The 137,695-nt window shown below is 41.7% G+C and overlaps 53 non-coding genes and 2 pseudogenes across 53 annotated transcripts; 32 read left to right on the forward strand and 23 right to left on the reverse strand.

Annotated features, from left to right (window-relative positions):
• Window positions 1–6,084: 6,084 nt before the first annotated feature.
• TRNAS-ACU (transfer RNA serine (anticodon ACU)) lies at window positions 6,085–6,158 on the reverse strand. Its single transcript has one exon. It is a non-coding gene; the product is annotated as a tRNA-Ser (tRNA).
• A 5,765-nt stretch (window positions 6,159–11,923) lies between these two features.
• Window positions 11,924–11,997, reverse strand: TRNAS-ACU (transfer RNA serine (anticodon ACU)). Its single transcript has one exon. It is a non-coding gene; the product is annotated as a tRNA-Ser (tRNA).
• Window positions 11,998–32,654: 20,657 nt separating this feature from the next.
• Window positions 32,655–32,818, forward strand: LOC134987261 (U1 spliceosomal RNA). The gene has a single exon (XR_010192958.1). It is a non-coding gene; the product is annotated as a U1 spliceosomal RNA (small nuclear RNA).
• Window positions 32,819–32,970: 152 nt separating this feature from the next.
• On the forward strand, window positions 32,971–33,133 carry LOC134987216 (U1 spliceosomal RNA). Its single transcript, XR_010192915.1, has one exon. It is a non-coding gene; the product is annotated as a U1 spliceosomal RNA (small nuclear RNA).
• Window positions 33,134–33,807: 674 nt separating this feature from the next.
• On the forward strand, window positions 33,808–33,971 carry LOC134987199 (U1 spliceosomal RNA). Its single transcript, XR_010192899.1, has one exon. It is a non-coding gene; the product is annotated as a U1 spliceosomal RNA (small nuclear RNA).
• Window positions 33,972–34,123: 152 nt separating this feature from the next.
• LOC134987217 (U1 spliceosomal RNA) lies at window positions 34,124–34,286 on the forward strand. Its single transcript, XR_010192916.1, has one exon. It is a non-coding gene; the product is annotated as a U1 spliceosomal RNA (small nuclear RNA).
• Window positions 34,287–34,956: 670 nt separating this feature from the next.
• On the forward strand, window positions 34,957–35,120 carry LOC134987194 (U1 spliceosomal RNA). Its single transcript, XR_010192894.1, has one exon. It is a non-coding gene; the product is annotated as a U1 spliceosomal RNA (small nuclear RNA).
• Window positions 35,121–35,272: 152 nt separating this feature from the next.
• Window positions 35,273–35,435, forward strand: LOC134987229 (U1 spliceosomal RNA). Its single transcript, XR_010192927.1, has one exon. It is a non-coding gene; the product is annotated as a U1 spliceosomal RNA (small nuclear RNA).
• Window positions 35,436–36,105: 670 nt separating this feature from the next.
• Window positions 36,106–36,269, forward strand: LOC134987249 (U1 spliceosomal RNA). Its single transcript, XR_010192946.1, has one exon. It is a non-coding gene; the product is annotated as a U1 spliceosomal RNA (small nuclear RNA).
• A 152-nt stretch (window positions 36,270–36,421) lies between these two features.
• LOC134987228 (U1 spliceosomal RNA) lies at window positions 36,422–36,584 on the forward strand. The gene has a single exon (XR_010192926.1). It is a non-coding gene; the product is annotated as a U1 spliceosomal RNA (small nuclear RNA).
• Window positions 36,585–54,288: 17,704 nt separating this feature from the next.
• On the forward strand, window positions 54,289–54,452 carry LOC134987238 (U1 spliceosomal RNA). The gene has a single exon (XR_010192933.1). It is a non-coding gene; the product is annotated as a U1 spliceosomal RNA (small nuclear RNA).
• Window positions 54,453–54,604: 152 nt separating this feature from the next.
• Window positions 54,605–54,767, forward strand: LOC134987230 (U1 spliceosomal RNA). Its single transcript, XR_010192929.1, has one exon. It is a non-coding gene; the product is annotated as a U1 spliceosomal RNA (small nuclear RNA).
• A 661-nt stretch (window positions 54,768–55,428) lies between these two features.
• Window positions 55,429–55,592, forward strand: LOC134987254 (U1 spliceosomal RNA). The gene has a single exon (XR_010192950.1). It is a non-coding gene; the product is annotated as a U1 spliceosomal RNA (small nuclear RNA).
• Window positions 55,593–55,744: 152 nt separating this feature from the next.
• LOC134987219 (U1 spliceosomal RNA) lies at window positions 55,745–55,907 on the forward strand. The gene has a single exon (XR_010192918.1). It is a non-coding gene; the product is annotated as a U1 spliceosomal RNA (small nuclear RNA).
• A 674-nt stretch (window positions 55,908–56,581) lies between these two features.
• Window positions 56,582–56,745, forward strand: LOC134987257 (U1 spliceosomal RNA). Its single transcript, XR_010192954.1, has one exon. It is a non-coding gene; the product is annotated as a U1 spliceosomal RNA (small nuclear RNA).
• A 152-nt stretch (window positions 56,746–56,897) lies between these two features.
• LOC134987220 (U1 spliceosomal RNA) lies at window positions 56,898–57,060 on the forward strand. Its single transcript, XR_010192919.1, has one exon. It is a non-coding gene; the product is annotated as a U1 spliceosomal RNA (small nuclear RNA).
• A 674-nt stretch (window positions 57,061–57,734) lies between these two features.
• Window positions 57,735–57,898, forward strand: LOC134987255 (U1 spliceosomal RNA). The gene has a single exon (XR_010192951.1). It is a non-coding gene; the product is annotated as a U1 spliceosomal RNA (small nuclear RNA).
• Window positions 57,899–58,050: 152 nt separating this feature from the next.
• Window positions 58,051–58,213, forward strand: LOC134987218 (U1 spliceosomal RNA). Its single transcript, XR_010192917.1, has one exon. It is a non-coding gene; the product is annotated as a U1 spliceosomal RNA (small nuclear RNA).
• A 1,506-nt stretch (window positions 58,214–59,719) lies between these two features.
• On the reverse strand, window positions 59,720–59,882 carry LOC134987207 (U1 spliceosomal RNA). The gene has a single exon (XR_010192907.1). It is a non-coding gene; the product is annotated as a U1 spliceosomal RNA (small nuclear RNA).
• Window positions 59,883–60,034: 152 nt separating this feature from the next.
• LOC134987239 (U1 spliceosomal RNA) lies at window positions 60,035–60,198 on the reverse strand. The gene has a single exon (XR_010192934.1). It is a non-coding gene; the product is annotated as a U1 spliceosomal RNA (small nuclear RNA).
• A 671-nt stretch (window positions 60,199–60,869) lies between these two features.
• LOC134987209 (U1 spliceosomal RNA) lies at window positions 60,870–61,032 on the reverse strand. The gene has a single exon (XR_010192908.1). It is a non-coding gene; the product is annotated as a U1 spliceosomal RNA (small nuclear RNA).
• Window positions 61,033–61,184: 152 nt separating this feature from the next.
• On the reverse strand, window positions 61,185–61,348 carry LOC134987240 (U1 spliceosomal RNA). Its single transcript, XR_010192935.1, has one exon. It is a non-coding gene; the product is annotated as a U1 spliceosomal RNA (small nuclear RNA).
• A 671-nt stretch (window positions 61,349–62,019) lies between these two features.
• LOC134987221 (U1 spliceosomal RNA) lies at window positions 62,020–62,182 on the reverse strand. Its single transcript, XR_010192920.1, has one exon. It is a non-coding gene; the product is annotated as a U1 spliceosomal RNA (small nuclear RNA).
• Window positions 62,183–62,334: 152 nt separating this feature from the next.
• On the reverse strand, window positions 62,335–62,498 carry LOC134987250 (U1 spliceosomal RNA). Its single transcript, XR_010192947.1, has one exon. It is a non-coding gene; the product is annotated as a U1 spliceosomal RNA (small nuclear RNA).
• A 673-nt stretch (window positions 62,499–63,171) lies between these two features.
• On the reverse strand, window positions 63,172–63,334 carry LOC134987226 (U1 spliceosomal RNA). Its single transcript, XR_010192924.1, has one exon. It is a non-coding gene; the product is annotated as a U1 spliceosomal RNA (small nuclear RNA).
• Window positions 63,335–63,486: 152 nt separating this feature from the next.
• On the reverse strand, window positions 63,487–63,650 carry LOC134987268 (U1 spliceosomal RNA). Its single transcript, XR_010192965.1, has one exon. It is a non-coding gene; the product is annotated as a U1 spliceosomal RNA (small nuclear RNA).
• A 671-nt stretch (window positions 63,651–64,321) lies between these two features.
• On the reverse strand, window positions 64,322–64,484 carry LOC134987210 (U1 spliceosomal RNA). Its single transcript, XR_010192909.1, has one exon. It is a non-coding gene; the product is annotated as a U1 spliceosomal RNA (small nuclear RNA).
• Window positions 64,485–64,636: 152 nt separating this feature from the next.
• LOC134987241 (U1 spliceosomal RNA) lies at window positions 64,637–64,800 on the reverse strand. The gene has a single exon (XR_010192937.1). It is a non-coding gene; the product is annotated as a U1 spliceosomal RNA (small nuclear RNA).
• Window positions 64,801–65,471: 671 nt separating this feature from the next.
• Window positions 65,472–65,634, reverse strand: LOC134987211 (U1 spliceosomal RNA). The gene has a single exon (XR_010192910.1). It is a non-coding gene; the product is annotated as a U1 spliceosomal RNA (small nuclear RNA).
• Window positions 65,635–65,786: 152 nt separating this feature from the next.
• LOC134987242 (U1 spliceosomal RNA) lies at window positions 65,787–65,950 on the reverse strand. Its single transcript, XR_010192938.1, has one exon. It is a non-coding gene; the product is annotated as a U1 spliceosomal RNA (small nuclear RNA).
• A 671-nt stretch (window positions 65,951–66,621) lies between these two features.
• Window positions 66,622–66,784, reverse strand: LOC134987222 (U1 spliceosomal RNA). The gene has a single exon (XR_010192921.1). It is a non-coding gene; the product is annotated as a U1 spliceosomal RNA (small nuclear RNA).
• Window positions 66,785–66,936: 152 nt separating this feature from the next.
• Window positions 66,937–67,100, reverse strand: LOC134987252 (U1 spliceosomal RNA). The gene has a single exon (XR_010192948.1). It is a non-coding gene; the product is annotated as a U1 spliceosomal RNA (small nuclear RNA).
• A 673-nt stretch (window positions 67,101–67,773) lies between these two features.
• On the reverse strand, window positions 67,774–67,936 carry LOC134987212 (U1 spliceosomal RNA). Its single transcript, XR_010192911.1, has one exon. It is a non-coding gene; the product is annotated as a U1 spliceosomal RNA (small nuclear RNA).
• A 152-nt stretch (window positions 67,937–68,088) lies between these two features.
• On the reverse strand, window positions 68,089–68,252 carry LOC134987243 (U1 spliceosomal RNA). The gene has a single exon (XR_010192939.1). It is a non-coding gene; the product is annotated as a U1 spliceosomal RNA (small nuclear RNA).
• Window positions 68,253–68,923: 671 nt separating this feature from the next.
• LOC134987223 (U1 spliceosomal RNA) lies at window positions 68,924–69,086 on the reverse strand. Its single transcript, XR_010192922.1, has one exon. It is a non-coding gene; the product is annotated as a U1 spliceosomal RNA (small nuclear RNA).
• Window positions 69,087–69,238: 152 nt separating this feature from the next.
• On the reverse strand, window positions 69,239–69,402 carry LOC134987253 (U1 spliceosomal RNA). The gene has a single exon (XR_010192949.1). It is a non-coding gene; the product is annotated as a U1 spliceosomal RNA (small nuclear RNA).
• A 673-nt stretch (window positions 69,403–70,075) lies between these two features.
• Window positions 70,076–70,238, reverse strand: LOC134987227 (U1 spliceosomal RNA). Its single transcript, XR_010192925.1, has one exon. It is a non-coding gene; the product is annotated as a U1 spliceosomal RNA (small nuclear RNA).
• A 152-nt stretch (window positions 70,239–70,390) lies between these two features.
• LOC134987259 (U1 spliceosomal RNA) lies at window positions 70,391–70,554 on the reverse strand. The gene has a single exon (XR_010192956.1). It is a non-coding gene; the product is annotated as a U1 spliceosomal RNA (small nuclear RNA).
• A 671-nt stretch (window positions 70,555–71,225) lies between these two features.
• Window positions 71,226–71,389, reverse strand: LOC134987234 (U1 spliceosomal RNA). The gene has a single exon (XR_010192931.1). It is a non-coding gene; the product is annotated as a U1 spliceosomal RNA (small nuclear RNA).
• Window positions 71,330–71,482, forward strand: LOC134987236 (U1 spliceosomal RNA; annotated as a pseudogene).
• A 2,639-nt stretch (window positions 71,483–74,121) lies between these two features.
• On the forward strand, window positions 74,122–74,285 carry LOC134987237 (U1 spliceosomal RNA). The gene has a single exon (XR_010192932.1). It is a non-coding gene; the product is annotated as a U1 spliceosomal RNA (small nuclear RNA).
• Window positions 74,286–74,437: 152 nt separating this feature from the next.
• Window positions 74,438–74,573, forward strand: LOC134987231 (U1 spliceosomal RNA; annotated as a pseudogene).
• A 698-nt stretch (window positions 74,574–75,271) lies between these two features.
• On the forward strand, window positions 75,272–75,435 carry LOC134987258 (U1 spliceosomal RNA). Its single transcript, XR_010192955.1, has one exon. It is a non-coding gene; the product is annotated as a U1 spliceosomal RNA (small nuclear RNA).
• A 152-nt stretch (window positions 75,436–75,587) lies between these two features.
• LOC134987213 (U1 spliceosomal RNA) lies at window positions 75,588–75,750 on the forward strand. The gene has a single exon (XR_010192912.1). It is a non-coding gene; the product is annotated as a U1 spliceosomal RNA (small nuclear RNA).
• A 671-nt stretch (window positions 75,751–76,421) lies between these two features.
• LOC134987264 (U1 spliceosomal RNA) lies at window positions 76,422–76,585 on the forward strand. The gene has a single exon (XR_010192960.1). It is a non-coding gene; the product is annotated as a U1 spliceosomal RNA (small nuclear RNA).
• Window positions 76,586–76,737: 152 nt separating this feature from the next.
• Window positions 76,738–76,900, forward strand: LOC134987201 (U1 spliceosomal RNA). The gene has a single exon (XR_010192901.1). It is a non-coding gene; the product is annotated as a U1 spliceosomal RNA (small nuclear RNA).
• A 670-nt stretch (window positions 76,901–77,570) lies between these two features.
• Window positions 77,571–77,734, forward strand: LOC134987244 (U1 spliceosomal RNA). The gene has a single exon (XR_010192940.1). It is a non-coding gene; the product is annotated as a U1 spliceosomal RNA (small nuclear RNA).
• Window positions 77,735–77,886: 152 nt separating this feature from the next.
• LOC134987214 (U1 spliceosomal RNA) lies at window positions 77,887–78,049 on the forward strand. Its single transcript, XR_010192913.1, has one exon. It is a non-coding gene; the product is annotated as a U1 spliceosomal RNA (small nuclear RNA).
• Window positions 78,050–78,720: 671 nt separating this feature from the next.
• On the forward strand, window positions 78,721–78,884 carry LOC134987265 (U1 spliceosomal RNA). Its single transcript, XR_010192961.1, has one exon. It is a non-coding gene; the product is annotated as a U1 spliceosomal RNA (small nuclear RNA).
• Window positions 78,885–79,036: 152 nt separating this feature from the next.
• On the forward strand, window positions 79,037–79,199 carry LOC134987202 (U1 spliceosomal RNA). Its single transcript, XR_010192902.1, has one exon. It is a non-coding gene; the product is annotated as a U1 spliceosomal RNA (small nuclear RNA).
• Window positions 79,200–79,869: 670 nt separating this feature from the next.
• Window positions 79,870–80,033, forward strand: LOC134987245 (U1 spliceosomal RNA). The gene has a single exon (XR_010192941.1). It is a non-coding gene; the product is annotated as a U1 spliceosomal RNA (small nuclear RNA).
• An 11,228-nt stretch (window positions 80,034–91,261) lies between these two features.
• TRNAR-UCU (transfer RNA arginine (anticodon UCU)) lies at window positions 91,262–91,335 on the forward strand. Its single transcript has one exon. It is a non-coding gene; the product is annotated as a tRNA-Arg (tRNA).
• Window positions 91,336–95,940: 4,605 nt separating this feature from the next.
• TRNAS-ACU (transfer RNA serine (anticodon ACU)) lies at window positions 95,941–96,014 on the forward strand. The gene has a single exon. It is a non-coding gene; the product is annotated as a tRNA-Ser (tRNA).
• A 4,599-nt stretch (window positions 96,015–100,613) lies between these two features.
• Window positions 100,614–100,687, forward strand: TRNAS-ACU (transfer RNA serine (anticodon ACU)). The gene has a single exon. It is a non-coding gene; the product is annotated as a tRNA-Ser (tRNA).
• A 2,266-nt stretch (window positions 100,688–102,953) lies between these two features.
• On the forward strand, window positions 102,954–103,027 carry TRNAS-ACU (transfer RNA serine (anticodon ACU)). The gene has a single exon. It is a non-coding gene; the product is annotated as a tRNA-Ser (tRNA).
• Window positions 103,028–137,695: the final 34,668 nt, after the last annotated feature.

Below are 137,695 nucleotides of genomic sequence, written 5' to 3' on the forward strand. Positions count from 1 at the left end.
GCATAAAAATAAAGCCAGAAAATGAAGAGCTGTTTAATCACTTAATTGGATTTTTTTGTCAGCATATTTCTTTTTCTCTGCAACCCACTGCTAAATTGTGCTTCCTAGCTGTTTTTATAAAATCACTGAATCAAATCTAACTCTGATTACATCAGAGAAGGCCAGGTACCCTACACCATAAGAGGGGGTTTGAAATTTTGACTTGTGTACTTAAAGATCACCAAAATCTGATAACAAGGTCAATTATGTCCCTGGGTGGGATTAAACCACCAACCTTTTGGTTAATAGCCATACACACTAACTGATTGCGCCACAGAGACACTTTGCAAAAGTACATACTGACAAAGGCTAATAAGCATTCATCTAAAACGTTTCCTAGAAAAACTTTAAAAAGTCAATAATCTGGAGAGTTTTTGTAAGATGTTTCTTCCATCAACCAACGAAGAAACACATTGGTACTTTCCCATGATGAGTGAGTGCTTCAGGATCTATTGCACTTACATGTGCAGCAGAGTACAGCAATGGAAGCATGCTGGGCACATAACCCAGAGGTAGGCAGATTGAAACTATCCTCTGCTATATGCATTTTTTTTTGTTAATTAAAGTAATCCAAAACTGGGATTGATATGTTGGCTCTTTTATTTTTACTTAAAGTACAATAACTTTTACCATTTTAATTTGTTTTAATAGTATATTGACAGTATTGTTTTCTTTCAAAAATCAGCTTAATTTTCTTTACCCTATTATTAAAATGGTAATTGACAAAAACAAACTACATTGTCACCAGAAGAGCAATACAAAATGTACAAGTGATATATTAAAATCATCTTTCCAGCTTGAATTTCAATGATGCATTGGGGCAACGATTTTGTGAGAAACATTTTCACCCTTAAATAAAGATTTTCTTAATTCCTTACCTGTGTGCTAATTAGATATCACCTTGTTTTCACATTAAACAGACTTCCACATGAGAAAGCAGCAAGGATGCAGTGGCGTTAATGTTTCCTGGTGTCAACCTGTATTATTTCAGTAGACATTGAAATGAGGATGCATCTTGCTGCCTTTCCAATGAAGCAAGTTTAATTTAGTAATAGGTTAAAAACCATCCTTACAAAGGTGTTAATCAGAGACTTTGCTTTGTGGACACTTTTCAGAGAACAAATTTGTTAGCATAAAAATAAAGCCAGAAAATTAAGAGCTGTTGAATCACTCAATTATATTTTTTTTGCCAGCATATTTCTTTTTCTCTGCAACCCACTGCTAAATTGTGCTTCCTAGCTGTTTTTATAAAATCACTGAATCAAATCTAACTCTGATTACATCAGAGAAGGCCAGGTACCCTACACCAGAACAGGGGGTTTGAAATTTTGACTTGTCTACTTAAAGATCACCAAAATCTGATAACAAGGTCAATTACGTCCCTGGTTGGGATTGAACCACCAACCTTTTGGTTAGTAGCCAGACACACTAACCGATTGCGCCACAGAAACACTTTGCGAAAAGTACATACTGACATAGGCTAATAAGCATACATCTAGAACGTTTCCTAGAAAAACTTTAAAAAGTCAATAATCTGGAGAGTTTTTGTAAGATGTTTCTTCCATCAACCAATGAAGAAACACATTGGTACTTTCCCATGATGAGTGAGTGCTTCAGGATCTCTTGCACTTACATGTGCAGCAGAGTACTGCAATGGAAGCATGCTGGGCCCATTACCCAGAGGTAGGCAAATTGAAACTATCCTCTGCTATATGCATTTTTTTGTTAATTAAAGTAATCAAAACTGGGATTGATATTTTTGCTCTTTTATTTTTACTTAAAGTACAATAACTTTTACCATTTTAATTTGTTTTAATAGTATATTGACAGTATAGTTTTCTTTAAAAAATCCACTTAATTTTCTTTACCCTATTATTAAAAGGGTAATTGACAAAAACAAACTGCATTGTCACCAGAAGAGCAATACAAAATGTACAAGTGATATATTAAAATCATCTTTCCAGCTTGAATTTCAATAAAGCATTGGGGCAACGATTTTGTGAGAAACATCTTCACCCTTAAATAAAGATTTTCTTCATTCCTTACCTGTGTGCTAATTAGATATCACCTTTTTTTCACATTAAACAGACTTCTACATGAGAAAGCAGCAAGGATGCAGTGGCGTTAATGTTTCCTGGTGTCAACCTGTATTATTTCAGTAGACATTGAAATGAGGATGCATCTTGCTGCCTTTCCAATGAAGCAAGTTTAATTTAGTAATAGGTGAAAAACCATCCCTACAAAGGTGTTAATCAGAGACTTGGCTTTGTGGACACTTTTCAGAGAACAAATTTGTTAGCATAAAAATAAAGCCAGAAAATGAAGAGCTGTTTAATCACTCAATTGGATTTTTTTGCCAGCATATTTCTTTTTCTCTGCAACCCACTGCTAAATTGTGCTTCCTAGCTGTTTTTATAAAATCAATGAATCAAATCTAACTCTGATTACATCAGAGAAAGCCAGGTACCCTACACCATAACAGGGGGTTTGAAATTTTGACTTGTCTACTTAAAGATCACCAAAATCTGAAAACAAGGTCAATTACGACCCTGGGTGGGATTGAACCACCAACCTTTTGGTTAGTAGTCGGACACACTAACCGATTGCGCCACAGAGACACTTTGCAAAAAGTACATACTGACAAAGGCTAATAAGCATACATCTAGAACGTTTCCTAGAAAAACTTTAAAAAGTCAATAATCTGGAGAGTTTTTGTAAGATGTTTCTTCCATCAACCAACGAAGAAACACATTGGTACTTTCCCATGATGAGTGAGTGCTTCAGGATCTCTTGCACTTACATGTGCAGCAGAGTACTGCAATGGAAGCATGCTGGGCCCATTACCCAGAGGTAGGCAAATTGAAACTATCCTCTGCTATATGCATTTTTTTGTTAATTAAAGTAATCAAAACTGGGATTGATATTTTTGCTCTTTTATTTTTACTTAAAGTACAATAACTTTTACCTTTTTAATTTGTTTTAATAGTATATTGACAGTATAGTTTTCTTTAAAAAATCCACTTAATTTTCTTTACCCTATTATTAAAAGGGTAATTGACAAAAACAAACTGCATTGTCACCAGAAGAGCAATACAAAATGTACAAGTGATATATTAAAATCATCTTTCCAGCTTGAATTTCAATGATGCATTGGGGCAACGATTTTGTGAGAAACATCTTCACCCTTAAATAAAGATTTTCTTCATTCCTTACCTGTGTGCTAATTAGATATCACCTTGTTTTCACATTAAACAGACTTCTACATGAGAAAGCAGCAAGGATGCAGTGGCGTTAATGTTTCCTGGTGTCAACCTGTATTATTTCAGTAGACATTGAAATGAGGATGCATCTTGCTGCCTTTCCAATGGAGCAAGTTTAATTTAGTTATAGGTGAAAAACCATCCCTACAAAGGTGTTAATCAGAGACTTGGCTTTGTGGACACTTTTTAGAGAACAAATTTGTTAGCATAAAAATAAAGGCAGAAAATGAAGAGCTGTTTAATCACTCAATTGGATTTTTCTACCAGCATATTTTTTTCTCTGCAACCCATTGCTAAATTGTGCTTCCTAGCTGTTTTTTATAAAATCACTGAATCAAATCTAACTCTGATTACATCAGAGAAGGCCAGGTACCCTACACCATAAGAGGGGGTTTGAAATTTTGACTTGTCTACTTAAATATCACCAAAACCTGATCACAAGGTCAATTATGTCCCTGGGTGGGTTTGAACCACAAACCTTTTGGTTAGTAGCCAGACACATTAACCGATTGCGCCACAGAGACACTTTGCAAAAATTACCTACTGACAAAGGCTAATAAGCATTCATCTAGAACGTTTCCTAGAAAAACTTTAAAAAGTCAATAATCTGGAGAGTTTTTGTAAGAATTTTCTTAAATCAACCAACGAAGAAACACATTGGTACTTTCCCATGATGAGTGAGTGCTTCAGGATCTCCTGCACTTACATGTGCAGCAGAGTACTGCAATGGAAGCATGCTGGGCCCATTACCCAGAGGTAGGCAGATTGAAACTATCCTCTGCTATATGCATTTTTTTTGTTAAAGTAATCCAAAACTGGGATTGATATGTTAGCTATTTTATGTTTACTTAAAGTACAATGACTTTTACCATTTTAATTTGTTTTAATAGTATATTGACAGTATTGTTTTCTTTCAAAAATCCACTTAATTTTCTTTACCCTATTATTAAAAGGGTAATTGACAAAAACAAACTACATTGTCACCAGAAGAGCAATACAAAATGTACAAGTGATATATTAAAATCATCTTTCCAGCTTGAATTTCAATGATGCATTGGGGCAACGATTTTGTGAGAAACATCTTCACCCTTAAATATAGATTTTCTTAATTCCTTACCTGTGTGCTAATTAGATATCACCTTGTTTTCACATTAAACAGACTTCTACAAGAGAAAGCAGCAAGGATGCAGTGGCGTTAATGTTTCCTGGTGTCAACCTGTATTATTTCAGTAGACATTGAAATGAGGATGCATCTTGCTGCCTTTCCAATGAAGCAAGTTTAATTTAGTAATAGGTGAAAAACCATCCCTACAAATGTGTTAATCAGAGACTTGGCTTTGTGGACACTTTTCAGAGAACAAATTTGTTAGCATAAAAATAAAGGCAGAAAATGAAGAGCTGTTTAATCACTCAATTGGATTTTTTTTGCCAGCATATTTCTTTTTCTCTGCAACCCACTGCTAAATTGTGCTTCCTAGCTGTTTTTATAAAATCAATGAATCAAATCTAACTCTGATTACATCAGAGAAGGCCAGGTACCCTACACCATAACAGGGGGTTTGAAATTTTGACTTGTCTACTTAAAGATCACCAAAATCTGATAACAAGGTCAATTACGTCCCTGGGTGGGATTGAACCACCAACCTTTTGGTTAGTAGTCGGACACACTAACCGATTGCGCCACAGAGACACTTTGCAAAAAGTTCTTACTGACAAAGGCTAATAAGCATACATCTAGAACGTTTCCTAGAAAAACTTTAAAAAATCAATAATCTGGAGAGTTTTTGTAAGATGTTTCTTCCATCAACCAACGAAGAAACACATTGGTACTTTCCCATGATGAGTGAGTGCTTCAGGATCTCTTGCACTTACATGTGCAGCAGAGTACTGCAATGGAAGCATGCTGGGCCCATAACCCAGAGGTAGGCAGATTGAAACTATCCTTTGCTATATGCATTTTTTTTTGTTAATTTAAGTAATCAAAACTGGGATTGATATTTTTGCTCTTTTATTTTTCCTTAAAGTACAATAACTTTTACCATTTTAATTTGTTTTAATAGTATATTGACAGTATAGTTTTCTTTAAAAAATCCACTTAATTTTCTTTACCCTATTATTAAAAGGGTAATTGACAAAAACAAACTACATTGTCACCAGAAGAGCAATACAAAATGTACAAGTGATATATTAAAATCATCTTTCCAGCTTGAATTTCAATGATGCATTGGGGCCAACGATTTTGTGAGAAACATCTTCACCCTTAAATAAAGATTTTCTTAATTCCTTACCTGTGTGCTAATTAGATGTCACCTTGTTTTCACATTAAACAGACTTCTACATGAGAAAGCAGCAAGGATGCAGTGGCGTTAATGTTTCCTGGTGTCAACCTGTATTATTTCAGTAGACATTGAAATGAGGATGCATCTTGCTGCCTTTCCAATGAAGCAAGTTTAATTTAGTTATAGGTGAAAAACCATCCCTACAAAGGTGTTAATCAGAGACTTGGCTTTGTGGACACTTTTTAGAGAACAAATTTGATAGCATAAAAATAAAGGCAGAAAATGAAGAGCTGTTTAATCACTCAATTGGATTTTTCTACCAGCATATTTTTTTCTCTGCAACCCATTGCTAAATTGTGCTTCCTAGCTGTTTTTTATAAAATCACTGAATCAAATCTAACTCTGATTACATCAGAGAAGGCCAGGTACGCTACACCATAAGAGGGGGTTTTAAATTTTGACTTGTCTACTTAAATATCACCAAAACCTGATCACAAGGTCAATTATGTCCCTGGTTGGGATTGAACCACCAACCTTCTGGTTAGTAGCCAGACACACTAACCGATTGCGCCACAGAGACACTTTGCAAAAAGTACATCCTGACAAAGGCTAATAAGCATTCATCTAGAACGTTTCCTAGAAAAACTTTAAAAAGTCAATAATCTGGAGAGTTTTTGTAAGAATTTTCTTAAATCAACCAACGAAGAAACACATTGGTACTTTCCCATGATGAGTGATTGCTTCAGGATCTCTTGCACTTACATGTGCAGCAGAGTACTGCAATGGAAGCATGCTGGGCCCATTACCCAGAGGTAGGCAGATTGAAACTATCCTCTGCTATATGCATTTTTTTTGTTAAAGTAATCCAAAACTGGGATTGATATGTTAGCTATTTTATGTTTACTTAAAGTACAATGACTTTTACCATTTTAATTTGTTTTAATAGTATATTGACAGTATAGTTTTCTTTCAAAAATCCACTTAATTTTCTTTACCCTATTATTAAAATGGTAATTGACAAAAACAAACTACATTGTCACCAGAAGAGCAATACAAAATGTACAAGTGATATATTAAAATCATCTTTCCAGCTTGAATTTCAATGATGCATTGGGGCAACGATTTTGTGAGAAACATCTTCATCCTTAAATAAAGATTTTCTTAATTCCTTACCTGTGTGCTAATTAGATATCACCTTGTTTTCACATTAAACAGACTTCCACATGAGAAAGCAGCAAGGATGCATTGGCGTTAATGTTTCCTGGTGTCAACCTGTATTATTTTAGTAGACATTGAAATGAGGATGCATCTTGCTGCCTTTCCAATGAAGCAAGTTTAATTTAGTAATAGGTGAAAAACCATCCTTACAAAGGTGTTCATCAGAGACTTGGCTTTGTGGACACTTTTCAGAGAACAAATTTGTTAGCATAAAAATAAAGCCAGAAAATGAAGAGCTGTTTAATCACTCAATTGGATTTTTTTGCCAGCATATTTCTTTTTCTCTGCAACCCACTGCTAAATTGTGCTTCCTAGCTGTTTTTATAAAATCACTGAATCAAATCTAACTCTGATTACATCAGAGAAGGCCAGGTACCCTACACCATAAGAGGGGATTTGAAATTTTGACTTGTCTACTTAAAGATCACCAAAATCTGATAACAAGGTCAATTACGTCCCTGGGTGGGATTGAACCACCAACCTTTTGGTTTATAGCCGTACACACTAACTGATTGCGCCACAGAGACACTTTGCAAAAGTACATACTGACAAAGGCTAATAAGCATTCATCTAAAACTTTTCCTAGAAAAACTTTAAAAAGTCAATAATCTGGAGAGTTTTTGTAAGATGTTTCTTCCATCCACCAACGAAGAAACACATTGGTACTTTCCCATGATGAGTGAGTGCTTCAGGATCTCTTGCACTTACATGTGCAGCAGAGTACTGCAATGGAAGCATGCTGGGCCCATAACCCAGAGGTAGGCAGATTAAAACTATCCTCTGCTATATGCATTTTTTTTGTTAATTAAAGTAATCCAAAACTGGGATTGATATTTTTGCTCTTTTATTTTTCATTAAAGTACAAAAACTTTTACCATTTTAATTTGTTTTAATAGCATATTGAAAGTATTGTTTTCTTTTAAAAATCCATTAATTTTCTTTACCCTATTATTAAAATGGTAATTGACAAAAACAAACTACATTGTCACCAGAAGAGCAATACAAAATGTACAAGTGATATATTAAAATCATCTTTCCAGCTTGAATTTCAATGATGCATTGGGGCAACGATTTTGTGAGAAACATTTTCACCCTTAAATAAAGATTTTCTTAATTCCTTACCTGTGTGCTAATTAGATATCACCTTGTTTTCACATTAAACAGACTTCCACATGAGAAAGCAGCAAGGATGCAGTGGCGTTAATGTTTCCTGGTGTCAACCTGTATTATTTCAGTAGACATTGAAATGAGGATGCATCTTGCTGCCTTTCCAATGAAGCAAGTTTAATTTAGTAATAGGTGAAAAACCATCCTTACAAAGGTGTTAATCAGAGACTTGGCTTTGTGGACACTTTTCAGAGAACAAATTTGTTAGCATAAAAATAAAGCCAGAAAATGAAGAGCTGTTTAATCACTCAATTGGATTTTTTTGCCAGCATATTTCTTTTTCTCTGCAACCCACTGCTAAATTGTGCTTCCTAGCTGTTTTTATAAAATCACTGAATCAAATCTAACTCTGATTACATCAGAGAAGGCCAGGTACCCTACACCATAAGAGGGGGTTTGAAATTTTGACTTGTCTACATAAAGATTACCAAAATCTGATAACAAGGTCAATTACGTCCCTCGGTGGGATTGAACCACCAACCTTTTGGTTAATAGCCATACACACTAACTGATTGCGCCACAGAGACACTTTGCAAAAGTACATACTGACAAAGGCTAATAAGCATTCATCTAAAACGTTTCCTAGAAAAACTTTAAAAAGTCAATAATCTGGAGAGTTTTTGTAAGATGTTTCTTCCATCAACCAACGAAGAAACACATTGGTACTTTCCCATGATGAGTGAGTGCTTCAGGATCTCTTGCACTTACATGTGCAGCAGAGTACTGCAATGGAAGCATGCTGGGCCCATTACCCAGAGGTAGGCAGATTGAAACTATCCTCTGCTATATGCATTTTTTTTGTTAAAGTAATCCAAAACTGGGATTGATATGTTAGCTATTTTATGTTTACTTAAAGTACAATGACTTTTACCATTTTAATTTGTTTTAATAGTATATTGACAGTATTGTTTTCTTTCAAAAATCCACTTAATTTTCTTTACCCTATTATTAAAATGGTAATTGACAAAAACAATCTACATTGTCACCAGAAGAGCAATACAAAATGTACAAGTGATATATTAAAATCATCTTTCCAGCTTGAATTTCAATGATGCATTGGGGCAACGATTTTGTGAGAAACATTTTCACCCTTAAATAAAGATTTTCTTAATTCCTTACCTGTGTGCTAATTAGATATCACCTTGTTTTCACATTAAACAGACTTCCACATGAGAAAGCAGCAAGGATGCATTGGCGTTAATGTTTCCTGCTGTCAACCTGTATTATTTCAGTAGACATTGAAATGAGGATGCATCTTGCTGCCTTTCCAATGAAGCAAGTTTAATTTAGTAATAGGTGAAAAACCATCCTTACAAAGGTGTTCATCAGAGACTTGGCTTTGTGGACACTTTTCAGAGAACAAATTTGTTAGCATAAAAATAAAGCCAGAAAATGAAGAGCTGTTTAATCACTCAATTGGATTTTTTTTGCCAGCATATTTCTTTTTCTCTGCAACCCACTGCTAAATTGTGCTTCCTAGCTGTTTTTATAAAATCACTGAATCAAATCTAACTCTGATTACATCAGAGAAGGCCAGGTACCCTACACCATAAGAGGGGATTTGAAATTTTGACTTGTCTACTTAAAGATCACCAAAATCTGATAACAAGGTCAATTACGTCCCTGGGTGGGATTGAACCACCAACCTTTTGGTTTATAGCCGTACACACTAACTGATTGCGCCACAGAGACACTTTGCGAAAGTACATACTGACAAAGGCTAATAAGCATTCATCTAAAACGTTTCCTAGAAAAACTTTAAAAAGTCAATAATCTGGAGAGTTTTTGTAAGATGTTTCTTCCATCCACCAACGAAGAAACACATTGGTACTTTCCCATGATGAGTGAGTGCTTCAGGATCTCTTGCACTTACATGTGCAGCAGAGTACTGCAATGGAAGCATGCTGGGCCCATAACCCAGAGGTAGGCAGATTAAAACTATCCTCTGCTATATGCATTTTTTTTGTTAATTAAAGTAATCCAAAACTGGGATTGATATTTTTGCTCTTTTATTTTTCATTAAAGTACAATAACTTTTACCATTTTAATTTGTTTTAATAGCATATTGAAAGTATTGTTTTCTTTTAAAAATGTATTAGTTTTCTTTACCCTATTATTAAAATGGTAATTGACAAAAACAAACTACATTGTCACCAGAAGAGCAATACAAAATGTACAAGTGATATATTAAAATCATCTTTCCAGCTTGAATTTCAATGATGCATTGGGGCAACGATTTTGTGAGAAACATCTTCACCCTTAAATAAAGATTTTCCTAATTCCTTACCTGTGTGCTAATTAGATATCACCTTGTTTTCACATTAAACAGACTTCTACATGAGAAAGCAGCAAGGATGCAGTGGCGTTAATGTTTCCTGGTGTCAACCTGTATTATTTCAGTAGACATTGAAATGAGGATGCATCTTGCTGCCTTTCCAATGAAGCAAGTTTAATTTAGTAATAGGTGAAAAACCATCCCTACAAAGGTGTTAATCAGAGACTTGGCTTTGTGGACACTTTTCAGAGAACAAATTTGTTAGCATAAAAATAAAGCCAGAAAATGAAGAGCTGTTTAATCACTCAATTGGATTTTTTTGCCAGCATATTTCTTTTTCTCTGCAACCCACTGCTAAATTGTGCTTCCTAGCTGTTTTTATAAAATCAATGAATCAAATCTAACTCTGATTACATCAGAGAAGGCCAGGTACCCTACACCATAACAGAGGGTTTGAAATTTTGTGACTTGTCTACTTAAAGATCACCAAAATCTGATAACAAGGTCAATTACATCCCTGGGTGGGATTGAACCACCAACCTTTTGGTTAGTAGCTGGACACACTAACCGATTGCGCCACAGAGACACTTTGCAAAAAGTACATACTGACAAAGGCTAATAAGCATACATCTAGAACGTTTCCTAGAAAAACTTTAAAAAGTCAATAATCTGGAGAGTTTTTGTAAGATGTTTCTTCCATTAACCAACGAAGAAACACATTGGTACTTTCCCATGACGAGTGAGTGCTTCAGGATCTCTTGCACTTACATGTGCAGCAGAGTACTGCAATGGAAGCATGCTGGGCCCATAACCCAGAGGTAGGCAGATTGAAACTATCCTTTGCTATATGCATTTTTTTTTTGTTAATTTAAGTAATCAAAACTGGGATTGATATTTTTGCTCTTTTATTTTTACTTAAAGTACAATAACTTTTACCATTTTAATTTGTTTTAATAGTATATTGACAGTATAGTTTTCTTTAAAAAATCCACTTAATTTTCTTTACCCTATTATTAAAAGGGTAATTGACAAAAACAAACTACATTGTCACCAGAAGAGCAATACAAAATGTACAAGTGATATATTAAAATCATCTTTCCAGCTTGAATTTCAATGATGCATTGGGGCAACGATTTTGTGAGAAACATCTTCACCCTTAAATAAAGATTTTCTTAATTCCTTACCTGTGTGCTAATTAGATATCACCTTGTTTTCACATTAAACAGACTTCTACATGAGAAAGCAGCAAGGATGCAGTGGCGTTAATGTTTCCTGGTGTCAACCTGTATTATTTCAGTAGACATTGAAATGAGGATGCATCTTGCTGCCTTTCCAATGAAGCAAGTTTAATTTAGTTATAGGTGAAAAACCATCCCTACAAAGGTGTTAATCAGAGACTTGGCTTTGTGGACACTTTTTAGAGAACAAATTTGTTAGCATAAAAATAAAGGCAGAAAATGAAGAGCTGTTTAATCACTCAATTGGATTTTTCTGCCAGCATATTTTTTTTCTCTGCAACCCATTGCTAAATTGTGCTTCCTAGCTGTTTTTTTTATAAAATCACTGAATCAAATCTAACTCTGATTACATCAGAGAAGGCCAGGTACCCTACACCATAAGAGGGGGTTTTGAAATTTTGACTTGTCTACTTAAATATCACCAAAACCTGATCACAAGGTCAATTATGTCCCTGGGTGGGATTGAACCACCAACCTTTTGGTTAGTAGCCAGACACACTAACCGATTGCGCCACAGAGACACTTTGCAAAAAGTACATACTGACAAAGGCTAATAAGCATTATTCTAGAACGTTTCCTAGAAAAACTTTAAAAAGTCAATAATCTGGAGAGTTTTTGTAAGAATTTTCTTAAATCAACCAACGAAGAAACACATTGGTACTTTCACATGATGAGTAAGTGCTTCAGGATCTCTTGCACTTACATGTGCAGCAGAGTACTGCAATGGAAGCATGCTGGGCCCATTACCCAGAGGTAGGCAGATTGAAACTATCCTCTGCTATATGCATTTTTTTTGTTAATTAAAGTAATCCAAAACTGGGATTGATATGTTAGCTATTTTATGTTTACTTAAAGTACAATAACTTTTACCATTTTAATTTGTTTTAAGAGTATATTGACAGTATTGTTTTCTTTCAAAAATCCACTTAATTTTCTTTACCCTATTATTAAAATGGTAATTGACAAAAACAAAATACATTGTCACCAGAAGAGCAATACAAAATGTACAAGTGATATATTAAAATCATCTTTCCAGCTTGAATTTCAATGATGCATTGGGGCAACGATTTTGTGAGAAACATCTTCACCCTTAAATAAAGATTTTCTTAATTCCTTACCTGTGTGCTAATTAGATATCACCTTGTTTTCACATCAAACAGACTTTCACATGAGAAAGCAGCAAGGAAGCAGTGGCGTTAATGTTTCCTGGTGTCAACCCGTATTTTTTCAGTAGACATTGAAATGAGGATGCATCTTGCTGCCTTTCCAATGAAGCAAGTTTAATTTAGTAATAGGTGAAAAACCATCCTTACAAAGGTGTTCATCAGAGACTTGGCTTTGTGGACACTTTTCAGAGAACAAATTTGTTAGCATAAAAATAAAGCCAGAAAATGAAGAGCTGTTTAATCACTCAATTGGATTTTTTTGCCAGCATATTTCTTTTTCTCTGCAACCCACTGCTAAATTGTGTTTCCTAGCTGTTTTTATAAAATCACTGAATCAAATCTAACTCTGATTACATCAGAGAAGGCCTGGTACCCTACACCATAAGAGGGGATTTGAAATTTTGACTTGTCTACTTAAAGATCACCAAAATCTGATAACAAGGTCAATTACGTCCCTGGGTGGGATTAAACCACCAACCTTTTGGTTAATAGCCGTGCACACTAACTGATTGCGCCACAGAGACACTTTGCAAAAGACCATACTGACAAAGGCTAATAAGCATTCATCTAAAACGTTTCCTAGAAAAACTTTAAAAAGTCAATAATCTGGAGAGTTTTTGTAAGATGTTTCTTCCATCAACCAACGAAGAAACACATTGGTACTTTCCCATGATGAGTGAGTGCTTCAGGATCTCTTGCACTTACATGTGCAGCAGAGTACAGCAATGAAAGCATGCTGGGCCCATAACCCAGCGGTAGGAAGATTGAAACTATCCTCTGCTATATGCATTTTTTTTTGTTAATTAAAGTAATCCAAAACTGGGATTGATATTTTGGCTCTTTTATTTTTACTTAAAGTACAATAACTTTTACCATTTTAATTTGTTTTAATAGTATATTGACAGTATAGTTTTCTTTAAAAAATCCACTTAATTTTCTTTACCCTATTATTAAAAGGGTAATTGACAAAAACAAACTACATTGTCACCAGAAGAGCAATACAAAACGTACACGTGATATATTAAAATCATCTTTCCAGCTTGAATTTCAATGATGCATTGGGGCAACGATTTTGTGAGTAACATTTTCACCCTTAAATAAAGATTTTCTTAATTCCTTACCTGTGTGCTAATTAGATATCACCTTGTTTTCACATTAAACAGACTTCCACATGAGAAAGCAGCAAGGATGCAGTGGCGTTAATGTTTCCTGGTGTCAACCTGTATTATTTCAGTAGACATTGAAATGAGGATGCATCTTGCTGCCTTTCCAATGAAGCAAGTTTAATTTAGTAATAGGTGAAAAACCATCCTTACAAAGGTGTTAATCAGAGACTTGGATTTGTGGACACTTTTCAGAGAACAAATTTGTTAGCATAAAAATAAAGCCAGAAAATGAAGAGCTGTTTAATCACTCAATTGGATTTTTTTTGCCAGCATATTTCTTTTTCTCTGCAACCCACTGCTAAATTGTGCTTCCTATCTGTTTTTATTAAATCACTGAATCAAATCTAACTCTGATTACATCAGAGAAGGCCAGGTACCCTACACCATAACAGGGGGTTTGAAATTTTGACTTGTCTACTTAAAGATCACCAAAATCTGATAACAAGGTCAATTACGTCCCTTTTGGTAAGTAGCCGGACACACTAACCGATTGCGCCACAGAGACACTTCACAAAAAGTACATACTGACAAAGGCTAATAAGCATACATCTAGAACGTTTCCTAGAAAAACTTTAAAAAGTCAATAATCTGGAGAGTTTTTGTAAAATGTTTCTTCCATCAACCAACGAAGAAACACTTTGGTACTTTCCCATGATGAGTAAGTGCTTCAGGATCTCTTGCACTTACATGTGCAGCAGAGTACTGCAATGGAAGCATTCTGGGCCCATAACCCAGAGGTAGGCAGATTGAAACTATCCTTTGCTATATGCATTTTTTTTGTTAATTTAAGTAATCAAAACTGGGATTGATATTTTTGCTCTTTTATTTTTACTTGAAGTACAATAACTTTTACCATTTTAATTTGTTTAAATCCACAAAATTTTCTTTACCCTATTATTAAAAGGGTAATTGACAAAAACAAACTACATTGTCACCAGAAGAGCAATACAAAATGTACACGTGATATATTAAAATCATCTTTCCAGCTTGAATTTCAATGATGCATTGGGGCAACGATTTTGTGAGAAACATCTTCACCCTTAAATAAAGATTTTCTTAATTCCTTACCTGTGTGCTAATTAGATATCACCTTGTTTTCACATTAAACAGACTTCCACATGAGAAAGCAGCAAGGATGCAGTGGCGTTGTTTCCTGGTGTCAACCCGTATTTTTTCAGTAGACATTGAAATGAGGATGCATCTTGCTGCCTTTCCAATGAAGCAAATTTAATTTAGTAATAGGTGAAAAACCATCCCTACAAAGGTGTTAATCAGAGACTTGGCTTTGTGGACACTTTTCAGAGAACAAATTTGTTAGCTTAAAAATAAAGCCAGAAAATTAAGAGCTGTTTAATCACTCAATTGGATTTTTTTGCCAGCATATTTCTTTTTCTCTGCAACCCACTGCTAAATTGTGCTTCCTAGCTGTTTTTATAAAATCACTGAATCAAATCTAACTCTGATTACATCAGAGAAGGCCAGGTACCCTACACCATAAAAGGGGGTTTGAAATTTTGACTTGTCTACTTAAAGATCACCAAAATCTAATAACAAGTTCAATTACGTCACTTGGTGGGATTGAACCACCAACCTTTTGGTTAGTAGCCAGACACACTAACCGATTGCGCCACAGAGACACTTTGTAAAAAGTACATACTGACAAAGGCTAATAAGCATACATCTAGAACGTTTCCTAGAAAAACTTTAAAAAGTCAATAATCTGGAGAGTTTTTGTAAGATGTTTCTTCCATCAACCAACGAAGAAACACATTGGTACTTTCCCATGATGAGTGAGTGCTTCAGGATCTCTTGCACTTACATGTGCAGCACAGTACTGCAATGGAAGCATGCTGGGCCCATAACCCAGAGGTAGGCAGATTGAAACTATCCTTTGCTATATGCATTTTTTTTTGTTAACTTAAGTAATCAAAACTGGGATTGATATTTTTGCTCTTTTATTTTTACTTAAAGTACAATAACTTTTACCATTTTAATTTGTTTTAATAGTATATTGAAAGTATTGTTTTCTTTAAAAAATCCACTTAATTTTCTTTACCCTATTATTAAAAGGGTAATTGACAAAAACAAACTACATTGTCACCAGAAGAGCAATACAAAATGTACAAGTGATATATTAAAATCATCTTTCCAGCTTGAATTTCAATGATGCATTGGGGCAACGATTTTGTGAGAAACATCTTCACCCTTAAATAAAGATTTTCTTAATTCCTTACCTGTGTGCTAATTAGATATCACCTTGTTTTCACATTAAACAGACTTCCACATGAGAAAGCAGCAAGGATGCAGTGGCGTTAATGTTTCCTGGTGTCAACCCGTATTTTTTCAGTAGACATTGAAATGAGGATGCATCTTGCTGCCTTTCCAATGAAGCAAATTTAATTTAGTAATAGGTGAAAAACCATCCCTACAAAGGTGTTAATCAGAGGCTTGGCTTTGTGGACACTTTTCAGAGAACAAATTTGTTAGCATAAAAATAAAGCCAGAAAATTAAGAGCTGTTTAATCACTCAATTGGATTTTTTTGCCAGCATATTTCTTTTTCTCTGCAACCCACTGCTAAATTGTGCTTCCTAGCTGTTTTTATAAAATCACTGAATCAAATCTAACTCTGATTACATCAGAGAAGGCCAGGTACCCTACACCATAAGAGGGGGTTTGAAATTTTGACTTGTCTACTTAAAGATCACCAAAATCTGATAACAATGTCAATTACGTCCCTGGGTGGGATTGAACCACCAACCTTTTGGTTTATAGCCGTACACACTAACTGATTGCGCCACAGAGACACTTTGCAACAGTACATACTGACAAAGGCTAATAAGCATTCATCTAAAACGTTTCCTAGAAAAACTTTAAAAAGTCAATAATCTGGAGAGTTTTTGTAAGATGTTTCTTCCATCCACCAACGAAGAAACACATTGGTACTTTCCCATGATGAGTGAGTGCTTCAGGATCTCTTGCACTTACATGTGCAGCAGAGTACTGCAATGGAAGCATGCTGGGCCCATAACCCAGAGGTAGGCAGATTAAAAATATCCTCTGCTATATGCATTTTTTTTGTTAATTAAAGTAATCCAAAACTGGGATTGATATTTTTACTCTTTTATTTTTCATTAAAGTACAATAACTTTTACCATTTTAATTTGTTTTAATAGTATATTGAAAGTATTGTTTTCTTTTAAAAATCCACTTAATTTTCTTTACCCTATTATTAAAATGGTAATTGACAAAAACAAACTTCATTGTCACCAGAAGAGCAATACAAAATGTACAAGTGATATATTAAAATCATCTTTCCAGCTTGAATTTCAATGATGCATTGGGGCAACGATTTTGTGAGAAACATTTTCACCCTTAAATAAAGATTTTCTTAATTCCTTACCTGTGTGCTAATTAGATATCACCTTGTTTTCATATTAAACAGACTTCCACATGAGAAAGCAGCAAGGATGCAGTGGCGTTAATGTTTCCTGGTGTCAACCTGTATTATTTCAGTAGACATTGAAATGAGGATGCATCTTGCTGCCTTTCCAATGAAGCAAGTTTAATTTAGTAATAGGTTAAAAACCATCCTTACAAAGGTGTTAATCAGAGACTTGGCTTTGTGGACACTTTTCAGAGAACAAATTTGTTAGCATAAAAATAAAGCCAGAAAATTAAGAGCTGTTTAATCACTCAATTGGATTTTTTTTGCCAGCATATTTCTTTTTCTCTGCAACCCACTTGCTAAATTGTGCTTCCTAGCTGTTTTTATAAAATCATTGAATCAAATCTAACTCTGATTACATCAGAGAAGGCCAGGTACCCTACACCAGAACAGTGGGTTTGAAATTTTGACTTGTCTACTTAAAGATCACCAAAATCTGATAACAAGGTCAATTACGTCCCTGGGTGGGATTGAACCACCAACCTTTTGGTTAATAGCTGTGCACACTAACTGATTGCGCCACAGAGACACTTTGCAAAAGTCCATACTGACAAAGGCTAATAAGCATTCATCTAAAACGTTTCCTAGAAAAACTTTAAAAAGTCAATAATCTGGAGAGTTTTTGTAAGATGTTTCTTCCATCAACCAACGAAGAAACACATTGGTACTTTCCCATGATGAGTGAGTGCTTCAGGATCTCTTGCACTTACATGTGCAGCAGAGTACAGCAATGGAAGCATGCTGGGCCCATAACCCAGCGGTAGGCAGATTGAAACTATCCTCTGCTATATGCATTTTTTTTTGTTAATTAAAGTAATCCAAAACTGGGATTGATATTTTAGCTCTTTTATTTTTACTTAAAGTACAATAACTTTTACCATTTTAATTTGTTTTAATAGTATATTGACAGTATTGTTTTCTTTAAAAAATCCACTTAATTTTCTTTACCCTATTATTAAAATGGTAATTGACAAAAACAAACTACATTGTCACCAGAAGAGCAATACAAAATGTACAAGTGATATATTAAAATCATCTTTCCAGCTTGAATTTCAATGATGCATTGGGGCAACGATTTTGTGAGAAACATCTTCACCCTTAAATAAAGATTTTCTTAATTCCTTACCTGTGTGCTAATTAGATATCACCTTGTTTTCACATTAGGGTAATCTCCTGTTTGCGGTCAGCACACTCTTTGAGGGTAGCCGTATCCTGGGACGGGAGGGCTACCTTCTTGGATAAGCGTGTTATCCACGGGAGGATTCCCATCGTAACCTATCCGTTGATGGGAAAGGATACGCCATAAGAATCCTTTTGGAAATCTGCAGTCTTTTATCTGGAGATTTCCAAGCTTTTTCACATAACTCGTTCAGCTCGTGTGAGGGGGGAAAGGTTACCTCAGGCTTCTTTCCCTTGTACATATGTACCCTCTTGTCAGCGACAGGGGGTTACTCTGTGATGTGCAAAACATCTTTTATTGCCATAATCATAAATCGAATGGATTTTGCCAATTTTGGCTGTAACTTTGCATCATCGTAATCGACACTGGAGTCAGAATCCGTGTCGGTATCTGTGTCAACAAACTGGTATAGTGGGCGCTTATGAGACCCTGACAGTCCCTGCAACATAGGATCAGGCATGGGTTGAGACCCTGACTGTCCCAAAGCTTCTGCCTTGTCTAATCTTTTGTGCAATGAGTTTACACTAGCATTTAAAACATTCCACATATCCATCCAATCAGCTGTCGGCGGAGACACCACATTCATTTGCTCCCGCTCCTCTCTAATATAGCCTTCTTCCTCAGACATGTCGACACACGTGTACTGACACACCACACACACAGGGAATGCTTTTTCTGAAGACAGTTTTCCCACAAGGCCCTTTGGAGAGACAGAGAGGGAGTATGCCAGCACACACCCCAGCGCTATATAACCCAGGAATAAAACAGTAACTTAATGTTTGCCCAGTAGTGCTGCTGTATGTAATTTGCGAATTATGTGCCCCCCCCCTCTTTTCAACCCTCTTGTCTAACGTGGTATAAGCAGGGTAGAGTCCGGGGAGCTTCCTCTCAGCGGTGCTGTGGAGAAAAAATGGCGCTGGTGAGTGCTGAGGGAGAAGCCCCGCCCCCTCGGAGGCGGGCTTCTGTCCCGCTTAAACTGTAAAATTGGTGGGGGCTCATACATATATACAGTGCCCAGCTGTATATATGTTATATTTTTGCGAAAGAGGTTTATATTGCTGCCCAGGGCGCCCCCCCTGCGCCCTGCACCCTTACAGTGACCGGAGTATGTGAGGTGTATGGGAGCAAAGGCACACAGCTGCAGTGCTGTGCGTTACCTCAGTGAAGATCATGAAGTTTTTCTGCCGCCTCTGAAGTCTTCTTTTCTTCTCATACTCACCCGGCTTCTATCTTCCGGCTCTGCGAGGGGGACGGAGGCGCGGCTCTGGGACGGACGGCGAGGGTGAGATCCTGCGTACCAATCCCTCTGGAGCTAATGGTGTCCAGTAGCCTAAGAAGCAGGACCTTGCAACTCAGAGAGTAGGGCTGCTTCTCTCCCCTCAGTCCCTCGATGAGGGAGTCTGTTGCCAGCAGTGCTCCCTGAAAATTAAAAACCTAACAAAATACTTTCTGTCAGAAAGCTCAGGAGAGCTCCTGAAAAGCACCCAGTCTCCACTGGGCACAGTATCAAACTGAGATCTGGAGGAGGGGCATAGAGGGAGGAGCCAGTGCACACCCAGAACTAAAGTCTTTCTTAAAGTGCCCATGTCTCCTGCGGAGCCCGTCTATCCCCATGGTCCTTACGGAGTCCCCAGCATCCTCTAGGACTTTAGAGAAAATAGGATTTTAATACCTACTGGTAAATCCTTTTCTCTTAGTCCGTAGAGGATGCTGGGCACCCGTCCCAGTGCGTACTGTGTCTGCAGTTATTAAATGGCCCTTAACTCCAGAACATTTATGTGGAGACAACTTTCCTGACTTGACCATCTTCCTTGGATGTTTTCCCCCTGTGTGACTGCTCCCCAGCCTCGGAGGGTTGCATCCGTGGTCCCTAGGATCCCGTCCTGGATCCCAAACCATCGCCACTCTAGGTGGTGAGAACTGTGCAGCCACCAATGGAGTGAGATTCTGGTCTTGGAAGACAGGATTATCCTCCGGTGCATGTGTAGGTGGGATCCGGACCACTTGTCCAACAGGTCCCACTGGAACACTCTGGCATGGAGCCTGCCAAACTGAATGGCCTCGTAGGCCGCAACCATCTTCCCCAGCAACCGAATGCATTGATGGATTAACACTCTTGCTGGTTTCAGAATTTGTTTGACCAGACTCTGGATCTCCAGAGCCATTCCACTAGAAGAAAACCTCTTCTGTGTCCAGTATCACTCCCAAAAACAACAACCGCGTCATTAGGACCAACTGCGATTTTGGCAAGTTTAGGAGCCAACCATGTTGTTAAAGAACTGTCAGGGAGAGTAGATGTTTTGCACCAACTGGTACCTGGATCTCGCCTTTATCAGGAGATCATCCAAGTACGGGATAATTGTGACTCCTTGCTTGCGAAGGAGAACCATCATTTCCGCCATCACCCTGGTGAAAATCCTCGGAGCCGTGGACAGACCAAACGGCAACGTCTGAAATTGGTAATGACAATCATGAATTGCAAACCTCAGGTAGCTTGATGCAGTGGCTAAATGGGAACATGTAAGTAGGCATCCTTTATGTCTACCAAAACCATGAAATCTCCTTTATCCCCCAGACTGGAGATCACTACCCTGAGAGATTCCATCTTGAAATTTAATTTCTTTAGGTAGAAATTAAGGGATTTCAGATTTAAGATTGGTCTGACTGAGCCGTCCGGCTTCGGGACCACGAAGAGGCTTGAATAAAAACCTTCTCCCTGCTGACTAAGGCTGATTTGAACAATCGGTGAGGGGGAACTTCTTGAAACCCCAGTTTGTACCCTTGGGACACTATTTGTAAAACCCACGAGTCGAGGTCCGAATGAATCCAGAACTAACTGAAGAGTTTTAGACGTGCCCCCCAGTGGCGGAACTAGCGAGCAGTGGGCCCATGTGCGACAAAATGGCTTGGCCCCCCCCCCATCCCATCCCATCCAAGTCCACCCCCTCACCCCTGGAGAGGATCTGGTGAGGGGGGCCTGCTCAGGGAAGTGGATACCTAGCAACAGTGCCGTAACTAGACATTTTAGCAGTGTGTGCAAGAAACGGCATTGGAGCCCCACCCCTGCATGCAAAACAGGGGCAGTGCGCGCCGTAGGCGCGTGCAAAAAAGCATAGTGGCGTGGCTTCGTGGTTAAGGGGTGTGGCCACAAAATAATACCAATTCATAAAACGGTGCACAGTAGTCTCCATTATTCAAATTACACCCCACAGTAGCACCACTACACCAGGTAGAGACCCTTTTACACCTTACGGCGGACAGATTCCTCTTTTTACACATTACAGCAGACAGCGTCCTCTTTTTACACATTACAGCAGACAGCGTCCCCTTTTTACACATTACGGCAGACAGCATCCCCCTTTTTTACACAACGGCAGACAGCGTGCCCTTGTTACACATAGCGGCAGACAGCGTACATTTTTTTCACATAACGGCAGACAGCCTGCCCTTGTTAAACATAGCGGCAGACAGCGTACACTTTTTACACATAACGGCAGACAGCCTGCCCTTGTTAAACATAGCGGCAGACAGCGTACACTTTTTTCACATAACAGCAGTCTGCCTGCCCTTGTTACACATAATGGCAGACATCGTACACTTTTTACACATTACAGCAGACAGCTTGCCCTTGTAACACATTACAGCAGACAGCTTGCCCTTGTTACACATTTTGGCAGACAGCGTGCCCTTGTTACACATTACGGCAGACAGCATCCCCCTTGTTACACATTACGGCAGGCAGATTCCCCCTTGTTACACATTGCGGCAAGCAGATTCCCCCTTTTTACACATTGCGGCAAGCAGCTTCCCCCTTTTTACACATTGCGGCAGGCAGATTCCCCCTTTTTACACATTGCGGCAGGCAGTCCCCCTTTTTACACATAGCTGCAGGCAGATTCCCCCTTTTTACACATAGCGGCAGGCAGATTCCCCCTTTTTACACATTGCGGCAGGCAGTCCCCCTTTTTACACATAGCTGCAGGCAGATTCCCCCTTTTAACACATAGCTGCAGGCAGATTCCCCCCTTTTACACATAGCTGCAGGCAGATTCCCCCTTTTTACACATAGCGGCAGGCAGATTCCCCCTTTTTACACATAGCGGCAGGCAGATTCCCCCTTTTTACACATAGCGGCAGGCAGATTCCCCCTTTTTACACATAGCGGCAGGCAGTCCCAAGAAAGAAAGAGAAGAAAGAAAGAAAGAAAGAAAGAAAGAAAGAAAGAAAGAAAGAAAGAAAGAAAGAAAGAAAGAAAGAAAGAAAGAAGAATTATACTTACCCTCTCCGCTGGCTCAGGCTCCTCGTGCAGCTTGACGATTCCCGGGCAGTAGAGAAGGAGGAGGAGGGAGGTAGAGGAGGGAGCCGCAGCAGCGCTGTGTTATTGGTGGAGGCGCTGCTGCCCCTCTGCTTCACTATAGGCTGTTCTCGGAAGACAGCCTATAGTGAAGCAGAGGGGCAGCAGCAGCAGCGCCTCCACCAGTAACAAAGCGCTGCTGCGGCTCCTTCCTTCACCTCCCTCCTCCTCCTCCCCCCCCCTCCGTGCCGCTGCTCCTCTCATCTCAAAGCGACCCTCCTCCCTCTTCGTGTGTTACAGAGGCGGCAGCGTGTCTGGTGCTGCGGCTGCTGCCCGTAGTGCCCTGGCCTGATCTGTTCGTTACGACGGGCGGGCGGCGGGAGTCGCAGGACGCAGACCCGACGGGAGCGCTGGTGTGCGGCTGCGGCATGATACAATGAGTCATTGTGACTCATTGTAATGCCGGCGGCTGTGGGCCCTTGAGTGCGGCGGGGCCCCAGTGCAATGCACTGCCTGCCCTGCCAGTAGTTCCGCCCCTGGTGCCCCCCACTGGTGTGGGCTCCTGCAAGAGAGCCCCAGCGTCATGCAGTGGATTTGGCAGAAGCAGAGGACTCTGCTCCTGCGATCTTGAAGAGGCTTCTTGGAGTCAGCATCAGCATTCCCTTGGTGAATCCACAATGCCCTCCTATCCGAGACTGCCATGAAATTGGCCCGTGAGCACTTGTGCCCGGTGTAGGATTTTTAAATATGTGTAGTTTACTGTATGCAAGGGTTTAAAACCTTTTAGGAACTGAGATCTAAGGTGTATTACATGTAGTTTAAAAAAAACAAAAAAAGGTTTATTTTATGGCAGTAGTTTCCAAACTGGGGTTCTTGCACTGGTAGCATAGTTTGGTGGTCCAGGACCAATTAAAATTATTTATACTTTATTAAATTGGCAAAACCATTCCCTCACAACATAACTGAACCTGAGGATGACATGCTATAAACACAATTTACTTAATTTTATATTTTTTTCTGAATTTCTCAATAAAAAAAACTTTGGCCTAGGGGTGCCGTGAAACAAATTTTGATACTATTTATTTATATAGTGCTCTTTCTCCAACAGGACTCAAGGCGCTTGAGATATGGCTTCTGGAACTGAACACAGGATTCTAAATGTGGCTGTACCAAGGACCTATACAGTGGCATTACAGGTTGAGTATCCCTTATCCAAAATGCTTGGGACCAGAGGAATTTTGGATATCGGATTTTTCTGTATTTTGGAATAATTGCATACCATAACGAGATATTATGGTGATGGGACCTAAATCTAAGCACAGAATGCATTTATGTTTCATATATACCATATACACACAGCCTGAAGGTCATTTTAGCCAATATTTTTTATAACTTTGTGCATTAAACAAAGTGTGTGTACATTCACAGAATTCATTTATGTGTCATATACACCTTGGGGGTAATTCCAAGTTGATCGCAGCAGGAATTCTGTTAGCAATTGGGCAAAACCATGTGCACTGCAGGGGAGGCAGATATAACATGTGCAGAGAGAGTTAGATTTGGGTGTGGAGTGTTCAATCTGCAATCTAATTTGCAGTGTAAAAATAAAGCAGCCAGTATTTACCCTGCACAGAAATAAAATAAAATAAAATAACCCACCCAAATCTAACTCTCTCTGCAAATGTTATATCTGCCACACCTGCAGTGCACATGGTTTTGCCCAACTGCTAAAAAATTTCCTGCTGCGATCAACTTGGAATTACCCCCCTTATACACACAGTCTGAAGTTCATTTAATACAATATTTTTAATAACTTTGAGTATTAAACAAAGTTTGTGTACACTGAGCCATCAAAAAACAAAGGTTTCACTATCTCAGTCTCACTCAAAAAAGTCCGTATTTCGGAATATTCCGTATTTCGGAATATTTTGATATGGGATACTCAACCTGTATTACTTTTTTCTGCTACTGGTTCTTTACCTATGCAAACAAGCATCTGACTTGCCTTTCCTATTGCTTTGTTACATTGCTCACCTGAAATAGTAATACTTAGATAGCTTTCCTCTTGCCATTATAATGCCCTTAATATTATAGTTAGCCTTTGTATTTTTGAGACGTGTATGATTTTGCATTTTTTGGCATTAAATGTTGCCATGTTCTTGACCATTCCTCTAGTCCAGGGGCGGAACTGCCAGAGACAACGGAGTCAGTTGCCGCCGGGCTCCAGCCCTAAAGGGGCTTCCTCCATTGCCCTCCGGCTGTTACGTGCCCTTCCTACTAAATAGACAAAGGCGCTACCAGCAGGGTCTCGCAGTTTGTACATTCCATGCCGTAACACCCTTCTTTCCACCTTTTTCAAGACCCAGCCCAGCAGCCTCGCCGCTGCCACCACCGCTAGCTGCAGCACTGCCAGCGGTGGGGTGCCCCTGCTTCTTCTCACACCACAGATAGCTGGGCAGCACTGCAACTGCCTGCCTGATTGCTCCGCCGCCTTCCGGCTCCAAAGCACCTCTGCTGCCCAGTGATCCAGGAGCCTGCTGCTAGGAAGAAGTGGCCGAGCTTCAGCAAGCGAGTCTGGACACTGGCGGAGGAAGCCATGATAACCAGATAATGGGGAGTGGAGAGCCAGTTCCAAGGTAATACTTTATACAGCTGGTTGAGATCCTGGTCGGTGGATATGGATTCCAAGAAAACCCTGGAGGTGCTTCCTTTCAAGGGAGACACTCTCTTTGGAGAAGACCTCAATAAGATTGTAGCTGATCTGGCTACTGCTAAAACAGCTTGCCTACCTAGTATGACTCCTACCACGCAGAAGGCTAAAAGTACTTTCCCTTGGCCCTTTCATCCTCAAGGTAAAGCGTACCCAAGGTCAGGCATACCCAAAGCAAGCTCATGCTTCCAGACCTGCCAAGCACAGACTGAAGCAAGCCTGGGCTGCCCATCAGCCTGCTTCCAAAACGGACAAGCCTGCCGCATGACGGTGCAGGCCTCCCTCTGGGGGATCCCAGGGTGGGGGGCCCGACTTCTAGGTTTGGCATAATTCTAAGCTAGAGAATTCTGTTTGGAGCTCACCTTGTACTTTGTGAAGAAATAATCAGCATTGTGGCTGAGCAGATACATGTAGTGTGTGGCTGCAAACTGCATGGATCTGCTGCGTTGTAATGCTGATACTTTTTTTTTCAAAGTACCAATAGCTTCATATAATGTTCACAATTTTTATGCAGGATCAAATAGCTCAATAGGTAGGGTGTTTGATTAGAATTCAACAGGTTATAGGTTTGAATCCTGGGTATGGTAGTTTGAGATGTGTTATTTAATAAAGTATGTTGTTCTGACTGCCGGCATCCTATCACCTGGGATATCATACTAAATAAATGGAGTTGATCAATTTTTTTTATTTTTTTTTTAAACTAGGGACAATTTCCAGATACTTTTCTTTATAACTGAGATTGCCCCCTGGAACTTCACATCAGTTGACAACTATGCATGAGTGGGCAGTGCTTGCTCTGGATCTGCCCACCCATTTATGTGCCGTCATAAAAGAAAGCACAACTGACAGTTATCCTAGGCGTACACTACACAATTATCTGTCAGGCTATCTATCCAGTCTGGATGGATGGAATGAAAATCTGGTAATGTATAGGAGCAAATGTCAATTAACCATTTGCTCCCAAACACTAGAAAAGTGGTCAAAAATGGTCATTACACAAATTAGTTAAACCCAAAATTTAACCAATTTGTTTAGGGGACCATTTTTGTCCATTTTCTAGTGTTTGAGAGTAAATCGTTGATGGTCATTTGCTCACATAGATAACCGGATTTCTATTCCAACCAGCCAGTGTTGGAGATATGGTCTGCCAGATTACATAATGCATACCAGAGCCATAACTAGACTTTTTGGTGCCCTGTGACAGATAATTATATGCCCCCCCCCCTCCCCATTTTTGCAATATGGACAAAAGGCGCATGCCTTGTGGGGAAGGGGCATAACAAGATTGGTCTCAGAGAAAGCACATGAGATATGAAGATATATCTAGTATACTTGACACTCAATGGTTTGTGGTATTGCCGGGGTGCCCTCCTTAAATGCATATACAGTCACACATGGCGTGTTTGTGCAAATGGCATATCAGCAGTCAGCACTAACTGGTGACATGCCATTTGTACAAGTAAGCCATGTGTGACTAATATATAAACATACTTTATTAAATAACACCTCAAACTATCATACCCAGGATTCAAACCTATAACCTGTTGAATTCTAATCAAATACCCTACCCATTGAGCTACTTGATCCTGCATCTATTCTAACCTCCAAAAACAGATTCAGTTGCATTTTCCAGCGTGTTTTGTTTGCGCCTTTGCAAATGTCTTACATCGACAAACTTATTTAGTACTATTTTGCAAATAGGGTTACATTGTCGCAACATTGTGTTCCCTAATTGCTTGATTTTTTTAAATGCAACAATTGATAAAGACACCTGATAATTGCTCTGTGGAGTCTTATTTTGTGTCTACTTCTTATCTACATTTAATTCCCTACCTCTAATCAAGGCATTTTTAAATGCTGGGGGCTGCCAGGACGTGAGGCCTACCTAGACTTTAGATCTGAATTTGAATGTACTTGTGAACTAACTTAATTTCCTACTTCTAAATTCATTCCTAAATTCACTACTTACATTAATCCTGTAGTTGGGCATTTTGAGCCTTCAATTGTGGGCATTGTTTTGTGTCCAGACCAGCAGCTGGTGGTGTGCATTTGCTGGAAAGGCATCGAAGACCTCCGATATGCTGCATCTCCTGATGTGTGTCTCCCTCAAGTGGCTGTCAGCAAATGCATGCTAGACACCCCATTCCAAGCTGATTGTGACATCACGGAACATGCATCATAGAACAGGCATGCTAGAATATGGGTCTTCAACCTGCGACCCTCCAGCTGCTGTGGAACTACATATACCAGCATGCCCTGCCTCAGTTTTAGCATACCTTAATAGCAAAACTGTGGCAGGGCATGCTGGGATGTGTAGTTTCACAGCAGCTGGAGGGCCACAGGATGAAGACCCATGTGCTAGAGCCAAGCCGCAGGTACATTGAATGCTAGCAAGCTGAATGTTTAAATCCTTTTTGTTCCGCAGCATTCCAATGCGGAAGATTCCATGGAACCAGAGATTATTCCATTGAGAAGGACATGCTGCCTGGATGACTGCACTGTGCAAATTAAATCACGGAGCCAGTTGGCTTGTTGGTGGCTCTGGTGACTGGGTGGTTGGGTGGGCGGTGTGTCGGAGGTGGAGCACATGCAAATGAATGTGTATCATCCAGCTAGTGAGAGTGAAAACTCATGCAGGAGTGTGCCTGCTTGTCAGTGGGTTATGCACCTTGCCAGGCGTCAAATCTACATGGAGCAGCTGGAGGGGACAAGAGCAGGTTTGCAAAATATAGATAGAAGAGCATATATGCTGGCGCATTCTCCATGATTGTGTCAGCTTATGTTTTGGTGCACTGCACTTTCCTTCACTAAGTTTTAGCCATTTTGGTTAAACGCAAGTGTAGTTGCTTCTCGCCCTTTTGGCTGTGATCTTGTATCGTGGTTGAAGGGTCTGCTGGAGGGATTGTTTTCTTCATTGGCGAGAGACTGAAGATATTCCAGGATGGAAGGCTTGGGAACACTATCCGTTTTTCAGTTGTGGAAGAGTTGAAAGACCGGATTGGACTACATTCTATAGTAAAGGATATCTTTGTATTTATTAATCCTCCCTTTATATGTGTCTGTCTTTCAATAAAGCTTCGGGCTTGTGATTCCCTCACCCTCTTACACTCCACACCCATAGCCTTATTAACTGTTGTATTATTGTATTGTTTAAATTTATAGTGTAGGCTGGCCTGTGCTGTAGTTCTTGAACTGTACTATACCGACAGCATTTGTATTGTGTTTTGGCTGTGCTGCAACACGGTACTTATGTGTGTAATGTTTATGTATGTTTTTTTTGCTTCTTTATGTCAATAAAGACTGCTTTTTCAATCCAATATCTGAAAACAATCAATGTTTATCTTTGATGGCAATAGAAGTGGTATGATATTTGCTGCTTTTGAAAGGCAATATCTGATATGTCCCCTATCTGGGAACCATATATTAAATGGCTTTTCAGAAAAGGGAGATGGGAGAAGAGCTTTCAGTACTTGTAGGACCGATGCTCATTTCCTATTCTAGCCTCCAAAAACAGATTCAGTTGCATTTTCCAGCGTGTTTTGGATGCGCCTTTGCAAATGTCTTACATCGACAAACTTATTTAGTACTATTTTGCAAATAGGGTTACATTGTTGCAACATTGTGTTCCCTAATTGCTTGATTTTTTAAATGCAACAATTGATAAAGACACCAGATAACTGCTCTGTGGAGTCTTATTTTGTGTCTACTTTTTATCTACATTTAATTCTCTACCTCTAATCAAGGCATTTTTAAGTGCTGGGGGCTGCCAGGACGTGAGGCCTACCTAGACTTTAGATCTGAATTTGAATGTACTTGTGAACTAACTTAATTTCCTACTTCTAAATTCATTCCTAAATTCACTACTTACATGAATCCTGTAGTTGGGCATTTTGGGACTTCGATTGTGGGCATTGTTTTGTGTCCAGACCAGCAGCAGGTGGTGTGCATTTGCTGGAAAGGCATCGAAGACCTCCGATATGTTGCATCTCCTGATGTGTGTCTCCCTCAAGTGTCTGTCAGCAAATGCCTGCTAGACACCCCATTCCAAGCTGATTGTGACATCACGGTACATGCATCATAGAACAGGCATGCTAGAACATGGGTCTTCAACCTGCGACCCTCCAGCTGCTGTGGAACTACACATCCCAGCATGCCCTGCCTCAGTTTTAGCATACCTTAATAGCAAAACTGTGGCAGGGCATGCTGGGATGAGTAGTTTCACAGCAGCTGGAGGGCCACAGGATGAAGACCCATGTGCTAGAGCCAAGCCGCAGGTACATTGAATGCTAGCAAGCTGAATATTTAAATCCTTTTTGTTCTGCAGCATTCCAATGTGGATGATTCCATGGAACCAGAGATCCTTCCATTGAGAAGGACATGCTGCCTGGATGACTACACTGTGCAAATTAAATCACGGAGCCAGTTGGTTTGTGGGTGGCTCTGGTGACTGGGTGGTTGGGTGGGTGGTGTGTCGGAGGTGGAGCACATGCAAATGATTGTGTATCATCCAGCTAGTGAGAGAGAAAACTCATGCAGGAGTGTGCCTGCTTGTCAGTGGGTTATGCACCTTGCCAGACGTCAAATCTACATAGAGCAGCTGGAGGGGACAAGAGCAGGTTTGCAAAATATAGATAGAAGAGCATATATGCTGGCACATTCTCCATGATTGTGTCAGCTTATGTTTTGGTGCACTGCACTTTCCTCCACTAAGTTTTAGCCATTTTTGTTAAGCTCAAGTGTAGTTGCTTCTCGGCCTTTTGGCTGTGATCTTGTATCGTGGTTGAAGGGTCTGCTGGAGGGAGGGATTGTTTTCTTCATTGGCGAAAGACCAAAAATATTCCAGGATGGAAGGCTTGGGAACACTATCCGTTTTTCAGTTGTGGAAGAGCACAGAGGTCGGATTGGACTACATTCTATAGTAAAGGATACCTTTCTATTTATTGCCCCTCCCCTTATATGTGACTGTGTTACAATAAAGCTTTGGTCTTGTGATTCCCTCACCCTCTTACACTCCACACACATAGCCTTATTAACTGTTGTATTATTGTATAGTTTAAATGTATAGTGCAGTTCATGATTTATAGTGTAGGCTGGCCTGTGCTGTAGTTCTTGAACTGTACTATACCGACAGCATTTGTATTGTGTTTTGGCTGTGCTGCAACACAGTACTTATGTGTGTAATGTTTATGTATGTTTTTTTGCTTCTTTATGTCAATAAAGACTGCTTTTTCAATCCAATATCTGAAAACAATCAATGTTTATCTTTGATGGCAATAGAAGTGGTATGATATTTGCTGCTTTTGAAAGGCAATATCTGATATGTCCCCTATCTGGGAACCATATATTAAATGGCTTTTCAGAAAAGGAAGATGGTAGAAGAGCTTTCAGTACTTGTTGGACCGATGCACATTTCCTATTCTAGCCTCCAAAAACAGATTCAGTTGCATTTTCCAGTGTGTTTTAAATGCGCCTTAGCAAATGTCTTACATCGACAAACTTATTTAGTACTATTTTGCAAATAGGGTTACATTGTTGCAACATTGTGTTCCCTAATTGCTTGATTTTTTAAATGCAACAATTGATAAAGACACCTGATAACTGCTCTGTGGAGTCTTATTTTGCGTCTACTTCTTATCTACATTTAATTCTCTACCTCTAATCAAGGCATTTTTAAATGCTGGGGGCTGCCAGGACGTGAGGCCTACCTAGACTTTAGATCTGAATTTGAATGTACTTGTGAACTAACTTCATTTCCTACTTCTAAATTCATTCCTAAATTCACTACTTACATGAATCCTGTAGTTGGGCATTTTGGGACTTCGATTGTGGGCATTGTTTTGTGTCCAGACCAGCAGCAGGTGGTGTGCATTTGCTGGAAAGGCATCGAAGACCTCCGATATGCTGCATCTCCTGATGTGTGTCTCCCTCAAGTGTCTGTCAGCAAATGCCTGCTAGACACCCCATTCCAAGCTGATTGTGACATCACGGTACATGCATCATAGAACAGGCATGCTAGAACATGGGTCTTCAACCTGCGACCCTCCAGCTGCTGTGGAACTACACATCCCAGCATGCCCTGCCTCAGTTTTAGCATACCTTAATAGCAAAAATGTGGCAGGGCATGCTGGGATGTGTAGTTTCACAGCAGCTGGAGGGCCACAGGATGAAGACCAATGTGCTAAAGCCAAGCCGCAGGTACATTGAATGCTAGCAAGCTGAATATTTAAATCCTTTTTATTCCGCAGCATTCCAATGTGGAAGATTCCATGGAAACAGAGATCCTTCCATTGAGAAGGACATGCTGCCTGGATGACTACACTGTGCAAATTAAATCACGGAGCCAGTTGGCTTGTGGGTGGCTCTGGTCACTGGGTGGTTGGGTGGGTGGTGTGTCGGAGGTGGAGCACATGCAAATGATTGTGTATCATCCAGCTAGTGAGAGAGAAAACTCATGCAGGAGTGTGCCTGCTTGTCAGTGGGTTATGCACCTTTCCAGACGTCAAATCTACATGGAGCAGCTGGAGAGGACAAGAGCAGGTTTGCAAAATATAGACAGAAGAGCTCTCCAGCCTAGTTTGCTGTCTGTTTCCACTTCTCTTTTCTTGAGCCGCTCCCTTATATGCCCTTGCGCACTATCCTGACTTCTCCCATCTGCTTACTTTGTGCCTTCCAACGCACAATGCGAACTACAGGTAGTGCTGCAGGGCCCACACCCTTTTACTTGCCATACAGAGCAGCTCTGGAGCTGTTACAGTGCCCAGCTTCTGCAAGAAATCAGCTTGAATGCTTCAGGGGCTGGGGCATAGCCAACATGAGCCCCACACCGAAGGAGGGTGGAGGTGTTTAATGCGAACTAGGGGTCAACCAAGCGCCGCAAAAGGCCGCCATGCCCTGCACGCCCCTTTTCTCTTTTCATATGCAGACGAGGGTTGAAGCCAACTTTGACCCACTGCTTGGATGACATCACCATATGCAAATCCATCTGCTGCAGGCCTTCCCCCAGGAATGCTTGCACTAGTTGTTGCATTTGGTTTGTTGTTTGGGGGTGCTTCAGTATTAGGCAGCCTTCTGCCCTCCCATGTTCATCTGAAAATATGTGTTCTCCCTGCAGTTGTTGTCCCCAGATGAGAGTTCCCTTGTGCTGCCTCAGTTGAATCTTCTTTACTTGACAGAGATGTGCCTGAGCAGCGGCCCTCCCCAGCCCTATCCCAAATCATACTTATTTTGCATAGGAGATACCATGGTCATGAAGATTGCTCTCCCAGGGTGAGGTTCATTCATTGCATTCTGGGTATGCTGACCCCTGTGATTTCCCCAAATGTGGGAAACTTGACTGCATTATTTGTGGTAGTGGGGGACTGTGTTTGTGCTTTCCTCTGGTCAGCTCTGGTAAAAGTCAGATTTCTTTGTCTCAGATCTTCCTCTAGCCTTGTTCTTCTTTCGAGAGTTCCCTTGTGCTGCCTCAGTTGGATCTCCTTTACTTGACAGGGGGGTGCCCAAGCAGCGACCCTCCCCAGCTCTAGCCCAACTCCTACTTACCTGCCAGGTGAGATACTATGATCATGAAGGTGCTTCTCCCAGGGCAAGGCTCACCCATTGCACTCTGGGTGTGCTGCCCCTGTGATTTCCCCAAATGTGGGAAACTTGACTGCATAATTTGTGTTTCCACTGGTCGGCTTTCATATAATTCAGATCTCTTTGTCTCAGGTCTCTCTCCAGCCTAGTTTGCAGTCTGTTTCCACTTCTTTTTTTTTGAGCCCCTCCCTTCTATACCCTTGTGCACTATACTGACTTCTCCTCCTGTCTGCTTACTTTGTGCCTTCCAATGCACAATGCAAACTACAGGTAGTGCTGCAGGGCCCACAAACTTTTACTTGCATTACAGAGCAGCTCTGGAGCTGTTACAGTGCCAAGCTGCTGCAAGAAATCAGCTTGAATGCTTCAGGGGCTGGGGCATTGCCAACATGAGCCCCACACCGAAGGAGGGTGGGGGTGTTCAATGCGAACTAAGGGTCATCCAAGCGCCGCAAATGGCCGCCATTCCCTGCATACCCCTTTTCTCTTTTCATATGCAGATGAGGGTTCCAGCCAACTTTGGCCCACTGCTTGGATGACATCACTGTATGCAAATCCGTCTTCTGCAGACCTTCCCCCAGGAATGCTTGTACTAGTTGTTGCATTTGGTTTGTTGTTTGGGGGTGCTTCAGTATTAGGCAGCCTTCTGCCCTCCCATGTTCATCTGAAAATATGTGTTCTCCCTGCAGTTGTTGTCCCTAGATGAGAGTTCCCTTGTGCTGCCTCAGTTGAATCTCCTTTACTTGACAGAGATGTGCCTGAGCAGCGGCCCTCCCCAGCCCTATCCCAAAGCATACTTATTTTGCATAGGAGATATCATGGTAATGAAGACTGTTATCCCAGGGTGAGGTTCATTCATTGCATTCTGGGTATGCTGACCCCTGTGATTTCCCCAAATGTGGGAAACTCGACTTCATTATTTGTGGTAGTGGGGGACTGTGTTTGTGCTTTCCTCTGGTCAGCTCTGGTAAAAGTCAGATTTATTTGTCTCAGATCTTCCTCTAGCCTTGTTCTTCTTTCGAGAGTTCCCTTGTGCTGACTCAGTTGGATCTCCTTCACTTGACAGGGAAGTGCCCGAGCAGCGACCCTACCCAGCTCTAGCCCAACTCCTACTTACCTGCCAGGTGAGATACTATGATCATGAAGGTGCTTCTCCCAGGGCAAGGCTCACCCATTGCACTCTGGGTGTGCTGCTCTTGCGATTTCCCCAAATGTGGAAAACTTGACTGCATAATTTGTGTTTCCCCTGGTCGGCTCTCGTATAATTCAGATCTCTTTGTCTCAGGTCTCTCCCCAGCCTAGTTTGCTGTCTGTTTCCACTTCTCTTTTCTTGAGCCGCTCCCTTCTATGCCCTTGCGCACTATTATGACCTCTCCTGTCTGCTTACTTTGTGCCTTCCAACGTCAATGCAAACTACAGGTAGTGCTGCAGGGCCCACACCCTTTTACGTGCTTTACAGAGCAGCTCTGGAGCTGTTACAGTGCCCAGCTGCTGCAAGAAATCAGCTTGAATGCTTCAGGGGCTGGGGCATAGCCAACATGAGCCCCACACCGAAGGAGGGTGGAGATGTTTAATGCGAATTAGGGGTCATCCAAGCGCCGCAAAAGGCCGCCATGCCCTGCACATCCCTTTTTTCTTTTCATATGCAGACGAGGGTTGAAGCCAACTTTGACCCACTGCTTGGATGACATCACCATATGCAAATCCATCTGCTGCAGGCCTTCCCCCAGGAATGCTTGCACTAGTTGTTGCATTTGGTTTGTTGTTTGGGGGTGCTTCAGTATTAGGCAGCCTTCTGCCCTCCCATGTTCATCTGAAAATATGTGTTCTCCCTGCAGTTGTTGTCCCCAGATGAGAGTTCCCTTGTGCTTCCTCAGTTGAATCTTCTTTACTTGACAGAGATGTGCCTGAGCAGCGGCCCTCCCCAGCTCTATCCCAAATCATACTTATTTTGCATAGGAGATACCATGGTCATGAAGATTGTTCTCCCAGGTTGAGGTTCATTCATTGCATTCTGGGTATGCTGACCCCTGTGATTTCCCCAAATGTGGGAAACTTGACGGCATTATTTGTGGTAGTGGGGGACTGTGTTTGTGCTTTCCTCTGGTCAGCTCTGGTAAAAGTCAGATTTCTTTGTCTCAGATCTTCCTCTAGCCTTGTTCTTCTTTCGAGAGTTCCCTTGTGCTGCCTCAGTTGGATCTCCTTCACTTGACAGGGGGGTGCCCGAGCAGCGACCCTCCCCAGCTCTAGCCCAACTCCTACTTACCTGCCAGGTGAGATACTATGATCATGTAGGTGCTTCTCCCAGAGCAAGGCTCACCCATTGCACTCTGGGTGTGCTGCCCCTGTGATTTCCCCAAATGTGGGAAACTTGACTGCATAATTTGTGTTTCCCCTGGTCGGCTCTCGTATAATTCAGATCTCTTTGTCTCAGGTCTCTCTCCAGCCTAGTTTGCTGTCTGTTTCCACTTCTCTTTTCTTGAGCCGCTCCCTTCTATGCCCTTGCGCACTATTCTGACCGTTCCTGTCTGCTTACTTTGTGCCTTCCAACGCACAATGCAAATTACAGGTAGTGCTGCAGGGCCCATGCCCTTTTACATGCTTTACAGAGCAGCTCTGGAGCTGTTACAGTGCCCAGCTGCTGCAAGAAATCAGCTTGAATGCTTCAGGGGCTGGGGCATAGCCAACATGAGCCCCACACCGAAGGAGGGTGGAGATGTTTAATGCGAATTAGGGGTCATCCAAGCTCCGCAAAAGGCCGCCATTCCCTGCACATCCCTTTTTTCTTTTCATATGCAGACGAGGGTTGAAGCCAACTTTGACCCACTGCTTGGATGACATCACCATATGCAAATCCATCTGCTGCAGGCCTTCCCCAGGAATGCTTGCACTAGTTGTTGCATTTGGTTTGTTGTTTGGGGGTGCTTCAGTATTAGGCAGCCTTCTGCCCTCCCATGTTCATCTGAAAATATGTGTTCTCCCTGCAGTTGTTGTCCCAAGATGAGAGTTCCCTTGTGCTGCCTCAGTTGAATCGCCTTTACTTGACAGAGATGTGCATGAGCAGCGGCCCTCCCCAGCCCTATCCCAAATCATACTTATTTTGCATAGGAGATACAATGGTCATGAAGATTGTTCTCCCAGGGTGAGGTTCATTCATTGCATTCTGGGTATGCTGACCCCTGTGATTTCCCCAAATGTTGGAAACTCGACTGCATTATTTGTGGTAGTGGGGGGCTGTGTTTGTGCTTTCCTCTGGTCAGCTCTGGTAAAAGTCAGATTTCTTTGTCTCAGCTCTTCCTCTAGCCTTGTTCTTCTTTCGAGAGTTCCCTTGTGCTGCCTCAGTTGGATCTCCTTCACTTGACAGGGGGGTGCCCGAGCAGCGACCCTCCCCAGCTCTAGCCCAACTCCTACTTACCTGCTAGGTGAAATACTATGATCATGAAGGTGCTTCTCCCAGGGCAAGGCTCACCCATTGCACTCTGGGTGTGCTGCTCCTGCGATATCCCCAAATGTGGGAAACTTGACTGCATAATTTGTGTTTCCCCTGGTCGGCTCTCGTATAATTCAGATCTCTTTGTCTCATGTCTCTCTCCAGCCTAGTTTGCTGTCTGTTTACACTTCTCTTTTCTTGAGCCACTCCCTTCTATGCCCTTGCGCACTATCTTGACTTCTCCCGTCTGCTTACTTTGTGCCTTCCAATGCACAATGCGAACTACAGGTAGTGCTGCAGGGCCCACACCCTTTTAGTTGCCTTACAGAGCAGCTCTGGAGCTATTACAGTGCCTAGCTGCTGCAAGTAATCAGCTTGAATGCTTCAGGGGCTGGGGCATAGCCAACATGAGCCCCACACCGAAGGAGGGTGGAGGTGTTTAATGTGAATTAGGGGTCATCCAAGCGCCGCAAAAGGCCGCCATGCCCTGCACGCCCCTTTTCTCTTTTCATATGCAGACGAGGGTTGAAGCCAACTTTGACCCACTGCTTGGATGACATCACCATATGCAAATCCATCTGCTGCAGGCCTTCCCCCAGGAATGCTTGTACTAGTTGTTGCATTTGGTTTGTTGTTTGGGGGTGCTTCAGTATTAGGCAGCCTTCTGCCCTCCCATGTTCATCTGAAAATATGTGTTCTCCCTGCAGTTGTTGTCCCCAGATGAGAGTTCCCTTGTGCTGCCTCAGTTGAATCTCCTTTACTTGACAAGGGAGGCATTTTGGATTTTTTCTTTGGGTACCCTTACACCTGATGGTCTGAATGAGAGCATCGAACTGAACAACATTGGCAGTCTCTGAAGATTTTATCTATTGATTTACCTAATATATTATTTATTGAATATCCATTTATTGTATGTTTAATAAATAAACAAAATTATTAGAAGTAGCTATTTTGGAAACAGCTTTCCTCTTAGGATGAAACTGTATAATCCTGTTGTGTGTGTTCCTTTAAAGTTCTTTAGTAAAATCCACTAGTAATAATGAACATCAGATTTCTTCCTCCATCCTCTTTTTACACTTTCTCTTGGTTCTATATATATATTTTTTTTTCTATTTTTTTTTTCCCCCTCCTTCTCCCAAAAGGCCCCCCTCCCTCCCCCCCTCCCTGTTTTAAATTTTAAAATCTTTAAATATTTAAATCTTCGAATCCTTAAATTGTCTGTTTAATTTTTATTTTTTCTTCAATTCTTTTTGTTGTTTAAACAGCAATGTAATTATTCCAGGGGTTAAAATAATGAAATATAGAAATAATATTAACAAAAATTAAAGGTAAAAATGAATTGATAGAATGATCCCATTAAAAGTAAATAAATAATATGGATGTTAAGCTGAGCGGGTTGGATTTGAACATGGGACTAGCTGCATAGAGTGCATTTGATGTTTCCCCTGCGCCACAAGAAATGCTTTAGTAGTGGCATGGATTTATGTTACCCTAAAAGGTTTTGATAAAGCTAAATATTTATCTTACTTAAAACCCTTTAAGAGGCCTAAGAACACTGTACGCTATTGACGTCTGGAGTACCGTAAGGGTACGCACGTTGCGTAGCAATCGCTTAGCGTAGCGTACGCTCGGGACCACGAGAAGATCACCAGCGGCGCAGACGCTCACAATGTTAAACCTTTACATGTAAACCATGAACAATGTATTATACAGGAAAAACCTTAGTGTAATAGTGGGGTGTAGATGCAACACAATGTAACCTTATTAACTTAAAGCTGTTCGAGCGTCTCCGACAGACCTGAGAATACTTAACACCATAAGAAATACACAAATGCCGGGCTTAGGGTCTAACGCCTTATATGAATGTTATACTTGCAAAAGAATAATACAATACAAGTCATACACTACCAATATAACATAGACTAACTAACCAGATAACTACACAGGAAATACAATACAATACAAGTACGTTTAAGGAAAAAAATGAGAGAAAGAGGAGAGGAGAGAGAGAGAGAGATATGGCCCACAATACCAATAAAGACAATATGATTGCGGAGAAAAACTTACGCACAAGGGGAACGATCGCATGCGCCTCTGGATATCCAGCTCCCGATTATCAGCAATGAGAACCGTTGAAGAGTGAGAGCTGGATATGATCGGCTTGTCTATTTATGCCCCACACACACAATACAATTCAATGGTCCCTACAATCTCATTGTTCATTGGACACAGGAATTCGTCTTCGCATTATAACAAAAGGTTATAGGTTGATTCATACAGGTGGGCTGTGACTATTTCCAACTGCTCAGGTGGGTGGGAAACTAGGTTTCCCGCCGCATGGATAAGTAAGTGCAAATAATAGTAAAAGTACATAAACTTCTTATGTCCATAACTATTCGCACGAGCGATTAATCTGCTTCAAACCAACACCGGAATATTGCTAATTAAATACTCTTCCGATGGATACTAAACACCACTGTATGACTCATGTCTGACCCTTCGTATCAAACAAAGAGGGATCTCTCTGTCCATGAACATGCTATATTAACTAAACTTTCAGATTCTATCAAAGGGACCATAATCTACAAAATACATTATATGGTTAAAATATATATCGATTGAGTCGCCCGCTAGACGCATACAAACTCTACCGTAAATCCGCATATCGTGCGCCTGCGGGTGCACGCGACTGCGAGTATGCGCACGCACGGGAGAGCTCTTGCACGCGCAGCGGGAGCTCGCATGAGGTGCAGATATGGCAGTGTGCATAGTGATATTTTTCTGACTTTGACAGTCCACCCTTTGGCAGTCAACAATAACTGCCACTTCCTAAAACATTTCAAAATGAGAAAAATATATATCAAGTGTAAATACATTTCTATGATTGGGTAAGGGAGGAGAGGAGAAGGTAGGAAAAGGGTATGACCTATTGAGATAGCAGAAGCATGTGTGTATGAATCCATGTTTGGGGGGTCATGTATCATCGTGCCGTACGTGTTTTAAATCAAGCTTCGAGGTATTGCGAAGTATACATTTGAATTCCTTCTTATCCCGTGGTACGGGTCTGTGGATGGGCTGTCAAACTTTACCGAGCTCTTTTCGGCTGTGGTTGTAACAAAATGGGGGAGCACATTTTAGTTGATGATACATGAATGGGGGAATATGTGAATGCTGATATCTGTGCGGGTATTCCCTATCGACTATGGGGTAAATTTACTAAGATTCGTGTTTTCCCGTTTCAGGTCAAAGTTCAATCACGAATGACATCGAAAGTGTAAAACTGCAACTTTTTAAATTTGTTACGACGGATTTACTAAGCTGTCGTATTCGGGTTTTTCTTTTGTTCCGATGTCGATGTCATTCGTGTTTTTTTTTTTATTTTTACGGCAGTGATTAGCAAAACACTGCCGACTTTTTTACAATGAATCTCGGCCGGATCTGTGTGATCCGTGCTGGGGTTCATTTTTTTTTTTTTTTTAAATTAAACACTGTAAAATCCAAAAAAAAAATTGCGTGGGGTCCCCTCTCCTAAGCATAACCAGCCTCGGGCTCTTTGAGCCGATCCTGGTTGCAGAAATATGGGGAAAAAATTGACAGGGGTTCCCCCATATTTAAGCAACCAGCATCGGGCTCTGCGCCTGGTCCTGGTTCCAAAAATACGGGGGACAAAAAGAGTAGGGGTCCCCCGTATTTTTAAAACCAGCACCGGGCTCCACTAGCTGGACAGATAATGCCACAGCCGGGGGTCACTTTTATATAGTGCCCTGCGGCCGTGGCATCAAAAATCCAACTAGTCACCCCTGGCCGGGGTACCCTGGGGGAGTGGGGACCCCTTCAATCAAGGGGTCCCCCCCCCCAGCCACCCAAGGGCCAGGGGTGAAGCCCGAGGCTGTCCCCCCCCATCCAATGGGCTGCGGATGGGGGGGCTGATAGCCTTTTGTGATAATGAAAAGATATTGTTTTTAGTAGCAGTACTACAAGGCCCAGCAAGCCTCCCCCGCATGCTGGTACTTGGAGAACCACAAGTACCAGCATGCGGCGGAAAAACGGGCCCGCTGGTACCTGTAGTACTACTACTAAAAAAAATACCCAAAAAAAGACAAGACACACACACCGTGAAAGTAAAGATTTATTACATACATGCACACAAACATACATACATACTTACCTTATGTTCACACGAGGGTCTGTCCTCTTCTCCAGTAGAATCCAAGGGGTACCTGTTGAATAAATTCTACTCACCAGATCCCGGGTCCCAGGGTCCTCGGGGCAACCATTTGTAATCCAGGTACTTGCATAAAATAACAAAACGGAAAGCCGAGCCACGAACTGAAAGGGGCCCCATGTTTTCACATGAGACTCCTTTCCCCGAATGCCTGAAACCCACTCTGACTTCTGTCTAAGTGGGTTTCTTCAGCCAATCAGGGAGCGCCACGTTGTTGCACCCTCCTGATCGGCTGTGTGCTCCTGTACTGAGTGACAGGTGGCACACGGCAGTGTTACAATGTAGCGCCTATGCGCTACATTGTAACCAATGGTGGGAACTTTCTGCCCTGCGGTTGACCTAAAGTGACGTCACCGCTGAGCAGAAAGTTCCCACCATTGGTTACAATGGAGCGCATAGGCGCTACATTGTAACACTGCCGTGTGCCGCCTGTCACTCAGTACAGGAGCACACAGCCGATCAGGAGGGTGCTACAACGTGGCGCTCCCTGATTGGCTGAAGAAACCCACTTAGACAGAAGTCAGAGTGGGTTTCTGGCATTCGGGGAAAGGAGTCCCATGTGAAAACATGGGGCCCCTTTCAGTTCGTGGCTCGGCTTTCCGTTTTGTTATTTTATGCAAGTACCTGGATTACAAATGGTTGCCCCGAGGACCCTGGGACCCGGGATCTGGTGAGTAGAATTTATTCAACAGGTACCCCTTGGATTCTACTGGAGAAGAGGACAGACCCTCGTGTGAACATAAGGTAAGTATGTATGTATGTTTGTGTGCATGTATGTAATAAATCTTTACTTTCACGGTGTGTGTGTCTTGTCTTTTTTTGGGTATTTTTTTAGTAGTAGTACTACAGGTACCAGCGGGCCCGTTTTTCCGCCGCATGCTGGTACTTGTGGTTCTCCAAGTACCAGCATGCGGGGGAGGCTTGCTGGGCCTTGTAGTACTGCTACTAAAAACAATATATTTTCATTATCACAAAAGGCTATCAGCCCCCCCATCCGCAGCCCATTGGATGGGGGGGGACAGCCTCGGGCTTCACCCCTGGCCCTTGGGTGGCTGGGGGGGGGACCCCTTGATTGAAGGGGTCCCCACTCCCCCAGGGTACCCCGGCCAGGGGTGACTAGTTAGATTTTTGATGCCACGGCCGCAGGGCACTATATCAAAGTGACCCCCGGCTGTGGCATTATCTGTCCAGCTAGTGGAGCCCGGTGCTGGTTTTAAAAATACGGGGGACCCCTACTCTTTTTGTCCCCCGTATTTTTGGAACCAGGACCAGGCGCAGAGCCCGATGCTGGTTGCTTAAATATGGGGGAACCCCTGTCAATTTTTTCCCCATATTTCTGCAACCAGGATCGGCTCAAAGAGCCCGAGGCTGGTTATGCTTAGGAGGGGGGACCCCACGCAATTTTTTTAAAGAAAATAACCACTTTCCAACCCCTTCCCACTGATATACATGCACGGATCTCATGGATCCGTGCATGCCTATACAATCACGGATTAAAAAAGCAGGTCTGGTTTTTTTTTAGCACTTTTTTACGAGTTGTAATTTTTCACGGCAGTGTTTGTTTTTTTTTGCTTTGCACTTCTTAGTAAATTACCGAGATTCATACTTAAACAGCCGCGTTTTGACCGATGGTGTATTCATTTGTATTTTTTTTGTTGGACTTCCAAAAAATTACGAATGCCCTCATCACTGCCGTGATTATTGCTTAGTAAATTACCGAGATGGCACTTTGATAAAAAAAACGGCATCTTGGTCAAAATCGGGACCTTAGTAAATTTACCCCTATGTGTGTAATTACCTGAAGGTTGTAGAGATGAAGATAAGACACAATTATGGTAAATGCAGTGGTATTCTATGTCAGGTTAATGAACATTTGTCGGTTGAAGTCTTGTTCGGTGTCTGTTGAATGCAGTCTTCTTTGGGCTTTTGTCAAAAGGTGTGGGCAAAAAGCTTTGTCAATGTCCATAGACTTACAAAAGTGTTGGGCTAGCGTAATTTTAAAATTTCTAGGGAAACTGGGGGTCTATGGCATAGTTCATCAAATATCTGTGTATAAGGTTGTCAAAACTTCTTCTTTAATCCATCAGTTGTCTGTATACAGGGTCATCAAATTCCTCGTCAAAAAGTGGGTCTTTTTACCTTGGAAAAACCGGAAAAACAGGTGAAAGAAACGGACCGTATAATCGCATTTTCATCACATCATTGTTTCTACAGTTGGGTCATAAATCAAATCCATTGGAATTACAATTTCCTCACTCCTTAGACTCATTACCCTGGTACTACGTTTGCACTTCATTAAAGCCTGACCGCATCTAAATGTCAAGCCAATCGTTATGACAACACCTAAGATACATAGAAGAAACTTCCCTACATCCATTATGACTCCTTGAGCCCATTCTCCTAAACCAGAGAACCAATTTCACGGGTTCAACCATGACACCCAACCAGTCAGCTCATTACCCACAGCAGCAAGGGTGAGATTATGTCTCCTGCGAAATTCCCACTTTAATTGGATAATATCGTCCATCTTCTGGTCTATGACCTCGACCGGATCCTCGGTACTATTCGTTATATATGTGCAGCATTTCACGCCGTACTGCGTTGCCAGTGTGACACAATATCCACCTGTTACTGCTGTGAGATAATTAAGAACCATTCTATGCTGAACCAGTTCTGTTTTATAAGCTTGAAGCTCTCTTCCAGTATACCTAAAAGTGTCATCATACATTTCTGTGATATTGTCTAACAAATTTGCAAGCGCAGATATGTATTTATAATTCAACACTCCTCTGGCGGTGCGAGTGATGTCTAACGCGAGTAGAACCTGAATCCCGGTGGATTCATGGATCATGTCAGAGGCCGGATGCTCTGTTCTTTCTATCAGGTGCCGTTTAACTACGTGCTCGTAATGAGTATGAGTATAAGGAGCTTGGGCACCACGGTGTATATCTTTCATTTTGGCATGTGATACAGTCATTACTTCAGGCAGTACTTTTCCAATATAACACAATCCTTCAGAGTTTGGGGCAAGCCACTTATACGCCTTCCTCCCGCATATGAAATAGGCATCATCGGGGAGAACATATGGGACGGAGTAGGACATAACCATATTACACATCTTCCATGTGAAATCTCCTAACCCTAATTCTCCCATCTGTCTGGTACACGTATCAGTTTGTACGATATGTGCACAGTATCCTGGTGATACCTCTCCAACTCTCGTAATCCTACTTCCTAGGGTATACCTATATCGGAAAGATTTTTCTCTACTGGCTATGTGGCGTATAAGCTCTGTATCTGTCGGCATTCTATCTGCTCTATATGAAAAGGTCATGGTTTGGTTACTCCATGACACTTCCCAATTTCCCGGCTTTCGGGGATTGGAAATGTTAAAACATATTAGGGATCTATCCACATGATATTGGTGGAGCTTCAAACTAGGAGGACTGGAGATATTAAACCTCCTGTCCACCGGTCCCCCACCCTTTAGCTCAAGTACCTCCCCTACCATTAAAGGAAATGGTACTAGTCCTGATTTGCTATGACCTTGAGGTACTTGAGAGCATACCCAACAATCTGTTTGATTTAACACACTACCCACTAAGGAGTGATAGTCACTCAAGGGCTGCCGGTCCATGTGGATATTAAAACTGGATTGGCATTTCTTGATGCACCCATCCTCAACTACATTGTCACAGAGCCTACAGATACAGTTTTCTTCAGCTAACAATCCTTCACAATTCCTTCTATTGTCAATGCTATCGGATCGTTTTCTGATACTCGCCTTTACTTGTTGGTTAAGTTGTTCTTGGAAAACTACGCCTCCATCTTTGTCATCAGAACCCATTCCAGAACCTTTCTCGACCTCCATGGTACTCTCGCCGGAACAGACTGCTCTGGTCAACATCATGGTCAACAGGAAAATCCGGATCACAGTCTCTTGGGGCAAGTCCATCTTATAGGAGGAAACGAAGAAGAATGAGAAGGGGGAAAAAATAATTTGAGGGAGAGGGGATGGGAAGTGGAGAAAAACAATAAAAGGGAACAGGGAATCGACAACTGCTTTTGATCTTGTGATTTTCAATGCTCAGGTGCCGCCTCAGTCCTCCTGGAACAGACACTCCAGTGATACAACTTCCTCTACCGTCTGTTCCTTATCACGGGACCTCTCTGGATCAGCAACCTTCTTACAATGGGACGAATGAACCCAAGTCTCTCTCTGGACAACCTTCAATGCTGTAGTGCTAGTCAATAAGACTTGGTCTGACCATCTGTCAATAAGGCAACCTGAGCGTAGAAAATTCCGTATCATTACATAATCCCCAGGTTCAATGTCATGACAATTACTATCTGGTAAATCAGGAATCAATAACTTCAAATTATCTTTTTGATTCCTTAGCTGTTTACTCATGTTAATCAGGTACTTTACAGTCACTTCATTGTTACACTTCAAATCATCCTGAGGGTTAATCATAACATGCGGTTGTCGACCAAACAAGATTTCAAAGGGAGACAGATTAAGAGGGGACCTGGGAGTGGTTCTGATGCTGTACAGTACTATGGGTAAAGCTTCTGGCCATGCCAATCCTGTTTCTGCCATAACTTTGCTCAGTTTATTTTTAATAGTGCTGTTCACTCTTTCCACCTTCGCACTCGCCTGTGGACGGTATGGAGTGTGCAGCTTACTATCAATTCCCATCAACTTACACATTCCTTGAAAGACATCACCTGTAAAATGGGTACCCCTATCACTTTCGATTATTCTAGGGATACCATATCTACACACAAATTCCTGCACAATTTTCTTAGCAGTAAACATAGTGGTATTTGTGGCTGCAGGAAATGCTTCAACCCAATTTGAGAATACATCTATACAAACAAGTACATATTTCAAATTTCGACAAGGGGGTAATTGAATAAAGTCAATCTGTATTACCTGAAAAGGGCCGCCTGTAGGTGGGATATGAGATGGTTCTGTTGGTATTGCCTTTCCGATGTTCTTCCTCAAACAGGTAAGGCATGACATTGCTCTCTTACCTGCATGAGATGAAAATCCTGGGGCGCACCAATATGCTCTTACCAACTTGCACATTCCCTCCTTGCCCAGATGAGTCAGCCCGTGTGCTGCCTCAGCTAAACATGGAAGATATGCTCTGGGGGCCACTGGTTTACCCTGTCCATCCGTCCAGAGTCCTGAGGACTCCTGGCCATATCCTTTTGCCTTCCAGACTGCCTTTTCCTGTGTGGAACACAAATTTTGCATCTCACACAACTTCTGTGTGTTGATGGTATTAAATACCATCAGTTGTGTGGTGTCTGTCTGTCTGGGGGTACCAGCTGCTAACTTAGCAGCTTCGTCTGCTCGGCTGTTACCAAGTGATACTGGGTCCTGGCTATATGTGTGTGCTTTACACTTGATAACAGCCACTCTGTCGGGTTCCTGTATCGCTGCTAGAAGCCTTTTGATGTGAGCTGCATGCGCTACCGGTGTACCAGCTGCCGTCATGAAATTTCTGAGGCGCCATAGGGCTCCGAAATCATGGACTACCCCGAATGCGTATCTAGAGTCGGTGTAGATATTGGCTGATTTGCCCTTAGCCAATTCACATGCTCTGGTTAGGGCGACCAGTTCAGCAACCTGGGCTGAGTGAGGTGGGCCTAGCGGTTCTGCTTCTATGGTGCCTTGATCATCTACGACTGCGTATCCAGTACACAAGTCTCCCGAGTCCGACTGTCTGTGACAACTACCATCCGTGTAGAAGGTAAGATCTACATCTTCCAGTGGGTTGTCACTGATGTCAGGCCTTGCGGTAAAATTTTGGGTCAAATATTCCATACAATCATGTGTGTCCTCCTTTGTATTAAATTCTCCTTCCCCACCACTCTCATCCTCCACCCTTTGTGCCTGTCCAGGCACACCTGGGAGATATGTTGCAGGATTTAATGCACTGCATCTCCTTATGGTGATGTTTACGGGGGCCATTAGTGCCAATTCCCATCTTGTAAACCGCGCTGATGAGACGTGTCTGGTTTGGGCAGAATTTAGCAAGGCTGACACTGCATGTGGTGTATGAATTGTGAGGTTGTGACCTAGCACTACATCTTCGCTTTTCGTTACTAGCAATGCTATCGCAGCAACGCTTCGCAAGCATGTGGGGAGGGATCGCGCTACCGTATCTAGCTGAGCGCTGTAGTATGCTACCGGCCTGCTGGCATCACCGTGCTTTTGGGTTAGGACGCCTGCTGCGCAACCAGCACTTTCTGTTCCGTACAGCTCAAAGGGTTTCCCATAGTCTGGCATACCAAATGCTGGTGCCTGCGTTAGGCACTGTTTAAGTCTCTCAAATGCCATCTCGGACTCGTCTGTGTGCGAAATCCGATCAGGCTTGTTTGAGGAGACCATCTCCTGCAAAGGTAATGCTAGAATGGAAAATCCTGGGATCCAGTTACGGCAATACCCACATATTCCTAAAAACATTCTGATCTGTTGCTGGGTTTGAGTCAGAGTCATGTCTCTAATTGCTTGAATTCTATCAGCGGTCAGGTGTCCTTGTGTTAGACAGTGTCCCAAATATTTTACTTTAGTTTGGCATAATTGCAACTTGTCTTTGGAAACCTTGTGTCCTGTGTCTGAAAGATGAAACAGGAGCTGTTTCGTATCCTTCAGGGATGCTTCCAATGAATCTGAACACAGTAGTAAATCATCCACGTACTGTATCAATATTGATCCACTCTCTGGTTGGAAAGACTGTAAACAATCATGCAAAGCCTGGGAAAATATACTTGGACTGTCTATGAAACCTTGTGGTAATCGAGTCCATGTGTATTGGACTCCTCTGTATGTAAATGCAAACAAATATTGGCTGTCAGGGTGCAGAGGTACCGAAAAGAAAGCGGAGCAGAGGTCAATAACAGTGAAAAATTTCGCAGTGGGAGGGATTTGCATAAGGATGACAGCTGGATTTGGCACTACGGGGAACTGACTCTCAACTATTTTGTTAATCCCCCTTAAATCCTGCACTAGCCGGTAACCCCTCCCCCCACTCTTTTTCACAGGGAAGATGGGACTATTGGCTGTGCTGGATGTTCTTACCAGGATGCCCTGTTGTAGCAAGCGCTCTATTACTGGGTATACTCCTAACTCCACCTCTGGCTTCAGAGGGTATTGTGGGATTTTTGGAGCTATCCTACCATTTTTTACTTGCACAACTACTGGAGCTACGTTTGCCATCAATCTAGTGTCTTGTCCGTCTTTAGTCCACAGTGACTCTGGTATCTGGGATGTCATTTCTTCTACTTGGGATGGAGTCCTATTTGTCATAATGGTATGTGACATTAATTTTGATGGGGAGTCTAACATGTCTCGCACTTCCTGAGCGTGATTCTCAGGTATGTCCAAGAATACACCTTCAGGAGTACAATAAATGACGCACCCCATTTTACACAATAAGTCTCTTCCCAAGAGATTTGTCGGTGCCGATGCAGCCAGCAAAAAGGAATGCTTGGTATGTAAAGGCCCTATTGTAATCTCGGCTGGTTTGCTAGCAGGGTAATGCTGGACTACTCCCGTTACTCCCATGGCTGGAATTGTCTTACCAGTGGTTCTCATGCCCACTGTCGAATTTATCACTGATTTGGCCGCCCCCGTATCTACAAGAAAGTTTAATGTTTTACCAGCTACATCAATTGCAATTTCGGGTTCACTACCAAGACTTGCAATCAATTTTACTGGCTGCAGATTACAGGTATGGCCACACCCCTATTGGGTATGGTGACCTCCCTGAATCCCGCTGGCAGCAACTACTTGTGAAGGGGTTAACTGGGAACTGCCAGAGGCTTGCCAGTCTCTGTTCGGGGGGTATCTTTTTGTTTCCCCTGCATGTGGCTCATAACTCCGTTTCTGCGGACCCTGCTCCCAATGTCGTGTGTCGTGTCGTTGTCTAGGGCGTTGATAAGACTTTTGTATGTTTCTCGATTTACAGTCTCGTGCAAAGTGTCCCTCTCTATGACAGAAATAACAGGTTACCACATTCGACTTACCCACAGGGTTTGGTGATTTATACAAAGGCTGCCTTGTGGTCAGGGCCTGTATACTTACGGCCATTAACTTATCACCTTGTAATTCCCTGTGTCTGGTGATATTCCGATCGTGATCCACAGCTGCCTCTCTCAAAGTAGCCACCGACAGACCTCGCCAACATGGTTGCGTGGTCTGTACCCTTGTCTTTAATGCCTCTTTTAAACCATCCATTAGTACAGATACTGCTACTTCTCGATGGTTTATGTTTGTTTTAATGTCCTCTATGCCTGTGTATTTTGCCATATCTAGTAATGCCCTGTGAAAATACTCTGCAGCTGTTTCTGACTCCTTTTGTTTAATGGAGAAAATCTTGTTCCATTTAACTACAGCTGGAAAATACTCCTTTAACTGTAAACTTATCCTTTTTACATTGTCTTTGTTGTACACATCTGTAAGAGGTACATCCTGATCCAATCCACAGTCAGCTAAAAATTGAGCCGAGTCGACATTGGAGGGTAAACAAGCCCTCAGCAATACCTGCCAGTCTTTGTTATTGGGCTCTAAAGTGTTCCCTAGGTCTCTGATGTATTTCTGGCTAGCAACTAAGTCTTTCCTAGGGTCAGGGAATTCAGACACTATGGTTCTTAATTCCATTCGGGAAAACGGGCTGTACATGGCAATGTTCCTGATAGGAGTGACTCCTGTAGTGTCCGTTTTCCCATTTGGAACTGCTATTACCCTAACGGGAGCAAGTTTAATAACATCATTCTGTGTAGATTCTACAGCCTGTGGTGAAATGGTTTCAGCATAGTGTATGGTGCCGTACTTACCTGTTGATACGACCTCACCTGTCCCTCCGCTAGGGGCCTTTGTTACTAATCTTAAGGGTTGGGCCGTGCCTACTGTTGTTTCTGATATGGTGGCTGCTAGAGAGAGCGCCGATATTGTTGCCGATTCGTCCTCTTGATCACACTCCTGGGGAAAGTTCAAAACAGGGTACAACTTGCACGGGTTAATACTTGCATTGGTTAACTTATTAACATTTACACAGTTGCTAAGTGTTTGTTTGTTACACCCTAATGCGTCATTCTCCGCAACCGATTTCTCTCCTGATATGTATGGTGGCGGCGGTGCCGTGGCTATCAGTTTCCTGATAGGGTTAGATCCCGCCGCCTGAGCCAATCCTCTCTGTATTTCACCCTCCTGTTGCCATAACTGCAAATAATCATAATGTTTAATCCGTCTCTTTGTTGATTTAATGAGACATATCCTCCTCCTTAGATTTTGTAACACTTCTGGGCTAAAGCTGCCTACTCTTGGGAACTTCTCCCCGTCATGTACCGTCATTCTCTCCCATTCATCACATAAAACCTCTGTGTGTGAACCGTATTTTTCACACATTACGTACCTTGCCGACCCGATTGGTCGGTTTACTGAATCAACCCGAACCGAGGTTGATCGCCCCCTACCTGAACAATTGGCCCCCATACCTGTAGGTGTTGCTTTCACCACCTCTGACCTTCAATCAGGGTCTTCAGCGAACCCTTACAAAAACCAAAATGTTCAAGATAGGCTGACGGTGGCGGTTTACCGAGTACCCCACTCACTCGCCCACGCCGACCAATACGACCTACACACTGCCCTAGTGCTGGCGTACTCGACCCAGGGCCCCTATGAACCTTCGTTTACTGGAACATGTGAGTGTGATCCGCAGAGCATTAACCCTTTCCAGTAACTGTTGGTTGTTGGATAATTCCTGAGTGACCAGCGAACTTCCCTTCAGAAAATAAAAAATTACACAAATCACGTCAGAATGTACAAATAGTGTTTATGACCCGTTTCGTACACAAATGGTACTGGTCAGATTAACTAATGCACACAATTACGTGCGGTACAATCAGTCTGCACATAAGCAACTAATCTTATGTGCAGAGCGACCAGTGGAATCGAAAATTGCGGCTGCGAATTCCTTCAGCATGAGCTTTAATGGCCTATATGGGTTCTGCACCAACCCCCTGGGTTGTGCTCTTTTCTCTATTTATAGCGGACTTCCTTGTCTGCTGTACCTGGACCTCCTGGTCAATTCCGGACCTCCTGGTCTGTGCTACAATAGACCTCCTGGTCTGCTATACTCTAATGCTCAGATTTTATGTTTAACAAAGGATGCCTCCCTTGCCACCATGCACGTCACTTACATGTATGTACCCTGCGAGAACTCGACTTCTTGTGGTTCAACCTCAAAAAATTGTATAAACTTATATATGCAAACACTCACTCACCACATGTACACTTTTGTTTCTATTTCTATTTCTGCGCAGAAATTTTCTTTCCTTTAGACCAGATGTGTTGTAAATTTGGAGAAGGATCTGTTAATCTAAATTTCGGACACTAAAATAGATTTGCGCTATTTATCGCGTTGCCACCTTTTCGCCTGTTACAATAACACTAGCGTGTGATTTGAGTTACGTGGGCGTACCCGGACGCTCCGTTGCGTAATATACGCTGCGTGCGTCGGCCTTTGAGTTGCGTACGCGAGTCTCACCCTTTGTTAGAGACACGTGTACACAAAGCAAATATCCACCGTAACACAATTTTACACGTTTATCAATGTAGATGATCCTCGATCATCTACCGAACACCACACCAATCTCTCCTTGTATCTTTAGGTAGAGCTGCGTGCGTGCTTTTCAATTTACACCTTAATGTATTACTTTTACTCTTTAACTATGAAATAGCGGCAAATCTCTCTTAGCACGTTTATCAATTATAAAATGGCAAACAGAAGAGTGATATATGAAAATACACGAAAATGAAAAGAAATGCAGATATGTGCGTGCGTACGCAAGACAGAAATAAACAGTTTTAAAAGACACTAGCGTGTTGTTCTTACCTCCGGTTCCGGATTCCCTCAGCACCCTTTACTAAGCGAAGCAGACGCTTATCCAAACAGCACTACGAGGAATATGACCTCCCGCCCTTTGCTGATGGATAATGTCTGCTGAAATTACCTAGTGCAGATATGTGAAGGACGGACGAGCCGCCAATTGATAAAGCTAAATATTTATCTTACTTAAAACCCTTTAAGAGGCCTAAGAACACTGTACGCTATTGACGTCTGGAGTACCGTAAGGGTACGCACGTTGCGTAACAATCGCTTAGCGTAGCGTACGCTCGGTACCACGAGGAGATCACCAGCGGCGCAGACGCTCACAATGTTAAACCTTTACATGTAAACCATGAACAATGTATTATACAGGAAAAACCTTAGTGTAATGGTGGGGTGTAGATGCAACACAATGTAACCTTATTAACTTAAAGCTGTTCGAGCGTCTCCGACAGACCTGAGAATACTTAACACCATAAGAAATACACAAATGCCGGGCTTAGGGTCTAACGCCTTATATGAATGTTATACTTGCAAAAGAATAATACAATACAAGTCATACACTACCAATATAACATAGACTAACTAACCAGATAACTACACAGGAAATACAATACAATACAAGTACGTTTAAGGAAAAAAATGAGAGAAAGAGGAGAGGAGAGAGAGAGAGAGATATGGCCCACAATACCAATAAAGACAATATGATTGCGGAGAAAAACTTACGCCCAAGGGGAACGATCGCATGCGCCTCTGGATATCCAGCTCCCGATTATCAGCAATGAGAACCGTTGAAGAGTGAGAGCTGGATATGATCGGCTTGTCTATTTATGCCCCACACACACAATACAATTCAATGGTCCCTACAATCTCATTGTTCATTGGACACAGGAATTCGTCTTCGCATTATAACAAAAGGTTATAGGTTGATTCATACAGGTGGGCTGTGACTATTTCCAACTGCTCAGGTGGGTGGGAAACTAGGTTTCCCGCCGCATGGATAAGTAAGTGCAAATAATAGTAAAAGTACATAAACTTCTTATGTCCATAACTATTCGCACGAGCGATTAATCTGCTTCAAACCAACACCGGAATATTGCTAATTAAATACTCTTCCGATGGATACTAAACACCACTGTATGACTCATGTCTGACCCTTCGTATCAAACAAAGAGGGATCTCTCTGTCCATGAACATGCTATATTAACTAAACTTTCAGATTCTATCAAAGGGACCATAATCTACAAAATACATTATATGGTTAAAATATATATCGATTGAGTCGCCCGCTAGACGCATACAAACTCTACCGTAAATCCGCATATCGTGCGCCTGCGGGTGCACGCGACTGCGAGTATGCGCACGAACGGGAGAGCTCTTGCACGCGCAGCGTGAGCTCGCATGAGGTGCAGATATGGCAGTGTGCATAGTGATATTTTTCTGACTTTGACAGTTTTATATAAGTAAATGGGGATCCTTAGTGCTGAGTCTCTGAATTATGTATATGTGATTATAGATATGAGGTATTGATTGAAAGATTATAGGTTAATCTGTATATAGATTATATATTTTCTGTTATTTTTTAAACCACCTTGTTGCTTATTTTATTATTATTTTTAATCACCATGTTGCTTATTTTTATATTATGAAATGCCTTTATATGTGCAATTGCAATTAGAAAATTGTTCCATATTTGAGTCATTACATGTATGCATCCAATTAGTTCATGTATGTATCCAATCAACTAATTAGTAATGCTATTGGTCCGGTGCATTTTAAAAAGAGCCTGCTAGGCTGCTGATGTATCCTCTGACGAAACCGCTCTTGGATAACAGCGGAGAAACGCGTAAGAAAGGTGATTACAGGACACTCTGATTGCTGAGATATAAGCCCGTTCATGAACGAGCTACATCACGGCGGACGTCTGATGTAAAGACAGCGGTGAAGGGGAAAAAGCAATTTGAGACCGAGCAAAAGGAGGTCTCTACCCCACGGCAGGGAGAAATATCCCGACCGCGAGTGCCAATATTATCCAGCCACGGTTAACGGGGGTCGTAGCATACCGCTGTGTTTCACCAACCATCACAGCGCTCTCCCCCTGTTTTCTTTCATTACTCACGTGAGTTACATATGAACTTTAACTGCAGTAAATAAGAGGCGTTGGTTACAACTGTTGCTGTTCATCCACAAGAAGGAATTTAATGTATCAATTACAATTGGAAAGTAACGAATAAATTACAACAGCTGTATCCAGGAGGATTTTTTTGGACACTTTAATAAACATTCCGTTGTCATCAAGGGCAATATGAAATAGATCCTGATTACATTTAGATATGGATAGTGGTGCCTATATATGTTGACTCCATTGTATTTTATTGAATGTGGGTTTCTTCTGTCTATATATATTTTTTTAAAATAAAGAGCTTGTATATTTTTTTTTTGCGCTCCCTTTATAACAAATGTGATTATCTTTAAAATTTGGTTTATTATTGGTAGAACAGTACTACCTATGGGAGCAGCATTTTATAATATATGGTGAAAATTAATAGATGTATAAAGATTAAATAAGCAACAAATTGGTGAAATAGATAAGTTTTGATAGGAGCGCTGGGTTCTATATATATATTGACATTTGGTTATATATATGTAAAGATTTTATAAATTCTTGACAGAGATGTGCCTGAGCAGCGGCCCTCCCCAGCCCTATCCCAAATCATACTTATTTTGCATAGGAGATACCATGGTCATGAAGATTGTTCTCCCAGGGTGAGGTTCATTCATTGCATTCTGGGTATGCTGACCCCTGTGATTTCCCCAAATGTGGGAAACTCGACTGCATTATTTGTGGTAGTGGGGGACTGTGTTTGTGCTTTCCTCTGGTCAGCTCTGGTAAAAGTCAGATTTCTTTGTCTCAGATCTTCCTCTAGCCTTGTTCTTCTTTCGAGAGTTTCCATGTGCTGCCTCAGTTGGATATCCTTCACTTGACAGGGGGGTGCCTGAGCAGCGACCCTCCCCAGCTCTAGCCCAACTCCTACTTACCTGCCAGGTGAGATACTATGATCATGAAGGTGCTTCTCCCAGGGCAAGGCTCACCCATTGCACTCTGGGTGTGCTGCTCCTGCGGTTTCCCCAAATGTTGGACACTTGACTGCATAATTTGTGTTTCCCCTGGTCGGCTCTCGTATAATTCAGATCTCTTTGTCTCAGGTCTCTCTCCAGCCTAGTTTGCTGTCTGTTTCCACTTCTCTTTTCTTGAGTTGCTCCCTTCTATGCCCTTGCGCACTATCCTGACTTCTCCCGTCTGCTTACTTTGTGCCTTCCAACGCACAATGCAAACTACAGGTAGTGCTGCAGGGCCCACACCCTTTAACTTGCCTTACAGAGCAGCTCTGGTGCTGTTACAGTGCCCAGCTGCTGCAAGAAATCAGCTTGAATGCTTCAGGGGCTGGGGCATAGCCCCACACCGAAGGAGGGTGGAGGTGTTTAATGCGAACTAAGGGTCATCCAAGCACCGCAAAAGGCCGCCATGCCCTGCATACCCCTTTTCTCTTTTCATATGCAGATGAGGGTTCCAGCCAACTTTGGCCCACTGCTTGAATGACATCACTGTATGCAAATCCGTCTTCTGCAGACCTTCCCCCAGGAATGCTTGTACTAGTTGTTGCATTTGGTTTGTTGTTTGGGGGTGCTTCAGTATTAGGCAGCCTTCTGCCCTCCCATGTTCATTTGAAAATATGTGTTCTCCCTGCAGTTGTTGTCCCCAGATGAGAGTTCCCTTGTGCTGCCTCTGTTGAATCTCCTTTACTTGACAGAGATGTGCCTGAGCAGCGGCCCTCCCCAGCCCTATCCCAAATCATACTTATTTTGCATAGGAGATACCATGGTCATGAAGATTGTTCTCCCAGGGTGAGGTTCATTCATTGCATTCTGGGTATGCTGACCCCTGTGATTTCCCCAAATGTGGGAAACTCGACTGCATTATTTGTGGTAGTGGGGGACTGTGTTTGTGTTTTCCTCTGGTCAGCTCTGGTAAAAGTCAGATTTCTTTGTCTCAGATCTTCCTCTAGCCTTGTTCTTCTTTCGAGAGTTCCCTTGTGCTGCCTCAGTTGGATCTCCTTCACTTGACAGGGGGGTGCTTGAGCAGCGACCCTCCCCAGCTCTAGCCCAACTCCTACTTACCTGCCAGGTGAGATACTATGATCATGAAGGTGCTTCTCCCAGGGCAAGGCTCACCCATTGCACTCTGGGTGTGCTGCCCCTGTGATTTCCCCAAATGTGGGAAACTTGACTGCATAATTTGTATTTCCACTGGTCGGCTTTCATATAATTCAGATCTCTTTGTCTCAGGTCTCTCTCCAGCCTAGTTTGCTGTCTGTTTCCACTTCTTTTTTTTTTAGCCCCTCCCTTCTATACCCTTGTGCGCTATCCTGACTTCTCCTCCTGTCTGCTTACTTTGGGCCTTCCAATGCACAATGCAAATTACAGGCAGTGCTGCAGGGCCCACACCCTTTTACTTGCCTTACAGAGCAGCTCTGGAGCTGTTACAGTGCCAAGCTGCTGCAAGAAATCAGCTTGAATGCTTCAGGGGCTGGGGCATTGCCAATATGAGCCCTACACCGAAGGAGGGTGGGGGTGTTTAATGCGAACTAAGGGTCATCCAAGCGCCGCAAAAGGCCGCCATGCCCTGCATACCCCTATTCTCTTTTCATATGCAGATGAGGGTTTCAGCCAACTTTGGCCCACTGCTTGGATGACATCACTGTATGCAAATCCGTCTTCTGCAGACCTTCCCCCTGGAATGCTTGTACTAGTTGTTGCATTTGGTTTGTTGTTTGGGGGTGCTTCAGTATTAGGAACCCTTCTGCTCTCCCATGTTCATTTGAAAATAAGTGTTCTCCCTGCAGTTGTTGTCCCCAGATGAGAGTTCCCTTGTGCTGCCTCAGTTGAATCTCCTTTACTTGACAGAGATATGCCTGAGCAGCGGCCCTCCCCAGCCCTATCCCAAATCATACTTATTTTGCATAGGAGATACCATGGTCATGAAGATTGTTCTCCCAGGGTGAGGTTCATTCATTGCATTCTGGGTATGCTGACCCCTGTGATTTCCCCAAATGTGGGAAACTTGACTGCATTATTTGTGGTAGTGGGGGACTGTGTTTGTGCTTTCCTCTGGTCAGCTCTGGTAAAAGTCAGATTTCTTTGTCTCAGATCTTCCTCTAGCCTTGTTCTTCTTTCGAGAGTTCCCTTGTGCTGCCTCAGTTGGATCTCCTTCACTTGACAGGGGGGTGCCCGAGCAGTGACCCTCCCCAGCTCTAGCCCAACTCCTACTTACCTGCCAGGTGAGATACTATGATCAGGAAGGTACTTCTCCCAGGGCAAGGCTCACCCATTGCACTCTGGGTGTGCTGCTCCTGCAATTTCCCCTAATGTGGGACACTTAACTGCATAATTTGTGTTTCCACTGGTCGGCTTTCATATAGTTCAGATCTCTTTGTCTCAGGTCTCTCTCCAGCCTAGTTTGCTGTCTGTTTCCACTTCTTTTTTTTTTGAGCCCCTCCCTTCTATACCCTTGTGCACTATCCTGACTTCTCCTCCTGTCTGCTTACTTTGTGCCTTCCAACGCACAATGCGTACTACAGGTAGTGCTGCAGGGCCCACACCCTTTTACTTGCCTTACAGAGCAGCTCTGGAGCTGTTACAGTGCCAAGCTGCTGCAAGAAATCAGCTTGAATGCTTCAGGGGCTGGGGCATTGCCAACATGAGCCCCACACCGAAGGAGGGTGGGGGTGTTTAATGCGAACTAAGGGTCATCCAAGCACCGCAAAAGGCCGCCATGCCCTGCATACCCCTTTTCTCTTTTCATATGCAGATGAGGGTTCCACCCAACTTTGGCCCACTGCTTGGATGACATCACTGTATGCAAATCCGTCTTCTGCAGACCTTCCCCCAGGAATGCTTGTACTAGTTGTTGCATTTGGTTTGTTGTTTGGGGGTGCTTCAGTATTAGGCAGCCTTCTGCCCTCCCATGTTCATTTGAAAATATGTGTTCTCCCTGCAGTTGTTGTCCCCAGATGAGAGTTCCCTTGTGCTGCCTCTGTTGAATCTCCTTTACTTGACAGAGATGTGCCTGAGCAGCGGCCCTCCCCAGCCCTATCCCAATCATACTTATTTTGCATAGGAGATACCATGGTCATGAAGATTGTTCTCCCAGGGTGAGGTTCATTCATTGCATTCTGGGTATGCTGACCCCTGTGATTTCCCCAAATGTGGGAAACTCGACTGCATTATTTGTGGTAGTGGGGGACTGTGTTTGTGTTTTCCTCTGGTCAGCTCTGGTAAAAGTCAGATTTCTTTGTCTCAGATCTTCTTCTAGCCTTGTTCTTCTTTCGAGAGTTCCCTTGTGCTGCCTCAGTTGGATCTTCTTCACTTGACAGGGGGGTGCTTGAGCAGCGACCCTCCCCAGCTCTAGCCCAACTCCTACTTACCTGCCAGGTGAGATACTATGATCATGAAGGTGCTTCTCCCAGGGCAAGGCTCACCCATTGCACTCCGGGTGTGCTGCCCCTGTGATTTCCCCAAATGTGGGAAACTTGACTGCATAATTTGTATTTCCACTGGTCGGCTTTCATATAATTCAGATCTCTTTGTCTCAGGTCTCTCTCCAGCCTAGTTTGCTGTCTGTTTCCACTTCTTTTTTTTTTTGAGCCCCTCCCTTCTATACCCTTGTGCACTATCCTGACTTCTCCTCCTGTCTGCTTACTTTGGGCCTTCCAATGCACAATGCAAATTACAGGCAGTGCTGCAGGGCCCACACCCTTTTACTTGCCTTACAGAGCAGCTCTGGAGCTGTTACAGTGCCAAGCTGCTGCAAGAAATCAGCTTGAATGCTTCAGGGGCTGGGGCATGGCCAACATGAGCCCTACACCGAAGGAGGGTGGGGGTGTTTAATGCGAACTAGGGGTCATCCAAGCGCCGCAAAAGGCCGCCATGCCCTGCATACCCCTTTTCTCTTTTCATATGCAGATGAGGGTTCCACCCAACTTTGGCCCACTGCTTTGATGACATCACTGTATGCAAATCCGTCTTCTGCAGACCTTCCCCCAGGAATGCTTGTACTAGTTGTTGCATTTGGTTTGTTGTTTGGAGGTGCTTCAGTATTAGGCAGCCTTCTGCCCTCCCATGTTCATTTGAAAATATGTGTTCTCCCTGCAGTTGTTGTCCCCAGATGAGAGTTCCCTTGTGCTGCCTCAGTTGAATCTCCTTTACTTGACAGAGATATGCCTGAGCAGCGGCCCTCCCCAGCCCTATCCCAAATCATACTTATTTTGCATAGGAGATACCATGGTCAATAATGCAGTCGAGTTTCCCACATTTGGGGAAATCATATGGGTCAGCATACCCAGAATGCAATGAATGATCCTCACCCTGGGAGATCAATCTTCATGACCATGGTATCTCCTATGAAAAATAAGTATGATTTGGGATAGGGCTGGGGAGGGCCGCTGCTCAGGTACATCTCTGTCAAGTAAAGGAGATTCAACTGAGGCAGCACAAGGGAACTCTCATCTGGGGACAACAACTGCAGGGAGAACACATATTTTCAGATGAACATGGGAGGGCAGAATGCTGCCTAATACTGAAGCACCCCCAAACAACAAACCAAATGCAACAACTAGTACAAGCATTCCTGGGGGAAGGTCGGCAGAAGACGGATTTGCATACAGTGATGTCATCCAAGCAGTGGGCCAAAGTTGGCTGGAACCCTCATCTGCATATGAAAAGAGAAAAGGGTTATGCAGGGCATGGCGGCCTTTTGCGGCGCTTGGATGACCCCTAGTTCGCATTAAACACCCCCACCCTCCTTCGGTGTAGGGCTCATGTTGGCCATGCCCCAGCCCCTGAAGCATTCAAGCTGATTTCTTGCAGCAGCTGGGCACTGTAACAGCTCCAGAGCTGCTCTTTAAGGCAAGTAACAGGGTGTGGGCCCTGCAGCACTACCTGTAGTTCGCATTGTGCGTTGGAAGGCACAAAGTAAGCAGACGGGAGAAGTCAGGATAATGCGCAAGGGCATAGAAGGGAACGGCTCAAGAAAAGAGAAGTGGAAACAGACAGCAAACTAGGCTGGAGAGAGACCTGAGACAAAGAGATCTGAATTATACGAGAGCCGACCAGGGGAAACACAAATTATGCAGTCAAGTTTCCCACATTTGGGGAAATCACAGGAGCAGCACACCCAGAGTGCAATGGGTGAGCCTTGCCCTGGGAGAAGCACCTTCATGATCATAGTATCTCACCTGGCAGGTAAGTAGTAGTTGGGCTAGAGCTGGGGAGGGTCACTGCTCGGGCACCCCCCTGTCAAGTGAAGGAGATCCAACTGAGGCAGCACAAGGGAACTCTCGAAAGAAGAACAAGGCTAGAGGAAAATCTGAGACAAATAAATCTGACTTTTACCAGAGCTGACCAGAGGAAAGCACAAACACAGTCCCCCACTACCACAAATAATGCAGTCGAGTTTCCCACATTTGGGGAAATCACAGGGGTCAGCATACCCAGAATGCAATGAATGAACCTCACCCTGGGAGAACAATCTTCATGACCATGGTATCTCCTATGCAAAATAAGTATGATTTGGGATAGGGCTGGGGAGGGCCGCTGCTCAGGCACATCTCTGTCAAGTAAAGGAGATTCAACTGAGGCAGCACAAGGGAACTCTCATCTGGGGACAACAACTCCAGGGAGAACACATATTTTCAGATGAACATGGGAGGGCAGAAGGCTGCCTAATACTGAAGCACCCCCAAACAACAAACCAAATGCAACAACTAGTGCAAGCATTCCTGGGGGAAGGCCTGCAGCAGATGGATTTGCATATGGTGATGTCATCCAAGCAGTGGGTCAAAGTTGGCTTCAACCCTCGTCTGCATATGAAAAGAGAAAAGGGGCGTGCAGGGCATGGCGGCCTTTTGCGGCGCTTGGATGACCCCTAGCTCGCATTAAACACCTCCACCCTCCTTCGGTGTGGGGCTCATGTTGGCTATGCCCTAGCCCCTGAAGCATTCAAGCTGATTTCTTGCAGCAGCTGGGCACTGTAACAGCTCCAGAGCTACTCTGTAAGGCAAGTAAAAGGGCGTGGGCCCTGCAGCACTACCTGTAGTTTGCATTGTGCGTTGGAAGGCACAAAGTAAGCAGACGGGAGAAGTCAGGATAGTGCGCAAGGGCATAGAAGGGAGCAGCTCAAGAAAAGAGATGTGGAAACAGACAGCAAACTAGGCTGGAGAGAGACCTGAGACAAAGAGATCTGAATTATACGAGAGCCGACCAGGGGAAACACAAATTATGCAGTCAAGTTTCCCACATTTGGGGAAATCACAGGAGCAGCACACCCAGAGTGCAATGGGTGAGCCTTGCCCTGGGAGAAGCACCTTCATGATCATAGTATCTCACCTGGCAGGTAAGTAGTAGTTGGGCTAGAGCTGGGGAGGGTCGCTGCTCGGGCACCCCCCTGTCAAGTGAAGGAGATCCAACTGAGGCAGCACAAGGGAACTCTCGAAAGAAGAACAAGGCTAGAGGAAAATCTGAGACAAATAAATCTGACTTTTACCAGAGCTGACCAGAGGAAAGCACAAACACAGTCCCCCACTACCACAAATAATGCAGTCGAGTTTCCCACATTTGGGGAAATCACAGGGGTCAGCATACCCAGAATGCAATGAATGAACCTCACCCTGGGAGAACAATCTTCATGACCATGGTATCTCCTATGCAAAATAAGTATGATTTGGGATAGGGCTGGGGAGGGCCGCTGCTCAGGCACATCTCTGTCAAGTAAAGGAGATTCAACTGAGGCAGCACAAGGGAACTCTCATCTGGGGACAACAACTCCAGGGAGAACACATATTTTCAGATGAACATGGGAGGGCAGAAGGCTGCCTAATACTGAAGCACCCCCAAACAACAAACCAAATGCAACAACTAGTGCAAGCATTCCTGGGGGAAGGCCTGCAGCAGATGGATTTGCATATGGTGATGTCATCCAAGCAGTGAGTCAAAGTTGGCTTCAACCCTCGTCTGCATATGAAAAGAGAAAAGGGGCGTGCAGGGCATGGCGGCCTTTTGCGGCGCTTGGATGACCACTAGTTCGCATTAAACACCTCCACCCTCCTTCGGTGTGGGGCTCATGTTGGCTATGCCCCAGCCCCTGAAGCATTCAAGCTGATTTCTTGCAGCAGCTGGGCACTGTAACAGCTCCAGAGCTGCTCTGTAAGGCAAGTAAAAGGGTGTGGGCCCTGCAGCACTACCTGTAGTTCGCATTGTGCGTTGGAAGGCACAAATTAAGCAGACGGGAGAAGTCAGGATAGTGCGCAAGGGCATAGAAGGGAGCGGCTCAAGAAAAGAGAAGTGGAAACAGACAGCAAACTAGGCAGGAGAGAGACCTGAGACAAAGAGATCTGAATTAAACGAGAGCCGACCAGGGGAAACACAAATTATGCAGTCAAGTTTCCCACATTTGGGGAAATCACAGGAGCAGCACACCCAGAGTGCAATGGGTGAGCCTTGCCCTGGGAGAAGCACCTTCATGATCATAGTATCTCACCCGGCAGGTAGGTAGGAGTTGGGCTAGAGCTGGGGAGGGTCGCTGCTCGGGCACCCCCCTGTCAAGTGAAGGAGATCCAACCGAGGCAGCACAAGGAAACTCTCGAAAGAAGAACAAGGCTAGAAGAAGATCTGAGACAAATAAATCTGACTTTTACCAGAGCTGACCAGAGGAAAGAACAAACACAGTCCCCCACTACCACAAATAATGCAGTCGAGTTTCCCACATTTGGGGAAATCACAGGGGTCAGCATACCCAGAATGCAATGAATGAACCTCACCCTGGGAGAACAATCTTCATGACCATGGTATCTCCTATGCAAAATAAGTATGATTTGGGATAGGGCTGGGGAGGGCCGCTGCTCAGGCACATCTCTGTCAAGTAAAGGAGATTCAACTGAGGCAGCACAAGGGAACTCTCATCTGGGGACAACAACTCCAGGGAGAACACATATTTTCAGATGAACATGGGAGGGCAGAAGGCTGCCTAATACTGAAGCACCCCCAAACAACAAACCAAATGCAACAACTAGTGCAAGCATTCCTGGGGGAAGGCCTGCAGCAGATGGATTTGCATATGGTGATGTCATCCAAGCAGTGGGTCAAAGTTGGCCTCAACCCTCGTCTGCATATGAAAAGAGAAAAGGGGTGTGCAGGGCATGGCAGCCTTTTGCGGCACTTGGATGACCCCTAGTTCGCATTAAACACCTCCACCCTCCTTCGGTGTGTGGGGCTCATGTTGGCTATGCCCCAGCCCCTGAAGCATTCAAGCTGATTTCTTGCAGCAGCTGGGCACTGTAACAGCTCCAGAGCTACTCTGTAAGGCAAGTAAAAGGGCGTTGGCCCTGCAGCACTACCTGTAGTTTGCATTGTGCATTGGAAGGCACAAAGTAAGCAGACGGGAGAAGTCAGGATAGTGCGCAAGGGCATAGAAGGGAGCGGCTCAAGAAAAGAGAAGTGGAAACAGACAGCAAACTAGGCTGGAGAGAGACCTGAGACAAAGAGATCTGAATTATACGAGAGCCGACCAGGGGAAACACAAATTATGCAGTCAAGTTTCCCACATTTGGGGAAATCACATGAGCAGCACACCCAGAGTGCAATGGGTGAGCCTTGCCCTGGGAGAAGCACCTTCATGATCATAGTATCTCACCTGGCAGGTAAGTAGGAGTTGGGCTAGAGCTGGGGAGGGTCGCTGCTCGGGCACCCCCCTGTCAAGTGAAGGAGATCCAACTGAGGCAGCACAAGGGAACTCTCGAAAGAAGAACAAGGCTAGAGGAAGATCTAAGACAAAGAAATCTGACTTTTACCAGAGCTGACCAGAGGAAAGCACAAACACAGTCCTCAACTACCACAAATAATGCAGTCGACTTTCCCACATTTGGGGAAATTATAGGGGTCAGCATACCCAGAATGCAATGAATGAACCTCACCCTGGGAGATCAATCTTCATGACCATGGTATCTCCTATGCAAAATAAGTATGATTTGGGATAGGGCTGGGGAGGGCCGCTGCTCTGGCACATCTCTGTCAAGTAAAGGAGATTCAACTGAGGCAGCACAGGGGAACTCTCATCTGGGGACAACAACTGCAGGGAGAACACATATTTTCAGATGAACATGGGAGGGCAGAAGGCTGCTTAATACTGAAGCACCCCCAAACAACAAACCAAATGCAACAACTAGTGCAAGCATTCCTGGGGGAAGTCCTGCAGCAGATGGATTTGCATATGGTGATGTCATCCAAGCAGTGGGTCAAAGTTGGCTTCAACCCTCGTCTGCATATGAAAAGAGAAAAGGGGCGTGCAGGGCATGGCGGCCTTTTGCGGCGCTTGGATGACCCCTAGCTCGCATTAAACACCTCCACCCTCCTTCGGTGTGGGGCTCATGTTGGCTATGCCCTAGCCCCTGAAGCATTCAAGCTGATTTCTTGCAGCAGCTGGGCACTGTAACAGCTCCAGAGCTACTCTGTAAGGCAAGTAAAAGGGCGTGGGCCCTGCAGCACTACCTGTAGTTTGCATTGTGCGTTGGAAGGCACAAAGTAAGCAGACGGGAGAAGTCAGGATAGTGCGCAAGGGCATAGAAGGGAGCAGCTCAAGAAAAGATAAGTGGAAACAGACAGCAAACTAGGCTGGAGAGAGACCTGAGACAAAGAGATCTGAATTATACGAGAGCCGACCAGGGGAAACACAAATTATGCAGTCAAGTTTCCCACATTTGGGGAAATCACAGGAGCAGCACACCCAGAGTGCAATGGGTGAGCCTTGCCCTGGGAGAAGCACCTTCATGATCATAGTATCTCACCTGGCAGGTAAGTAGTAGTTGGGCTAGAGCTGGGGAGGGTCGCTGCTCGGGCACCCCCCTGTCAAGTGAAGGAGATCCAACTGAGGCAGCACAAGGGAACTCTCGAAAGAAGAACAAGGCTAGAGGAAAATCTGAGACAAATAAATCTGACTTTTACCAGAGCTGACCAGAGGAAAGCACAAACACAGTCCCCCACTACCACAAATAATGCAGTCGAGTTTCCCACATTTGGGGAAATCACAGGGGTCAGCATACCCAGAATGCAATGAATGAACCTCACCCTGGGAGAACAATCTTCATGACCATGGTATCTCCTATGCAAAATAAGTATGATTTGGGATAGGGCTGGGGAGGGCCGCTGCTCAGGCACATCTCTGTCGAGTAAAGGAGATTCAACTGAGGCAGCACAAGGGAACTCTCATCTGGGGACAACAACTCCAGGGAGAACACATATTTTCAGATGAACATGGGAGGGCAGAAGGCTGCCTAATACTGAAGCACCCCCAAACAACAAACCAAATGCAACAACTAGTGCAAGCATTCCTGGGGGAAGGCCTGCAGCAGATGGATTTGCATATGGTGATGTCATCCAAGCAGTGGGTCAAAGTTGGCTTCAACCCTCGTCTGCATATGAAAAGAGAAAAGGGGCGTGCAGGGCATGGCGGCCTTTTGCGGCGCTTGGATGACCCCTAGCTCGCATTAAACACCTCCACCCTCCTTCGGTGTGGGGCTCATGTTGGCTATGCCCTAGCCCCTGAAGCATTCAAGCTGATTTCTTGCAGCAGCTGGGCACTGTAACAGCTCCAGAGCTACTCTGTAAGGCAAGTAAAAGGGCGTGGGCCCTGCAGCACTACCTGTAGTTTGCATTGTGCGTTGGAAGGCACAAAGTAAGCAGACGGGAGAAGTCAGGATAGTGCGCAAGGGCATAGAAGGGAGCAGCTCAAGAAAAGAGAAGTGGAAACAGACAGCAAACTAGGCTGGAGAGAGACCTGAGACAAAGAGATCTGAATTATACGAGAGCCGACCAGGGGAAACACAAATTATGCAGTCAAGTTTCCCACATTTGGGGAAATCACAGGAGCAGCACACCCAGAGTGCAATGGGTGAGCCTTGCCCTGGGAGAAGCACCTTCATGATCATAGTATCTCACCTGGCAGGTAAGTAGTAGTTGGGCTAGAGCTGGGGAGGGTCGCTGCTCGGGCACCCCCCTGTCAAGTGAAGGAGATCCAACTGAGGCAGCACAAGGGAACTCTCGAAAGAAGAACAAGGCTAGAGGAAAATCTGAGACAAATAAATCTGACTTTTACCAGAGCTGACCAGAGGAAAGCACAAACACAGTCCCCCACTACCACAAATAATGCAGTCGAGTTTCCCACATTTGGGGAAATCACAGGGGTCAGCATACCCAGAATGCAATGAATGAACCTCACCCTGGGAGAACAATCTTCATGACCATGGTATCTCCTATGCAAAATAAGTATGATTTGGGATAGGGCTGGGGAGGGCCGCTGCTCAGGCACATCTCTGTCAAGTAAAGGAGATTCAACTGAGGCAGCACAAGGGAACTCTCATCTGGGGACAACAACTCCAGGGAGAACACATATTTTCAGATGAACATGGGAGGGCAGAAGGCTGCCTAATACTGAAGCACCCCCAAACAACAAACCAAATGCAACAACTAGTGCAAGCATTCCTGGGGGAAGGCCTGCAGCAGATGGATTTGCATATGGTGATGTCATCCAAGCAGTGAGTCAAAGTTGGCTTCAACCCTCGTCTGCATATGAAAAGAGAAAAGGGGCGTGCAAAGCATGGCGGCCTTTTGCGGCGCTTGGATGACCACTAGTTCGCATTAAACACCTCCACCCTCCTTCGGTGTGGGGCTCATGTTGGCTATGCCCCAGCCCCTGAAGCATTCAAGCTGATTTCTTGCAGCAGCTGGGCACTGTAACAGCTCCAGAGCTGCTCTGTAAGGCAAGTAAAAGGGTGTGGGCCCTGCAGCACTACCTGTAGTTCGCATTGTGCGTTGGAAGGCACAAATTAAGCAGACGGGAGAAGTCAGGATAGTGCGCAAGGGCATAGAAGGGAGCGGCTCAAGAAAAGAGAAGTGGAAACAGACAGCAAACTAGGCAGGAGAGAGACCTGAGACAAAGAGATCTGAATTAAACGAGAGCCGACCAGGGGAAACACAAATTATGCAGTCAAGTTTCCCACATTTGGGGAAATCACAGGAGCAGCACACCCAGAGTGCAATGGGTGAGCCTTGCCCTGGGAGAAGCACCTTCATGATCATAGTATCTCACCCGGCAGGTAGGTAGGAGTTGGGCTAGAGCTGGGGAGGGTCGCTGCTCGGGCACCCCCCTGTCAAGTGAAGGAGATCCAACCGAGGCAGCACAAGGAAACTCTCGAAAGAAGAACAAGGCTAGAAGAAGATCTGAGACAAATAAATCTGACTTTTACCAGAGCTGACCAGAGGAAAGAACAAACACAGTCCCCCACTACCACAAATAATGCAGTCGAGTTTCCCACATTTGGGGAAATCACAGGGGTCAGCATACCCAGAATGCAATGAATGAACCTCACCCTGGGAGAACAATCTTCATGACCATGGTATCTCCTATGCAAAATAAGTATGATTTGGGATAGGGCTGGGGAGGGCCGCTGCTCAGGCACATCTCTGTCAAGTAAAGGAGATTCAACTGAGGCAGCACAAGGGAACTCTCATCTGGGGACAACAACTCCAGGGAGAACACATATTTTCAGATGAACATGGGAGGGCAGAAGGCTGCCTAATACTGAAGCACCCCCAAACATCAAACCAAATGCAACAACTAGTGCAAGCATTCCTGGGGGAAGGCCTGCAGCAGATGGATTTGCATATGGTGATGTCATCCAAGCAGTGGGTCAAAGTTGGCCTCAACCCTCGTCTGCATATGAAAAGAGAAAAGGGGTGTGCAGGGCATGGCAGCCTTTTGCGGCACTTGGATGACCCCTAGTTCGCATTAAACACCTCCACCCTCCTTCGGTGTGTGGGGCTCATGTTGGCTATGCCCCAGCCCCTGAAGCATTCAAGCTGATTTCTTGCAGCAGCTGGGCACTGTAACAGCTCCAGAGCTACTCTGTAAGGCAAGTAAAAGGGCGTGGGCCCTGCAGCACTACCTGTAGTTTGCATTGTGCGTTGGAAGGCACAAAGTAAGCAGACGGGAGAAGTCAGGATAGTGCGCAAGGGCATAGAAGGGAGCAGCTCAAGAAAAGATAAGTGGAAACAGACAGCAAACTAGGCTGGAGAGAGACCTGAGACAAAGAGATCTGAATTATACGAGAGCCGACCAGGGGAAACACAAATTATGCAGTCAAGTTTCCCACATTTGGGGAAATCACAGGAGCAGCACACCCAGAGTGCAATGGGTGAGCCTTGCCCTGGGAGAAGCACCTTCATGATCATAGTATCTCACCTGGCAGGTAAGTAGTAGTTGGGCTAGAGCTGGGGAGGGTCGCTGCTCGGGCACCCCCCTGTCAAGTGAAGGAGATCCAACTGAGGCAGCACAAGGGAACTCTCGAAAGAAGAACAAGGCTAGAGGAAAATCTGAGACAAATAAATCTGACTTTTACCAGAGCTGACCAGAGGAAAGCACAAACACAGTCCCCCACTACCACAAATAATGCAGTCGAGTTTCCCACATTTGGGGAAATCACAGGGGTCAGCATACCCAGAATGCAATGAATGAACCTCACCCTGGGAGAACAATCTTCATGACCATGGTATCTCCTATGCAAAATAAGTATGATTTGGGATAGGGCTGGGGAGGGCCGCTGCTCAGGCACATCTCTGTCAAGTAAAGGAGATTCAACTGAGGCAGCACAAGGGAACTCTCATCTGGGGACAACAACTCCAGGGAGAACACATATTTTCAGATGAACATGGGAGGGCAGAAGGCTGCCTAATACTGAAGCACCCCCAAACAACAAACCAAATGCAACAACTAGTGCAAGCATTCCTGGGGGAAGGCCTGCAGCAGATGGATTTGCATATGGTGATGTCATCCAAGCAGTGAGTCAAAGTTGGCTTCAACCCTCGTCTGCATATGAAAAGAGAAAAGGGGCGTGCAGGGCATGGCGGCCTTTTGCGGCGCTTGGATGACCACTAGTTCGCATTAAACACCTCCACCCTCCTTCGGTGTGGGGCTCATGTTGGCTATGCCCCAGCCCCTGAAGCATTCAAGCTGATTTCTTGCAGCAGCTGGGCACTGTAACAGCTCCAGAGCTGCTCTGTAAGGCAAGTAAAAGGGTGTGGGCCCTGCAGCACTACCTGTAGTTCGCATTGTGCGTTGGAAGGCACAAATTAAGCAGACGGGAGAAGTCAGGATAGTGCGCAAGGGCATAGAAGGGAGCGGCTCAAGAAAAGAGAAGTGGAAACAGACAGCAAACTAGGCAGGAGAGAGACCTGAGACAAAGAGATCTGAATTAAACGAGAGCCGACCAGGGGAAACACAAATTATGCAGTCAAGTTTCCCACATTTGGGGAAATCACAGGAGCAGCACACCCAGAGTGCAATGGGTGAGCCTTGCCCTGGGAGAAGCACCTTCATGATCATAGTATCTCACCCGGCAGGTAGGTAGGAGTTGGGCTAGAGCTGGGGAGGGTCGCTGCTCGGGCACCCCCCTGTCAAGTGAAGGAGATCCAACCGAGGCAGCACAAGGAAACTCTCGAAAGAAGAACAAGGCTAGAAGAAGATCTGAGACAAATAAATCTGACTTTTACCAGAGCTGACCAGAGGAAAGAACAAACACAGTCCCCCACTACCACAAATAATGCAGTCGAGTTTCCCACATTTGGGGAAATCACAGGGGTCAGCATACCCAGAATGCAATGAATGAACCTCACCCTGGGAGAACAATCTTCATGACCATGGTATCTCCTATGCAAAATAAGTATGATTTGGGATAGGGCTGGGGAGGGCCGCTGCTCAGGCACATCTCTGTCAAGTAAAGGAGATTCAACTGAGGCAGCACAAGGGAACTCTCATCTGGGGACAACAACTCCAGGGAGAACACATATTTTCAGATGAACATGGGAGGGCAGAAGGCTGCCTAATACTGAAGCACCCCCAAACAACAAACCAAATGCAACAACTAGTGCAAGCATTCCTGGGGGAAGGCCTGCAGCAGATGGATTTGCATATGGTGATGTCATCCAAGCAGTGGGTCAAAGTTGGCCTCAACCCTCGTCTGCATATGAAAAGAGAAAAGGGGCGTGCAGGGCATGGCAGCCTTTTGCGGCACTTGGATGACCCCTAGTTCGCATTAAACACCTCCACTCTCCTTCGGTGTGTGGGGCTCATGTTGGCTATGCCCCAGCCCCTGAAGCATTCAAGCTGATTTCTTGCAGCAGCTGGGCACTGTAACAGCTCCAGAGCTACTCTGTAAGGCAAGTAAAAGGGCGTGGGCCCTGCAGCACTACCTGTAGTTTGCATTGTGCATTGGAAGGCACAAAGTAAGCAGACGGGAGAAGTCAGGATAGTGCGCAAGGGCATAGAAGGGAGCGGCTCAAGAAAAGAGAAGTGGAAACAGACAGCAAACTAGGCTGGAGAGAGACCTGAGACAAAGAGATCTGAATTATACGAGAGCCGACCAGGGGAAACACAAATTATGCAGTCAAGTTTCCCACATTTGGGGAAATCACATGAGCAGCACACCCAGAGTGCAATGGGTGAGCCTTGCCCTGGGAGAAGCACCTTCATGATCATAGTATCTCACCTGGCAGGTAAGTAGGAGTTGGGCTAGAGCTGGGGAGGGTCGCTGCTCGGGCACCCCCCTGTCAAGTGAAGAAGATCCAACTGAGGCAGCACAAGAGAACTCTCGAAAGAAGAACAAGGCTAGAGGAAGATCTGAGACAAAGAAATCTGGCTTTTACCAGAGCTGACCAGAGGAAAGCACAAACACAGTCCCCCACTACCACAAATAATGCAGTCGAGTTTCCCACATTTGGGGAAATCACAGGGGTCAGCATACCCAGAATGCAATGTATGAACCCCACCCTGGGAGAACAATCTTCATGACCATGGTATCTCCTATGCAAAATAAGAATGATTTGGGATAGGGCTGGGGAGGGCCGCTGCTCAGGCACATCTCTGTCAAGTAAAGGAGATTCAACTGAGGCAGCACAAGGGAACTCTCATCTGTGGACAACAACTGCAGGGAGAACACATATTTTCAGATGAACATGGGAGGGCAGAAGGCTGCCTAATACTGAAGCACCCCCAAACAACAAAACAAATGCAACAACTAGTACAAGCATTCCTGGGGGAAGGCCTGCAGCAGATGGATTTGCATATGGTGATGTCATCCAAGCAGTTGGTCAAAGTTGGCTTCAACCCTCGTCTGCATATGAAAAGAGAAAAGGGGCGTGCAGGGCATGGCGGCCTTTTGCGGCGCTTGGATGACCCCTAGTTCGCATTAAACACCTCCACCCTACTTCGGTGTGGGGCTCATGTTGGCTATGCCCCAGCCCCTGAAGCATTCAAGCTGATTACTTGCAGCAGCTGGGCACTGTAACAGCTCCAGAGCTGCTTTGTAAGGCAAGTAAAAGGGTGTGGGCCCTGCAGCACTACCTGTAGTTCGCATTGTGCGTTGGAAGGCACAAAGTAAGCAGACGGGAGAAGTCAAGATAGTGCGCAAGGGCATAGAAGGGAGCGGCTCAAGAAAAGAGAAGTGGAAACAGACAGCAAACTAGGCTGGAGAGAGACCAGAGACAAAGAGATCTGAATTATACGAGAGCCAACCAGGGGAAACACAAATTATGCAGTCAACTTTCCCACATTTGGGGAAATCGCAGGAGCAGCACACCCAGAGTGCAATGGATGAGCCTTGCCCTGGGAGAAGCACCTTCATGATCATGAAGGTGCTTCTCCCAGGGCAAGGCTCACCCATTGCACTCTGTGTGTGCTGCTCCTGCGATTTCCCCAAATGTGGGAAACTTGACTGCATAATTTGTGTTTCCCCTGGTTGGCTCTCGTATAATTCTGATCTCTTTGTCTCAGTTCTCTCTCCAGCCTAGTTTGCTGTCTGTTTCCACTTCTCTTTTCTTGAGCCGCTCCCTTCTATGCCCTTGCACACTATCTTGACTTCTCCCGTCTGCGTACTTTGTGCCTTCCAACGCACAATGCGAACTACAGGTAGTGCTGCAGGGCCCACGCCCTTTTACTTGCCTTACAGAGTAGCTCTGGAGCTGTTACAGTGCCAAGCTGCTGCAAGAAATCAGCTTGAATGCTTCAGGGGCTGGGGCATGGCCAACATGAGCCCCACACCGAAGGAGGGTGGGGGTGTTTAATGCAAACTAGGGGTCATCCAAGCGCCGCAAAAGGCCGCCATGCCCTGCATACCCCTTTTCTCTTTTCATATGCAGATGAGGGTTCCAGCCAACTTTGGCCCACTGCTTGGCTAACATCACCGTATGCAAATCCATCTTCTGCAGACCTTCCCCAAGGAATGCTTGCACTAGTTGTTGCATTTGGTTTGTTGTTTGGGGGTGCTTCAGTATTAGGCAGCCTTTTGCCCTCCCATGTTCATCTGAAAATATGTGTTCTCCCTGCAGTTGTTGTCCCCAAATGAGAGTTCCCTTGTGCTGCCTCAGTTGAATCTCCTTTACTTGACAAGGGAGGCATTTTGGATTTTTTCTTTGGGTACCCTTACACCTGATGGTCTGAATGAGAGCATTGAACTGAACAACATTGGCAGTCTCTGAAGATTTTATCTATTGATTTACCTAATATAATATTTATTGAATATCCATTTATTGTATGTTTAATAAATAAACAAAATTATTAGAAGTAGCTATTTTGGAAACAGCTTTCCTCTTAGGATGAAACTGTATAATCCTGTTGTGTGTGTTCCTTTAAAGTTCTTTAGTAAAATCCACTAGTAATGATGAACATCAGATTTCTTCCTCCATCCTCTTTTTACACTTTCTCTTGGTTCTATATATATATATTTTTTTATTTTTATTTTATTTTTTTCCCCTCCTTCTCCCAAAAGGCCCCCCTCCCTCCCCCCCCTCCCTGTTTTAAATTTTAAAATCTTTAAATCTTTAAATCTTCGAATCCTTAAATTGTCTGTTTAATATTTATTTTTTCTTCAATTCTTTTTGTTGTTTAAGCAGCAATGTAATTATTCCAGGGGTTAAAATAATGAAATATAGAAATAATATTAACAAAAATTAAAGGTAAAAATGAATTGATAGAATGATCCCATTAAAAGTAAATAAATAATATGGATGTTAAGCTGAGCGGGTTGGATTCGAACATGGGACTCACTGCATAGAGTGCAGGTGATGTTTCCCCTGCGCCACGAGAGCAGCTTTAGTAGTGGCATGGATTTATGTTACCCTAAAAGGTTTTATATAAGTAAATGGGGATCCTTAGTGCTGAGTTTCTGAATTATGTATATGTGATTATAGATATGAGGTATTGATTGAAAGATTAGAGGTTAATCTGTATATAGATTATATATTTTCTGTTATTTTTTAAACCACCTTGTTGCTTATTTTATTATTATTTTTAATCACCATGTTGCTTATTTTTATATTATGAAATGCCTTTATATGTGCAATTGCAATTAGAAAGTTGTTCCATATATGAGTCATTACATGTATGCATCCAATTAGTATATGTATGTATCCAATCAACTAATTAGTAATGCTATTGGTCCGGTGCATTTTAAAAAGAGCCTGCTAGGCTGCTGATGTATCCTCTGACGAAACCGCTCTTGGATAACAGCGGAGAAACGCGTAAGAAGGTGACTACCGGACACTCTGATTGCTGAGATATAAGCCCGTTCATGAACGAGCTACATCACGGCGGACGTCTGATGTAAAGACAGCGGTGAAGGGGAAAAAGCAATTTGAGAGCGAGCAAAAGGAGGTCTCTACCCCACGGCAGGGAGGAATATCCCGACCGCGAGTGCCAATAAGATCCAGCCACGGTTAACGGGGGTCGTAGCATACCGCTGTGTTTCATAAACCATCACAGCGCTCTCCCCCTGTTTTCTTTCATTACTCACGTGAGTTACATATGAACTTTAACTGCAGTAAATAAGAGGCGTTGGTTACAACTGTTGCTGTTCATCCACAAGAAGGAATTTAATGTATCAATTACAATTGGAAAGTAACGATTAAATTACAACAGCTGTATCCAGGAGGATTTTTTGGACACTTTAATAGACATTCCGTTGTCATCAAGGGCAATATGAAATAGATACTGATTACATTTAGATATGGATAGTGGTGCCTATATATGTTGACTCCATTGTATTTTATTGAATGTGGGTTTCTTCTGTCTATATATATTTTTTAAAAATAAAGAGCTTGTATATTTTATTTTTTGCGCTCCCTTGATAACAAGTGTGATTATCTTTAAAATTTGGTTTATTATTGGTAGAACAGTACTACCTATGGGAGCAGCATTTTATAATATATGGTGAAAATTAATAGATGTATAAAGATTAAATAAGCAACAAATTGGTGAAATAGATACGTTTTGATAGGAGCGCTGGGTTCTATATATATATATTGACATTTGGTTATATATATGTATAGACTTTATAAATTCTTGACAGAGATGTGCCTGAGCAGCGGCCCTCCCCAGCCCTATCCCAAATCATACTTATTTTGCATAGGAGATACCATGGTCATGAAGATTGTTCTCCCAGGGTGAGGTTCATTCATTGCATTCTGGGTATGCTGACCCCTGTGATTTCCCCAAATGTGGGAAACTCGACTGCATTATTTGTGGTAGTGGGGGACTGTGTTTGTGCTTTCCTCTTGTCAGCTCTGGTAAAAGTCAGATTTCTTTGTCTCAGATCTTCCTCTAGCCTTGTTCTTCTTTCGAGAGTTCCCTTGTGCTGCCTCAGTTGGATCTCCTTCACTTGACAGGGGGGTGCCCGAGCAGCGACCCTCCCCAGCTCTAGCCCAACTCCTACTTACCTGCCAGGTGAGATACTATGATCATGAAGGTGCTTCTCCCAGGGCAAGGCTCACCCATTGCACTCTGGGTGTGCTGCTCCTGCAGTTTCCCCAAATGTTGGACACTTGACTGCATAATTTGTGTTTCCCCTTGTCGGCTCTCGTATAATTCAGATCTCTTTGTCTCAGGTCTCTCTCCAGCCTAGTTTGCTGTCTGTTTCCACTTCTCTTTTCTTGAGCCGCTCCCTTCTATGCCCTTGCGCACTATCCTGACTTCTCCCGTCTGCTTACTTTGTGCCTTCCAACGCACAATGCAAACTACAGGTAGTGCTGCAGGGCCCACGCCCTTTTACTTGCCTTACAGAGCAGCTCTGGAGCTGTTACAGTGCCCAGCTGCTGCAAGAAATCAGCTTGAATGCTTCAGGGGCTGGGGCATAGCCAACATGAGCCCCACACCGAAGGAGGGTGGAGGTGTTTAATGCGAACTAGGGGTCATCCAAGCGCCGCAAAAGGCCGCCATGCCCTGCACGCCCCTTTTCTCTTTTCATATGCAGACGAGGGTTGAAGCCAACTTTGACCCACTGCTTGGATGACATCACCATATGCAAATCCATCTGCTGCATGCCTTCCCCCGGGAATGCTTGCACTAGTTGTTGCATTTGGTTTGTTGTTTGGGGGTGCTTCAGTATTAGGCAGCCTTCTGCCCTACCATGTTCATCTGAAAATATGTGTTCTCCCTGCAGTTGTTGTCCTCAGATGAGAGTTCCCTTGTGCTGCCTCAGTTGAATCTCCTTTACTTGACAGAGATGTGCCTGAGCAGCGGCCCTCCCCAGCCCTATCCCAAATCATACTTATTTTGCATAGGAGATACCATTTTCATGAAGATTGTTCTCCCAGGGTGAGGTTCATTCATTGCATTCTGGGTATGCTGACCCCTGTGATTTCCCCAAATGTGGGAAACTCGACTGCATTATTTGTGGTAGTGGGGGACTGTGTTTGTGCTTTCCTCTGGTCAGCTCTGGTAAAAGTCAGATTTATTTGTCTCAGATTTTCCTCTAGCCTTGTTCTTCTTTCGAGAGTTCCCTTGTGCTGCCTCAGTTGGATCTCCTTCACTTGACAGGGGGGTGCCCGAGCAGCGACCCTCCCCAGCTCTAGCCCAACTCCTACTTACCTGCCAGGTGAGATACTATGATCATGAAGGTGCTTCTCCCAGGGCAAGGCTCACCCATTGCACTCTGGGTGTGCTGCTCCTGTGATTTCCCCAAATGTGGGAAACTTGACTGCATAATTTGTGTTTCCCCTGGTCGGCTCTCGTATAATTCAGATCTCTTTGTCTCAGGTTTCTCTCCAGCCTAGTTTGCTGTCTGTTTCCACTTCTCTTTTCTTGAGCCGCTCCCTTCTATGCCCTTGCGCACTATCCTGACTTCTCCCGTCTGCTTACTTTGTGCCTTCCAACGCACAATGCAAACTACAGGTAGTGCTGCAGGGCCCACGCCCTTTTACTTGCCTTACAGAGCAGCTCTGGAGCTGTTACAGTGCCCAGCTGCTGCAAGAAATCAGCTTGAATGCTTCAGGGGCTGGGGCATAGCCAACATGAGCCCCACATCGAAGGAGGGTGGAGGTGTTTAATGCGAACTAGGGGTCATCCAAGCGCCGCAAAAGGCCGCCATGCCCTGCACGCCCCTTTTCTCTTTTCATATGCAGACGAGGGTTGAAGCCAACTTTGACCCACTGCTTGGATGACATCACCATATGCAAATCCATCTGCTGCAGGCCTTCCCCCAGGAATGCTTGCACTAGTTGTTGCATTTGGTTTGTTGTTTGGGGGTGCTTCAGTATTAGGCAGCCTTCTGCCCTACCATGTTCATCTGAAAATATGTGTTCTCCCTGCAGTTGTTGTCCCCAGATGAGAGTTCACTTGTGCTGCCTCAGTTGAATCTCCTTAACTTGACAGAGATGTGCCTGAGCAGCGGCCCTCCCCAGCCCTATCCCAAATCATACTTATTTTGCATAGGAGATACCATGGTCATGAAGATTGTTCTCCCAGGGTGAGGTTAATTCATTGCATTCTGGGTATGCTGACTCCTATGATTTCCCCAAATGTGGGAAACTCGACTGCATTATTTGTGGTAGTGGGGGACTGTGTTTGTTCTTTCCTCTGGTCAGCTCTGGTAAAAGTCAGATTTATTTGTCTCAGATCTTCCTCTAGCCTTGTTCTTCTTTCGAGAGTTTCCTTGTGCTGCCTCGGTTGGATCTCCTTCACTTGACAGGGGGGTGCCCGAGCAGCGACCCTCCCCAGCTCTATCCCAAATCTTACTTACCTGCCAGGTGAGATACTATGATCATGAAGGTGCTTCTCCCAGGGCAAGGCTCACCCATTGCACTCTGGGTGTGCTGCTCCTGCGATTTCCCCAAATGTGGGAAACTTGACTGCATAATTTGTGTTTCCCCTGGTCGGCTCTCGTATAATTCAGATCTCTTTGTCTCAGGTCTCTCTCCAGCCTAGTTTGCTGTCTGTTTCCACTTCTCTTTTCTTGAGCCACTCCCTTCTATGCCCTTGCGCACTATCCTGACTTCTCCCGTCTGCTTAATTTGTGCCTTCCAACGCACAATGCGAACTACAGGTAGTGCTGCAGGGCCCACACCCTTTTACTTGCCTTACAGATCAGCTCTGGAGCTGTTACAGTGCCAAGCCGCTGCAAGAAATCAGCTTGAATGCTTCAGGGGCTGGGGCATAGCCAACATGAGCCCCACACCGAAGGAGGGTGGAGGTGTTTAATGCGAACTAGGGGTCTTCCAAGCGCCGCAAAAGGCTGCCATGCCCTGCACGCCCCTTTTCTCTTTTCATATGCAGACGAGGGTTGAAGCCAACTTTGACCCACTGCTTTGATGACATCACCATATGCAAATCCATCTGCTGCATGCCTTCCCCCAGGAATGCTTGCCTAGTTGTTGCATTTGGTTTGTTGTTTGGGGGTGCTTCAGTATTAGGCAGCCTTCTGCCCTCCCATGTTCATCTGAAAATATGTGTTCTCCCTGCAGTTGTTGTCCCCAGATGAGAGTTCCCTTGTGCTGCCTCAGTTGAATCTCCTTTACTTGACAGAGATGTGCCTGAGCAGCGGCCCTCCCCAGCCCTATCCCAAATCATACTTATTTTGCATAGGAGATACCATGGTCATGAAGATTGTTCTCCCAGGGTGAGGTTCATTCATTGCATTCTGGGTATGCTGACCCCTGTGATTTCCCCAAATGTGGGAAACTCGACTGCATTATTTGTGGTAGTGGGGGACTGTGTTTGTGCTTTCCTCTGGTCAGCTCTGGTAAAAGTCAGATTTATTTGTCTCAGATTTTCCTCTAGCCTTGTTCTTCTTTCGAGAGTTCCCTTGTGCTGCCTCAGTTGGATCTCCTTCACTTGACAGGGGGGTGCCCGAGCAGCGACCCTCCCCAGCTCTAGCCCAACTCCTACTTACCTGCCAGGTGAGATACTATGATCATGAAGGTGCTTCTCCCAGGGCAAGGCTCACCCATTGCACTCTGGGTGTGCTGCTCCTGTGATTTCCCCAAATGTGGGAAACTTGACTGCATAATTTGTGTTTCCCCTGGTCGGCTCTCGTATAATTCAGATCTCTTTGTCTCAGGTTTCTCTCCAGCCTAGTTTGCTGTCTGTTTCCACTTCTCTTTTCTTGAGCCGCTCCCTTCTATGCCCTTGCGCACTATCCTGACTTCTCCCGTCTGCTTACTTTGTGCCTTCCAACGCACAATGCAAACTACAGGTAGTGCTGCAGGGCCCACGCCCTTTTACTTGCCTTACAGAGCAGCTCTGGAGCTGTTACAGTGCCCAGCTGCTGCAAGAAATCAGCTTGAATGCTTCAGGGGCTGGGGCATAGCCAACATGAGCCCCACATCGAAGGAGGGTGGAGGTGTTTAATGCGAACTAGGGGTCATCCAAGCGCCACAAAAGGCCGCCATGCCCTGCACGCCCCTTTTCTCTTTTCATATGCAGACGAGGGTTGAAGCCAACTTTGACCCACTGCTTGGATGACATCACCATATGCAAATCCATCTGCTGCAGGCCTTCCCCCAGGAATGCTTGCACTAGTTGTTGCATTTGGTTTGTTGTTTGGGGGTGCTTCAGTATTAGGCAGCCTTCTGCCCTACCATGTTCATCTGATAATATGTGTTCTCCCTGCAGTTGTTGTCCCCAGATGAGAGTTCACTTGTGCTGCCTCAGTTGAATCTCCTTTTCTTGACAGAGATGTGCCTAAGCAGCGGCCCTCCCCAGCCCTATCCCAAATCATACTTATTTTGCATAGGAGATACCATGGTCATGAAGATTGTTCTCCCAGGGTGAGGTTAATTCATTGCATTCTGGGTATGCTGACTCCTATGATTTCCCCAAATGTGGGAAACTCGACTGCATTATTTGTGGTAGTGGGGGACTGTGTTTGTTCTTTCCTCTGGTCAGCTCTGGTAAAAGTCAGATTTCTTTGTCTCAGATCTTCCTCTAGCCTTGTTCTTCTTTCGAGAGTTTCCTTGTGCTGCCTCGGTTGGATCTCCTTCACTTGACAGGGGGGTGCCCGAGCAGCGACCCTCCCCAGCTCTATCCCAAATCTTACTTACCTGCCAGGTGAGATACTATGATCATGAAGGTGCTTCTCCCAGGGCAAGGCTCACCCATTGCACTCTGGGTGTGCTGCTCCTGCGATTTCCCCAAATGTGGGAAACTTGACTGCATAATTTGTGTTTCCCCTGGTCGGCTCTCGTATAATTCAGATCTCTTTGTCTCAGGTCTCTCTCCAGCCTAGTTTGCTGTCTGTTTCCACTTCTCTTTTCTTGAGCCACTCCCTTCTATGCCCTTGCGCACTATCCTGACTTCTCCCGTCTGCTTAATTTGTGCCTTCCAACACACAATGCGAACTACAGGTAGTGCTGCAGGGCCCACACCCTTTTACTTGCCTTACAGATCAGCTCTGGAGCTGTTACAGTGCCCAGCCGCTGCAAGAAATCAGCTTGAATGCTTCAGGGGCTGGGGCATAGCCAACATGAGCCCCACACCGAAGGAGGGTGGAGGTGTTTAATGCGAACTAGGGGTCTTCCAAGCGCCGCAAAAGGCTGCCATGCCCTGCACGCCCCTTTTCTCTTTTCATATGCAGACGAGGGTTGAAGCCAACTTTGACCCACTGCTTTGATGACATCACCATATGCAAATCCATCTGCTGCAGGCCTTCCCCCAGGAATGCTTGCCTAGTTGTTGCATTTGGTTTGTTGTTTGGGGGTGCTTCAGTATTAGGCAGCCTTCTGCCCTCCCATGTTCATCTGAAAATATGTGTTCTCCCTGCAGTTGTTGTCCCCAGATGAGAGTTCCCTTGTGCTGCCTCAGTTGAATCTCCTTTACTTGACAGAGATGTGCCTGAGCAGCGGCCCTCCCCAGCCCTATCCCAAATCATACTTATTTTGCATAGGAGATACCATGGTCATGAAGATTGTTCTCCCAGGGTGAGGTTCATTCATTGCATTCTGGGTATGCTGACCCCTGTGATTTCCCCAAATGTGGGAAACTCGACTGCATTATTTGTGGTAGTGGGGGACTGTGTTTGTGCTTTCCTCTGGTCAGCTCTGGTAAAAGTCAGATTTCTTTGTCTCAGATCTTCCTCTAGCCTTGTTCTTCTTTCGAGAGTTCCCTTGTGCTGCCTCAGTTGGATCTCCTTCACTTGACAGGGGGGTGCCCGAGCAGCGACCCTCCCCAGCTCTAGCCCAACTCCTACTTACCTGCCAGGTGAGATACTATTAAGTTGATTTTTGAAAGAAAACAATACTGTCAATATACTATTAAAACAAATTAAAATGGTAAAAGTTATTGTACTTTAAGTAAAAATAAAAGAGCTAAAATATCAATCCCAGTTTTGGATTACTTTAATTAAAAAAAATGCTTATAGCAGAGGATAGTTTCAATCTGCCTACCTCTGGGTTATAAGCCCAGCATGCTTCCATTGCAGTACTCTGCTGCACATGTTAGTGCAAGAGATCCTGAAGCACTCACTCATCATGGGAAAGTACCAATGTGTTTCTTCGTTGGTTGATCTAAGAAACATCTTACAAAAACTCTCCAGATTATTGACTTTTTAAAGTTTTTCTAGGAAACGTTCTAGATGAATGCTTATTAGCCTTTGTCAGTATGCATTTTTGCAAAGTGTCTCTGTGGTGCAATCAGTTAGTGTGTTTGGCTACTAACCAAAAGGTTGGTGGTTCAATCCCACCCAGGGATGTAATTGACCTTGTGATCAGGTTTTGGTGATCTTTAAGTAGACAAGTCAAAATTTCAAACCCCCTCTTATGATGTAGGGTACCTGGCCTTCTTTGATGTAACCAGAGTTAGTTTTGATTAAGTGATTTTATAAAAAACAGCTAGGAAGAACAATTTAGCAGTGGGTTGCAGAGAAAAAAAAATATGCTGGCAGAAAAATCAAATTGAGTGATTGAACAGCTCTTCATTTTCTGGCTTTATTTTAATGCTAACAAATTTGTTCTCTGAAAAGTGTCCACAAAGCCAAGTCTCTGATGAACACCTTTGTAGGGATGGTTTTTCACCTATTACTAAATTAAACTTGCTTCATTGGAAAGGCAGCAAGATGCATCCTCATTTCAATGTCTACTGAAATAATACGGGTTGACACCAGGAAACATTAACGCCAATGCATCCTTGCTGCTTTCTCATGTGGAAGTCTGTTTAATGTGAAAACAAGGTGATATCTAAGTGGCACACAGGTAAGGAATTAAGAAAATCTTTATTTAATGGTGAAGATGTTTCTCACAAAATTGTTGCCCCAATGCATCATTGAAATTCAAACTGGAAAGATGATTTTAATATATCACTTGTACATTTTGTATTGCTCTTCTGGTGACAATGTAGTTTGTTTTTGTCAATTACCATTTTAATAATAGGGTAAAGAAAATTAAGTGGATTTTTGAAAGAAAACAATACTGTCAATATACTATTAAAACAAATTAAGATGGTAAAAGTTATTGTACTTTAAGTAAAAATAAAAGAGCTAAAATATCAATCCCAGTTTTGGATTACTTTAATTAAAAAAAAATGCATATAGCAGAGGATAGTTTCAATCTGCCTACCTCTGGGTTATGGGCCCAGCATGCTTCCATTGCAGTACTCTGCTGCACATGTAAGTGCAAGAGATCCTGAAGCACTCACTCATCATGGGAAAGTACCAATGTGTTTCTTCGTTGGTTGTTGGAAGAAACATCTTACAAAAACTCTCCAGATTATTGACTTTTTAAAGTTTTTCTAGGAAACGTTTTAGATGAATGCTTATTAGCCTTTGTCAGGATGGACTTTTGCAAAGTGTCTCTGTGGCGCAATCAGTTAGTGTGCACGGCTATTAGCTAAAAGGTTGGTGGTTCAATCCCACCCAGGGACGTAATTGACCTTGTTATCAGAAGTTGGTGATCTTTAAGTAGACAAGTCAAAATTTCAAACCCCCTGTTATGGTGTAGGGTACCTGGCCTTCTCTGATGTAATCAGATTTGATTCAGTGATTTTATAAAAACAGCTAGGAAGCACAATTTAGCAGTGGGTTGCAGAGAAAAAGAAATATGCTGGCAAAAAAAATCAAATTGAGTGATTAAACAGCTCTTAATTTTCTGCCTTTATTTTTATGCTAACAAATTTGTTCTCTGAAAAGTGTCCACAAAGCCAAGTCTCTGATTAACACCTTTGTAAGGATGGTTTTTCACCTATTACTAAATTAAACTTGCTTCATTGGAAAGGCAGCAAGATGCATCCTCATTTCAATGTCTACTGAAATAATACAGGTTGACACCAGGAAACATTAACGCCACTGCATCCTTGCTGCTTTCTCATGTGGAAGTCTGTTTAATGTGAAAACAAGGTGATATCTAATTAGCACACAGGTAAGGAATTAAGAAAACCTTTATTTAAGGGTGAAAATGTTTCTCACAAAATCGTTGCCCCAATGCATCATTGAAATTCAAGCTGGAAAGATGATTTTAATATATCACTTGTACATTTTGTATTGCTCTTCTGGTGACAATGTAGTTTGTTTTTGTCAATTACCATTTTAATAATAGGGTAAAGAAAATTAAGTGGATTTTTGAAAGAAAACAATACTGTCAATATACTATTAAAACAAATTAAGATGGTAAAAGTTATTGTACTTTAAGTAAAAATAAAAAAGCTAAAATATCAATCCCAGTTTTGGATTACTTTAATTAAAAAAAATGCATATAGCAGAGGATAGTTTCAATCTGCCTACCTCTGGGTTATAAGCCCAGCATGCTTCCATTGCAGTACTCTGCTGCACATGTAAGTGCAAGAGATCCTGAAGCACTCACTCATCATGGGAAAGTACCAATGTGTTTCTTCGTTGGTTGATCTAAGAAACATCTTACAAAAACTCTCCAGATTATTGACTTTTTAAAGTTTTTCTAGGAAACGTTCTAGATGAATGCTTATTAGCCTTTGTCAGTATGCATTTTTGCAAAGTGTCTCTGTGGTGCAATCAGTTAGTGTGTTTGGCTACTAACCAAAAGGTTGGTGGTTCAATCCCACCCAGGGATGTAATTGACCTTGTGATCATGTTTTGGTGATCTTTAAGTAGACAAGTCAAAATATCAAACCCCCTCTTATGATGTAGGGCATAGGTTCTCAAACTCGGTCCTCAGGACCCCACACAGTGCATGTTTTGCAGGTATCCTCACAGAATCACAAGTGAAATAATTAGCTGCACCTGTGGGCCTTTTAAAATGTGTTAGTGAGCAATTAATACACCTGTACTCCTGCTGGGTTACCTGCAAAACATGCACTGTGTAGGGTCCTGAGGACCGAGTTTGAGAACCTGTGATGTAGGGTACCTGGCCTTCTCTGATGTAATCAGAGTTAGATTTGATTAAGTAATTTTATAAAAAACAGCTAGGAAGCACAATTTAGCAGTGGGTTGCAGAGAAAAAAAATATGCTGGCAAAAAAATCCAATTGAGTGATTAAACAGCTCTTCATTTTCTGGCTTTATTTTTATGCTAACAAATTTGTTCTCTGAAAAGTGTCCACAAAGCCAAGTCTCTGATGAACACCTTTGTAAGGATGGTTTTTCACCTATTACTAAATTAAACTTGCTTCATTGGAAAGGCAGCAAGATGCATCCTCATTTCAATGTCTACTGAAATAATACAGGTTGACACCAGGAAACATTAACGCCAATGCATCCTTGCTGCTTTCTCCTGTGGAAGTCTGTTTAATGTGAAAACAAGGTGATATCTAATTAGCACACAGGTAAAGAATTAAGAAAATCTTTATTTAAGGGTGAAGATGTTTCTCACAAAATCGTTGCCCCAATGCATCATTGAAATTCAAGCTGGAAAGATGATTTTAATATATCACTTGTACATTTTGTATTGCTCTTCTGGTGACAATGTAGTTTGTTTTTGTCAATTACCCTTTTAATAATAGGGTAAAGAAAATTAAGTGGATTTTTTAAAGAAAACTATACTGTCAATATACTATTAAAACAAATTAAAATGGTAAAAGTTATTGTACTTTAAGTAAACATAAAAGAGCTAACATATCAATCCCAGTTTTGGATTACTTTAATTAACAAAAAAAATGCATATAGCAGAGGATAGTTTCAATCTGCCTACCTCTGGGTAATGGGCCCAGCATGCTTCCATTGCAGTACTCTGCTACACATGTAAGTGCAAGAGATCCTGAAGCACTCACTCATCATGGGAAAGTACCAATGTGTTTCTTCATTGGTTGATGGAAGAAACATCTTACAAAAACTCTCCAGATTATTGACTTTTTAAAGTTTTTCTAGGAAACGTTCTAGATATATGCTTATTAGACTTTGTCAGTATGTACTTTTTGCAAAGTGTCTCTGTGGTGCAATCGGTTAGTGTGTCCGGCTACTAACCAAAAAGTTGGTGGTTCAATCCCAACCAGGGACGTAATTGACCTTGTTATCAGATTTTGGTGATCTTTAAGTAGACAAGTCAAAATTTCAAACCCCCTGTTATGGTGTAGGGTACCTGGCCTTCTCTGATGTAATCAGAGTTAGATTTGATTCAGTGATTTTATAAAAACAGCTAGGAAGCACAATTTAGCAGTGGGTTGCAGAGAAAAAGAAATATGCTGGCAAAAAAAATCCAATTGAGTGATAAAACAGCTCTTCATTTTCTGGCTTTATTTTTATGCTAACAAATTTGTTCTCTGAAAAGTGTCCACAAAGCCAAGTCTCTGATTAACACCTTTGTAGGGATGGTTTTTCACCTATTACTAAATTAAACTTGCTTCATTGGAAAGGCAGCAAGATGCATCCTCATTTCAATGTCTACTGAAATAATACAGGTTGACACCAGGAAACATTAACACCACTGTATCCTTGCTGCTTTCTCATGTGGAAGTCTGTTTAATGTGAAAACAAGGTGATATCTAATTAGAACACAGGTAAGGAATTAAGAAAATCTTTATTTAAGGGTGAAGATGTTTCTCACAAAATCGTTGCCCCAATGCATCATTGAAATTCAAGCTGGAAAGATGATTTTAATATATCACTTGTACATTTTGTATTGCTCTTCTGGTGACAATGTAGTTTGTTTTTGTCAATTACCATTTTAATAATAGGGTAAAAAAAATTAAGTGGATTTTTGAAAGAAAACAATACTGTCAATATACTATTAAAACAAATTAAAATGGTAAAAGTTATTGTACTTTAAGTAAACATAAAAGAGCTAACATATCAATCCCAGTTTTGGATTACTTTAATTAACAAAAAAAAATGCATATAGCAGAGGATAGTTTCAATCTGCCTACCTCTGGGTAATGGGCCCAGCATGCTTCCATTGCAGTACTCTGCTGCACATGTAAGTGCAAGAGATCCTGAAGCACTCACTCATCATAGGAAAGTACCAATGTGTTTCTTCATTGGTTAATGGAAGAAACATCTTACAAAAACTCTCCAGATTATTGACTTTTTAAAGTTTTTCTAGGAAACGTTCTAGATATATGCTTATTAGACTTTGTCAGTATTTACTTTTTGCAAAGTGTCTCTGTGGCGCAATCAGTTAGTGTGCACGGCTATTAACCAAAAGGTTGGTGATTCAATCCCACCCAGGGACGTAATTGACCTTGTTATCAGATTTTGGTGATCTTTAAGTAGACAAGTCAAAATTTCAAAACCCCTGTTCTGGTGTAGGGTACCTGGCCTTCTCTGATGTAATCAGAGTTAGATTTGATTCAGTGATTTTATAAAAACAGCTAGGAAGCACAATTTAGCAGTGGGTTGCAGAGAAAAAGAAATATGCTGGCAAAAAAATCCAATTGAGTGATTAAACAGCTCTTCATTTTCTGGCTTTATTTTTATGCTAACAAATTTGTTCTCTGAAAAGTGTCCACAAAGCCAAGTCTCTGATTAACACCTTTGTTGGGATGGTTTTTCACCTATTACTAAATTAAACTTGCTTCATTGGAAAGGCAGCAAGATGCATCCTCATTTCAATGTCTACTGAAATAATACAGGTTGACACCAGGAAACATTAACGCCACTGCATCCTTGCTGCTTTCTCATGTAGAAGTCTGTTTAATGTGAAAACAAGGTGATATCTAATAAGCACACAGGTAAGGAATTAAGAAAATCTTTATTTTAGGGTGAAGATGTTTCTCACAAAATCGTTGCCCCAATGCATCATTGAAATTCAAGCTGGAAAGATGATTTTAATATATCACTTGTACATTTTGTATTGCTCTTCTGGTGACAATGTAGTTTGTTTTTGTCAATTACCATTTTAATAATAGGGTAAAGAAAATTAAGTGGATTTTTTAAAGAAAACTATACTGTCAATATACTATTAAAACAAATTAAAATGGTAAAAGTTTTTGTACTTTAAGTAAAAATAAAAGAGCAAAAATATCAATCCCAGTTTTGATTACTTAAATTAACAAAAAAAAAATGCATATAGCAAAGGATAGTTTCAATCTGCCTACCTCTGGGTTATGGGCCCAGCATGCTTCCATTGCAGTACTCTGCTGCACATGTAAGTGCAAGAGATCCTGAAGCACTCACTCATCATGGGAAAGTACCAATGTGTTTCTTCGTTGGTTGATGGAAGAAACATCTTACAAAAACTCTCCAGATTATTGACTTTTTAAAGTTTTTCTAGGAAACGTTTTAGATGAATGCTTATTAGCCTTTGTCAGTATGTACTTTTTACAAAGTGTCTCTGTGGCGCAATCGGTTAGTGTGTCTGGCTACTAACCAAAAGGTTGGTGGCTCAATCCCACCCAGGGACGTAATTGACCTTGTTATCAGATTTTGGTGATCTTTAAGTAGACAAGTCAAAATTTCAAACCCCCTGTTATGGTGTAGGGTACCTGGCCTTCTCTGATGTAATCAGAGTTAGATTTGATTCAGTGATTTTATAAAAACAGATAGGAAGCACAATTTAGCAGTGGTTTGCAGAGAAAAAGAAATATGCTGGCAGAAAAATCCAATTGAGTGATTAAACAGCTCTTCATTTTCTGCCTTTATTTTTATGCTAACAAATTTGTTCTCTGAAAAGTGTCCACAAAGCCAAGTCTCTGATTAACACCTTTGTAGGGATGGTTTTTCACCTATTACTAAATTAAACTTGCTTCATTGGAAAGGCTGCAAGATGCATCTTCATTTCAATTTCTACTGAAATAATACAGGTTGACACCAGGAAACATTAACGCCACTGCATCCTTGCTGCTTTCTCATGTGGAAGTCTGTTTAATGTGAAAACAAGGTGATATCTAATTAGCACACAGGTAAGGAATTAAGAAAATCTTTATTTAAGGGTGAAGATGTTTCTCACAAAATCGTTGCCCCAATGCATCATTGAAATTCAAGCTGGAAAGATGATTTTAATATATCACGTGTACATTTTGTATTGCTCTTCTGGTGACAATGTAGTTTGTTTTTGTCAATTACCCTTTTAATAATAGGGTAAAGAAAATTAAGTGGATTTAAACAAATTAAAATGGTAAAAGTTATTGTACTTCAAGTAAAAATAAAAGAGCAAAAATATCAATCCCAGTTTTGATTACTTAAATTAACAAAAAAAATGCATATAGCAAAGGATAGTTTCAATCTGCCTACCTCTGGGTTATGGGCCCAGCATGCTTCCATTGCAGTACTCTGCTGCACATGTAAGTGCAAGAGATCCTGAAGCACTCACTCATCATGGGATAGTACCAATGTGTTTCTTTGTTGGTTGATGGAAGAAACATTTTACAAAAACTCTCCAGATTATTGACTTTTTAAAGTTTTTCTAGGAAACGTTCTAGATGTATGCTTATTAGCCTTTGTCAGTATGTACTTTTTGTGAAGTGTCTCTGTGGCGCAATCGGTTAGTGTGTCTGGCTACTAGCCAAAAGGTTGGTGGTTCAATCCCACCCAGGGACGTAATTGACCTTGTTATCAGATTTTGGTGATCTTTAAGTAGACAAGTCAAAATTTCAAACCCCCTGTTATGGTGTAGGGTACCTGGCCTTTTCTGATGTAATCAGAGTTAGATTTGATTCAGTGATTTAATAAAAACAGCTAGGAAGCACAATTTAGCAGTGGGTTGCAGAGAAAAAGAAATATGCTGGCAAAAAAAATCCAATTGAGTGATTAAACAGCTCTTCATTTTCTGGCTTTATTTTTATGCTAACAAATTTGTTCTCTGAAAAGTGTCCACAAAGCCAAGTCTCTGATTAACACCTTTGTAGGGATGGTTTTTCACCTATTACTAAATTAAACGCTTCATTGGAAAGGCAGCAAGATGCATCCTCATTTCAATGTCTACTGAAATAATACAGGTTGACACCAGGAAACATTAACGCCACTGCATCCTTGCTGCTTTCTCATGTGGAAGTCTGTTTAATGTGAAAACAAGGTGATATCTAATTAGCACACAGGTAAGGAATTAAGAAAATCTTTATTTAAGGGTGAAGATGTTTCTCACAAAATCGTTGCCCCAATGCATCATTGAAATTCAAGCTGGAAAGATGATTTTAATATATCACTTGTACATTTTGTATTGCTCTTCTGGTGACAATGTAGTTTGTTTTTGTCAATTACCATTTTAATAATAGGGTAAAGAAAATTAAGTGGATTTTTGAAAGAAAACAATACTGTCAATATACTATTAAAACAAATTAAAATGGTAAAAGTTATTGTACTTTAAGTAAAAATAAAAGAGCAAAAATATCAATCCCAGTTTTGATTACTTAAATTAACAAAAAAAAATGCATATAGCAAAGGATAGTTTCAATCTGCCTACCTCTGGGTTATGGGCCCAGCATGCTTCCATTGCAGTACTCTGCTGCACATGTAAGTGCAAGAGATCCTGAAGCACTCACTCATCATGGGAAAGTACCAATGTGTTTCTTCGTTGGTTGATGGAAGAAACATCTTACAAAAACTCTCCAGATTATTGACTTTTTAAAGTTTTTCTAGGAAACGTTCTAGATGTATGCTTATTAGCCTTTGTCAGTATATACTTTTTACAAAGTGTCTCTGTGGCGCAATCGGTTAGTGTGTCTGGCTACTAACCAAAAGGTTGGTGGTTCAATCCCACTCAAGGACGTAATTGACCTTGTTATCAGATTTTGGTGATCTTTAAGTAGACAAGTCAAAATTTCAAACCCCCTGTTATGGTGTAGGGTACCTGGCCTTCTCTGATGTAATCAGAGTTAGATTTGATTCAGTGATTTTATAAAAACAGATAGGAAGCACAATTTAGCAGTGGTTTGCAGAGAAAAAGAAATATGCTGGCAGAAAAATCCAATTGAGTGATTAAACAGCTCTTCATTTTCTGGCTTTATTTTTATGCTAACAAATTTGTTCTCTGAAAAGTGTCCACAAAGCCAAGTCTCTGATTAACACCTTTGTAGAGATGGTTTTTCACCTATTACTAAATTAAACTTGCTTCATTGGAAAGGCAGCAAGATGCATCCTCATTTCAATTTCTACTGAAATAATACAGGTTGACACCAGGAAACATTAACACCACTGCATCCTTGCTGCTTTCTCATGTGGAAGTCTGTTTAATGTGAAAACAAGGTGATATCTAATTAGCACACAGGTAAGGAATTAAGAAAATCTTTATTTAAGGGTGAAGATGTTTCTCACAAAATCGTTGCCCCAATGCATCATTGAAATTCAAGCTGGAAAGATGATTTTAATATATCACGTGTACATTTTGTATTGCTCTTCTGGTGACAATGTAGTTTGTTTTTGTCAATTACCCTTTTAATAATAGGGTAAAGAAAATTAAGTGGATTTAAACAAATTAAAATGGTAAAAATTATTGTACTTCAAGTAAAAATAAAAGAGCAAAAATATCAATCCCAGTTTTGATTACTTAAATTAACAAAAAAAATGCATATAGCAAAGGATAGTTTCAATCTGCCTACCTCTGGGTTATGGGCCATTGCAGTACTCTGCTGCACATGTAAGTGCAAGAGATCCTGAAGCACTCACTCATCATGGGAAAGTACCAATGTGTTTCTTCGTTGGTTGATGGAAGAAACATTTTACAAAAACTCTCCAGATTATTGACTTTTTAAAGTTTTTCTAGGAAACGTTCTAGATGTATGCTTATTAGCCTTTGTCAGAATGTATTTTTAGCGAAGTGTCTCTCTGGCGCAATCGGTTAGTGTATCCGGCTACTAACCAAAAGGTTGGTGGTTCAATCCCACCAAGGGACGTAATTGACCTTGTTATCAGATTTTGGTGATCTTTAAGTAGACAAGTCAAAATTTCAAACCCCCTGTTATGGTGTAGGGTACCTGGCCTTTTCTGATGTAATCAGAGTTAGATTTGATTCAGTGATTTAATAAAAACAGCTAGGAAGCACAATTTAGCAGTGGGTTGCAGAGAAAAAGAAATATGCTGTCAAAAAAAATCCAATTGAGTGATTAAACAGCTCTTCATTTTCTGGCTTTATTTTTATGCTAACAAATTTGTTCTCTGAAAAGTGTCCACAAAGTCAAGTCTCTGATTAACACCTTTGTAGGGATGGTTTTTCACCTATTACTAAATTAAACTTGCTTCATTGGAAAGGCAGCAAGATGCATCCTCATTTCAATGTCTACTGAAATAATACAGGTTGACACCAGGAAACATTAACGCCACTGCATCCTTGCTGCTTTCTCATGTAGAAGTCTGTTTAATGTGAAAACAAGGTGATATCTAATTAGCACACAGGTAAGGAATTAAGAAAATCTTTATTTAAGGGTGAAGATGTTTCTCACAAAATCGTTGCCCCAATGCATCTTTGAAATTCAAGCTGTTTAGATGATTTTAATATATCACTTGTACATTTTGTATTGCTCTTCTGGTGACAATGTAGTTTGTTTTTGTCAATTACCCTTTTAATAATAGGGTAAAGAAAATTAAGTGGATTTTTTAAAGAAAACTATACTGTCAATATACTATTAAAACAAATTAAAATGGTAAAAGTTATTGTACTTTAAGTAAAAATAAAAGAGCAAAAATATCAATCCCAGTTTTGATTACTTAAATTAACAAAAAAAAATGCATATAGCAAAGGATAGTTTCAATCTGCCTACCTCTGGGTTATGGGCCCTGTATGCTTCCATTGCAGTACTCTGCTGCACATGTAAGTGCAAGAGATCCTGAAGCACTCACTCATCATGGGAAAGTACCAATGTGTTTCTTCGTTGGTTGATGGAAGAAACATCTTACAAAAACTCTCCAGATTATTGACTTTTTAAAGTTTTTCTAGGAAACGTTCTAGATGTATGCTTATTAGCCTTTGTCAGAATGTATTTTTAGCGAAGTGTCTCTGTGGCGCAATCGGTTAGTGTATCTGGCTTCTAACCAAAAGGTTGGTGGTTCAATCCCACCCAGGGACGTAATTGACCTTGTTATCAGATTTTGGTGATCTTTAAGTAGACAAGTCAAAATTTCAAACCCCCTGTTATGGTGTAGGGTACCTGGCCTTTTCTGATGTAATCAGAGTTAGATTTGATTCAGTGATTTAATAAAAACAGCTAGGAAGCACAATTTAGCAGTGGGTTGCAGATAAAAAGAAATATGCTGGCAAAAAAAATTCAATTGAGTGATTAAACAGCTCTTCATTTTCTGGCTTTATTTTTATGCTAACAAATTTGTTCTTTGAAAAGTGTCCACAAAGCCAAGTCTCTGATTAACACCTTTGTAGGGATGGTTTTTCACCTATTGCTAAATTAAACTTGCTTCATTGGAAAGGCAGCAAGATGCATCCTCATTTCAATGTCTACTGAAATAATACAGGTTGACACCAGGAAACATTAACGCCACTGCATCCTTGCTGCTTTCTCATGTAGAAGTCTGTTTAATGTGAAAACAAGGTGATATCTAATTAGCACACAGGTAAGGAATTAAGAAAATCTTTATTTAAGGGTGAAGATGTTTCTCACAAAATCGTTGCCCCAATGCATCATTGAAATTCAAGCTGGAAAGATGATTTTAATATATCACTTGTACATTTTGTATTGCTCTTCTGGTGACAATGTAGTTTGTTTTTGTCAATTACCCTTTTAATAATAGGGTAAAGAAAATTAAGTGGATTTTTCAAAGAAAACTATACTGTCAATATACTATTAAAACAAATTAAAATGGTAAAAGTTATTGTACTTTAAGTAAAAATAAAAGAGCAAAAATATCAATCCCAGTTTTGATTACTTAAATTAACAAAAAAAATGCATATAGCAAAGGATAGTTTCAATCTGCCTACCTCTGGGTTATGGGCCCTGTATGCTTCCATTGCAGTACTCTGCTGCACATGTAAGTGCAAGAGATCCTGAAGCACTCACTCATCATGGGAAAGTACCAATGTGTTTCTTCATTGGTTGATGGAAGAAACATCTTACAAAAACTCTCCAGATTATTGACTTTTTAAAGTTTTTCTAGGAAACGTTCTAGATGTATGCTTATTAGACTTTGTCAGTATGCACTTTTTGCAAAGTGTCTCTGTGGCGCAATCGGTTAGTGTGTCTGGCTACTAACCAAAAGGTTGGTGGTTCAATCCCAACCAGGGACGTAATTGACCTTGTTATCAGATTTTGGTGATCTTTAAGTAGACAAGTCAAAATTTCAAACCCCCTGTTATGGTGTAGGGTACCTGGCCTTCTCTGATGTAATCAGAGTTAGATTTGATTCAGTGATTTTATAAAAACAGCTAGGAAGCACAATTTAGCAGTGGGTTGCAGAGAAAAAGAAATATGCTGGCAAAAAAAATCCAATTGAGTGATTAAACAGCTCTTCATTTTCTGGCTTTATTTTTATGCTAACAAATTTGTTCTTTGAAAAGTGTCCACAAAGCCAAGTCTCTGATTAACACCTTTGTAGGGATGGCTTTTCACCTATTACTAAATTAAACTTGCTACATTGGAAAGGCAGCAAGATGCATTCTCATTTCAATGTCTACTGAAATAATACAGGTTGACACCAGGAAACATTAACGCCACTGTATCCTTGCTGCTTTCTCATGTGGAAGTCTGTTTAATGTGAAAACAAGGTGATATCTAATTAGCACACAGGTAAGGAATTAAGAAAATCTTTATTTAAGGGTGAAGATGTTTCTCACAAAATCGTTGCCCCAATGCATCATTGAAATTCAAGCTGGAAAGATGATTTTAATATATCACTTGTACATTTTGTATTGCTCTTCTGGTGACAATGTAGTTTGTTTTTGTCAATTACCATTTTAATAATAGGGTAAAGAAAATTGAGTGGATTTTTGAAAGAAAACAATACTGTCAATATACTATTAAAACAAATTAAAATGGTAAAAGTTATTGTACTTTAAGTAAAAATAAAAGAGCCAAAATATCAATCCCAGTTTTGGATTACTTTAATTAACAAAAAAAAGTGCATATAGCAGAGGATAGTTTCAATCTGCCTACCGCTGGGTTATGGGCCCAGCATGCTTCCATTGCAGTACTCTGCTGCACATGTAAGTGCAAGAGATCCTGAAGCACTCACTCATCATGGGAAAGTACCAATGTGTTTCTTCGTTGGTTGATGGAAGAAACATCTTACAAAAACTCTCCAGATTATTGACTTTTTAAAGTTTTTCTAGGAAACGTTCTAGATGTATGCTTATTAGACTTTGTCAGTATGTACTTTTTGCAAAGTGTCTCTGTGGCGCAATCGGTTAGTGTGTCTGGCTACTAACCAAAAGGTTGGTGGTTCAATCCCAACCAGGGACGTAATTGATCTTGTTATCAGATTTTGGTGATCTTTAAGTAGACAAGTCAAAATTTCAAACCCCCTCTTATGGTGTAGGGTACCTGGCCTTCTCTGATGTAATCAGAGTTAGATTTGATTCAGTGATTTTATAAAAACAGCTAGGAAGCACAATTTAGCAGTGGGTTGCAGAGAAAAAGAAATATGCTGGCAAAAAAATCCAATTGAGTGATTAAACAGCTCTTCATTTTCTGGCTTTATTTTTATGCTAACAAATTTGTTCTTTGAAAAGTGTCCACAAAGCCAAGTCTCTGATTAACACCTTTGTAGGGATGGCTTTTCACCTATTACTAAATTAAACTTGCTACATTGGAAAGGCAGCAAGATGCATTCTCATTTCAATGTCTACTGAAATAATACAGGTTGACACCAGGAAACATTAACGCCACTGTATCCTTGCTGCTTTCTCATGTGGAAGTCTGTTTAATGTGAAAACAATGTGATATCTAATTAGCACACAGGTAAGGAATTAAGAAAATCTTTATTTAAGGGTGAAGATGTTTCTCACAAAATCGTTGCCCCAATGCATCATTGAAATTCAAGCTGGAAAGATGATTTTAATATATCACTTGTACATTTTGTATTGCTCTTCTGGTGACAATGTAGTTTGTTTTTGTCAATTACCATTTTAATAATAGGGTAAAGAAAATTGAGTGGATTTTTGAAAGAAAACAATACTGTCAATATACTATTAAAACAAATTAAAATGGTAAAAGTTATTGTACTTTAAGTAAAAATAAAAGAGCCAAAATATCATTCCCAGTTTTGGATTACTTTAATTAACAAAAAAAAGTGCATATAGCAGAGGATAGTTTCAATCTGCCTACCGCTGGGTTATGGGCCCAGCATGCTTCCATTGCAGTACTCTGCTGCACATGTAAGTGCAAGAGATCCTGAAGCACTCACTCATCATGGGAAAGTACCAATGTGTTTCTTCGTTGGTTGATGGAAGAAACATCTTACAAAAACTCTCCAGATTATTGACTTTTTAAAGTTTTTCTAGGAAACGTTCTAGATGTATGCTTATTAGCCTTTGTCAGTATGTACTTTTTGCAAAGTGTCTCTGTGGCGCAATCGGTTAGTGTGTCCGGCTACTAATCAAAAGATTGGTGGTTCAATCCCACCCAGGGACGTAATTGACCTTGTTATCAGATTTTGGTGATCTTTAAGTAGACAAGTCAAAATTTCAAACCCCCTGTTATGGTGTAGGGTACCTGGCCTTCTCTGATGTAATCAGAGTTAGATTTGATTCATTGATTTTATAAAAACAGCTAGCAAGCACAATTTAGCAGTGGGTTGCAGAGATAAAGAAATATGCTGGCAAAAAAAATCCAATTGAGTGATTAAACAGCTCTTCATTTTCTGGCTTTATTTTTATGCTAACAAATTTGTTCTCTGAAAAGTGTCCACAAAGCCAAGTCTCTGATTAACACCTTTGTAGGGATGATTTTTCACCTATTACTAAATTAAACTTGCTTCATTGGAAAGGCAGCAAGATGCATCCTCATTTCAATGTCTACTGAAATAATACAGGTTGACACCAGGAAACATTAACGCCACTGCATCCTTGCTGCTTTCTCATGTAGAAGTCTGTTTAATGGGAAAACAAGGTGATATCTAATTAGCACACAGGTAAGGAATTAAGAAAATCTTTATTTAAGGGTGAAGATGTTTCTCACAAAATCGTTGCCCCAATGCATCATTGAAATTCAAGCTGGAAAGATGATTTTAATATATCACTTGTACATTTTGTATTGCTCTTCTGGTGACAATGTAGTTTGTTTTTGTCAATTACCCTTTTAATAATAGGGTAAAGAAAATTAAGTGGATTTTTTAAAGAAAACTATACTGTCAATATACTATTAAAACAAATTAAAATGGTAAAAGTTATTGTACTTTAAGTAAAAATAAAAAAGCAAAAATATCAATCCCAGTTTTGATTACTAAAATTAACAAAAAAAATGCATATAGCAGAGGATAGTTTCAATCTGCCTACCTCTGGGTTATGGGCCCAGCATGCTTCCATTGCAGTACTTTGCTGCACATGTAAGTGCAAGAGATCCTGAAGCACTCAGTCATCATGGGAAAGTATCAATGTGTTTCTTCGTTGGTTGATGGAAGAAACATCTTACAAAAACTCTCCAGATTATTGACTTTTTAAAGTTTTTCTAGGAAACGTTCTAGATGTATGCTTATTAGCCTATGTCAGTATGTACTTTTTGCAAAGTGTCTCTGTGGCGCAATCGGTTAGTGTGTCCGGCTACTAACCAAAAGGTTGGTGGTTCAATCCCACCCAGGGACGTAATTGACCTTGTTATCAGATTTTGGTGATCTTTAAGTAGACAAGTCAAAATTTCAAACCCCCTCTTATGGTGTAGGGTACCTGGCCTTCTCTGATGTAATCAGAGTTAGATTTGATTCATTGATTTTATAAAAACAGCTAGGAAGCACAATTTAGCAGTGGGTTGCAGAGAAAAAGAAATATGCTGGCAAAAAAAAAATCAAATTGAGTGATTAAACAGCTCTTCATTTTCTGGCTTTATTTTTATGCTAACAAATTTGTTCTCTGAAAAGTGTCCACAAAGCCAAGTCTCTGATTAACACCTTTGTAGGGATGGTTTTTCACCTATTGCTAAATTAAACTTGCTTCATTGGAAAGGCAGCAAGATGCATCCTCATTTCAATGTCTACTGAAATAATACAGGTTGACACCAGGAAACATTAACGCCACTGCATCCTTGCTGCTTTCTCATGTAGAAGTCTGTTTAATGTGAAAACAAGGTGATATCTAATTAGCACACAGGTAAGGAATTAAGAAAATCTTTATTTAAGGGTGAAGATGTTTCTCACAAAATCGTTGCCCCAATGCATCATTGAAATTCAAGCTGGAAAGATGATTTTAATATATCACTTGTACATTTTGTATTGCTCTTCTGGTGACAATGTAGTTTGTTTTTGTCAATTACCCTTTTAATAATAGGGTAAAGAAAATTAAGTGGATTTTTTAAAGAAAACTATACTGTCAATATACTATTAAAACAAATTAAAATGGTAAAAGTTATTGTACTTTAAGTAAAAATAAAAGAGCAAAAATATCAATCCCAGTTTTGATTACTTAAATTAACAAAAAAAAAATGCATATAGCAAAGGATAGTTTCAATCTGCCTACCTCTGGGTTATGGGCCCAGCATGCTTCCATTGCAGTACTCTGCTGCACATGTAAGTGCAAGAGATCCTGAAGCACTCAGTCATCATGGGAAAGTACCAATGTGTTTCTTCTTTGGTTGATGGAAGAAACATCTTACAAAAACTCTCCAGATTATTGACTTTTTAAAATTTTTCTAGGAAACGTTCTAGATGTATGCTTATTAGCCTTTGTCAGTATGGACTTTTTGTGAAGTATCTCTGTGGCGCAATCGGTTAGTGTGTCCGGCTACTAGCTAAAAGGTTGGAGGTTCAATCCCAACCAGGGACGTAATTGACCTTGTTATCAGATTTTGGTGATCTTTAAGTAGACAAGTCAAAATTTCAAACACCCTGTTATGGTGTAGGGTACCTGGCCTTCTCTGATGTAATCAAAGTTAGATTTGATTCAGTGATTTTATAAAAACAGCTAGGAAGCACAATTTAGCAGTGGGTTGCAGAGAAAAAGAAATATGCTGGCAAAGAAAATCCAATTGAGTGATTAAACAGCTCTTCATTTTCTGGCTTTATTTTTATGCTAACAAATTTGTTCTTTGAAAAGTGTCCACAAAGCCAAGTCTCTGATTAACACCTTTGTAGGGATGGTTTTTCACCTATTACTAAATTAAACTTGCTTCATTGGAAAGGCAGCAAGATGCATCCTCATTTCAATGTCTACTGAAATAATACAGGTTGACACCAGGAAACATTAACGCCACTGTATCCTTGCTGCTTTCTCATGTGGAAGTCTGTTTAATGTGAAAACAAGGTGATATCTAATTAGCACACAGGTAAGGAATTAAGAAAATCTTTATTTAAGGGTGAAGATGTTTCTCACAAAATCGTTGCCCCAATGCATCATTGAAATTCAAGCTGGAAAGATGATTTTAATATATCACTTGTACATTTTGTATTGCTCTTCTGGTGACAATGTAGTTTGTTTTTGTCAATTACCATTTTAATAATAGGGTAAAGAAAATTAAGTGGATTTTTAAAAGAAAACAATACTGTCAATATACTATTAAAACAAATTAAAATGGTAAAAGTTATTGTACTTTAAGTAAAAATAAAAGAGCCAAAATATCAATCCCAGTTTTGGATTACTTTAATTAACAAAAAAAAATGCATATAGCAGAGGATAGTTTCAATCTGCCTACCGCTGGGTTATGGGCCCAGCATGCTTCCATTGCTGTACTCTGCTGCACATGTAAGTGCAAGAGATCCTGAAGCACTCACTCATCATGGGAAAGTACCAATGTGTTTCTTCGTTGGTTGATGGAAGAAACATCTTACAAAAACTCTCCAGATTATTGACTTTTTAAAGTTTTTCTAGGAAACGTTTTAGATGAATGCTTATTAGCCTTTGTCAGTATGGATTTTCGCAAAGTGTCTCTGTGGTGCAATCAGTTAGTGTGCATGGCTATTAACCAAAAGGTTGGTGGTTCAATCCCACCCAGGGACGTAATTGACCTTGTTATCAGATTTTGGTGATCTTTAAGTAGACAAGTCAAAATTTCAAATCCCCCTGTTCTTGTGTAGGGTACCTGGCCTTCTCTGATGTAATCAGAGTTAGATTTGATTCAGTGATTTTATAAAAACAGCTAGGAAGCACAATTTAGCAGTGGGTTGCAGAGAAAAAGAAATATGCTGGCAAAAAAAAATCCAATTGAGTGATTAAACAGCTCTTAATTTTCTGGCTTTATTTTTATGCTAACAAATTTGTTCTCTGAAAAGTGTCCACAAAGCCAAGTCTCTGATTAACACCTTTGTAAGGATGGTTTTTAACCTATTACTAAATTAAACTTGCTTCATTGGAAAGGCAGCAAGATGCATCCTCATTTCAATGTCTACTGAAATAATACAGGTTGACACCAGGAAACATTAACGCCACTGCATCCTTGCTGAATTCTCATGTGGAAGTCTGTTTAATGTGAAAACAAGGTGATATCTAATTAGCACACAGGTAAGGAATTAAGAAAATCTTTATTTAAGGGTGAAAATGTTTCTCACAAAATCGTTGCCCCAATGCATCATTGAAATTCAAGCTGGAAAGATGATTTTAATATATCACTTGTACATTTTGTATTGCTCTTCTGCTGACAATGTAGTTTGTTTTTGTCAATTACCATTTTAATAATAGGGTAAAGAAAATTAAGTGGATTTTTAAAAGAAAACAATACTTTCAACATACTTTTAAAACAAATTAAAATGGTAAAAGTTATTGTACTTTAATGAAAAATAAAAGAGCAAAAATATCAATCCCAGTTTTGGATTACTTTAATTAACAAAAAAAATGCATATAGCAGAGGATAGTTTTAATCTGCCTACCTCTGGGTTATGGGCCCAGCATGCTTCCATTGCAGTACTCTGCTGCACATGTAAGTGCAAGAGATCCTGAAGCACTCACTCATCATGGGAAAATACCAATGTGTTTCTTCGTTGGTGGATGGAAGAAACATCTTACAAAAACTCTCCAGATTATTGACTTTTTAAAGTTTTTCTAGGAAACATTTTAGATGAATGCTTATTAGTCTTTGTCAGTATGGACTTTTTGCAAAGTGTCTCTGTGGCGCAATCGGTTAGTGTGTCCGGCTACTAACCAAAAAGTTGGTGGTTCAATCCCACCCAGGGACGTAATTGACCTTGTTATCAGATTTTGGTGATCTTTAAGTAGACAAGTCAAAATTTCAAATCCCTTCTTATGGTGTAGGGTACCTGGCCTTCTCTGATGTAATCAGAGTTAGATTTGATTCAGTGATTTTATAAAAACAGCTAGGAAGCACAATTTAGCAGTGGGTTGCAGAGAAAAAGAAATATGCTGGCAAAAAAATCCAATTATGTGATTAAACAGCTCTTCATTTTCTGGCTTTATTTTTATGCTAACAAATTTGTTCTCTGAAAAGTGTCCACAAAGCCAAGTCTCTGATGAACACCTTTGTAAGGATGGTTTTTCACCTATTACTAAATTAAACTTGCTTCATTGGAAAGGCAGCAAGATGCATCCTCATTTCAATGTCTACTGAAATAATACAGGTTGACACCAGGAAACATTAACGCCAATGCATCCTTGCTGCTTTCTCATGTGGAAGTCTGTTTAATGTCAAAACAAGGTGATATCTAATTAGCACACAGGTAAGGAATTAAGAAAATCTTTATTTAAGGGTGAAGATGTTTCTCACAAAATCGTTGCCCCAATGCATCATTGAAATTCAAGCTGGAAAGATCACTTGTACATTTTGTATTGCTCTTCTGGTGACAATGTAGTTTGTTTTTGTCAATTACCCTTTTAATAATAGGGTAAAGAAAATTAAGTGGATTTTTTAAAGAAAACTATATTGTCAATATACTATTAAAACAAATTAAAATGGTAAAAGTTATTGTACTTTAAGTAAAAATAAAAGAGCAAAAATATCAATCCCAGTTTTGATTACTTAAATTAACAAAAAAAAAATGCATATAGCAAAGGATAGTTTCAATCTGCCTACCTCTGGGTTATGGGCCCAGCATGCTTCCATTGCAGTACTCTGCTGCACATGTAAGTGCAAGAGATCCTGAAGCACTCACTCATCATGGGAAAGTACCAATGTGTTTCTTCGTTGGTTGATGGAAGAAACATCTTACAAAAACTCTCCAGATTATTGACTTTTTAAAGTTTTTCTAGGAAACGTTCTAGATGTATGCTTATTAGCCTTTGTCAGTATGCACTTTTTTGCAAAGTGTCTCTGTGGCACAATCGGTTAGTGTGTCCGGTTACTAACCAAAAGGTTGGTGGTTCAATCCCACCCAGGGACGTAATTGACCTTGTTATCAGATTTTGGTGATCTTTAAGTAGACAAGTCAAAATTTCAAACCCCCTGTTATGGTGTAGGGTACCTGGCCTTCTCTGATGTAATCAGAGTTAGATTTGATTCATTGATTTTATAAAAACAGCTAGGAAGCACAATTTAGCAGTGGGTTGCAGAGAAAAAGAAATATGCTGGCAAAAAAAATCCAATTGAGTGATTAAACAGCTCTTCATTTTCTGGCTTTATTTTTATGCTAACAAATTTGTTCTCTGAAAAGTGTCCACAAAGCCAAGTCTCTGATTAACACCTTTGTAGGGATGGTTTTTCACCTATTACTAAATTAAACTTGCTTCATTGGAAAGGCAGCAAGATGCATCCTCATTTCAATGTCTACTGAAATAATACAGGTTGACACCAGGAAACATTAACGCCACTGCATCCTTGCTGCTTTCTCATGTAGAAGTCTGTTTAATGTGAAAACAAGGTGATATCTAATTAGCACACAGGTAAGGAATTAAGAAAATCTTTATTTAAGGGTGAAAATGTTTCTCACAAAATCGTTGCCCCCAATGCATCATTGAAATTCAAGCTGGAAAGATGATTTTAATATATCACTTGTACATTTTGTATTGCTCTTCTGGTGACAATGTAGTTTGTTTTTGTCAATTACCATTTTAATAATAGGGTAAAGAAAATTAAGTGGATTTTTAAAAGAAAACAATACTTTCAATATACTATTAAAACAAATTAAAATGGTAAAAGTTATTGTACTTTAATGAAAAATAAAGAGCAAATATATCAATCCCAGTTTTGGATTACTTTAATTAACAAAAAAAATGCATATAGCAGAGGAAAGTTTTAATCTGCCTACCTCTGGGTTATGGGCCCAGCATGCTTCCATTGCAGTACTCTGCTGCACATGTAAGTGCAAGAGATCCTGAAGCACTCACTCATCATGGGAAAGTACCAATGTGTTTCTTCGTTGGTTGATGGAAGAAACATCTTACAAAAACTCTCCAGATTATTGACTTTTTAAAGTTTTTCTAGGAAACGTTTTAGATGAATGCTTATTAGCCTTTGTCAGTATGTACTTTTTTGCAAAGTGTCTCTGTGGCGCAATCGGTTAGTGTGTCCGGTTACTAACCAAAAGGTTGGTGGTTCAATCCCACCCAGGGACGTAATTGACTTTGTTATCAGATTTTGGTGATCTTTAAGTAGACAAGTCAAAATTTCAAACCCCCTGTTATGGTGTAGGGTACCTGGCCTTCTCTGATGTAATCAGAGTTAGATTTGATTCATTGATTTTATAAAAACAGCTAGGAAGCACAATTTAGCAGTGGGTTGCAGAGAAAAAGAAATATGCTGGCAAAAAAAATCCAATTGAGTGATTAAACAGCTCTTCATTTTCTGGCTTTATTTTTATGCTAACAAATTTGTTCTCTGAAAAGTGTCCACAAAGCCAAGTCTCTGATTAACACCTTTGTAGGGATGGTTTTTCACCTATTACTAAATTAAACTTGCTTCATTGGAAAGGCAGCAAGATGCATCCTCATTTTAATGTCTACTGAAATAATACAGGTTGACACCAGGAAACATTAACGCCACTGCATCCTTGCTGCTTTCTCATGTAGAAGTCTGTTTAATCTGAAAACAAGGTGATATCTAATTAGCACACAGGTAAGGAATTAAGAAAATCTTTATTTAAGGGTGAAAATGTTTCTCACAAAATCGTTGCCCCCAATGCATCATTGAAATTCAAGCTGGAAAGATGATTTTAATAAATCACTTGTACATTTTGTATTGCTCTTCTGGTGACAATGTAGTTTGTTTTTGTCAATTACCATTTTAATAATAGGGTAAAGAAAATTAAGTGGATTTTTAAAAGAAAACAATACTTTCAATATACTATTAAAACAAATTAAAATGGTAAAAGTTATTGTACTTTAATGAAAAATAAAGAGCAAAAATATCAATCCCAGTTTTGTATTACTTTAATTAACAAAAAAAATGCATATAGCAGAGGAAAGTTTTAATCTGCCTATATCTGGGTTATGGGCCCAGCATGCTTCCATTGCAGTACTCTGCTGCACATGTAAGTGCAAGAGATCCTGAAGCACTCACTCATCATGGGAAAGTACCAATGTGTTTCTTCGTTGGTGGATGGAAGAAACATCTTACAAAAACTCTCCAGATTATTGACTTTTTAAAGTTTTTCTAGGAAACGTTTTAGATGAATGCTTATTAGCCTTTGTCAGTATGGACTTTTGCAAAGTGTCTCTGTGGCGCAATCGGTTAGTGTGTCTGGCTACTAACCAAAAGGTTGGTGGTTCAATCCCACCCAGGGACATAATTGACCTTGTGATCAGGTTTTGGTGATATTTAAGTAGACAAGTCAAAATTTCAAACCCCCTCTTATGGTGTAGGGTACCTGGCCTTCTCTGATGTAATCAGAGTTAGATTTGATTCAGTGATTTTATAAAAAACAGCTAGGAAGCACAATTTAGCAATGGGTTGCAGAGAAAAAAAATATGCTGGCAGAAAAATCCAATTGAGTGATTAAACAGCTCTTCATTTTCTGGCTTTATTTTTATGCTAACAAATTTGTTCTCTAAAAAGTGTCCACAAAGCCAAGTCTCTGATTAACACCTTTGTAAAGATGGTTTTTAACCTATTACTAAATTAAACTTGCTTCATTGGAAAGGCAGCAAGATGCATCCTCATTTCAATGTCTACTGAAATAATACAGGTTGACACCAGGAAACATTAACGCCACTGCATCCTTGCTGCTTTCTCATGTGGAAGTCTGTTTAATGTGAAAACAAGGTGATATCTAATTAGCACACAGGTAAGGAATTAAGAAAATCTTTATTTAAGGGTGAAGATGTTTCTCACAAAATCGTTGCCCCAATGCATCATTGAAATTCAAGCTGGAAAGATGATTTTAATATATCACTTGTACATTTTGTATTGCTCTTCTGGTGACAATGTAGTTTGTTTTTGTCAATTACCCTTTTAATAATAGGGTAAAGAAAATTAAGTGGATTTTTTAAAGAAAACTATATTGTCAATATACTATTAAAACAAATTAAAATGGTAAAAGTTATTGTACTTTAAGTAAAAATAAAAGAGCAAAAACATCAATCCCAGTTTTGATTACTTAAATTAACAAAAAAAAATGCATATAGCAAAGGATAGTTTCAATCTGCCTACCTCTAGGTTATGGACCCAGCATGCTTCCATTGCAGTACTCTGCTGCACATGTAAGTGCAAGAGATCCTGAAGCACTCACTCATCATGGGAAAGTACCAATGTGTTTCTTCGTTGGTTGATGGAAGAAACATCTTACAAAAACTCTCCAGATTATTGACTTTTTAAAGTTTTTCTAGGAAACGTTCGAGATGTATGCTTATTAGCCTTTGTCAGTATGTACTTTTTGCAAAGTGTCTCTGTGGCGCAATCGGTTAGTGTATCCGGCTACTAACCAAAAGGTTGGTGGTTCAATCCCACCCAGGGACGTAATTGACCTTGTTATCAGATTTTGGTGATCTTTAAGTAGACAAGTCAAAATTTCAAACCCCCTGTTCTGGTGTAGGGTACCTGGCCTTCTCTGATGTAATCAGAGTTAGATTTGATTCAGTGATTTTATAAAAACAGCTAGGAAGCACAATTTAGCAGTGGGTTGCAGAGAAAAAGAAATATGCTGGCAAAAAAAATCCAATTGAGTGATTAAACAGCTCTTAATTTTCTGGCTTTATTTTTATGCTAACAAATTTGTTCTCTGAAAAGTGTCCACAAAGCCAAGTCTCTGATTAACACCTTTGTAAAGATGGTTTTTAACCTATTACTAAATTAAACTTGCTTCATTGGAAAGGCAGCAAGATGCATCCTCATTTCAATGTCTACTGAAATAATACAGGTTGACACCAGGAAACATTAACGCCACTGCATCCTTGCTGCTTTCTCATGTGGAAGTCTGTTTAATGTGAAAACAAGGTGATATCTAATTAGCACACAGGTAAGGAATTAAGAAAATCTTTATTTAAGGGTGAAAATGTTTCTCACAAAATCGTTGCCCCAATGCATCATTGAAATTCAAGCTGGAAAGATGATTTTAATATATCACTTGTACATTTTGTATTGCTCTTCTGGTGACAATGTAGTTTGTTTTTGTCAATTACCATTTTAATAATAGGGTAAAGAAAATTAAGTGGATTTTTGAAAGAAAACAATACTTTTAATATACTATTAAAACAAATTAAAATGGTAAAAGTTATTGTACTGTAAGTAAAAATAAAAGAGCCAACATATCAATCCCAGTTTTGGATTACTTTAATTAACAAAAAAAAATGCATATAGCAGAGGATAGTTTCAATCTGCCTACCTCTGGGTTATGTGCCCAGCATGCTTCCATTGCTGTACTCTGCTGCACATGTAAGTGCAATAGATCCTGAAGCACTCACTCATCATGGGAAAGTACCAATGTGTTTCTTCGTTGGTTGATGGAAGAAACATCTTACAAAAACTCTCCAGATTATTGACTTTTTAAAGTTTTTCTAGGAAACGTTTTAGATGAATGCTTATTAGCCTTTGTCAGTATGTACTTTTGCAAAGTGTCTCTGTGGCGCAATCAGTTAGTGTGTATGGCTATTAACCAAAAGGTTGGTGGTTCAATCCCACCCAGGGACGTAATTGACCTTGCTATCAGATTTTGGTGATCTTTAAGTAGACAAGTCAAAATTTCAAACCCACTCTTATGGTGTAGGGTACCTGGCCTTCTCTGATGTAATCAGAGTTAGATTTGATTCAGTGATTTTATAAAAACAGCTAGGAAGCACAATTTAGCAGTGGGTTGCAGAGAAAAAGAAATATGCTGGCAAAAAAATCCAATTGAGTGATTAAACAGCTCTTCGTTTTCTGGCTTTATTTTTTTCAGGGCTATACCGTGTAGATGAAGCACTAACAGGAGGCTTTAAAATTTTCATTCTAGTGTCCTTCGTTTGGGAGAAAAATCCAATGGTACAAGACAGCTTTTCCTTGCCAATATCTCTCTTTTGCACAAAGCTGCTCATTGGAAAATTCAGGGCTATGCCGTGTAGATGATGGCCTAACAGGAGGCTTTAAAATTTTCTTTCTAGTGTCCTTCGTTTGGGAGAAAAATGCAAAGGTACAAGACAGCTTTTCCTTGCCAATATCTCTCTTTTGCAAAGAGCTGCGCATTGGAAAATTCAGGGCTATGCCGTGTAGATGATGGCCTAACAGGAGGCTTTAAAATTTTCTTTCTAGTGTCCTTCGTTTGGGAGAAAAATGCAAAGGTACAAGACAGCTTTTCCTTGCCAATATCTCTCTTTTGCAAAGAGCTGCGCATTGGAAAATTCAGGGCTATGCCGTGTAGATGATGGCCTAACAGGAGGCTTTAAAAAATGTTTTCTAGTGTCCTTCGTTTGGGAGAAAAATGCAAAGGTACAAGACAGCTTTTCCTTGCCAATATCTCTCTTTTGCAAAGAGCTGCGCATTGGAAAATTCAGGGCTATGCCGTGTAGATGATGGCCTAACAGGAGGCTTTAAAATTTTCTTTCTAGTGTCCTTCGTGTGGGAGAAAAATGCAAAGGTACAAGACAGCTTTTCCTTGCCAATATCTCTCTTTTGCAAAGAGCTGCGCATTGGAAAATTCAGGGCTATGCCGTGTAGATGATGGCCTAACAGGAGGCTTTAACATTTTCTTTCTAGTGTCCTTCGTTTGGTAGAAAAATCCAATGGTACAAGACTGCTTTTCCTTGCCAATATCTCTCTTTTGCACAAAGCTGCGCATTGGAAAATTCAGGGTTATGCCATGTAGATGATGGCCTAACAGGAGGCTTTAAAATTTTCTTTGTAGTGTCCTTAGTTTGGGAGAAAAATGCAAAGGTACAAGACAGCTTTTCCTTGCCAATATCTCTCTTTTGCAAAGAGCTGCGCATTGGAAAATTCAGGGCTATGCCGTGTAGATGATGGCCTAACAGGAGGCTTTAAAATTTTATTTCTAGTGTCCTTCGTTTGGGAGAAAAATCCAATGGTACAAGACAGCTTTTCCTTGCCAATATCTCTCTTTTGCACAAAGCTGCGCATTGGAAAATTCAGGGCTATGCCGTGTAGATGATGGCCTAACAGGAGGCTTTAAAAATTTCTTTGTAGTGTCCTTAGTTTGGGAGAAAAATGCAAAGGTACAAGACAGCTTTTCCTTGCCAATATCTCTCTTTTGCAAAGAGCTACGCATTGGAAAATTCAGGGCTATACCGTGTAGATGAAGCACTAACAGGAGGCTTTAAAATTTTCATTCTAGTGTCCTTCGTTTGGGAGAAAAATCCAATGGTACAAGAAAGCTTTTCCTTGCCAATATCTCTCTTTTACACAAAGCTGCTCATTGGAAAATTCAGGGCTATGCCGTGTAGATGATGGCCTAACAGGAGGCTTTAAAATTTTCTTTCTAGTGTCCTTCGTTTGGGAGAAAAATGCAAAGGTACAAGACAGCTTTTCCTTGCCAATATCTCTCTTTTGCAAAGAGCTGCGCATTGGAAAATTATGGGCTATGCCGTGTAGATGATGGCCTAACAGGAGGCTTTAAAATTTTCTTTCTAGTGTCCTTCGTTTGGGAGAAAAATGCAAAGGTACATGACAGCTTTTCCTTGCCAATATCTCTCTTTTGCAAAGAGCTGCGCATTGGAAAATTCAGGGCTATGCCGTGTAGATGATGGCCTAACAGGAGGCTTTAAAATTTTCTTTCTAGTGTCCTTCGTTTGGAAGAAAAATGCAAAGGTACAAGACAGCTTTTCCTTGCCAATATCTCTCTTTTGCAAAGAGCTGCGCATTGGAAAATTCAGGGCTATGCCGTGTAGATGATGGCCTAACAGGAGGCTTTAAAATTTTCTTTCTAGTGTCCTTCGTTTGGGAGAAAAATGCAAAGGTACAAGACAGCTTTTCCTTGCCAATATCTCTCTTTTGCAAAGAGCTGCGCATTGGAAAATTCAGGGCTATGCCGTGTAGATGATGGCCTAACAGGAGGCTTTAAAAAAAATGTTCTAGTGTCCTTCGTTTGGGAGAAAAATGCAAAGGTACAAGACAGCTTTTCCTTGCCAATATCTCTCTTTTGCAAAGAGCTGCGCATTGGAAAATTCAGGGCTATGCCGTGTAGATGATGGCCTAACAGGAGGCTTTAAAATTTTCTTTCTAGTGTCCTTCGTTTGGGAGAAAAATGCAAAAGTACAAGACAGCTTATCCTTGCCAATATCTCTCTTTTGCAAAGAGCTGCGCTTTGGAAAATTCAGGGCTATGCCGTGTAGATGATGGCCTAACAGGAGGCTTTAAAATTTTCTTTCTAGTATCCTTCGTTTGGGAGAAAAATGCAAAGGTACAAGACAGCTTTTCCTTGCCAATATCTCTCTTTTGCAAAGAGCTGCGCATTGGAAAATTCAGGGCTATGCCGTGTAGACGATGGCCTTACAGGAGGCTTTAAAATTTTCTTTCTAGTGTCCTTCGTTTGGGAGAAAAATGCAAAGGTACAAGACAGCTTATCCTTGCCAATATCTCTCTTTTGCAAAGAGCTGCGCATTGGAAAATTCAGGGCTATGCCGTGTAGATGATGGCCTAACAGGAGGCTTTAAAAAAAATTTTCTAGTGTCCTTCGTTTGGGAGAAAAATGCAAAGGTACAAGACAGCTTTTCCTTGCCAATGTCTCTCTTTTGCAAAGAGCTGCGCATTGGAAAATTCAGGGCTATGCCGTGTAGATGATGGCCTAACAGGAGGCTTTAAAATTTTCTTTCTAGTGTCATTCGTTTGGGAGAAAAATGCAAAGGTACAAGACAGCTTTTCCTTGCCAATATCTCTCTTTTGCAAAGAGCTGCGCATTGGAAAATTATGGGCTATGCCGTGTAATTGATGGCCTAACAGGAGGCTTTAAAATTTTCTTTCTAGTGTCCTTCGTTTGGGAGAAAAATGCAAAGGTACAAGACAGCTTTTCCTTGCCAATATCTCTCTTTTGCAAAGAGCTGCGCATTGGAAAATTCAGGGCTATGCCGTGTAGATGATGGCCTAACAGGAGGCTTTAAAATTTTCTTTCTAGTGTCCTTCGTTTGGGAGAAAAATGCAAAGGTACAAGACAGCTTATCCTTGCCAATATCTCTCTTTTGCAAAGAGCTGCGCATTGGAAAATTCAGGGCTATGCCGTGTAGATGATGGCCTAACAGGAGGCTTTAAAATTTTCTTTCTAGTGTCCTTCGTTTGGGAGAAAAATGCAAAGGTACAAGACAGCTTATCCTTGCCAATATCTCTCTTTTGCAAAGAGCTGCGCATTGGAAAATTCAGGGCTATGCCGTGTAGATGATGGCCTAACAGGAGGCTTTAAAATTTTCTTTCTAGTGTCCTTCGTTTGGGAGAAAAATGCAAAGGTACAAGAAAGCTTTTCCTTGCCAATATCTCTCTTTTGCAAAGAGCTGCGCATTGGAAAATTCAGGGCTATGCCGTGTAGATGATGGCCTAACAGGAGGCTTTAAAATTTTCTTTCTAGTGTCCTTCGTTTGGTAGAAAAATCCAATGGTACAAGACAGCTTTTCCTTGCCAATATCTCTCTTTTGCAAATAGCTGCGCATTGGAAAATTCAGGGCTATGCCGTGTAGATGATGGCCTAACAGGAGGCTTTAAAAAAAATGTTCTAGTGTCCTTCGTTTGGGAGAAAAATGCAAAGGTACAAGACAGCTTTTCCTTGCCAATATCTCTCTTTTGCAAAGAGCTGCGCATTGGAAAATTCAGGGCTATGCCGTGTAGATGATGGCCTAACAGGAGGCTTTAAAATTTTCTTTCTAGTGTCCTTCGTTTGGGAGAAAAATGCAAAGGTACAAGACAGCTTATCCTTGCCAATATCTCTCTTTTGCAAAGAGCTGCGCTTTGGAAAATTCAGGGCTATGCCGTGTAGATGATGGCCTAACAGGAGGCTTTAAAATTTTCTTTCTAGTGTCCTTCGTTTGGGAGAAAAATCCAATGGTACAAGACAGCTTTTCCTTGCCAATATCTCTCTTTTGCACAAAGCTGCTCATTGGAAAATTCAGGGCTATGCCGTGTAGATGATGGCCTAACAGGAGGCTTTAAAATTTTCTTTCTAGTGTCCTTCGTTTGGGAGAAAAATGCAAAGGTACAAGACAGCTTTTCCTTGCCAATATCTCTCTTTTGCAAAGAGCTGCGCATTGGAAAATTCAGGGCTATGCCGTGTAGATGATGGCCTAACAGGAGGCTTTAAAATTTTCTTTCTAGTGTCCTTCGTTTGGGAGAAAAATGCAAAGGTACAAGACAGCTTTTCCTTGCCAATATCTCTCTTTTGCAAAGAGCTGCGCATTGGAAAATTCAGGGCTATGCCGTGTAGATGATGGCCTAACAGGAGGCTTTAAAAAATGTTTTCTAGTGTCCTTCGTTTGGGAGAAAAATGCAAAGGTACAAGACAGCTTTTCCTTGCCAATATCTCTCTTTTGCAAAGAGCTGCGCATTGGAAAATTCAGGGCTATGCCGTGTAGATGATGGCCTAACAGGAGGCTTTAAAATTTTCTTTCTAGTGTCCTTCGTGTGGGAGAAAAATGCAAAGGTACAAGACAGCTTTTCCTTGCCAATATCTCTCTTTTGCAAAGAGCTGCGCATTGGAAAATTCAGGGCTATGCCGTGTAGATGATGGCCTAACAGGAGGCTTTAACATTTTCTTTCTAGTGTCCTTCGTTTGGTAGAAAAATCCAATGGTACAAGACTGCTTTTCCTTGCCAATATCTCTCTTTTGCACAAAGCTGCGCATTGGAAAATTCAGGGTTATGCCATGTAGATGATGGCCTAACAGGAGGCTTTAAAATTTTCTTTGTAGTGTCCTTAGTTTGGGAGAAAAATGCAAAGGTACAAGACAGCTTTTCCTTGCCAATATCTCTCTTTTGCAAAGAGCTGCGCATTGGAAAATTCAGGGCTATGCCGTGTAGATGATGGCCTAACAGGAGGCTTTAAAATTTTATTTCTAGTGTCCTTCGTTTGGGAGAAAAATCCAATGGTACAAGACAGCTTTTCCTTGCCAATATCTCTCTTTTGCACAAAGCTGCGCATTGGAAAATTCAGGGCTATGCCGTGTAGATGATGGCCTAACAGGAGGCTTTAAAAATTTCTTTGTAGTGTCCTTAGTTTGGGAGAAAAATGCAAAGGTACAAGACAGCTTTTCCTTGCCAATATCTCTCTTTTGCAAAGAGCTACGCATTGGAAAATTCAGGGCTATACCGTGTAGATGAAGCACTAACAGGAGGCTTTAAAATTTTCATTCTAGTGTCCTTCGTTTGGGAGAAAAATCCAATGGTACAAGAAAGCTTTTCCTTGCCAATATCTCTCTTTTACACAAAGCTGCTCATTGGAAAATTCAGGGCTATGCCGTGTAGATGATGGCCTAACAGGAGGCTTTAAAATTTTCTTTCTAGTGTCCTTCGTTTGGGAGAAAAATGCAAAGGTACAAGACAGCTTTTCCTTGCCAATATCTCTCTTTTGCAAAGAGCTGCGCATTGGAAAATTATGGGCTATGCCGTGTAGATGATGGCCTAACAGGAGGCTTTAAAATTTTCTTTCTAGTGTCCTTCGTTTGGGAGAAAAATGCAAAGGTACATGACAGCTTTTCCTTGCCAATATCTCTCTTTTGCAAAGAGCTGCGCATTGGAAAATTCAGGGCTATGCCGTGTAGATGATGGCCTAACAGGAGGCTTTAAAATTTTCTTTCTAGTGTCCTTCGTTTGGAAGAAAAATGCAAAGGTACAAGACAGCTTTTCCTTGCCAATATCTCTCTTTTGCAAAGAGCTGCGCATTGGAAAATTCAGGGCTATGCCGTGTAGATGATGGCCTAACAGGAGGCTTTAAAATTTTCTTTCTAGTGTCCTTCGTTTGGGAGAAAAATGCAAAGGTACAAGACAGCTTTTCCTTGCCAATATCTCTCTTTTGCAAAGAGCTGCGCATTGGAAAATTCAGGGCTATGCCGTGTAGATGATGGCCTAACAGGAGGCTTTAAAAAAAATGTTCTAGTGTCCTTCGTTTGGGAGAAAAATGCAAAGGTACAAGACAGCTTTTCCTTGCCAATATCTCTCTTTTGCAAAGAGCTGCGCATTGGAAAATTCAGGGCTATGCCGTGTAGATGATGGCCTAACAGGAGGCTTTAAAATTTTCTTTCTAGTGTCCTTCGTTTGGGAGAAAAATGCAAAGGTACAAGACAGCTTATCCTTGCCAATATCTCTCTTTTGCAAAGAGCTGCGCTTTGGAAAATTCAGGGCTATGCCGTGTAGATGATGGCCTAACAGGAGGCTTTAAAATTTTCTTTCTAGTATCCTTCGTTTGGGAGAAAAATGCAAAGGTACAAGACAGCTTTTCCTTGCCAATATCTCTCTTTTGCAAAGAGCTGCGCATTGGAAAATTCAGGGCTATGCCGTGTAGACGATGGCCTTACAGGAGGCTTTAAAATTTTCTTTCTAGTGTCCTTCGTTTGGGAGAAAAATGCAAAGGTACAAGACAGCTTATCCTTGCCAATATCTCTCTTTTGCAAAGAGCTGCGCATTGGAAAATTCAGGGCTATGCCGTGTAGATGATGGCCTAACAGGAGGCTTTAAAAAAAATTTTCTAGTGTCCTTCGTTTGGGAGAAAAATGCAAAGGTACAAGACAGCTTTTCCTTGCCAATGTCTCTCTTTTGCAAAGAGCTGCGCATTGGAAAATTCAGGGCTATGCCGTGTAGATGATGGCCTAACAGGAGGCTTTAAAATTTTCTTTCTAGTGTCATTCGTTTGGGAGAAAAATGCAAAGGTACAAGACAGCTTTTCCTTGCCAATATCTCTCTTTTGCAAAGAGCTGCGCATTGGAAAATTATGGGCTATGCCGTGTAATTGATGGCCTAACAGGAGGCTTTAAAATTTTCTTTCTAGTGTCCTTCGTTTGGGAGAAAAATGCAAAGGTACATGACAGCTTTTCCTTGCCAATATCTCTCTTTTGCAAAGAGCTGCGCATTGGAAAATTCAGGGCTATGCCGTGTAGATGATGGCCTAACAGGAGGCTTTAAAATTTTCTTTCTAGTGTCCTTCGTTTGGGAGAAAAATGCAAAGGTACAAGACAGTTTTTCCTTGCCAATATCTCTCTTTTGCAAAGAGCTGCGCATTGGAAAATTCAGGGCTATGCCGTGTAGATGATGGCCTAACAGGAGGCTTTAAAATTTTCTTTCTAGTGTCCTTCGTTTGGGAGAAAAATGCAAAGGTACAAGACAGCTTTTCCTTGCCAATATCTCTCTTTTGCAAAGAGCTGCGCATTGGAAAATTCAGGGCTATGCCGTGTAGATGATGGCCTAACAGGAGGCTTTAAAATTTTCTTTCTAGTGTCCTTCGTTTGGGAGAAAAATGCAAAGGTACAAGACAGCTTATCCTTGCCAATATCTCTCTTTTGCAAAGAGCTGCGCATTGGAAAATTCAGGGCTATGCCGTGTAGATGATGGCCTAACAGGAGGCTTTAAAATTTTCTTTCTAGTGTCCTTCGTTTGGGAGAAAAATGCAAAGGTACAAGAAAGCTTTTCCTTGCCAATATCTCTCTTTTGCAAAGAGCTGCGCATTGGAAAATTCAGGGCTATGCCGTGTAGATGATGGCCTAACAGGAGGCTTTAAAATTTTCTTTCTAGTGTCCTTCGTTTGGTAGAAAAATCCAATGGTACAAGACAGCTTTTCCTTGCCAATATCTCTCTTTTGCAAATAGCTGCGCATTGGAAAATTCAGGGCTATGCCGTGTAGATGATGACCTAACAGGAGGCTTTAAAAAAATTTTTCTAGTGTCCTTCGTTTGGGAGAAAAAGGCAAAGGTACAAGACAGCTTTTCCTTGCCAATATCTCTCTTTTGCAAAGAGCTGCGCATTGGAAAATTCAGGGCTATGCCGTGTAGATGATGGCCTAACAGGAGGCTTTAAAATTTTCTTTCTAGTGTCCTTCGTTTGGGAGAAAAATGCAAAGGTACAAGACAGCTTTTCCTTGCCAATATCTCTCTTTTGCACAAAGCTGCTCATTGGAAAATTCAGGGCTATGCCGTGTAGATGATGGCCTAACAGGAGGCTTTAAAATTTTCTTTCTAGTGTCCTTCGTTTGGGAGAAAAATGCAAAGGTACAAGACAGCTTTTCCTTGCCAATATCTCTCTTTTGCAAAGAGCTGCGCATTGGAAAATTCAGGGCTATGCTGTGTAGATGATGGCCTAACAGGAGGCTTTAAAATTTTCTTTCTAGTGTCCTTCGTCTGGGAGAAAAATGCAAAGGTACAAGACAGCTTTTCCTTGCCAATATCTCTCTTTTGCAAAGAGCTGCGCCTTGGAAAATTCAGGGCTATGCCGTGTAGATGATGGCCTAACAGGAGGCTTTAAAATTTTCTTTCTAGTGTCCTTCGTTTGGGAGAAAAATGCAAAGGTACAAGACAGCTTTTCCTTGCCAATATCTCTCTTTTGCAAAGAGCTGCGCATTGTAAAATTCAGGGCTATGCCGTGTAGATGATGGCCTAACAGGAGGCTTTAAAAAAAATTTTCTAGTGTCCTTCGTTTGGGAGAAAAATGCAAAGGTACAAGACAGCTTTTCCTTGCCAATATCTCTCTTTTGCAAAGAGCTGCGCATTGGAAAATTCAGGGCTATGCCGTGTAGATGATGGCCTAACAGGAGGCTTTAAAATTTTCTTTCTAGTGTCCTTCGTTTGGGAGAAAAATGCAAAGGTACAAGACAGCTTTTCCTTGCCAATATCTCTCTTTTGCAAAGAGCTGCGCATTGGAAAATTCAGGGCTATGCCGTGTAGATGATGGCCTAACAGGAGGCTTTAAAATTTTCTTTCTAGTGTCCTTCGTTTGGGAGAAAAATGCAAAGGTACAAGACAGCTTATCCTTGCCAATATCTCTCTTTTGCAAAGAGCTGCGCATTGGAAAAATCAGGGCTATGCCGTGTAGATGATGGCCTAACAGGAGGCTTTAAAATTTTCTTTCTAGTGTCCTTCGTTTGGGAGAAAAATGCAAAGGTACAAGACAGTTTTTCCTTGCCAATATCTCTCTTTTGCAAAGAGCTGCGCATTGGAAAATTCAGGGCTATGCCGTGTAGATGATGGCAGGGCTATGCCGTGTAGATGATGGCCTAACAGGAGGCTTTAAAATTTTCTTTCTAGTGTCCTTCGTTTGGGAGAAAAATGCAAAGGTACAAGACAGCTTATCCTTGCCAATATCTCTCTTTTGCAAAGAGCTGCGCATTGGAAAATTCAGGGCTATGCCGTGTAGATGATGGCCTAACAGGAGGCTATAAAAAAAATTTTCTAGTGTCCTTCGTTTGGGAGAAAAATGCAAAGGTACAAGACAGCTTTTCCTTGCCAATATCTCTCTTTTGCAAAGAGCTGCGCATTGGAAAATTCAGGGCTATGCCGTGTAGATGATGGCCTAACAGGAGGCTCTAAAAAAATTTTTCTAGTGTCCTTCGTTTGGGAGAAAAATGCAAAGGTACAAGACAGCTTTTCCTTGCCAATATCTCTCTTTTGCAAAGAGCTGCGCATTGGAAAATTCAGGGCTATGCCGTGTAGATGATGGCCTAACAGGAGGCTTTAAAATTTTCTTTCTAGTGTCCTTCGTTTGGGAGAAAAATGCAAAGGTACAAGAAAGCTTTTCCTTGCCAATATCTCTCTTTTGCAAAGAGCTGCGCATTGGAAAATTCAGGGCTATGCCGTGTAGATGATGGCCTAACAGGAGGCTTTAAAATTTTCTTTCTAGTGTCCTTCGTTTGGTAGAAAAATCCAATGGTACAAGACAGCTTTTCCTTGCCAATATCTCTCTTTTGCAAATAGCTGCGCATTGGAAAATTCAGGGCTATGCCGTGTTGATGATGGCCTAACAGGAGGCTTTAAAATTTTCTTTCTAGTGTCCTTCGTTTGGGAGAAAAATGCAAAGGTACAAGACAGCTTATCCTTGCCAATATCTCTCTTTTGCAAAGAGCTGCGCATTGGAAAAATCAGGGCTATGCCGTGTAGATGATGGCCTAACAGGAGGCTTTAAAATTTTCTTTCTAGTGTCCTTCGTTTGGGAGAAAAATGCAAAGGTACAAGACAGTTATTCCTTGCCAATATCTCTCTTTTGCAAAGAGCTGCGCATTGGAAAATTCAGGGCTATGCCGTGTAGATGATGGCAGGGCTATGCCGTGTAGATGATGGCCTAACAGGAGGCTTTAAAATTTTCTTTCTAGTGTCCTTCGTTTGGGAGAAAAATGCAAAGGTACAAGACAGCTTATCCTTGCCAATATCTCTCTTTTGCAAAGAGCTGCGCATTGGAAAATTCAGGGCTATGCCGTGTAGATGATGGCCTAACAGGAGGCTATAAAAAAAATTTTCTAGTGTCCTTCGTTTGGGAGAAAAATGCAAAGGTACAAGACAGCTTTTCCTTGCCAATATCTCTCTTTTGCAAAGAGCTGCGCATTGGAAAATTCAGGGCTATGCCGTGTAGATGATGGCCTAACAGGAGGCTCTAAAAAAATTTTTCTAGTGTCCTTCGTTTGGGAGAAAAATGCAAAGGTACAAGACAGCTTTTCCTTGCCAATATCTCTCTTTTGCAAAGAGCTGCGCATTGGAAAATTCAGGGCTATGCCGTGTAGATGATGGCCTAACAGGAGGCTTTAAAATTTTCTTTCTAGTGTCCTTCGTTTGGGAGAAAAATGCAAAGGTACAAAAAAGCTTTTCCTTGCCAATATCTCTCTTTTGCAAAGAGCTGCGCATTGGAAAATTCAGGGCTATGCCGTGTAGATGATGACCTAACAGGAGGCTTTAAAATTTTCTTTCTAGTGTCCTTCGTTTGGTAGAAAAATCCAATGGTACAAGACAGCTTTTCCTTGCCAATATCTCTCTTTTGCAAATAGCTGCGCATTGGAAAATTCAGGGCTATGCCGTGTTGATGATGGCCTAACAGGAGGCTTTAAAATTTTCTTTCTAGTGTCCTTCGTTTGGGAGAAAAATGCAAAGGTACAAGACAGCTTTTCCTTGCCAATATCTCTCTTTTGCAAAGAGCTGCGCATTGGAAAATTCAGGGCTATGCCGTGTAGATGATGACCTAACAGGAGGCTTTAAAAAAAATATTCTAGTGTCCTTCGTTTGGGAGAAAAAGGCAAAGGTACAAGACAGCTTTTCCTTACCAATATCTCTCTTTTGCAAATAGCTGCGCATTGGAAAATTCAGGGCTATGCCGTGTTGATGATGGCCTAACAGGAGGCTTTAAAATTTTCTTTCTAGTGTCCTTCGTTTGGGAGAAAAATGCAAAGGTACATGACAGCTTTTCCTTGCCAATATCTCTCTTTTGCAAAGAGCTGCGCATTGGAAAATTCAGGGCTATGCCGTGTAGATGATGGCCTAACAGGAGGCTTTAAAATTTTCTTTCTAGTGTCCTTCGTTTGGTAGAAAAATCCAATGGTACAAGAAAGCTTTTCCTTGCCAATATCTCTCTTTTGCAAAGAGCTGCGCATTGGAAAAATCAGGGCTATGCCGTGTAGATGATGGCCTAACAGGAGGCTTTAAAATTTTCTTTCTAGTGTCCTTCGTTTGGGAGAAAAATGCAAAGGTACAAGACAGTTTTTCCTTGCCAATATCTCTCTTTTGCAAAGAGCTGCGCATTGGAAAATTCAGGGCTATGCCGTGTAGATGATGGCAGGGCTATGCCGTGTAGATGATGGCCTAACAGGAGGCTTTAAAATTTTCTTTCTAGTGTCCTTCGTTTGGGAGAAAAATGCAAAGGTACAAGACAGCTTATCCTTGCCAATATCTCTCTTTTGCAAAGAGCTGCGCATTGGAAAATTCAGGGCTATGCCGTGTAGATGATGGCCTAACAGGAGGCTATAAAAAAAATTTTCTAGTGTCCTTCGTTTGGGAGAAAAATGCAAAGGTACAAGACAGCTTTTCCTTGCCAATATCTCTCTTTTGCAAAGAGCTGCGCATTGGAAAATTCAGGGCTATGCCGTGTAGATGATGGCCTAACAGGAGGCTCTAAAAAAATTTTTCTAGTGTCCTTCGTTTGGGAGAAAAATGCAAAGGTACAAGACAGCTTTTCCTTGCCAATATCTCTCTTTTGCAAAGAGCTGCGCATTGGAAAATTCAGGGCTATGCCGTGTAGATGATGGCCTAACAGGAGGCTTTAAAATTTTCTTTCTAGTGTCCTTCGTTTGGGAGAAAAATGCAAAGGTACAAGAAAGCTTTTCCTTGCCAATATCTCTCTTTTGCAAAGAGCTGCGCATTGGAAAATTCAGGGCTATGCCGTGTAGATGATGGCCTAACAGGAGGCTTTAAAATTTTCTTTCTAGTGTCCTTCGTTTGGTAGAAAAATCCAATGGTACAAGACAGCTTTTCCTTGCCAATATCTCTCTTTTGCAAATAGCTGCGCATTGGAAAATTCAGGGCTATGCCGTGTTGATGATGGCCTAACAGGAGGCTTTAAAATTTTCTTTCTAGTGTCCTTCGTTTGGGAGAAAAATGCAAAGGTACAAGACAGCTTATCCTTGCCAATATCTCTCTTTTGCAAAGAGCTGCGCATTGGAAAAATCAGGGCTATGCCGTGTAGATGATGGCCTAACAGGAGGCTTTAAAATTTTCTTTCTAGTGTCCTTCGTTTGGGAGAAAAATGCAAAGGTACAAGACAGTTATTCCTTGCCAATATCTCTCTTTTGCAAAGAGCTGCGCATTGGAAAATTCAGGGCTATGCCGTGTAGATGATGGCAGGGCTATGCCGTGTAGATGATGGCCTAACAGGAGGCTTTAAAATTTTCTTTCTAGTGTCCTTCGTTTGGGAGAAAAATGCAAAGGTACAAGACAGCTTATCCTTGCCAATATCTCTCTTTTGCAAAGAGCTGCGCATTGGAAAATTCAGGGCTATGCCGTGTAGATGATGGCCTAACAGGAGGCTATAAAAAAAATTTTCTAGTGTCCTTCGTTTGGGAGAAAAATGCAAAGGTACAAGACAGCTTTTCCTTGCCAATATCTCTCTTTTGCAAAGAGCTGCGCATTGGAAAATTCAGGGCTATGCCGTGTAGATGATGGCCTAACAGGAGGCTCTAAAAAAATTTTTCTAGTGTCCTTCGTTTGGGAGAAAAATGCAAAGGTACAAGACAGCTTTTCCTTGCCAATATCTCTCTTTTGCAAAGAGCTGCGCATTGGAAAATTCAGGGCTATGCCGTGTAGATGATGGCCTAACAGGAGGCTTTAAAATTTTCTTTCTAGTGTCCTTCGTTTGGGAGAAAAATGCAAAGGTACAAAAAAGCTTTTCCTTGCCAATATCTCTCTTTTGCAAAGAGCTGCGCATTGGAAAATTCAGGGCTATGCCGTGTAGATGATGGCCTAACAGGAGGCTTTAAAATTTTCTTTCTAGTGTCCTTCGTTTGGTAGAAAAATCCAATGGTACAAGACAGCTTTTCCTTGCCAATATCTCTCTTTTGCAAATAGCTGCGCATTGGAAAATTCAGGGCTATGCCGTGTTGATGATGGCCTAACAGGAGGCTTTAAAATTTTCTTTCTAGTGTCCTTCGTTTGGGAGAAAAATGCAAAGGTACAAGACAGCTTTTCCTTGCCAATATCTCTCTTTTGCAAAGAGCTGCGCATTGGAAAATTCAGGGCTATGCCGTGTAGATGATGACCTAACAGGAGGCTTTAAAAAAAATATTCTAGTGTCCTTCGTTTGGGAGAAAAAGGCAAAGGTACAAGACAGCTTTTCCTTACCAATATCTCTCTTTTGCAAATAGCTGCGCATTGGAAAATTCAGGGCTATGCCGTGTTGATGATGGCCTAACAGGAGGCTTTAAAATTTTCTTTCTAGTGTCCTTCGTTTGGGAGAAAAATGCAAAGGTACATGACAGCTTTTCCTTGCCAATATCTCTCTTTTGCAAAGAGCTGCGCATTGGAAAATTCAGGGCTATGCCGTGTAGATGATGGCCTAACAGGAGGCTTTAAAATTTTCTTTCTAGTGTCCTTCGTTTGGTAGAAAAATCCAATGGTACAAGACAGCTTTTCCTTGCCAATATCTCTCTTTTGCAAATAGCTGCGCATTGGAAAATTCAGGGCTATGCCATGTTGATGATGGCCTAACAGGAGGCTTTAAAATTTTCTTTCTAGTGTCCTTCGTTTGGGAGAAAAATGCAAAGGTACAAGACAGCTTTTCCTTGCCAATATCTCTCTTTTGCAAAGAGCTGCGCATTGGAAAATTCAGGGCTATGCCGTGTAGATGATGACCTAACAGGAGGCTTTAAAAAAAAATTTCTAGTGTCCTTCGTTTGGGAGAAAAAGGCAAAGGTACAAGACAGCTTTTCCTTGCCAATATCTCTCTTTTGCAAAGAGCTGCGCATTGGAAAATTCAGGGCTATGCCGTGTAGATGATGGCCTAACAGGAGGCTTTAAAATTTTCTTTCTAGTGTCCTTCGTTTGGGAGAAAAATGCAAAGGTACAAGACAGCTTTTCCTTGCCAATATCTCTCTTTTGCAAAGAGCTGCGCATTGGAAAATTCAGGGCTATACCGTGTAGATGAAGCACTAACAGGAGGCTTTAAAATTTTCATTCTAGTGTCCTTCGTTTGGGAGAAAAATCCAATGGTACAAGACAGCTTTTCCTTGCCAATATCTCTCTTTTGCACAAAGCTGCTCATTGGAAAATTCAGGGCTATGCCGTGTAGATGATGGCCTAACAGGAGGCTTTAAAATTTTCTTTCTAGTGTCCTTCGTTTGGGAGAAAAATGCAAAGGTACAAGACAGCTTTTCCTTGCCAATATCTCTCTTTTGCAAAGAGCTGCGCATTGGAAAATTCAGGGCTATGCTGTGTAGATGATGGCCTAACAGGAGGCTTTAAAATTTTCTTTCTAGTGTCCTTCGTCTGGGAGAAAAATGCAAAGGTACAAGACAGCTTTTCCTTGCCAATATCTCTCTTTTGCAAAGAGCTGCGCATTGGAAAATTCAGGGCTATGCCGTGTAGATGATGGCCTAACAGGAGGCTTTAAAATTTTCTTTCTAGTGTCCTTCGTTTGGGAGAAAAATGCAAAGGTACAAGACAGCTTTTCCTTGCCAATATCTCTCTTTTGCAAAGAGCTGCGCATTGTAAAATTCAGGGCTATGCCGTGTAGATGATGGCCTAACAGGAGGCTTTAAAAAAAATTTTCTAGTGTCCTTCGTTTGGGAGAAAAATGCAAAGGTACAAGACAGCTTTTCCTTGCCAATATCTCTCTTTTGCAAAGAGCTGCGCATTGGAAAATTCAGGGCTATGCCGTGTAGATGATGGCCTAACAGGAGGCTTTAAAATTTTCTTTCTAGTGTCCTTCGTTTGGGAGAAAAATGCAAAGGTACAAGACAGCTTTTCCTTGCCAATATCTCTCTTTTGCAAAGAGCTGCGCATTGGAAAATTCAGGGCTATGCCGTGTAGATGATGGCCTAACAGGAGGCTTTAAAATTTTCTTTCTAGTGTCCTTCGTTTGGGAGAAAAATGCAAAGGTACAAGACAGCTTATCCTTGCCAATATCTCTCTTTTGCAAAGAGCTGCGCATTGGAAAATTCAGGGCTATGCCGTGTAGATGATGGCCTAACAGGAGGCTTTAAAATTTTCTTTCTAGTGTCCTTCGTTTGGGAGAAAAATGCAAAGGTACAAGACAGTTTTTCCTTGCCAATATCTCTCTTTTGCAAAGAGCAGCGCATTGGAAAATTCAGGGCTATGCCGTGTAGATGATGGCCTAACAGGAGGCTTTAAAATTTTCTTTCTAGTGTCCTTCGTTTGGGAGAAAAATGCAAAGGTACAAGACAGCTTTTCCTTGCCAATATCTCTCTTTTGCAAAGAGCTGCGCATTGGAAAATTCAGGGCTATGCTGTGTAGATGATTGCCTAACAGGAGGCTTTAAAATTTTCTTTCTAGTGTCCTTCGTTTGGGAGAAAAATGCAAAGGTACAAGACAGCTTATCCTTGCCAATATCTCTCTTTTGCAAAGAGCTGCGCATTGGAAAATTCTGGGCTATGCCGTGTAGATGATGGCCTAACAGGAGGCTTTAAAAAAAAAATTCTAGTGTCCTTCGTTTGGGAGAAAAATGCAAAGGTACAAGACAGCTTTTCCTTGCCAATATCTCTCTTTTGCAAAGAGCTGCGCATTGGAAAATTCAGGGCTATGCCGTGTAGATGATGGCCTAACAGGAGGCTCTAAAAAAATTTTTCTAGTGTCCTTCGTTTGGGAGAAAAATGCAAAGGTACAAGACAGCTTTTCCTTGCCAATATCTCTCTTTTGCAAAGAGCTGCGCATTGGAAAATTCAGGGCTATGCCGTGTAGATGATGGCCTAACAGGAGGCTTTAAAATTTTCTTTCTAGTGTCCTTCGTTTGGGAGAAAAATGCAAAGGTACAAGAAAGCTTTTCCTTGCCAATATCTCTCTTTTGCAAAGAGCTGCGCATTGGAAAATTCAGGGCTATGCCGTGTAGATGATGGCCTAACAGGAGGCTTTAAAATTTTCTTTCTAGTGTCCTTCGTTTGGTAGAAAAATCCAATGGTACAAGACAGCTTTTCCTTGCCAATATCTCTCTTTTGCAAATAGCTGCGCATTGGAAAATTCAGGGCTATGCCGTGTTGATGATGGCCTAACAGGAGGCTTTAAAATTTTCTTTCTAGTGTCCTTCGTTTGGGAGAAAAATGCAAAGGTACAAGACAGCTTTTCCTTGCCAATATCTCTCTTTTGCAAAGAGCTGCGCATTGGAAAATTCAGGGCTATGCCGTGTAGATGATGACCTAACAGGAGGCTTTAAAAAAAATATTCTAGTGTCCTTCGTTTGGGAGAAAAAGGCAAAGGTACAAGACAGCTTTTCCTTGCCAATATCTCTATTTTGCAAAGAGCTGCGCATTGGAAAATTCAGGGCTATGCCGTGTAGATGATGGCCTAACAGGAGGCTTTAAAATTTTCTTTCTAGTGTCCTTCGTTTGGGAGAAAAATGCAAAGGTACAAGACAGCTTTTCCTTGCCAATATCTCTCTTTTGCAAAGAGCTGCGCATTGGAAAATTCAGGGCTATGCCGTGTAGATGATGGCCTAACAGGAGGCTTTAAAATTTTCTTTCTAGTGTCCTTCGTTTGGTAGAAAAATGCAAAGGTACAAGACAGCTTATCCTTGCCAATATCTCTCTTTTGCAAAGAGCTGCGCATTGGAAAATTCAGGGCTATGCCGTGTAGATGATGGCCTAACAGGAGGCTTTAAAATTTTCTTTCTAGTGTCCTTCGTTTGGGAGAAAAATGCAAAGGTACAAGACAGTTTTTCCTTGCCAATATCTCTCTTTTGCAAAGAGCTGCGCATTGGAAAATTCAGGGCTATGCCGTGTAGATGATGGCCTAACAGGAGGCTTTAAAATTTTCTTTCTAGTGTCCTTCGTTTGGGAGAAAAAGGCAAAGGTACAAGACAGCTTTTCCTTGCCAATATCTCTCTTTTGCAAAGAGCTGCGCATTGGAAAATTCAGGGCTATGCCGTGTAGATGATGGCCTAACAGGAGGCTTTAAAATTTTCTTTCTAGTGTCCTTCGTTTGGGAGAAAAATGCAAAGGTACAAGACAGCTTTTCCTTGCCAATATCTCTCTTTTGCAAAGAGCCGCGCATTGGAAAATTCAGGGCTATGCCGTGTAGATGATGGCCTAACAGGAGGCTTTAAAAAATGTTTTCTAGTGTCCTTCGTTTGGGAGAAAAATGCAAAGGTACAAGACAGCTTTTCCTTGCCAATATCTCTCTTTTGCAAAGAGCTGCGCATTGGAAAATTCAGGGCTATGCCGTGTAGATGATGGCCTAACAGGAGGCTTTAAAATTTTCTTTCTAGTGTCCTTCGTGTGGGAGAAAAATGCAAAGGTACAAGACAGCTTTTCCTTGCCAATATCTCTCTTTTGCAAAGAGCTGCGCATTGGAAAATTCAGGGCTATGCCGTGTAGATGATGGCCTAACAGGAGGCTTTAACATTTTCTTTCTAGTGTCCTTCGTTTGGTAGAAAAATCCAATGGTACAAGACTGCTTTTCCTTGCCAATATCTCTCTTTTGCACAAAGCTGCGCATTGGAAAATTCAGGGTTATGCCGTGTAGATGATGGCCTAACAGGAGGCTTTAAAATTTTCTTTGTAGTGTCCTTAGTTTGGGAGAAAAATGCAAAGGTACAAGACAGCTTTTCCTTGCCAATATCTCTCTTTTGCAAAGAGCTGCGCATTGGAAAATTCAGGGCTATGCCGTGTAGATGATGGCCTAACAGGAGGCTTTAAAATTTTCTTTCTAGTGTCCTTCGTTTGGTAGAAAAATGCAAAGGTACAAGACAGCTTATCCTTGCCAATATCTCTCTTTTGCAAAGAGCTGCGCATTGGAAAATTCAGGGCTATGCCGTGTAGATGATGGCCTAACAGGAGGCTTTAAAATTTTCTTTCTAGTGTCCTTCGTTTGGGAGAAAAATGCAAAGGTACAAGACAGTTTTTCCTTGCCAATATCTCTCTTTTGCAAAGAGCTGCGCATTGGAAAATTCAGGGCTATGCCGTGTAGATGATGGCCTAACAGGAGGCTTTAAAATTTTCTTTCTAGTGTCCTTCGTTTGGGAGAAAAAGGCAAAGGTACAAGACAGCTTTTCCTTGCCAATATCTCTCTTTTGCAAAGAGCTGCGCATTGGAAAATTCAGGGCTATGCCGTGTAGATGATGGCCTAACAGGAGGCTTTAAAATTTTCTTTCTAGTGTCCTTCGTTTGGGAGAAAAATGCAAAGGTACAAGACAGCTTTTCCTTGCCAATATCTCTCTTTTGCAAAGAGCCGCGCATTGGAAAATTCAGGGCTATGCCGTGTAGATGATGGCCTAACAGGAGGCTTTAAAAAATGTTTTCTAGTGTCCTTCGTTTGGGAGAAAAATGCAAAGGTACAAGACAGCTTTTCCTTGCCAATATCTCTCTTTTGCAAAGAGCTGCGCATTGGAAAATTCAGGGCTATGCCGTGTAGATGATGGCCTAACAGGAGGCTTTAAAATTTTCTTTCTAGTGTCCTTCGTGTGGGAGAAAAATGCAAAGGTACAAGACAGCTTTTCCTTGCCAATATCTCTCTTTTGCAAAGAGCTGCGCATTGGAAAATTCAGGGCTATGCCGTGTAGATGATGGCCTAACAGGAGGCTTTAACATTTTCTTTCTAGTGTCCTTCGTTTGGTAGAAAAATCCAATGGTACAAGACTGCTTTTCCTTGCCAATATCTCTCTTTTGCACAAAGCTGCGCATTGGAAAATTCAGGGTTATGCCGTGTAGATGATGGCCTAACAGGAGGCTTTAAAATTTTCTTTGTAGTGTCCTTAGTTTGGGAGAAAAATGCAAAGGTACAAGACAGCTTTTCCTTGCCAATATCTCTCTTTTGCAAAGAGCTGCGCATTGGAAAATTCAGGGCTATGCCGTGTAGATGATGGCCTAACAGGAGGCTTTAAAAATTTCTTTGTAGTGTCCTTAGTTTGGGAGAAAAATGCAAAGGTACAAGACAGCTTTTCCTTGCCAATATCTCTCTTTTGCAAAGAGCTACGCATTGGAAAATTCAGGGCTATACCGTGTAGATGAAGCACTAACAGGAGGCTTTAAAATTTTCATTCTAGTGTCCTTCGTTTGGGAGAAAAATCCAATGGTACAAGAAAGCTTTTCCTTGCCAATATCTCTCTTTTACACAAAGCTGCTCATTGGAAAATTCAGGGCTATGCCGTGTAGATGATGGCCTAACAGGAGGCTTTAAAATTTTCTTTCTAGTGTCCTTCGTTTGGGAGAAAAATGCAAAGGTACAAGACAGCTTTTCCTTGCCAATATCTCTCTTTTGCAAAGAGCTGCGCATTGGAAAATTATGGGCTATGCCGTGTAGATGATGGCCTAACAGGAGGCTTTAAAATTTTCTTTCTAGTGTCCTTCGTTTGGGAGAAAAATGCAAAGGTACAAGACAGCTTTTCCTTGCCAATATCTCTCTTTTGCAAAGAGCTGCGCATTGGAAAATTCAGGGCTATGCCGTGTAGATGATGGCCTAACAGGAGGCTTTAAAATTTTCTTTCTAGTGTCCTTCGTTTGGGAGAAAAATGCAAAGGTACAAGACAGCTTTTCCTTGCCAATATCTCTCTTTTGCAAAGAGCTGAGCATTGGAAAATTCAGGGCTATACCGTGTAGATGAAGCACTAACAGGAGGCTTTAAAATTTTCATTCTAGTGTCCTTCGTTTGGGAGAAAAATCCAATGGTACAAGACAGCTTTTCCTTGCCAATATCTCTCTTTTGCACAAAGCTGCTCATTGGAAAATTCAGGGCTATGCCGTGTAGATGATGGCCTAACAGGAGGCTTTAAAAAAAATTTTCTAGTGTCCTTCGTTTGGGAGAAAAATGCAAAGGTACAAGACAGCTTTTCCTTGCAAATATCTCTCTTTTGCAAAGAGCTGCGCATTGGAAAATTCAGGGCTATGCCGTGTAGATGATGGCCTAACAGGAGGCTTTAAAATTTTCTTTCTAGTGTCCTTCGTTTGGGAGAAAAATGCAAAGGTACAAGACAGCTTTTCCTTGCCAATATCTTTCTTTTGCAAAGAGCTGCGCATTGGAAAATTCAGGGCTATGCCGTGTAGATGATGGCCTAACAGGAGGCTTTAAAATTTTCTTTCTAGTGTCCTTCGTTTGGGAGAAAAATGCAAAGGTACAAGACAGCTTATCCTTGCCAATATCTCTCTTTTGCAAAGAGCTGCGCATTGGAAAATTCAGGGCTATGCCGTGTAGATGATGGCCTAACAGGAGGCTTTAAAATTTTCTTTCTAGTGTCCTTCGTTTGGGAGAAAAATGCAAAGGTACAAGACAGTTTTTCCTTGCCAATATCTCTCTTTTGCAAAGAGCAGCGCATTGGAAAATTCAGGGCTATGCCGTGTAGATGATGGCCTAACAGGAGGCTTTAAAATTTTCTTTCTAGTGTCCTTCGTTTGGGAGAAAAATGCAAAGGTACAAGACAGCTTTTCCTTGCCAATATCTCTCTTTTGCAAAGAGCTGCGCATTGGAAAATTCAGGGCTATGCCGTGTAGATGATGGCCTAACAGGAGGCTTTAAAATTTTCTTTCTAGTGTCCTTCGTTTGGGAGAAAAATGCAAAGGTACAAGACAGCTTTTCCTTGCCAATATCTTTCTTTTGCAAAGAGCTGCGCATTGGAAAATTCAGGGCTATGCCGTGTAGATGATGGCCTAACAGGAGGCTTTAAAATTTTCTTTCTAGTGTCCTTCGTTTGGGAGAAAAATGCAAAGGTACAAGACAGCTTTTCCTTGCCAATATCTTTCTTTTGCAAAGAGCTGCGCATTGGAAAATTCAGGGCTATGCCGTGTAGATGATGGCCTAACAGGAGGCTTTAAAATTTTCTTTCTAGTGTCCTTCGTTTGGGAGAAAAATGCAAAGGTACAAGACAGCTTTTCCTTGCCAATATCTCTCTTTTGCAAAGAGCTGCGCATTGGAAAATTCAGGGCTATGCCGTGTAGATGATGGCCTAACAGGAGGCTTTAAAATTTTCTTTCTAGTGTCCTTCGTTTGGGAGAAAAATGCAAAGGTACAAGACAGCTTATCCTTGCCAATATCTCTCTTTTGCAAAGAGCTGCGCATTGGAAAATTCAGGGCTATGCCGTGTAGATGATGGCCTAACAGGAGGCTTTAAAAAAAAATTTCTAGTGTCCTTCGTTTGGGAGAAAAATGCAAAGGTACAAGACAGTTTTTCCTTGCCAATATCTCTCTTTTGCAAAGAGCTGCGCATTGGAAAATTCAGGGCTATGCCGTGTAGATGATGGCCTAACAGGAGGCTTTAAAATTTTCTTTGTAGTGTCCTTAGTTTGGGAGAAAAATGCAAAGGTACAAGACAGCTTTTCCTTGCCAATATCTCTCTTTTGCAAAGAGCTGCGCATTGGAAAATTCAGGGCTATGCCGTGTAGATGATGGCCTAACAGGAGGCTTTAAAATTTTCTTTCTAGTGTCCTTCGTTTGGGAGAAAAATCCAATGGTACAAGACAGCTTTTCCTTGCCAATATCTCTCTTTTGCACAAAGCTGCGCATTGGAAAATTCAGGGCTATGCCGTGTAGATGATGGCCTAACAGGAGGCTTTAAAAATTTCTTTGTAGTGTCCTTAGTTTGGGAGAAAAAAGCAAAGGTACAAGACAGCTTTTCCTTGCCAATATCTCTCTTTTGCAAAGAGCTACGCATTGGAAAATTCAGGGCTATACCGTGTAGATGAAGCACTAACAGGAGGCTTTAAAATTTTCATTCTAGTGTCCTTCGTTTGGGAGAAAAATCCAATGGTACAAGAAAGCTTTTCCTTGCCAATATCTCTCTTTTACACAAAGCTGCTCATTGGAAAATTCAGGGCTATGCCGTGTAGATGATGGCCTAACAGGAGGCTTTAAAATTTTCTTTCTAGTGTCCTTCGTTTGGGAGAAAAATGCAAAGGTACAAGACAGCTTTTCCTTGCCAATATCTCTCTTTTGCAAAGAGCTGCGCATTGGAAAATTATGGGCTATGCCGTGTAGATGATGGCCTAACAGGAGGCTTTAAAATTTTCTTTCTAGTGTCCTTCGTTTGGGAGAAAAATGCAAAGGTACAAGACAGCTTTTCCTTGCCAATATCTCTCTTTTGCAAAGAGCTGCGCATTGGAAAATTCAGGGCTATGCCGTGTAGATGATGGCCTAACAGGAGGCTTTAACATTTTCTTTCTAGTGTCCTTCGTTTGGTATAAAAATCCAATGGTACAAGACTGCTTTTCCTTGCCAATATCTCTCTTTTGCACAAAGCTGCGCATTGGAAAATTCAGGGTTATGCCGTGTAGATGATGGCCTAACAGGAGGCTTTAAAATTTTCTTTGTAGTGTCCTTAGTTTGGGAGAAAAATGCAAAGGTACAAGACAGCTTTTCCTTGCCAATATCTCTCTTTTGCAAAGAGCTGCGCATTGGAAAATTCAGGGCTATGCCGTGTAGATGATGGCCTAACAGGAGGCTTTAAAATTTTCTTTCTAGTGTCCTTCGTTTGGGAGAAAAATCCAATGGTACAAGACAGCTTTTCCTTGCCAATATCTCTCTTTTGCACAAAGCTGCGCATTGGAAAATTCAGGGCTATGCCGTGTAGATGATGGCCTAACAGGAGGCTTTAAAAATTTCTTTGTAGTGTCCTTAGTTTGGGAGAAAAAAGCAAAGGTACAAGACAGCTTTTCCTTGCCAATATCTCTCTTTTGCAAAGAGCTACGCATTGGAAAATTCAGGGCTATACCGTGTAGATGAAGCACTAACAGGAGGCTTTAAAATTTTCATTCTAGTGTCCTTCGTTTGGGAGAAAAATCCAATGGTACAAGAAAGCTTTTCCTTGCCAATATCTCTCTTTTACACAAAGCTGCTCATTGGAAAATTCAGGGCTATGCCGTGTAGATGATGGCCTAACAGGAGGCTTTAAAATTTTCTTTCTAGTGTCCTTCGTTTGGGAGAAAAATGCAAAGGTACAAGACAGCTTTTCCTTGCCAATATCTCTCTTTTGCAAAGAGCTGCGCATTGGAAAATTATGGGCTATGCCGTGTAGATGATGGCCTAACAGGAGGCTTTAAAATTTTCTTTCTAGTGTCCTTCGTTTGGGAGAAAAATGTAAAGGTACAAGACAGCTTTTCCTTGCCAATATCTCTCTTTTGCAAAGAGCTGCGCATTGGAAAATTCAGGGCTATGCCGTGTAGATGATGGCCTAACAGGAGGCTTTAAAATTTTCTTTCTAGTGTCCTTCGTTTGGGAGAAAAATGCAAAGGTACAAGACAGCTTTTCCTTGCCAATATCTCTCTTTTGCAAAGAGCTGCGCATTGGAAAATTCGGGGCTATACCGTGTAGATGAAGCACTAACAGGAGGCTTTAAAATTTTCATTCTAGTGTCCTTCGTTTGGGAGAAAAATCCAATGGTACAAGACAGCTTTTCCTTGCCAATATCTCTCTTTTGCACAAAGCTGCTCATTGGAAAATTCAGGGCTATGCCGTGTAGATGATGGCCTAACAGGAGGCTTTAAAATTTTCTTTCTAGTGTCCTTCGTTTGGGAGAAAAATGCAAAGGTACAAGACAGCTTTTCCTTGCCAATATCTCTCTTTTGCAAAGAGCTGCGCATTGGAAAATTCAGGGCTATGCTGTGTAGATGATGGCCTAACAGGAGGCTTTAAAATTTTCTTTCTAGTGTCCTTCGTCTGGGAGAAAAATGCAAAGGTACAAGACAGCTTTTCCTTGCCAATATCTCTCTTTTGCAAAGAGCTGCGCATTGGAAAATTCAGGGCTATGCCGTGTAGATGATGGCCTAACAGGAGGCTTTAAAATTTTCTTTCTAGTGTCCTTCGTTTGGGAGAAAAATGCAAAGGTACAAGACAGCTTTTCCTTGCCAATATCTCTCTTTTGCAAAGAGCTGCGCATTGTAAAATTCAGGGCTATGCCGTGTAGATGATGGCCTAACAGGAGGCTTTAAAAAAAATGTTCTAGTGTCCTTCGTTTGGGAGAAAAATGCAAAGGTACAAGACAGCTTTTCCTTGCCAATATCTTTCTTTTGCAAAGAGCTGCGCATTGGAAAATTCAGGGCTATGCCGTGTAGATGATGGCCTAACAGGAGGCTTTAAAATTTTCTTTCTAGTGTCCTTCGTTTGGGAGAAAAATGCAAAGGTACAAGACAGCTTTTCCTTGCCAATATCTCTCTTTTGCAAAGAGCTGCGCATTGGAAAATTCAGGGCTATGCCGTGTAGATGATGGCCTAACAGGAGGCTTTAAAATTTTCTTTCTAGTGTCCTTCGTTTGGGAGAAAAATGCAAAGGTACAAGACAGCTTATCCTTGCCAATATCTCTCTTTTGCAAAGAGCTGCGCATTGGAAAATTCAGGGCTATGCCGTGTAGATGATGGCCTAACAGGAGGCTTTAAAATTTTCTTTCTAGTGTCCTTCGTTTGGGAGAAAAATGCAAAGGTACAAGACAGTTTTTCCTTGCCAATATCTCTCTTTTGCAAAGAGCAGCGCATTGGAAAATTCAGGGCTATGCCGTGTAGATGATGGCCTAACAGGAGGCTTTAAAATTTTCTTTCTAGTGTCCTTCGTTTGGGAGAAAAATGCAAAGGTACAAGACAGCTTTTCCTTGCCAATATCTCTCTTTTGCAAAGAGCTGCGCATTGGAAAATTCAGGGCTATGCCGTGTAGATGATGGCCTAACAGGAGGCTTTAAAATTTTCTTTCTAGTGTCCTTCGTTTGGGAGAAAAATGCAAAGGTACAAGACAGCTTATCCTTGCCAATATCTCTCTTTTGCAAAGAGCTGCGCATTGGAAAATTCAGGGCTATGCCGTGTAGATGATGGCCTAACAGGAGGCTTTAAAAAAAATTTTCTAGTGTCCTTCGTTTGGGAGAAAAATGCAAAGGTACAAGCCAGCTTTTCCTTGCCAATATCTCTCTTTTGCAAAGAGCTGCGCATTGGAAAATTCAGGGCTATGCCGTGTAGATGATGGCCTAACAGGAGGCTCTAAAAAATTTTTTCTAGTGTCCTTCGTTTGGGAGAAAAATGCAAAGGTACAAGACAGCTTTTCCTTGCCAATATCTCTCTTTTGCAAAGAGCTGCGCATTGGAAAATTCAGGGCTATGCCGTGTAGATGATGGCCTAACAGGAGGCTTTAAAATTTTCTTTCTAGTGTCCTTTGTTTGGGAGAAAAATGCAAAGGTACAAGAAAGCTTTTCCTTGCCAATATCTCTCTTTTGCAAAGAGCTGCGCATTGGAAAATTCAGGGCTATGCCGTGTAGATGATGGCCTAACAGGAGGCTTTAAAATTTTCTTTCTAGTGTCCTTCGTTTGGTAGAAAAATCCAATGGTACAAGACAGCTTTTCCTTGCCAATATCTCTCTTTTGCAAATAGCTGCGCATTGGAAAATTCAGGGCTATGCCGTGTTGATGATGGCCTAACAGGAGGCTTTAAAATTTTCTTTCTAGTGTCCTTCGTTTGGGAGAAAAATGCAAAGGTACAAGACAGCTTTTCCTTGCCAATATCTCTCTTTTGCAAAGAGCTGCGCATTGGAAAATTCAGGGCTATGCCGTGTAGATGATGACCTAACAGGAGGCTTTAAAAAAAATATTCTAGTGTCCTTCGTTTGGGAGAAAAAGGCAAAGGTACAAGACAGCTTTTCCTTGCCAATATCTCTATTTTGCAAAGAGCTGCGCATTGGAAAATTCAGGGCTATGCCGTGTAGATGATGGCCTAACAGGAGGCTTTAAAATTTTCTTTCTAGTGTCCTTCGTTTGGGAGAAAAATGCAAAGGTACAAGACAGCTTTTCCTTGCCAATATCTCTCTTTTGCAAAGAGCTGCGCATTGGAAAATTCAGGGCTATACCGTGTAGATGAAGCACTAACAGGAGGCTTTAAAATTTTCATTCTAGTGTCCTTCGTTTGGGAGAAAAATCCAATGGTACAAGACAGCTTTTCCTTGCCAATATCTCTCTTTTGCACAAAGCTGCTCATTGGAAAATTCAGGGCTATGCCGTGTAGATGATGGCCTAACAGGAGGCTTTAAAATTTTCTTTCTAGTGTCCTTCGTTTGGGAGAAAAATGCAAAGGTACAAGACAGCTTATCCTTGCCAATATCTCTCTTTTGCAAAGAGCTGCGCATTGGAAAATTCAGGGCTATGCCGTGTAGATGATGGCCTAACAGGAGGCTTTAAAATTTTCTTTCTAGTGTCCTTCGTTTGGGAGAAAAATGCAAAGGTACAAGACAGTTTTTCCTTGCCAATATCTCTCTTTTGCAAAGAGCTGCGCATTGGAAAATTCAGGGATATGCCGTGTAGATGATGGCCTAACAGGAGGCTTTAAAATTTTCTTTCTAGTGTCCTTCGTTTGGGAGAAAAAGGCAAAGGTACAAGACAGCTTTTCCTTGCCAATATCTCTCTTTTGCAAAGAGCTGCGCATTGGAAAATTCAGGGCTATGCCGTGTAGATGATGGCCTAACAGGAGGCTTTAAAATTTTCTTTCTAGTGTCCTTCGTTTGGGAGAAAAATGCAAAGGTACAAGACAGCTTTTCCTTGCCAATATCTCTCTTTTGCAAAGAGCCGCGCATTGGAAAATTCAGGGCTATGCCGTGTAGATGATGGCCTAACAGGAGGCTTTAAAAAATGTTTTCTAGTGTCCTTCGTTTGGGAGAAAAATGCAAAGGTACAAGACAGCTTTTCCTTGCCAATATCTCTCTTTTGCAAAGAGCTGCGCATTGGAAAATTCAGGGCTATGCCGTGTAGATGATGGCCTAACAGGAGGCTTTAACATTTTCTTTCTAGTGTCCTTCGTGTGGGAGAAAAATGCAAAGGTACAAGACAGCTTTTCCTTGCCAATATCTCTCTTTTGCAAAGAGCTGCGCATTGGAAAATTCAGGGCTATGCCGTGTAGATGATGGCCTAACAGGAGGCTTTAACATTTTCTTTCTAGTGTCCTTCGTTTGGTAGAAAAATCCAATGGTACAAGACTGCTTTTCCTTGCCAATATCTCTCTTTTGCACAAAGCTGCGCATTGGAAAATTCAGGGTTATGCCGTGTAGATGATGGCCTAACAGGAGGCTTTAAAATTTTCTTTGTAGTGTCCTTAGTTTGGGAGAAAAATGCAAAGGTACAAGACAGCTTTTCCTTGCCAATATCTCTCTTTTGCAAAGAGCTGCGCATTGGAAAATTCAGGGCTATGCCGTGTAGATGATGGCCTAACAGGAGGCTTTAAAATTTTCTTTCTAGTGTCCTTCGTTTGGGAGAAAAATCCAATGGTACAAGACAGCTTTTCCTTGCCAATATCTCTCTTTTGCACAAAGCTGCGCATTGGAAAATTCAGGGCTATGCCGTGTAGATGATGGCCTAACAGGAGGCTTTAAAAATTTCTTTGTAGTGTCCTTAGTTTGGGAGAAAAATGCAAAGGTACAAGACAGCTTTTCCTTGCCAATATCTCTCTTTTGCAAAGAGCTACGCATTGGAAAATTCAGGGCTATACCGTGTAGATGAAGCACTAACAGGAGGCTTTAAAATTTTCATTCTAGTGTCCTTCGTTGGGGAGAAAAATCCAATGGTACAAGAAAGCTTTTCCTTGCCAATATCTCTCTTTTACACAAAGCTGCTCATTGGAAAATTCAGGGCTATGCCGTGTAGATGATGGCCTAACAGGAGGCTTTAAAATTTTCTTTCTAGTGTCCTTCGTTTGGGAGAAAAATGCAAAGGTACAAGACAGCTTTTCCTTGCCAATATCTCTCTTTTGCAAAGAGCTGCGCATTGGAAAATTATGGGCTATGCCGTGTAGATGATGGCCTAACAGGAGGCTTTAAAATTTTCTTTCTAGTGTCCTTCGTTTGGGAGAAAAATGCAAAGGTACATGACAGCTTTTCCTTGCCAATATCTCTCTTTTGCAAAGAGCTGCGCATTGGAAAATTCAGGGCTATGCCGTGTAGATGATGGCCTAACAGGAGGCTTTAAAATTTTCTTTCTAGTGTCCTTCGTTTGGGAGAAAAATGCAAAGGTACAAGACAGCTTTTCCTTGCCAATATCTCTCTTTTGCAAAGAGCTGCGCATTGGAAAATTCAGGGCTATGCCGTGTAGATGATGGCCTAACAGGAGGCTTTAAAATTTTCTTTCTAGTGTCCTTCGTTTGGGAGAAAAATGCAAAGGTACAAGACAGCTTTTCCTTGCCAATATCTCTCTTTTGCAAAGAGCTGCGCATTGGAAAATTCAGGGCTATGCCGTGTAGATGATGGCCTAACAGGAGGCTTTAAAAAAAATGTTCTAGTGTCCTTCGTTTGGGAGAAAAATGCAAAGGTACAAGACAGCTTTTCCTTGCCAATATCTCTCTTTTGCAAAGAGCTGCGCATTGGAAAATTCAGGGCTATGCCGTGTAGATGATGGCCTAACAGGAGGCTTTAAAATTTTCTTTCTAGTGTCCTTCGTTTGGGAGAAAAATGCAAAGGTACAAGACAGCTTATCCTTGCCAATATCTCTCTTTTGCAAAGAGCTGCGCATTGGAAAATTCAGGGCTATGCCGTGTAGATGATGGCCTAACAGGAGGCTTTAAAATTTTCTTTCTAGTGTCCTTCGTTTGGGAGAAAAATGCAAAGGTACAAGACAGTTTTTCCTTGCCAATATCTCTCTTTTGCAAAGAGCTGCGCATTGGAAAATTCAGGGCTATGCCGTGTAGATGATGGCCTAACAGGAGGCTTTAAAATTTTCTTTCTAGTGTCCTTCGTTTGGGAGAAAAATGCAAAGGTACAAGACAGCTTTTCCTTGCCAATATCTCTCTTTTGCAAAGAGCTGCGCATTGGAAAATTCAGGGCTATGCCGTGTAGATGATGGCCTTACAGGAGGCTTTAAAATTTTCTTTCTAGTGTCCTTCGTTTGGGAGAAAAATGCAAAGGTACAAGACAGCTTATCCTTGCCAATATCTCTCTTTTGCAAAGAGCTGCGCATTGGAAAATTCAGGACTATGCCGTGTAGATGATGGCCTAACAGGAGGCTTTAAAAAAAATTTTCTAGTGTCCTTCGTTTGGGAGAAAAATGCAAAGGTACAAGACAGCTTTTCCTTGGCAATATCTCTCTTTTGCAAAGAGCTGCGCATTGGAAAATTCAGGGCTATGCCGTGTAGATGATGGCCTAACAGGAGGCTTTAAAATTTTCTTTCTAGTGTCCTTCGTTTGGGAGAAAAATGCAAAGGTACAAGACAGCTTTTCCTTGCCAATATCTCTCTTTTGCAAAGAGCTGCGCATTGGAAAATTATGGGTTATGCCGTGTAGATGATGGCCTAACAGGAGGCTTTAAAATTTTCTTTCTAGTGTCCTTCGTTTGGGAGAAAAATGCAAAGGTACATGACAGCTTTTCCTTGCCAATATCTCTCTTTTGCAAAGAGCTGCGCATTGGAAAATTCAGGGCTATGCCGTGTAGATGATGGCCTAACAGGAGGCTTTAAAATTTTCTTTCTAGTGTCCTTCGTTTGGGAGAAAAATGCAAAGGTACAAGACAGTTTTTCCTTGCCAATATCTCTCTTTTGCAAAGAGCTGCGCATTGGAAAATTCAGGGCTATGCCCTGTAGATGATGGCCTAACAGGAGGCTTTAAAATTTTCTTTCTAGTGCCCTTCGTTTGGGAGAAAAATGCAAAGGTACAAGACAGCTTATCCTTGCCAATATCTCTCTTTTGCAAAGAGCTGCGCATTGGAAAATTCAGGGCTATGCCGTGTAGATGATGGCCTAACAGGAGGCTTTAAAATTTTCTTTCTAGTGTCCTTCGTTTGGGAGAAAAATGCAAAGGTACAAGACAGTTTTTCCTTGCCAATATCTCTCTTTTGTAAAGAGCTGCGCATTGGAAAATTCAGGGCTATGCCGTGTAGATGATGGCCTAACAGGAGGCTTTAAAATTTTCTTTCTAGTGTCCTTCGTTTGGGAGAAAAATGCAAAGGTACAAGACAGCTTTTCCTTGCCAATATCTCTCTTTTGCAAAGAGCTGCGCATTGGAAAATTCAGGGCTATGCCGTGTAGATGATGGCCTAACAGGAGGCTTTAAAATTTTCTTTCTAGTGTCCTTCGTTTGGGAGAAAAATGCAAAGGTACAAGACAGCTTATCCTTGCCAATATCTCTCTTTTGCAAAGAGCTGCGCATTGGAAAATTCAGGGCTATGCCGTGTAGATGATGGCCTAACAGGAGGCTTTAAAAAAAAATTTCTAGTGTCCTTCGTTTGGGAGAAAAATGCAAAGGTACAAGACATCTTTTCCTTGCCAATATCTCTCTTTTGCAAAGAGCTGCGCATTGGAAAATTCAGGGCTATGCCGTGTAGATGATGGCCTAACAGGAGGCTCTAAAAAAATTTTTCTAGTGTCCTTCGTTTGGGAGAAAAATGCAAAGGTACAAGACAGCTTTTCCTTGCCAATATCTCTCTTTTGCAAAGAGCTGCGCATTGGAAAATTCAGGGCTATGCCGTGTAGATGATGGCCTAACAGGAGGCTTTAAAATTTTCTTTCTAGTGTCCTTCGTTTGGGAGAAAAATGCAAAGGTACAAGAAAGCTTTTCCTTGCCAATATCTCTCTTTTGCAAAGAGCTGCGCATTGGAAAATTCAGGGCTATGCCGTGTAGATGATGGCCTAACAGGAGGCTTTAAAATTTTCTTTCTAGTGTCCTTCGTTTGGTAGAAAAATCCAATGGTACAAGACAGCTTTTCCTTGCCAATATCTCTCTTTTGCAAAGAGCTGCGCATTGGAAAATTCAGGGCTATGCCGTGTAGATGATGGCCTAACAGGAGGCTCTAAAAAAAATTTTCTAGTGTCCTTCGTTTGGGAGAAAAATGCAAAGGTACAAGACAGCTTTTCCTTGCCAATATCTCTCTTTTGCAAAGAGCTGCGCATTGGAAAATTCAGGGCTATGCCGTGTAGATGATGGCCTAACAGGAGGCTTTAAAATTTTCTTTCTAGTGCCCTTCGTTTGGGAGAAAAATGCAAAGGTACAAGACAGCTTATCCTTGCCAATATCTCTCTTTTGCAAAGAGCTGCGCATTGGAAAATTCAGGGCTATGCCGTGTAGATGATGGCCTAACAGGAGGCTTTAAAATTTTCTTTCTAGTGTCCTTCGTTTGGGAGAAAAATGCAAAGGTACAAGACAGTTTTTCCTTGCCAATATCTCTCTTTTGTAAAGAGCTGCGCATTGGAAAATTCAGGGCTATGCCGTGTAGATGATGGCCTAACAGGAGGCTTTAAAATTTTCTTTCTAGTGTCCTTCGTTTGGGAGAAAAATGCAAAGGTACAAGACAGCTTTTCCTTGCCAATATCTCTCTTTTGCAAAGAGCTGCGCATTGGAAAATTCAGGGCTATGCCGTGTAGATGATGGCCTAACAGGAGGCTTTAAAATTTTCTTTCTAGTGTCCTTCGTTTGGGAGAAAAATGCAAAGGTACAAGACAGCTTATCCTTGCCAATATCTCTCTTTTGCAAAGAGCTGCGCATTGGAAAATTCAGGGCTATGCCGTGTA

This window comes from Pseudophryne corroboree (genome assembly GCF_028390025.1).
Source record: "Pseudophryne corroboree isolate aPseCor3 chromosome 7 unlocalized genomic scaffold, aPseCor3.hap2 SUPER_7_unloc_8, whole genome shotgun sequence".
In the NCBI taxonomy this organism is placed as follows: Eukaryota; Metazoa; Chordata; class Amphibia; order Anura; family Myobatrachidae; genus Pseudophryne; species Pseudophryne corroboree.